The sequence below is a fragment of the Diadema antillarum genome, unplaced genomic scaffold, assembly GCF_040938485.1.
Source record: "Diadema antillarum isolate AM-2024a unplaced genomic scaffold, OU_Dant_1.0 scf00000108, whole genome shotgun sequence".
NCBI lineage: Eukaryota > Metazoa > Echinodermata > Echinoidea > Diadematoida > Diadematidae > Diadema > Diadema antillarum.
Window position 1 is genome coordinate 1 of NW_027270997.1, and position 117,738 is coordinate 117,738.

The 117,738-nt window shown below is 38.8% G+C and overlaps 1 protein-coding gene across 1 annotated transcript; it reads left to right on the forward strand.

Moving 5' to 3' along the window:
- Nucleotides 1–5,585: 5,585 nt before the first annotated feature.
- Nucleotides 5,586–107,002, forward strand: LOC139719310 (ubiquitin carboxyl-terminal hydrolase 32-like). The gene is made up of 30 exons (XM_071630730.1): nucleotides 5,586–5,915; nucleotides 9,783–9,910; nucleotides 25,425–25,530; nucleotides 43,407–43,531; nucleotides 59,913–60,078; nucleotides 66,710–66,841; nucleotides 73,094–73,201; nucleotides 74,269–74,384; nucleotides 78,872–79,030; nucleotides 79,690–79,857; nucleotides 80,559–80,978; nucleotides 81,593–81,736; nucleotides 82,580–82,712; nucleotides 83,250–83,446; nucleotides 87,635–87,788; nucleotides 89,191–89,332; nucleotides 89,989–90,094; nucleotides 90,600–90,773; nucleotides 93,468–93,642; nucleotides 93,959–94,110; nucleotides 94,675–94,858; nucleotides 95,638–95,865; nucleotides 96,680–96,861; nucleotides 97,177–97,376; nucleotides 98,344–98,427; nucleotides 101,930–102,050; nucleotides 102,701–102,892; nucleotides 103,436–104,137; nucleotides 104,976–105,068; nucleotides 105,695–107,002. The coding sequence occupies exons 1-30, from the start codon at nucleotides 5,858–5,860 to the stop codon at nucleotides 105,860–105,862; spliced, it is 5,217 nt and encodes a 1,738-aa protein (XP_071486831.1). The 5' UTR covers nucleotides 5,586–5,857; the 3' UTR covers nucleotides 105,863–107,002.
- The last annotated feature ends 10,736 nt before the right edge of the window (nucleotides 107,003–117,738 follow it).

A 117,738-nucleotide genomic window follows, 5' to 3' on the forward strand; every position in this document is an offset into this window, starting at 1 on the left:
TAAGGTTAGTTAAACCGACAATGAAATATAGTTCTTATTACGACAGTTCGTTAGTCCGAAAATGATAGGAATTCTAAACTTTCATTAATCGGAACATTAAAAAAAAGTTTCGTTAATCCAAAAGTGAAAAAGGTGTGTCCATTGACAAAACTTAGGAATTGCAAACTTTATAATCATCTTAAGATAACAGAACCTTCGAAATAACTAACCTTTCTCAATTTTTCTTTTTTGATTCACAAACCTTCTTCAGAATATCAAACCTTTTTTCATTGTCGGATTAAAAAACCTTTGGAACAGTGAACCTTTCTCATTTTTTCATTTACAAACCTTCGGAATGACGAAACTCATTCATTTTCCGATCAATGAGCCTTCAGAAAACAAACAATATATTTACATCTAAATTATGCATTTTTTGGAAGAGCGAAGCTTTAAAATAACGAACAAACCTTCGGAATCCCAGGAATGGCGAAACTTCGGAATAAAGAGTTTCGGAGTAACAAACTTTAGTAAGAAACAAATCTTTGGAATAGCGAACTGTAACGGAATCCTAAACCGTCATTTTCTATAGGACTTATTGTGTGACAATACACTAAACAACTTTATGCTCTCTTTTAAATGTAATATTCAAACGAAATTGAAAAGGTACCATCCCATTTCACATAGCTTTCCAGTGTATGATGAGTATTCAACAAACAGAATATGATATATTATGCGTGGTTTCCTTGTTTTTGTTATATATTGTATTTGTTTGGTTATAACGAAATTTCGTTATAACAAAAGAAAACGAAAGAAAATGGCCGGTCGCGAGTATTTCGTTATAACGGGAGTGCACTGTATGTCTCTAGATTTGTTCTTAATGGCAAGGAGAAAAATGTGCTAATTTCTCATCCAATATACAGTAAGGATCATTATATCACACAACGTTGAGTGGGCAGTGGCACAAGAATTCAACTTTAGGTAGAGAGTAATATGTTCAGTATGAAGAAATGACAATCTAAACACTTATGTCCCCCTTCATTCACAGAGTGTTAGTGGAACTTGCTCCATAGCGGGGGAAAGAGTTCTGCTGAGTTACAATAATGATGTATAGGTAGAGGGAAATGTGTAGATAGATTCCAGCCATTGTAAGCTATTAAACATGATTGTATTTTTCTACCATTGATGATTAATATACTTTTTTGTTACCTTTGAGACAGTCAATTTTGTGATGATGTGAATATATATCTGCATATGTTAAATATATCAAATGTTAAGTACATGAAATACTTTATTTTGTGTTTCATCTAGTGCTTGCTGTGAATGAAGTGGAATAAACCTTGAGTATTTATTAGTGTATTGTGTTTCTAGGTTACGTAGAACAATACAGCACAATTTGTTTGCTTGACCTCTCGGGGCATAGATGTCAAGTAGTTCATAGAATATACATAACAATATAAAAGGGAGCCATGGGTTTACCTATATAGATCAACGAATGTAGAATTGTTTGTGGGAGTGTGTGTGTATGTGTGTGTGTGTACATGACTTGGATGGACCAGTGTGTTTAGTGTCATTGATTAAACCTTTGAATATTCATTGTTGTTTGCATCTATTTGACCTTTTCAACCATCTTAACATACATGGCCTATAGTATAGTTTTATCATCTGTAGATACTGCTGTTTTCTTTGGATTTTTTATTGTTTGTGCTAGGCAAGTGTTTAATCAATGTTATGCATGTCCACTGAAATTCCTGTAAATAACCTACAAAGAGAAATCTATTTTAGCACTTATATGTTTATCCCTAATTGATTTTCTGTATAGATCTCTCTCTCTCTCTCTCTCTCTCTCTCTCTCTCTCTCTCTTTCTCTCTCTCTCTTTCTTCTTTTTCCATCCAACCTTTTATCTCTCTGTAAATTTCTACTTTATAGAGCAGTGACTTGGCTCAGTCCATAGTGGGTCTGCCTCCAGATCCAAAGGACTCGGGTTCGATTCCTGAGTCTCACTGAGCAGTGTTGTGTGTAATCATACCGTCCCCTGTAGTAAGAGGCAAAATACTCTGTCCCTCAGATAGGTAATAAAATGGCGGTCCCTTGTGTGAGATTGTCACAACTCATACACGTAAAAGACCCCGCTTCATTCATTCAGTGCAATGAGCAGGGTGTTTAACCCAGTGACCTGGTCCTACCTCACATCCAACTGGACCTTATTGAAGACGTACCAGCTAGTGTGGCTGAGTATGGGCTATCCAGCCATCTTCTCAGATGGAAAATGAAACAAACAAGAAAAGCATGCCATCTTAGTACTGTGTACCATTACGTGTAGAACACACACACCCACACAGAGACAGAGACAGACAGACAGACACACACACACATATGATTACATATATATATATATATATATATGTATATATATATATATATATATATATATATATATATATAAAGAGTTTGTTCGCAAAAACCGATAAGTCCATTTTTGAAGATTTTGAAGTACGGCCTCTGTCATAAAGTACAAAATAATACCTTTTAAATGATATATTGGTCACTCCATATAAAGGTACATTTTTGAAGCTATGGTCAAAAGAAGCAAAAATTTTCTTATTATTCTCTCTATTTTTCTTGACCTTTAATCGCAGATATCTCCATTTGGCAAATATGGATTTATCGGTTTTTGCGAACAAACTCTTCTTATATATGTATATATATATATATATATATATGCTTCACTTTTTTGCACTGAATAAATAATGAAGGAGCTACACTGGTTCTGTACATGGTTGGGACACCTCACACACACTCTATGTATATGAAGAGTTTGTTCGCAAAAACCGATAAGTCCATTTTTGAAGATTTTGAAGTACGGTCTCTGTCATAAAGTACAAAATAATACCTTTTAAATGATATATTGGTCCCTACATATAAAGGTAAAGTTACGGTCAAAAGAAGCAAACATTTATTATTCTCTTTATTTTTCTTGACCTTTAATTGCAAATATCTCCATTTGGCTAATATGGACTTATCGGTTTTTGCAAACAAACTCTTCATATATATGTATATATATATATATATATATATATATATATATATATATATATATATTCATTTCATTCCTTTCTTTAAACATGGCACATACTTCAGTCTAGGGGCTATTCTTCCGCAGATCCGTGCGGATAAAATACAATATAAATGTAACAGAAATGATCTAACACAAAACTCATAAATAAAAACAAAGCAAAACAAAGAAAACAGATAAACGCCATGCATGATGAAACTACTGTACACATCTAGACAGAAACAAACATGATCAATGAAGGATATCCATAAAATCATACAATTACTATAGAAGTACCTTGCCATATAGTTTAGAATGAAAGAGACGAAAACAAAGGAGAGTTCTGGAGAGAGGGAGAGAGAGAATGAGAGAGACAGAGACAGAAAGAGAGAGAGGGATGTATATGAAGAGTGGGTTTTTTTTTTTTTGAAAACTCGTAAAACCTAACTCCATTCTAGAATAATAACAAAATACAGGATGTTTTCAATCATAACATCAGGAATATGCCTTGCTATGGTAAGTGAGGTATCTGTCACTGGAAAGGTTTTATTTTGCCCCATCTGTTCAAAGGAAACCAAAGCCTAAATAAATGTGGACTGAGTGAAAGCAGCAAGAGAGAACATGTCAGTGAAAGTTTGAGGAAAATCAATTCAAAAGTTATGACTATTCAAAGTTTTGGTGCCGTCATAACTTTCCAAGGAGGATACTGCAATTTATGACATCTTTTGGAGGAATTTGGACAACAACAATAAGAAAATATTGCACAAAATTCAACATAAGATTCAAATTTCTAGCATAATGAAAGAGCACTTTACTTATGCCTCTTTCAAAAAGCAGTGGGAATGATGATACCCTTATGGGTCGGTATTCAAATGATGGAATATGTACTTTTCAAGATCAATGAGATTTTGTGGATTTCTCCCCATATTTCCTGTATATTGTTAAATTGATGTCCTACCAGTCTCCATAACCAGAAACACCTGCATGGAAACTTTGCAAATGTAGAACTTTTGAATTGATTGTCTGATTTTCTTCAAACTTTTACTGATGTGTTCTATTATATAATATTGCTGGTTTTACTCAATCCATTTATATAATAAGGCTTTGGCTCCTTTAAAAGATCACTCTTAGCCAATTCTGCGATGAAACTTTCCATGTATTCATTTCTATCTATCTATCTATCTATCTATCTATCTATCTATCTATCTATCTATTCATCTATCTATCTATCTATCTATCTATCTATCTATCTACCTATCTATCTATCTATGTCAGTCTATCTCTATCTATCTATCTATCTATCTATCTATTCATCTATCTATCTATCTATCTATATATATATATATATACAGTACAGAAACGTAATAAGAAAATTGGTCTGCTTGGCATCTTGATGATAATAAGTAAACGAATCAGTAGAAAAAGAACGCCGTAAAAAATAATAATAAATCCTAGATCTTGAAGATCTTAAAAACGGAGCATAGCTCTCAAATACTGAAAGGCAAGGTCACACTCTTCATCAGTGCCCATGGTGTGACAAAAGATCTTAATCAAACCCGTTTCTGAAACAGACATGAAAACACGACATGATCAGACATGTTTTCATGTCTGTTTCAGAAACGGGTTTGATTAAGATCTTTTGTCACACCATGGGCACTGATGAAGAGTGTGACCTTGCCTTTCAGTATTTGAGAGCTATGCTCCGTTTTTAAGATCTTCAAGATCTAGGATTTATTATTATTTTTTACGGCGTTCTTTTTCTACTGATTCGTTTACTATATATATATATATATATATGTATATATATATATATATATATATATATATATATATATCTATCTATCTATCTATCTATTTATCTATCTATCTACCTATCTATCTATCTATCTAAATATCTGTCTATCTATCTGTATTTCTATATCCATCTATCCATCTGTGTTATAATACAGAAATATGTGGTAACATTTGAGAATACTTCATGGTAGTGCTTTATAATATCTTTCAGTAGCATTGCTCTGTAATAGGAATTTCATTACCTGTTGAACTTTGCAAATGCGTGTATTCATCATCAGTTTAATGATCAATAATCTGACTGCTGTTATCATCATTCCGATATTATTTTTTTCTTATATGATATGAAGAAAAGTGTGAAAAAAAGTGTGAAATGTCACATGTTATAGGCCTATAGTATATGCCAGTTAGCTGCTGAAAAAACTAGTGGATACTGTCAGTTACCAATTGTCATTATCATTCCAGTTATCAGCGGAGACAGCATAGCAAAAGCTCATTTTGTTTATATATTTTTACAGAATATGTTTTTTTTTCCCACGTAATATGAATATATCTATGTAATACAATAAGTATTACGTTTATTGTCCGTCAAACGCTATTGATGTTGTGCTATTTTTGACACTGAAGTCAGACGAGAGATGGGTAAAAGCGCCCCCATTCATCATACGGTGGGTGTGGTCATGTGACTTGACGATGCACTACATGCATACACAACAGTAGAATGCTCGTAGCAGATGCACTCGTACCCTACGTGCACCACCACCTCGCGATAGGTATCGCGTGTGTATACTAAGTAATCTACCCAATGTGCGGTACGCATACGGTCGGTGTATGCAAGCAGCAGCGAAGGATTTCATACACACACACGAACACCCTTTACTTGAGTGACAATATGACAGCAGAAAATGGCGACAAGAGATGTCACTGAGTGTCGAACTATATGAACGCGACAAGGACTTTACTTGGACTGTTTACATCACTAATTTACCCCGCCACTCGGATATACGGAGGGATATGAGGGACTAAAAATCGTCATGGGGAGCAAAGAATCGAAGCCCTCGATAATCCCATACGAGGATGCACTGAAGAGAGGCATGTATTGATTTCGCCTGTTTCTGTTCTAACGTGTATGAGATCCCGATTCATTTTGCCCTACACGAGTGTCTATACCATAACATGTTGACTACCTGGTCCTTGCCTTGCCTCGGCCGCGCTGTGTGTGCTGTAAACTGCCGGATCTTGTCGGTCTGCAATGGACAAGAAGATCATAACTCATTACATAATTATTGATAGCATGTTTTCATTGGCATTTTGTCACTTTTATAAAGTGGCAATGGCAGTGCAGTAGCGTGTAGAAATCTACTTCAGTAGACAACCTGCCTCTTTGTATTAATGTTTAACGTTAATTGTAATTTTACGCTGCATGGACACATTTTTTGTTTTAGAGTCGACCTTTCTTCACTAGGGTCAAGTAGGGAAGTTACGTTACTTCAGTCCTTACGTTACAGATTTATATGAGGGCATAGGGCAACTGGTTTAAAAAGATCTAATTGATAGTTATTTCTACATTGTACAACTACAAGGTGCATTGATTTGGTATTATTTCATTTGACAAGTAAGTTCAAGGAACAAACCAACACTAACAGTGCGACCCAAAATTGGTGAAAACAGGAAAGTCGGCCATCTACTTTAGCATGCGAAAGCAATAACACAAGCCGCCCATGTCCATGATTCAAACACAACGCCGTCCAAAATTCGACAACCTGCTAGAATGTAGAAACCTAGACTAGAGTAACTGCGGCAGTAAGCGGCCGTGCAGCCGTTAGCGGCAGGTACAACATACACGGTAATATACTGCTAAACACAGCATTGCACTGTTACATGCACACTACACATATACTAACACACTAGCAATCATCAAAAACCAACTGATAAAAGGGCACGATCTCTGACGAAAGGGAAATTTTCTCACCTAAATGACGACATATCGCATCCAAAATAAAATTTTCGGTAGACGTACTTCTTAACATAACAATTAAGAAATAATGGTCCAAGAAACTTGATTTTTTTTGTCGTTTTCCCGATGCTCATGGATTTTGAAAACATATCCTCACATAAAATAGAACTTTCGCGAGCCGATGTTGGCCACCATTTTTGTTCGGAAAGTGGATGTTACCCTCGAAAAAATTCAGAAAAACACGAGAAAGACATCAACAACACCGCCAGAATTGCGATCTTGTTTGCGACCAATGCATGTGCGCCCGCTATTTTCACATGCTTTCGCAGTGGGAATTGGCGCTTACGCAATGTTTGTGAGACATATGAAGGCGTTCAGCTAAAGATCGCGGAGCACGCATGTATTGCATAGGGATTGTACATCGTGCCGCAAGCAGAAATACTACTACGTCGCATATCGCCCTTATCGGTGAAAATTGTGCCGGGTTTTGCCTGGTGAATCATGAAAACTGCGTTGGTCAATGGCAAATTTCTTTTATGAAAACAATTGCGTTAATGAATCATCTTGTCTATGATATATAAAATGGTTGAAAATAATTTGCCTGATTTGTTTACAAGTTTGAAAAACCCTTAACAATGCTGAAACTGCCGCAAACAGGATATTTTACTCTATATAGTGTTTTTTTGTTTTGTTTTTTGCGCATAGTCGAACCTTGGTGTGCATACCGATAACTGCATTTAATCTATTAGTATTTTAACTTTGCTCATCTACAACTGTACTGATGTAGTCTGTACCTGAGCTGTAAGTGTGGGTAATTTCATGCTGCGTTCTCTTTTTAATGGCAAAATTTGTCTTGATAATAGTACTAGTACCTTGCCCCTGCCCCTGGCACCCCTGCACTGTCATTGCTAGGGCTAGGGCAGGGTTTTCACACTCTAGGTAAAATGATGGTTTTACTTTAGTGGGAGAGGAACTTATTCTTGTACCAAAAGGGTCGAAATGCCATTTGATTATGATTTACATGCTTGTAGGAAGATGAAATGTCTGAAAATGAAGTGGAGAGACTCCCACAAGTGATGTTAAATGAGTTATAATTCTATTGAACCTTTCCAAGATAGCCAACTTGAATAAATAAAACATGCTATAATTTGTCCACAAAAAGACTTTCCCCATGGAAGAAATCCCAGTAATTGCATTGTCCATGGGAAAATGTATCATACATTATAAAGTGGGCCACTATCCTGTGATTTTGTTTATCCAAATGCGGACTGGTATTTGACTTTATGATATCAATCACTAACAGATACAATTTGTCAATCATCAAGCTAGCATGATATTGTCCGGATTATGTGGTTCATGCATACACTTATACTGGATAGTCACTTGCTTTGTTTAATTCTGAGTAGGCTTAAAAAGTTTAGGGCAACCAACCCTTCCTTTCAGTTTTATCTAGTTCTGACTGACTGGGTATACTTGGAAAAGATATAAAGTATATCCTGTATTTCCAAAATGAAGACTGCGTGTGGATAGAATTACAACTTGGCTAGATACCAACAACCCTTTACTTGAGTAGTAGGATGATTAGGATTTACTCTGTACATGGGTCGTAAAATGATATGCATTGATGTACTGTACATATCTATAGTGCATGTCTGATCACATCTACAGCTGTGTAATATATAAAATGTCATCTTCTCAGGAAGGAGTTGTGTGTCTCTATTCATACTATGCTAATGAATCTCATCCAGATGAACTGTCCTCCCTACTCTTAGATGTGGCTCAGAATGCAATGGCTATAAGAAAAAAGAATACCTGGCAGTGATACAAATTTGTCTCTCCCCTACCCCTCAAAACTTTTATAATCGAGGGAGAAAATTATGTCACAGACACTACACTACCTGTTAAGTGTGCTGTTTTGTCATACTTAAAAAATGCTGATAGTACTTCCAAATGTTTGCATTTATGTGTGATCTGATAGTGACTTGTTTAATAGTAAAAAAAAACCACACGAACAAACAAGCAGAAGGGTTTGATGAATTTACTTGTATTAGCTGTTGTAATAATGAAAGAGCGAAGATTATGTAAAAAAAAAGCGTAGTGTTTGTCATGGTCCATCAGTGAAAGATACCTGAAATATCTACAAAATACTTTGCATAAATTCTGTTTTTGATCCCATTATGATTCAGTGTCTTGAAAAAGATTGGCCAGTAATTCTACTGTTTGAACTCTGTTTGAAAAACAAAAAACAAACCAAAAACAAATCCTAAACTAAAGAAGTTATATTTCATTATTCACTCAGCCAGCCCAACATGCACTCTTCGATCATCACAATATCTTTTGTTAGTCGTTCCTATAAACACACAACCATATGGGAACCGATCATTCACATCTTCAGCTCCCACTTGTCACAATTCATTACCCCTTACAGTTTAAAGAAGCATCTTTCTTTGATTCTTTCACAAAGGCTCTGAAAACCTACCATGGTCTGTTAAAACATTAATGATTGTTTGTCTTGTCAAGCGTGTAGAGAATTATTGAGAATTATGCACTTTATAGATATTCATGAATAAATATGAGTTATTTTTATTATTATTATTGTTATTATTAGTGTCATTATTGTTATCATTACTACTACTACTACTGCTTTTATTATCATCATTATCATTATTGTTATTATTGATAGTCATTCTGTATGTGAGTGCATTTGGTATTTACTAAATGCCGTATTTCACTATGGTCGCAAGAGGATTAGACTTAAAAAAAAAAGAAAAATATTGGAACGTAATCCCAGTGCATCACATGGAATGATAAAATGCATTATATTCTTTACTGGTCATTCAATTGTCATTAGTATTGTAGTGGACTCCATTTTGTAATTGTGGATTTTGAGTATTAATGCAATGCAAATGCAACTTGCTGTCAAATTAGTCCATCACACAGCTAGTCTTCACAAGGCAGGAGCTGACGTCCTTCTTCCATTTTCTATCTCTCCCTATTTGCAGTGTCTGAAGATGAGTTGAAGAGGCTACGCGAGGCGTTCAAGCGGTACTCCACCCCTGGTGGGTACATGAGCCGCCTCATCTTCCTCAAAGATGTTATGGGGGATGCCATGCCGCAGAAGCTTGGAGAGGTTCGTCCCCTTTCAAATCATTTTTTTTTTTTTTTGGGGGGGGGGGGGATTGCGATTACGTGGATGCATGTTGCTGCTGGAGGACACACTGACTCACTCGAGAAGTCCTTTCCAGAGATGCAAACTGTTTGTTTGTTTGTTTGTTTGTTTTTCGGGGGGGGGGGGGCAGTGTTTTGTTCTGTTTTTGGCCACAAGTACTGTAGGTTTTATGAAAAATACTGTTTTTCTCAAATCATATTCTACACTGTATCTATTGCAGATATGGTGAATATAGAATTTTTTTTCCACCAAAAATATGACTTCAGACCCAAGAAATGCTGCAATGCTGTTTACAAGGTTGGCATCCCTGCCTTTCTTGTAATATGGCTAAGTGATACCAAAGCTCAAATGAGGTCATTTCCACTGAACTGTGACATCTATTTCATTTTGAAAACCCTTATGCTGCTGCCTGTGGCAGAAATGTTAGGCATGTTGAGACAATAATTTCAGTGTTTACAATATTGCAGCCATTTCCTCAATTTGAGTTGTATTGTATCAGAAACCGAGTATACATGTACTGTTCATTTGTGTTTAATGGGTAAACAGTTGTGTTGAAACCTGTCTGGAATTTGTGTTCAGATATTAGAAATGCTTTTGAAACAAGTTGCCTAGCGTTACAGAATTTATTTGAACAGCTGTTTGTTAACTAATCCACACACACAAAATTAGTAAAAGACCATGCAATAAACGTTAGTCTAACATTTCATTTGTTTCTGAAATACCATGTATCCATATTGCAGCTATTTGATTGTTTTACATACACTAATTGTTGTGGAAGTGTAAATGATGCAATGACTTTGTTTGTTTTCTAAACATTGCTTTTTTTTTCATGTGCCTCACAATGTTGGTAACAAGTTATTATTTTACTGAAGGGGATTTCTTAATTCTGTGTTGCTTTAGCTTAGATGGTGGCTGAGAAGTAGACACAGGTTTTTAGTGATCAAATGATAGATGCCCTGCCTTGGGTTTTGCAAGTTTCTGTGGCAGTGGCTAAATACGGATGATAATGAGAATTCTTTTGAATGTTTGGCAAAAGATTGCTGTGTATTAAGGTACTGGTCTAGCGCAGAAAGTCTTCAGTGAGGTGTCAAGCTGTTTGAATGATATCTACACATGGTGTGTAATGTGGATGGATTTAAAATACTGAAAAAAATAGTCTGTATGTTTCGTATTTGAGATTGTCTCCATTCACTTTGTGTGTGTGTGTGTGTGTGTGTGTGTGTGCATGCACAACTTTGAAACTGCTTTGGTTTCTCTTCTCATGTCAGGGTTTTACTTTATATTCATTCTCAAGAGAAGAGACCATGATGTTTAATTTCGCGCCATTCTCCATCATTATACCCCCGCCAAACAAAGTTTGAAGGGGGTATATAGGAATCAGCGGACGGTCGGTCGGGCGGTCGGTCGGGCGGTCGGGCGGTCGGGCGGTCGGGCGGTCGGTCGGGCGGTCGGGCGGTCGGGCGGTCGGGCGGTCGGTCGGGCGGTCGGTCCGTTGCAAATCTTGCGTCGCGAACTACTTCCTCAGTTTTCAACCGATTCCCATAAAACTTGGCACAGATGTGTGCCTTGGGTTGTAGATGTGCAAGACGTATTTTTTGACAGTACCCAAAAGTACGTTGCCATGGTAACGGCATATTATGGGCAAAAATGGGTACAAATCTTGCGTCGCGAACTCCTCCCACAGTTTTTGATCAATTTTTATGAAATTAGGTACAGATGTTCATCTGAATATGTTAATGTGCAAGACACATATTTCCGCAGTGGCAAAAAGTGCGTTGCCATGGTAACGGCATGTTATTGGTAAAATATAGGGCAAAATGCTTCATGGCAAAACTGCTTCATCAGTGTTCTTCCAATTCTCATGGAATTCATATTGAATGTTTGTCTTAGGATATAGGTCAGCATGACACATTTCTTGACAGTGACAAAAAGTATGTTGCCATGGTAACAGCTCACATATTATGAGCCAAAATGATGGAAAATTTTGTGTTGCAAACTACTTCCTCAGTTTTTGCCCAATTTCCATGAAACTTGGTACAGATGTGTGCCTTTGGTTGTAGATGTGCAAGACGCATTTTTCGACAGTACCCGAAAGTACGTTGCCATGGTAACGGCATATTAATGGCAGAAGATCTAGGAAAGATCTTGCGGATTTAACTACTTCCTCAGTTTTTTGACCAAAGCTTATGAAATGTTGTTTTGACCAAAGCTTATGAAATGTTGTTTGGCGGGGGTATAACCAGTCGCTGTAGCGACATTTCTAGTTTATTATGTACATGTACCATTTTGCAAACCATGTTCAGCTTCAAGCCTTTGCAATATTCTGAAACTGATCATCACAGCTGTGTGAAAAAAAGAAAGAAAAGAAAATATCGATATCAGTCAAATATCTGTTTTGGTCCTGACTGATTATAGAAGAGTAGACGCAATGTACAGTGTACACCCATTTTGCATTTCAGTATATTAGGCTGTCCTTGAAATCGTCGATAAGAAGTTCTCTAAACACTTCCAAATGTTATTGCAGTGACAGTTTCGATGAATTAAGGTCACCCATCTCCGTCAGATTGTAGCAGACAGGAAAGCTGTCGTTGCCAATTTGGGGATGGCTGGTTGAAACCACGATTATATCTTGTAAGCAGTTGTGGGAGGCGGCAGTCTGTGCCTTATAACCAGACTCTCTGACCCCATGTGTTTCAACAATGTCAAATTACAGTCAGCTATCACAGGAGTCCAACATTGTGAAAGTAAAACATGGCTAGATTAAAGCGCCATCTAAGTTTGAACTGTATTTTGCAACTACAGTGTACCAGCTAACCCTCTTACAATGTATGTCAGTCAGATGTGTTTTGATGTATTCGTTTCTTTCATTTGGATGCAATAGATTGTAATACCAGTAGGTAACCTAGGGCAGCTCTATTTGGCTGTAATTTCTGTAAATGGATATATTAAAGAATAGATGTGGTTTATAGAAACACGAATTGTTAACCTTTTCACATACAGTACCAGTCACCACTAAGTATTACACGTTTACACGTTTCGGGTCCGCTCACCCGTTTCGCGTGAGCGAATCGAGTGGAAGTGAACTTTACACGATTCGCTCGCACAGGCCCGCCCGCAGAGGGAAACGTGTAGCGTTCAGAACGTCACGATTCAGTGCCGATGTCCGAGCGAGGGATACGCGTATTTTTCTTCTACACGTTTCGGGCGTGTTGCATGCGTGTGCACATTGTGCGCGCTGATCGAATCCAGACAGCGCTGTGTTGAGCAGACGACGTTCGAGCATGGATGGATAGCAGCAGCATGCTCCGGCACACCGCAAAGATACTAATGTAGCTCGTTAGATACTACAATGTAGTTCGTTAGATATACCACTAATCAGGGAGGTGGAAAGAGACTATATCGTCCTGCTGCCATGTGCCGGAAAATTCTTCGTGCACAATATACAAAGTTATACACTAGTACAGCATGCACAGCTGCCTAAACAGCACTATCATCGTCGACTCGCGATGGTCGTCAAATTTGTACCGTACTCATGGGCGCAGTCAATGGAATCGGGCAAGCAAAAATTTCGAAGCCACCTTTTTCCCCACAGCCAACATTTTCCTCGAACATTGAACCCATGAAATCACGCATACGCAAACCTAAAACTAACGCTGGCTGTCTAACGTTAGCGATGTCACGATTTCAACAACTGTCAGACACTTACTCAATTCAGGAAGGTGCAAAAGTCCATTTATATTCCAATACACAACGTGTGTCTCGCCAAATAACTGGTGGTAGTGTGTGGTGAACAAAGCCGAGTACTAGTATTTCGGCAGTAAAAGTAGCAGCAGCAGAAGAAAATGTCTACCACTTGCTGCTCGCATTATTACACTGCCAGCAGGTTAGTGGTAACTAGTAACTTGGCACGCTTCACATGAAAGTTCCCACGATGCCAAGGTGCCAGACTGGGGAATGGGGAGGGGTAGAGAGAGAGAGAGACCAATCACCAGAAGAAACCGCGCGTACTGGCGCATTCTCGGAGGTCATGAACAGTCGGGGTCTTGGAGATGAACAGAGAAGGAATGTTTAATTAAAGATAGCTCAAGTCGAAGACCCAGGATTACAAACGTTGATTCTTTTTTCCCTTTCATTTAACATGCCTTCACGTTTAGAAATGGTTGAACTCCTTAAAAAAACTCTCCTGCGATTTTTGTTAATGTAGCCGTTTAAAACGTCAAACTTATCATGAAAGTGTTACTACGTGTAATACAATAGTTAATACTATACCTATTGCTTTAATCATAATTTAATTATCTGTAAAACACACATTTGACTACCAATGACAATAGAAAATACTTGGATTTGTTTTGTGCGGAGATTTTTTTGTCTTTATCCTGACTAGTTTATATGAAATTTCTAATGTTTTTACGGTAGCGTCAACAGCCTAAAATAAATTACTGAGAGATTTATAAATTATGAAATTTTTGGCAACCATCCATTTGAACTTCAGGCATGAAAAGCTCCTGATATTCAGCAAAAACAACTCAAGAGATCAGAGACAAAGTTCCTTCAAATTTTGAGGAAGTAGCACGCAGATTTGCTGGGCGTGGTAGGGTCCATGCTTTGAGATCGTCACAATCGTGTTGTCACCATGCAGGGAGGTGGAGTGTCTCTCTTCCATCTCCCTGTTGTCACGGAGTATCTGGAAATTCTCACAAACTCCAGGATCACCCCTCCCTGCCAACTCCATGTTGCTCCCAGGGAGGCGGGAAGAATCTCTTCCCACCTCCCTGTTGCTCCCCAACGTGCGTCGTGAATGCATGGCGTCTCTTGTCACCGTCAGTACCCGAGGCTGCTTTGTATTTGTCTTGGAATATTCATTTCTTGTCATGACATGAGTGTAGTAATCTTTTTGCATGGCTATGTAAAAAATTGTGATACAACGTGTACTCAACTCGTCTTTGTGATTTTTTTCTTTCAGTCCAAAAGGAAGACAAAATAGTATCATGACGTTTGCAATTGTTCGAAAGGTCTGCTTTTGATAACTCACAGACTAGTAGTAATCATCCTTGTTTTTCCCGCTCCCAGGCCCTCCAATTTTATTGAGCAATCCACACGCGCGCGCAAATTCCTTTGCCATGTGGTTTTGTCAGCCAGCTGTCGGAATGTGCTTTGAAGTTACATTTCAGCCTGGCCTGGCTGGCATGAATGGGTGTCGAGTTTCAATCAATACCTACTGTTGTTTTATTCTTGTATTTGAACATGTCGTTTCACCTGACAACACACGGAGATCGGGAAGGTGTAGGGCTAGGGAAGAGGTTTTTGTTGTGTGTTGCAACCTAATCCGGGCAATTAACCCCAGGGAGCAATCATTAACCCCCCCTCCCCCGCTAAATACTGGTTAATGGTAAGGTTAGAGTAAAGATTAGGGTTAGGTTTAGGGTAAGGAGTTTGGGTTATGGTTAGGATTAGGGCCAGGGGAAGGGTCCGGGCTAATTGCCCAGGAAGAAAAGAGGGACGCGCTTTTGTTCTTGGTCAAATTGATTTTCCTAGGTGATGCTGTGGAGCTATAAAGGAATAAAAAAAAAGCAATTATGATGTCTGGCGTACTTCCGGGACGTCTAATTTTTCTTGCACTCTGAAATTTCCGAATGTTTGGCGTTATCAATGTCGTTAATTGTTGTATAGTTACCCTCTTTCGCATTATAAACTTAAAGTCCATAGAACGTTCATACGCATTAAGATCACACTCGAAAAGCTATACTGGTGTATATAGTTTGAACACAGCAAAATGAAATAACGAATATCCCGCAGATTTTCCAGAATTATGTTTCATGTGGGTCCATTCATATTTTTCTTTTTCTTTTTTTTTTTCCATTTGTCTTCTTGTCGATGTGGGGGGGGGGGGGGGGGTAGATTCAGGATATACAACTTTTCCTTTTCCCCTTTCGGCCCGGTGCGATTACTCCTGGTGCTGACATTCTTTCTGCTCGTCTTCGGATTTACTGTTGTTGTAAATAAATGCGCATGAAGCCCAAGCTGTATCGCAAAAAAGAAAAAAAGGTCTATCTAAAGTTGACCTGCAAATACAAGTAAAATCCGAATCAATTAGCCGTGGTACGGGTTCGCGGTTCCAATCCCCTCGAAGCCCGATATTTGCCCTTCAGCAAGACACTTTATCCACAAAAGACCAGGGCTCCACACTATAACTTTTATTTTGGTGGCCCGATCGGGCCACCAAAATGATTGATTTTTATTTTTTGGTGCCCCCCCCCCCGAAAAAAAAAGAAAAAAAAAGAAAAGAAGAAAAACCATCGGTCCTACTAAACATAGAAAAATAAATATCAAGTATTACTGAATGATACAGGTACCCACGTCTAAAATAAATGAATAGAAAATTTAATCATCTTATACCGTTATTCTGAATTCTAAGATTTCGCAAATATTGATATACACATATAGGCTTATAGATTTAAAAGTTGATGCCACGGTCAAAATCTAGGTTTGAAATGAGAAAGTGGGAGCATTTGCAGACATTGTAAACATCCGACATTTGTTTTAGCATCGTATACAAGAGCCCAAAATTACCGTTATTTATTTTTGATGGAAATTTAAGCAATCATCCAGCATTTGCTTTACAAGTACTTGAACACCTTCCGGAGCCGAATGTTACCGTTAATCATTTTCAAATGTAAAACCAAGCAACCGACATTCATTCTAGCATGTTACGGACCTGAATATCATCCTTATTCATTTCCGAACGTGAAAGCAAACATCCGCTCTTTATTTTATCATCTAACTGAGCCGATTGATACCGTTAATCATTTCCAAATGTAAAAGCAACAATTTGTTACTTATTTTAGCATCGTACGGAGCAGAATATTACCGTTATTCATCTCCAAATTCAAAAGCAAACACCCGACATTTATTTTATGATCGTAAGGAGCCGAATGTTACTGCTGTCCACTTCCGAAAGTGAAATGAATCATCTGACACATTTCAGCATCGTACGGAGCCGAATGTGTTATACATGTACTGTTTTTCACATTCAAACGTTAAGGCAGACATCCGACATTTACTTTACCATCAAACGCATCTGAATGTTACTGTTATTCATTTCGAAATGTGAAATAGCAAATGTCTGATGTTTATTTCAGCATCTTAATTATTGAGCAGAATGTTACTGCTATTCACTTCCGAACGTTCAAGCAATCATCTGACCTTTATTTTGGCATCTTCCGAAGCCGAATGTTATTGAGCACTATTTACTTTCGAACGTAAAAACGAACATTCGGCATTTATTTCATCATCGTACGGAGCTGAATATCATTATTATTAGCATTTCCGAACGTCAAAGGGATCATTCGACATTATATTTTAGCATCTTCCGGAGCTGAATGTTATTGCTATTTACTTTCGAACATAAAAGCAAACATCAGACATTTACTAGTATTTTTCATCGGACGGAGTTGAATACTATTGTTATTCATTCCCGAACGTCAAAGCAAACATTAACTTCACCATCAAACGCAGTTAAATGTTACTGTTATTCATTTCGAAATTTAAAAGCAAACATCCGACAGTTATTTAGCATCGCATGGAGCAAAATATAACTGTTATTCATTTCCGAACGTAAAAACAATCTTGTGACATTCTTTCAGCATCTTCTGAAGCCGAATGTTATTGCTATTTACTTTCGAAAGTAAGGCAAACATCCGACATTTTTCTCATCGTTGTACGAAGTTGATTATTATTGTTCAATTTCCGAACGCCAAAGAGATAATTCGACATTTTACTTCAGCATCTTCCGGAGCTGAATATTATTTTTATTTACTTTCGAACGTAAAAGTAAACTTCCGGCATTTATTTTATCACCGTACGGAGTTGAATATCATTATCATTTATATCTGACCGTCAAAGCAAACATTCGACATTTATTTCAGCATCATCCGGAGCCGTATTTTATCCTTATTCATTTCCGAACGCAAAATCAAATATCTGACATTGATTTCAGCACCGTACGGAGCTGAATCTTACCATTATTCATTTCCAAAAGTATAAGCAAACATCCGACATTTATTTTTGTATTATACGGAGTCGAATATTACCGTTATTCATTTTCAAAATTAAGAGCAAACATCTAACATTTATTCTAGCAGCTTAAGGAGCCGATGGTTACCGCTGTTCATTTTCAAAACTATAAGGCAAACATCCGGCTTTTTTTGGTGGCCCGGCGGGAAATGTCCTGTGATGTGTAAACGATTAAGTGTACACAACGTGATAAGAATGGTGCATGGATCACTAAATAAACCATTTGAACTTGTGTTACGTAATGACGAAAACCGCGTCTCTCGTTAATCGTTTCGTTTCGATTGGTCGAGTCCATCCTTTCGCTGGAAGACATTTTGCAAAATCGTTGGCCCGTTTTATCCTGAAAATGTCAATGACATGTTTCTGAACATAAACATGAAAATATATGTTAAATTCTTGATTGTGAATGAAATATGAACATTATAATTTGATGTTGTTTTGTACGCATTGATGTATCGTCACATCAACAAGATTGTTTTTTTTTTTTTTTCTGGTCATGTCCTGACATTAATTCGCTATACACAAGTAGCACATCCTTTATTTTTGCATTTCATGTGTTCCAATTTAGATATCGTACCATTATAATCGCATGTGGTGGTTGTAGTATACGTACTGCTCATGCCGGTTATGTAACAACGTCACGAGCATCATTTCTGACAGTCTTCAGTGCTTTATAAAGAGACCACTAGTTTTATCAGGGTCCTCCCTGGTTTTATCATTAAAGAGGAAAACGTGAATGAGCCCAATTAACTCGGTCTTCTAGCTCGTGTTTCGCTCCTCGGCATCAACTATACGAAAATCGGCATGAGGGACAAAAAAAAAAAAAAAACCAAGAAAATATTCTCATTTACTAGTATTGGAAGGCAACACGGTCGACGATTGGAGTTGGTGATAGAAGACAGCGTACTAGCAGTCGTAAAGGTGTGACTGTGAAAGAAAGACGATCCTTTCAGAAGGACAGCTAATAACATGAGTGAGCGGCTAGTGTCTGTCCCGCACAATAGCACCCAAGCGGAACAGAGTGGACCCGCCTCTGATCTTGGAGATCAGTGCCAACCGAAGGCACTGGGATTAATTAAACACAGCTTTACACGGAGGTTTGGTATATAATGCTGATGATTTTCCCGCTGAAAAGAAATTGTGTCAGGTGCCAGTTTCTTCTCTTTGTCTCCCTCTACAAATTTTCTTTCAAGAAAATGTGTCAGGTCAGGTTGCACTGACAGAGTGTCTTACGTAAGAAATACACTTCATTTGTGAATTCGTATAGTCTTGCCTAGATCTAAAAACTGCCCGAGTACTTTCTTCACTTCGTTAACATAACCATGACATCGTATCATTATAATGATTCAAAACCTGATTCTGAATGTCATGATTCTGTATTTCTTTCTGTTGCTTTGAAATACAAACAGCAATTAGTCGATCAATGTTTCTGAGGTCGGGAATTGTAACTAAGACGGGCAGGCTTAAACTCCTTGTGCAATTTCATGAAATATTATTCTTGTATACTATCTTTGAATGGGCAGTTGAAATTAAGACATGTTGACACAATATTACACGTGCCTGCATACATCACATACAAATTGTACACCTGTCTGCATACAAACATACATGCATATATCAATGTATATACATGTACTCATATTGTTTAACGCTAGATAGTAATTATCCTCGTTTCGTCATGAGCATGAAATAGTTCAAAGATACACTGACTCATTTTGCGTCCAGTCATTTTATTTTGGTTTGCTTTTTACTTGTACAACCAATCAAATTACAGTCAACCTCGCGTAAGTCGACATAATCGGGACTGAGCAAAACACGTCGACTTACGCGAATGTCGACTTACGCGTAAGTCGACATTTTGTCGACTTATAAATGAAAACTAATTTCCCCTGTACAGAGTAAGATTTGGATCACGATGCGGATCGCTACCCAAATCTTACTCCTTTTGCCGCCAAAACATGCCTACTGACATCAGCAACAATAATGTTTTAGTTCATGCATAAATCTCGCGCGGGTTAGTAACGACAACGCACAATTCCCAAATCTCTAGAGAGATTTTGAGAGAGCGGGATCGGAAACCTAGGCCCGTTTCTAGACACTTTACGTCTTAAACTTGATTTGAAATATCAAACGCAAATTCCCCAAAATTGCATTAAACTTTGCGATTTAAATTCAAGTGCGTTGCTGCGAAGATGTGCGTGTGGTTTCGCATGATTCTGTCGAGATAATTTTTCAGTGCCGACTGAGTTGAAATATGTGTCGCCATATTTGTTCTGTTTAAATTTGTATTGCCATACTCTGAAAATGAATTGTTCTCGCGCTCCTATTCGCAACATTACAGCTCTGTACGGCGCGGGCCCGTCTGAAATAAAAAGAAGAAGAAAAGTTTGTTTGAAAACGACATCTTTCAGACTACTATAACCTTCCTAAAAACAAACCTCTTTCCATTGTCGGACTAATTTAATTAACTTTGGACTGAGATTTAAACCTAAATATTCGGCATAACGAACTTTAACAATAATTCGTTGTCATTTTTTCATTGACATTTTGTGAAGCAGCATGCGTTTCGGCAGTTTGAAACGTGTGAATGTTGCGATGTCTTTCCCCTGCAAGTGCAGACTAAGTTCGGTCACGGCGAAAGTTCCGTTACGAAATAAAAAATAATGCTAGACTTTTCTACCATAACGCACTTCCGTAAATTTTTATGCGTGTAAACGCAGTTTCTGGTTTCGGACAAAACCTGCAAGTCTTTTCTGCAACGCTCTTGCTTTTTAAATACAGCGTTGCTTGTGATTTGACGGACTTGCATTTGATTTTTAGAGTTGCGTTTAAACGCAAATGAGTTTAAATTTCATACAATTTTCTAGTTTCGTATGATTATCAAACGCAAGTCTTTTCAGCGTTCCGTGTGATTTGATGGACTTGCATTTGATTTTCAGATTTGCGTTTAATTTTTAATTTTGCTTACGAAATGAAAAATAATGCAAGTCTTTTAAACAATAACACACTTCCGCAGATGTTTAGAGATGCGTTTAAACGCAATTTCTTATAGTTTCGTACAAAAACCGCAAGTCTTTTCTGCAACGCTCTTGCGTTTGAATACAGGGTTATGTGTGATTTGATGGACTTGCATTTGATTTTTAGAGTTGCGTTTAAACGCAATTGAGTTTAAAAAAGTTCCCTACAATTTTCTAGTTTCGTATGATTATCAAACGCAAGTCTTTTCAGCGTTCCGTGTGATTTGATGGACTTGCATTTGATTTCTTATTTTGCTTACGAAATAAAAAAATAATGCAAGTCTTTTAAACAATAACACAACTCCGTAGATGTTTAGAGATGCGTTTAAACGCAGTTTCTTGTAGTTCCGTACAAAAACCGCAAGTCTCCTCTGCACCGCTCTTGCGTTTAAATACAGCGTTACGTGGATTTGATGGACTTGCATTTGTTTTTTAGAGTTGCGTTTAAACGCAATTGAGTTAAAAAAAAGTTCCCTACAATCTTCTAGTTTCGTATGATTATCAAACGCACGTCTTTCAGCTTTCCGTGTGATTTGATGGACTTGCATTGGATTTTCAGAGTTGCGTTTAATTTCTAATTTTGCTTACGAAATAAAAAAGTAATGCAAGTCTTTTCAACAATAACGCACTTCCGTAGATGTATAGAGATGTTTTTAAACGCAGTTTCTAGTTTCGTACAAAACCGCAAGTCTTCTCTGCAACGCTCTTGCGTTTAAATACATCGTTGCGTGTGATTTGATGGACTTGCATTTGATTTTTAGAGTTGCGCTTAAACGCAATTGAGTTTCAGGTTCGTACAATTATTTTCTAGTTTCATATGATTATCAGACGCAAGTCTTTTTAGCAACGCACTTGCGTTTAAATGCAAAAGTTGCGTGTGATTTGATACACCTGTATTTGATTTTTTTTTTAGTTGCATTATTAGTTGCATTGTAATAAATTTTCTAGAAAGGGCCTAGGTTTTAATACCGCTTCGGAATAATTAACGTCAGAATATTCGGATTTACAAAAACATTTCATGTTCGGATAATGAATACCTACTGGGTCATAGTTAAGTGTACAGAATTTTTGCGTTTTGAGAAAAACGAGAGGGAGAAAAGGGGTAAAGTGAACTGCCTTGGGTACTACATGTAATACTCCAGTGTAAATGAGTGTATGCCCTTTCTATTCTGGGATACAAGACAACGGACGCATGGCGCGAACGCTACCGCGCCGTACACTAGCGAATAACCGAATAGAAATGCAGCGAATCGGAGCGGGAAAACAATTCTTTTTCAGAGAATGGCGATAAGACTTTGAGCGAAAAATTATGTCGACTTAGACGAGGGAATTAACACGTATTTCAGTTCAGTTGGCACTGAAAAATCAGGTCGACTTACGCGAGTTGTCGACTTATAAATGTCGACTAAGACGAGGAAATTTTCAAGGAATAACAAAGGCAAAAATCGGGACTTTTTTATTGTGTCGACTTAAGCGAGTTGTCGACTTATGCGATGTCGACTTAGGCGAGGTCTACTGTACCTCCATCGCCGTGCGCATTTACGTCGATGCAAACTGACAATCAGATGCAGCAAACATGTAATGACCAAGTTCCCGTTCATAAATACCAATTCAGTCCAAGGAATTTTCTTATATTGAATTAAAAATGTAATAATAATATGCAGAGCTGAATTTTATGCGCCTTCTTGCAGTTAGTGAGCGTAAGGATTACCAAGGTCAAGCAGATTGCGTACCTTCTGTATGGTGGTTTTTTGATTGGTGATGAGTTTCATATACAGTGTATGTTCCAGAGCGAGTACTTTTCCGAGGAACGGAAATTTGTATTCCAAAGAAATACATAACTAGGCAAAATACTATTTTGAAAATGAATGCGTTACTTAATACTATATAGTACTAAAATATGAAGGTGCTGTTTAAACTTGCCAAGTTTGTTAAAGTAATACTACAGAAGTTAAGCTCATATTTTTCATAAAGTTTATACTCTTTTCATCTCAAAAGAAATAAAGTTAAAAGTTAAAAGGATATATGATGCAGAAGTAATCAACTGTTACGGTAATTGTATAAGGGACTGTGATTTTATCGGTGGCGTTTATGATTTCGTAACCTTCCCCATTATTGAAAAAAAAAAATCATCATACATTATGAAATGGCGTGACAGTTTTGTTTTGTTTTTTTGTCGTTGTCAGAATTCCCTACCAATACCACTTGATGCCATGACAGTTTTCAGATTTCACTTCATCATTTGAACTGTTGTTCTAATATTTGTAGTGCACATTATTTTCTTTGAAAGAGGTGCTTCATAAGAAATCACCTTTGATTTATGATTTTATACAAATGTGCAAGAACTTTCATCACTCGCCTATTTTTTTCTTTTTATTAGCTTACTGTCATAATATTTTCACGATGGTATTTCTTCTGTCTTTACATAGCAAGATTGTTTTTTTTTTTTTCATCCAGGGTCAAAGAAAAAAGTGACAGGAAGGAAATGAAAAAGAAAGTATGAAACACCTGCTTAGCAGGCGCTTTTAATAATATAGCACAATAGTGAATGCAATACATCAGAAATTTAGTAGAGTTCTAAATAATTTAATAGTGGGAAAATGAGCAAAGAAAATGGGATTTCATCGAGTTCTAAAATAGAAATTAAGTTAGCATTACAGACTGGACTTGAACAAACTTATTGTCTACAAATTAATTTGGGTGAGTTTCTACACCCAGAGACAGGACTTCAAAGACATGAATTTTGGGAGCACTACACCCGAGTGAACAGACGAAAAGAAAAGAAAAAAAAAAAAATGAAGGTCTCTAGACCACCCTGTCCTGCGCGGGCGCACGAGCGAGCGGGTGTCATGTCAGCCACTGCCCTACCCTGCGCCTGGCGCCTGCCCGCCTCTATATACACTTACAGGCCCATCTATGATCTAGGCTACTCGTACTCGCCATCGTCAACGTCATCATATCGGTCACTCGAAATAAATTGCATCACCATCAGAGCTCGTACATCAATACCACCACACTCATTATCATTACTATCATTACAGCCAATCTTATCCACCGCAACTTAAAATCATTCCCATCAGAGTCACTGTCACAAAACACATCAGCAAACGATTCAGACATCGCAGACCCTACGACTAGCTAACGTTAGATCTTACAAAAATGAAATGGAGGTGGAAAACTATGATGGATACACGATCGATAATGGCATTTTACCGCAGAAAAAATACACAGAACATCTTGCACCGGAAAACAAAATGGAATTGGAAAACCACGATGAGGAAAACCAGGGTGAAAACATGAAGCTTGAAGACGAACGACGAAGACACTTTACGGTAAGAATACTACCGGTACAGCTTATAATCAACAACGTTGCAACATCGTTCAATCAAACACTCGATCAAAAACTCACCTCCATAATTGTTGCTAACGAGGTAATCACTGAACAAAAAATGAGCAAAACACTCTCAGAAGTACGATTGTACTCTGAAAATAAAGGGATATAATGATACGAAAGCAAAAGAGAGAAAAATGAGAGAAAATGGACTGGAAACCTGAGAATTTACGCCACTCTAAGCTAACGTAATGTGGCACAGCACAGAAAACCGTTACTGTATACATATATACACGGCATACGATCGGATTGCCGGTGTACTCGCCACACACATACTGTACTGGTACACCGAGTCGAAGAGCGCGCGCGGACATATCGTGTAAGTACTACACGTTTCGACGATTACACGCTTCGCGCAGGCTTCCGAACTTGCGTGTAATTCGCACGACTACACGTTTCCCCGCGAGCGCACTGACTCGGAACACCTTTTGAAACGTGTGATCGTGCCAAATACACGATACTGGCGTCTGTGTGGGTACACGTTCGAATCGTGTAAACGTGTAATACTTAGTGGTGACTGGTACTGTACGGTAATAATAAAGTTTGTGTAGACTGAATAGATGTGATGGCATTAATGTGACCCTCCAAATTCCACTTCTTGACCTATGATAAACTTCTTGATGAATTATTGAATTTGTTATGCATGTATTATACTTTTTTATATGGCATCAAATAAGTACGATGTTGGCATTTTAGACAGGTGAAAAAAAATTGAATGAAATATTTGTTATGAAATTTTTCCCCCTGAGCTTCAGTTTAGCATTGGTATTGTGTAAGTTTTTGATTTTTTTTTTGTAGAAAGTGTATTTTTTTTTTTTTTTTAATGTCAGAATGCATATTTGACAATGCTGGTAAATCAGCACATGTTTCCTGATTTTCAGAGGTTTGACCAGCTCTACATTTGATACACATTGTATTATCAAAATGTGTGTAAAGCAGTGCCATGACTTGCTCTTTACGCTCACTCTAACTGGATCTTTGGTTTTGCTTTCAGTACCTGTACTTTGCCTTCGGTGGGACAAATAAAGGTATCACCTTCAAGGACCTCTTCTGCGGCCTGGTCCTGCTGACGAGAGGGAAGCAGACAGAGAAATTAAAGTGTGAGTACAGACTTCAGTTGGCAGTGTTTACATTCAAACGAAACCTTTGGTAAACATCAATGCCAAAGGGGGGGGGGGGGAATGGGTTTGTTCATTTGCATGGGATATTGAATCAGTATGAGGAGTGTAGTCGTGCATTTGACAGCATCTTTTGTGTGTATGTGTGTGGTTGTGTAGATGTGCGTACAACATATTTTGTAGACATTTTGAATGACACCACAGTTTTGAAAGTGAATCTGGTGATTACATGTATATCCGTTGTAGACACACACCTGAACAGAACTACAAATTACAATTTTGTACATAGTGTGGAAATGATATCGGTCATATTTAAAGTATGTTGCATAGTTGTAAGATTCAGGCTGCGTTTATCTAACTTGAGAGAGAGAATCACGTTTCAAAACGCATTTGGAACAGTGTTTGCAAACGTGGTTTGAAACGCGATTCTCGGGGACCGCGTTTATCTAACCATCATACAATCGCGATTCGAGTGGTGTCACTGGGCAGCTGCTTTGCGCTGTTTAACCCAGGAAGTAAAGGTCAACATCATACCACCAAACATGCCTCCTCAGTCACACACAAATAATGGGTAGAGAGCACAACCGGAAACAGCCGGAATTTGACCTTGAGATATAAACGCGTTTCAAAATGGCATTGTGTTTATCTACTCACAGAAGGGTGATCGTGGTCTCAAACGTGTTTCAAAACGCCCTTTGAAAGGCGTTTCAAAACGACGTTTCTAAACGCGTTTGAAAACACGGTTGCGTTTATCTAACCCCTGAAAATGCCTCAAACGCGTTTAGGATCGTGATTCTGCCTCAGCAGGTAAGCATGGTTATTTCCTGAAAAAAGCCCTCCTACAACCCCAATGTGTCTGTCCTGAGGGGGCTTTAGTCTACGGAAAGAATATCAGTAGATTTTGTAAGTTGCTGCACGTGTACATCCAGAGACTCCAACTCTCCCGCTTTCGACGGGAGATCTCCCGCCGAAAGCCCTTTTTTGCAGAATCTCCTGTTCTCCCACTTGAAATGATTTCTTACCAATTTTCATTGTATGTTGAAAAATAAGCCTTAAATAGCGTGAGAGAGCATCTAGAACCCTAGACAGCAAGGGACTTTGCGCTTGTGATGTGCGATTCACGCACATCAAGTTGGAGTCTCCCGTTTGGTTCATGGTTCATGGTATGGTTTATTAAATGAAATGTTCTCGCAGCCAAAAGGCTGAATTGCAACATTTGTTCACATAATACATAGTTGATTAAAAAAAGAAAGTATTTACAATTTTCAAATCATTCATCACTATCTAAAGAATAACAATTAACATCATTTACAACATTATTCATTATAAAATATATTACATTCACTACATTCAACAAACTGTACGTGACGAATAAACATAAACTGATTATTAGATTAAAAGGGACCCATGCGGTTACTTCCTTTTCTTACATTGTATTCACATCTTTCCCCTCCCTCTCTCTCACAAACACACACGCACGCGCAAACACAGGTACACTCATAAGCACATACATACAATCATCTCTTCATCACATCCAATAAGTGACTCTCACACACATAAACACATACAGATACTACAAATTCTCATTCTCCCACCACACGGCATTACTGATTATAAGGGTACATTCGTCACACTTAAACTGCGTTTTGATCACATAATGTTTACAAACAGTCAAATGTACAATGTAATGAATGTTTACAAATATTGATCGGAGTACAACAGAATTATAGATTCTGCATCATAAAATAATCTGATGCGGTGTGATATCATAAGATATGCCTAATATACTCTCATATACTCTCATGATATATCTCCGGGAATTAAAACAGTATCAAATGAACAAATTCAAATTGTCAACAGTTACCACTGAAAAAAAAAATGGCTGCGCAAACCTGTTGAAAGGTTGTATAGTGGGGTGGCTTAGTGACAAATATACTGATAATCGTGACACGCCGGACAAAAGTGTCATTTTTTCCTCAGACATTTGTATATATATGAGGATCAAAATTAGGGGGTGCTCCAAGAAATCCGCTAACAGAAAAAATGAGAAAATGCCCTTAATTTGTACATAACAATAATGTCTGAATTCAAAGACTATACACAGGGCATTCGCCAGGTTTCTGTACAATGCAATGCAATGTACATGGTTGCTAGTCTTAAAATTCAGACCCATAATTCGACATATTATGTGCATGTTACCAATAATACACCATTTTTACTGGTGTTCCTATGGTAGCAGGTGGTTAGTCTGTGTTGCAGACCTGAGGGAGGTGTGTTGGAATAGTCCAGTTTTCTTAAGCACCTTTTCATTAAATAATTTGATATAATTTCTGGTAAAGGATTTTTTTTAGTACTGTCTACCTCCTGTAGAGAAATGGCAAAGAGTGAAATGTGACTCTGGCTCAGATACTTTAAATCTTGGGCAATGACTTAGCCAGGTGTAGGACTATGTCACAGCTCATTTTTTTCTCCCAGAACTACTAGTTTACCAGTAGAAGAGCTGCATATTCCATTGAGAACTTAAGGTTTTGGGTATTACCCTACATATTTCCTAACAAATTTAACCTGTTTCCTCCAAGATTGTGTGAATTCCATAGGTTTAGCGCAGGGATTACCTGGTTCCCGTAAGCAATTTTTATAGTCCGCACTTCCCCTCTCTATATGTTTCTTATTTCTTATGGGGGTTATTCAAATGTTTAAAAAGGTTAAAAGTTTGTTTTCATAGATGAAGTTGAATTTAGACAATTTGAATATTCTTAAAAATATATTGATATTTGTAATTTCACTCATAAAGACTTAAAGCGGTTTGAATATTTTTGGTCTGATAGCTATGTATAGACATGTTATTAAAAAGTAAAAGCAATGTTTGATTGGTTCACATTATCCAAAGAGGGTGGGATGTAGTTGGCTGGTGAACAAAGTCTATGGGGGAGTTTAAAAAGTTGATAGAAATAAAACAAAATCGGCATAGAGCAGAATCTAAATCACAATACAATATGACAAATTTCCCGACCCCAAAGGCGGTTGATTCTATGATGCTTTATGTCAAAATACATTCCACCCAAAATACATGTGATTGACAGGAGGAAAAAGTATAGTACATTAAAAACAATATAGTTCAACTGACCCCATTAGTCCAGCAGCATAATGAAATGATTGTTAAGTTTTATCGCCTTGTCAATTGAAGATGATGTTACATAATGACAATTATCAAAGTTAGCTAGATCTACTAGTATATCAAGAAACCAAAAAGAAGGGGTGGGGTGGGGAGAGAAGAATGAAGTAAGTTATTAGTATCTGTAGTTTTGGTTTTCAGTACAGCTGTATATTCATTTTAATTTCCTTAATTTCCGTTAGGTCATCATGGATTGGAGCATTTGTGTACTAGTAATCTGCCAGGAACAAACACAAGAAAAACTTAAAGGTCCTATATATACACTTTTGGGAGAGTGACTTGAAAAAAATGTTCAGGATATCACATTTTATGCATAATATGTGTAGGTCTGGGGCATTTCATGAAGCATTTTGTCTGACAAGTTGTCGGACAAATTTGCTCTCTGCCAATCAGATGCAAGGATTTCTGTAGTTTGTAACAGTTTGTCAGAAAAATATTTGACCAAACTGCTTCATGAAATGCCCCCCCCCCCCCCTGTTGTATCACAAGACATCCTACCATATACAGTTTTTGCAATCAAAGCAAACATATAAAGAGATATCAGTATTTTTCTCATTAAAGCATAAATGCGGACGGTTTAGTCTGGAAACATGTTATCATAGAAATATTGTTCACATTTTGTGTTATTGACAATACTTAACATTGATTATACAGATTCATTTTTACAGAGGTTCTTTCTATCCGTAACTCACACTTAAGAATAATTTTCAAGCACTAATTTTGGGGTTTTGCCTTTAATTATCCACAAAAAGGAGGACTCAATGCATAAAAGGTGTATGCTTTATTTTGGGAAAATGTTGAGGAGATCAGGAAAATTATATATATTGATGTAGATTTTGGACCTGAAGGAGCAGGTGAAGCATTTTTAAGAAACAATGCCTTGTGGCATCGTTCTTATCATCAAAAATTGATAATGACAAACTCAAATGAAAATTGGAGGGGGGAAGAAAAGACGAACATATTGACATGAGACAGCTTGGTAAAGATTAAACGCTAAAATAGACAATGCAGCCTCTTTTCTCAGTTCATACTTATCCAGAGTGTGTGCTTTCTTTCCAGTACCGGTATTATTATTTAGATAGGTTAGGGGAATCCCTTTGAATTGTGTGATACATCATTTTAAAGCTTACAGTCTGCTCTTTTGAGGACAAGTCCACCTTCATGCACACATGGATTCAGTGAATACAACAATATTAGTAGGACACATCACAGAAAGCTTGGAAAAATCGTACAATCCGTTCAAAAGTTATGATTTTTAAGGTATCTGCACAGTCGCGGCGGGATGAAAAGACTACCACAGTGCATGATGTCACATGCGCACATTCTAAGGAAAATAAAATGAGAATTTCACAAAACCATACTTTTTGAATAAAGTTCACATAGTTTCTTTGACTTGCTACTGACGTATGTCAAGGGTAATATTATTCCCCCTGCCTTCTGAAAGAGAAGTTGAGTATCCTTTTGTAAGCGAAAATAATTTATGTTGAATTGTCTTTATTCATTCTTTATATCATTGTACACATGTGACATTACAAGGTATAGTAGTCTTCTCATCCAGCCTCGACTGCATGAGCAGAAACTTCAAAAATTCATAACTTTAGAACGGATTGTCCAATTTTCCTCAAACTCTCACTGATGTGTTCTACTATTGTTGCTGCATTCACTCAACCCACATGCTATAAAGGTGACAAATCTTTGTCTGGCGACTTTTTTGTTGATCAATTATACCAACCCTGATGGAAATCTCTTCAAATTCATAAGTTCTGAAGTCTCCTTTAAGTTTAACCAAAATCTATATATGTAGTTGCCATGGCAACATACCACTTAACACTAATGAAAAGTATTTCAAACCTGTATACATCCCGTCGATCAGTTGTACCTATTCAAATGGAATCTCTTCCAAACTGGAAAATAGCCTCCTGTAACTAACTTCAATTAAAAACCCTAGTTTTGGGTTGCCATGGCAACGCACAAATCAACAATTATATTTGACCCCTGGTTTATACTCTTAGTACCTTCTATACAACATTCATATCAAATTTTGTGAAAATTGAATCTTCCTACCTGGAGAAATAAACAAAAACATGATTTTTAGAAAAAGTTCATTGACCTTTGACCTTTGACCTTTGGAAAATTCACTCCAAATTCAATCAAAATATTTTACTTGTTTTCAATATTCTTCCTGCCAAGTTTTATCCAGATTTGATATTCCTGACCTGAGAAATAGCCAAAAAACCTGTTTCACAAATAAAGGTCATTGACCTTTGACCTCTGACCTCCTTCCCAGCATCAATTTTCTTGGAGCACCCTATTTTTTGAGAAGGTACATCATGAAGTACCTTTGGCGAAAAAATCATGCTTTTGTCCGCCGTGTCACGATAATTTCACTAAGCCACCCCACTAGTATGTTTTCCAAGCAAAGTAATATTCGTTGGATATTACTTAGCAAAAAGAAAGTTGTGGCTGCCGGGGTAAGTGAAAAGGAAAAGAAGAAAACATTACCAATAAAAATGTATACATATATTATAAGATTACAAAAATAGTTATGTATTGGTCATTCTCAACATAACAAAAATATTGCACTGCTGTAAATCTTTCAAGTATTGTAAATATTTTCTATCAAAGAGTTTCATAATGTTACAGGCGGTACAGAAAGAGAGGAGGGGAGAGGGGCGGGAAAGCAAGAAAGAGAGATGGGGAGAGAAATAAAGAGAAAGAGGAAGAGACAGAGTTGTGTGTTTTCCAAGTAAACTGATATTCGTAGAATATTGCTATAAAAAATGTGGCTGCCAGGGGAAGTAAAAAGAGAGGAAAAAAAAAACATTTCCAGTAAAAATGTATACATATACTGTAAAATTACGGAAATAATCATATATTAGTCATTCTCAACATATCAAAAATATTGCATTAGTATAAATCTTCCAGGTAATGTGGCATTGTATATAATTCTCTATCAAAGAGTCTCACAATGTTGCAGGCGGTATAGAAGAGGAGGGGAGAGGGGTGGGAAAGCAAGAAAGAGAGAGGGGGAAAGAGAAGGAAGGAGAAAGAGGAAGAGATAGGGGTGAGGGGAGAGAGAGAGAGAGAGAGAGATGGAGAGGAAGAGTACACCGTAATACTTTGTGTGTAGTGCTTATAAGAGAAAATACATGAACGTTAAACTGCATGTTGACCTTGCCGGACCGCACCCATATACAACATTATTCAAACTTATCCGGCGTCATATCTGGTATGAGTTTGATGATCATGATAACCTTTGTTATTGATTCACATAAATCGTGCATTGATCGTTCTCACAAAGTAAGGCATCGCGCTGTTTTTCAGTCTTTCAGTTCTACATCTGTATTCCCTCAATCTCTCACTGCGCCTAAGGCGTCTTTTAGAGCTCTGCATTTCAGGAAACCAGTCTCTGAAGTGTTTGAAGAGAGACAGAGCGAAATTCAAGCATAGATCCTTACGTCGTTGGTACAGGGTTGTGAGTCCGCTTTGCTGCAGAGCAGAATCATAGTTCAGGTATCTATCTCCCAGGATGATTCGGAGTGCTCTTTTCTGTACCCGCTCAAGTTCTGCACTCTGCTGGGCGGTGATGGAAGAATGCCAGACAGGTACACAGTACTCCAACAAGGGGCAAACATAGCATGTGTAGATGATCATGAGATCCTCGGTGGAGGCACGGAAACGTTTTAGCGTGCGGATGACGTAGAACTTTCGAGAGGCTCTCTTGGTGATGTCTTGGATGTGACTCTGCCATCGGAGGTCCCTCTGAAGTATCACACCAAGTAGCTTAAGCTCCTCGACCTCTTCCAGAGTGGCATCGTTCAGCTTATACTCCGATGGTGTTGGTGGTGGCGCGTCTCGTGTAAATGAGATACGCATTGCTTTACACTTAGATGGGTTTACACTGAGGCTATTAACAGAACACCAATCTTGGAACTCGTTCAGGACACCCTGCATGGCGCTTTCCTCGTTCACGCGAAGGCTCTCAACAAATGTCAGGTCGTCGACGTATTTCCACCTTCCGACAGACGGGGTAGACAAGAGAGCGTCGTTGATGATAGCGAGGAAGACGAGCGGCCCGAGTCTTGTCCCTTGCGGTACACCTCCAGAAGGAGTCAATGGTGCGGATAGGGCACCATTGTATCTGGTCATCTGCTGTCTTCCGTCAAGGAAACTGCTAATCCAAGGGATGAGTGATGGACGGGCACCCATGACGTACAGTTTGTTTAATGCGATGTTATGATTAATGAGGTCGAACGCTTTCGAAAAGTCTGTAACTACCAAGGTGGAGATAGTTTTCAGTTTATCCGCATGACTGTACAGCTGATGTAGGAGGTGCACTAGATAGTGAGTCGTGGACATGCCTTGTCTACTTCCAAACTGCTGTGTGTCGATACTTGCTCGAATGTCGTTAAGCAGGACACGATAGACAAACAACTCCGCAACTTTGGCGAAGTGATCCGTCAAGGCTATTGGCCGGAGTCTTTCTATCGTAGGCGGGGTTTCTTTAGGTATTGGGACAACAATGGATCTCTTCCACTGACATGGAACTTCTCCTTCCTGCAAGGACGTGTTGATGATGTCACAAAGTGGCGAGGACAACTCAACAGCAAACTCACGAATGAGCTTCGCAGGCACTCCATCAGGGCCACAGCTTTTACCAACTTTTATTTTCTTCAGTTCTGAGTACACATTCCAAGGCTGGACTTGGGGAATTGTAGAGGGATCAAAAGGCCTGAATGTCGGTAGCTCATGGTTGGCAAGTGTTGGAGTGTCTGCTGAGATGTCGATGAAGTGCTTGTTGATGGCATCGGCGATCGATTTGCTATCTCCCGCATCGATTCCAGGGACACGAATCTCACTGATCGGTGAACAATTAGTCGTTGCGATTTTCACAAACCTGTACCACGCGCTCGGATTCTGTGTCTTGAGTCTTTGAATCCGATTTTTGTAGTAGTCCTCTTTTGCGACCTTGATTTCCCTCTGGATTTTGTTTCTCAGACGAGACCAGTCTTTGCTATTAGTGCGGAAAGCAACTTGTCTGCTCTTGATAAGTTGCTTTATCCTCGGGGTAATCCAGGGTTTGTCTTTGCAGTGGGTTTTGGATTCTCTGCTTGGAAGGTACTGTTGAATTGCATCAACGAGCTCTTTGTAGAAATTATCACACTTGGCATTCACTCCGCTGGCATTTGTGACAGATGACCAATCATGGTTGACTAACCAATTCCCAAACTGCCGCAAGTCTGACTCCTTCATCGGTCGAACTGTTTTGCGATAGCTTCGATTGATGTGCTGGACGTGGTACTCCTTGGGCTGCCAAACAACACCTGTGTGGTCACTGTTGCCAATTGGAGTGGTCAGTTGCACAGAAGAGTAAAGACCTTGCAGATTGGTGACGATTTTGTCGAGTATGGCGTCTTTCCTCGTAGGCCTGTCAACTACCTGCTTCAACTTATGGCTATCGACAAGCGGCTTCAAGTTCAACCGGTTGACGTCACCCAGTATGATGATTCCCGCATCTTGGTGTCTCCCCAAAATGTCATCAAGGGAGCAAATAGTGTGCTGGATCAGCGAGTCTTCATTTGCATTATTGGGCGGCGAGTAGACGGATGCTAGGGGTTTCAGGCAGGAGAATCTCCAGATCAGAAGGTTCTTGGGGTTGGAGTCTCTGTACATCTACAGTGTAGATCTTCATGTCTTATCTATTAAAATGAGTTTTATTTCTATGTACTAAGTTGGCTTTGGAGGTTAAGAAGAACTTTTATCAGTTTTCAAATTTCCGTTTAATACTTTGCTCATCAAAACTTCCACTCTGTAAAGGTACACTGTAGGTGTAGTTTTTGATATGCGTACAGATGAAAAATCTAGAATTTAGGATTCTGTTTCTGTTGAGCATTGATTTGTATGATGCCAAAAGAGCTCGTCTTTTTCTGGAAGCCCATGCTGTAATTTGCCTCACCCATTGTGTGTGATTGTAATGGTACATTTAAAAAAAAAAAAAAAATCAGTCAAAACCTTTGATGTATCCCACAATGCAACTTGTTTCAGCATGTGCAGTTGGGAGATGTTAAGTGCTTTACTTTCAACCGTGAATTAAATATTTGTTTATTTTTTTTTAGTGTTTTCAATTTTTTCGCATTGCGATCGACAATATGTTTGTTTATTTTTTAGTGTGACTAGAAGTTTATAGGGCCTATGTCTTTGGACACATGGAATCATTAAGAACTCTACTATTATACTTCGTAATTCCGTCAGGGATTTCTTTGACAAGAGAGAGACCTGCTGACGCAATTCGTTGACGGCGCATTTGCACTGAAGCACGGCTTCGGATGCCCGTTTTTTCCCCTGAAAATATCAGCGCGATCCTTAAGAATATGTTAGCGCTTTAGTGGAAAAACTAGTTACTTTCGTTAAAACATTTTGCTCCTGGTATCAAAAAGGATTTTGTCCGCCCCACCCCAAGTTGAGCGGGGCATGCTTACTACTTTTCAAACTAAAGGATCTGAAGGTTTTGAGGGCAGGTGAACTGTCAATTTGGCAGTTTTTTTTTTCAGTTTAATGGTGGAGCAAACCCCACCCCCACCCCCCCCAAAAAAAAAACAAAAACAAAAACAAAAACAAAAACAAAAACAAATGATAGACATTTTTGATAAAGACTAGGGGGCATTGTTGTTTTGATGCAGTGGCTGTGTGGACATAGTACAGTTCTTTTTGCCATCTGGAATGTAGGCCTACATGTAACTGTTGTTGTCAAGAGCAGTTCTACGCATCGTGCACATGTGTGACTGCATGCCCTTTAAAAGAGGCAGCACAAATTACCGTAATGTCTCATTCATGTCCGGAAGTATTGCCGTGGATGACCCACTTTAGTGCCGTGTGGTGGCCTTATTCTCAAGCAGGGTCTAAGGTCTATCCCCGCCACCAGTCCTCATCATCCTCCCAAATGACGTGATACAGTGCACCCTTTATGTGTAATGGATTGGTCAGGTGGTAAACTCATCAACATGTTTTCCCCCAAGGGATTTTCATCTTCCCAGGCTGCTGTGCAAAAAACGTGTTGTGTATCAAATCCCCTTGGAGTAGCGGGGAATCTGCCGCTGCTTGCCGAGATGAGAGTGTGTCAAGTCAGTTTTGATTTTATCAATGCAAAACTGGCTCCCCCCTTCCTGGTAATGAAATGTATAGTACATGCCCCTGGTAGTGCGGTGCCATTGGGAAGGATATGATGGCGTACCGATGTATGTGTGTTTTTGGTGACAATGTATGTGTTTGTGTATCAGTGTGTACAAATGCTTAAGTGTGTTTGTGTGTATTATGTGTATAGGTATATAGCTGTAGAAATGATAGGAAATGTCGGTACACATGTATGTCCCTGGAGGGCATTCTGATAAGCATCAGGTGTCCAACCTGTTGTTTGTGTTCTTTAGATGTGCATGGATGGGGGAATGGAAAGGACAGACACATACGTGTACATTCATTTTTGTGTCCTCCTTGAACCAGGCCATCATATACTATCATGTAAAATACGTGTATCATGGGACTTTCTTGGATCTGTATGTATACACTACGTGTATCACATGTGGTGGTATAAATGTTCCGGTAAAGCCAGGCCATAGTACTATCACTTGAAATCTTTGACTTGTTTTGTCTGTGTACGTATGTTCTCATATAAAATCGAATCAGGCTTTTGTACTATCATGTGAAGTCTATAAATGACTTTTGATGGGATGAACAAGTTGTATTTGAGTGTGCATGTACACGTATGTGCCTGCTGTACATGGTGTGTATTTGTTGGTACAAATGTAGTGTGGAAATACCAAGGAGTGAGAAGGCTGGTCCAGTGCAGATAAATTTGAGAATCCCTGTTTGAATTGTTTAGGCCCACAGCTTTCTCACTGATCTCTACAAAAGAACCAATACAGCCGAAGAATCTCGACTGGAATCGACTCTTACCAATGATCACTTCAAGGACTTGCTGGGTTTGCCCAAGGGTAAAAGAATAAAAGAAGTCAATAGTTTATTGTCTCTACTGGCTCTTATTCCATTTTATCCTTTTCAGAGAACATTAGAAAATGAAGGCCTATATGTATATATGAAAGTAGAAATGCATAGCTCATGTAAACTGTAAAAAAAAAACACAATGGGAAAATTCCCTTCTCCTATGTATTCATAACTTTGTGTACAGCTGTATTTGGAAAACTCATACATTGTATGTACTTTGGGGGATATTACAAGCAAATTATTCTTTGTTTCAAAATTATTATTACAGGAGACATCTTCAAGACATGTGTTCAACTTCAAGTAAAAACCACTTGCAGGGAAAATTCCTAGGATTGGATTCTGCCTCAATATCTCTGAGCACAAGATACAATTTTTTTTGTTCACATATTATTCAGAATTTTCCAATGTACATCAGTATGCATGCATATCTCAGAAATAATTATGAGCAGCCCCACCGATAGTCCGGTACTATCTGGCCCTGCAAAATAGCAGGGTTAGCACCGCAATTGCGGTGCCAAGCAAGTGAGTGTAAACAGAACGAAAAAATAATCCGGGGCTAAGCGACGGAGACAAAGTCCGACCCCACTGACCAATCAGAAACGAGGTAATCAAGTGCTGCCGGTGCGTGCGTGTACGTGTACAGTGCACAGCGTAATCATGAATATTCATGTGGTTTGGAAAGTCCGGGGCTAAGAAATACGAGTGTAAAAACGTAAGTTTTCTCCTTAGCCCCGGACAAGAGATAGTACCCCCGGTACGGGACTAATTGGCCAGTGTAAAAAGCTGAAAAAATTGGTACGGGACTAACGATAGTCCTGGGTCAGAGAAAGTCCGGGGTTAAGAAACACAAGTGTAAAAAGGGCTTAGTATTATTTAAAAAAAAAACCAAAAAAAAACTTGACTAAAAGGACATTTAAAGACCTATTAATGGGGGAAAACATCAATGCTACATTTCACTATTTATTGTGAAAACTAGTGTTTCATATGATTAAGTATTTTTTATTCATGTGTGATAGATTCACTTGCAGAGTTTTCAAGAGCTTCTTTATTATTGCTTAATCTTTACTGATTTTCATATTTGCAACACATTGTAGGAGATATAAATTCTCTTCCATGTCTTTGGAATATTGACATACACGTACATGTAGTTTTGACTCACACGTTTGAATAAGTTTAACTGGTTTCACTTGATCTGTCCATAACTTAAAAATACAATGTACTACATGTAGTACACATCTAATCTAATGATGAGCATATCTTCTGAATATGTCGGAAGTGACACTATGTAGAGTATAAGAGCAGGTGACAAAATTTGCCCATAGCATTTTATTTCCACATCATACAGGATGAGTATCACTCCCTTGCTCAACTCTGTTGACAATTACTTTTAAAGGGAAGCATGACCAGAATTTGGCATTATAACTTTCTGTGTTCATGTATGCAATGTATTGTACAAATTTGTACATGGCGAAGAAGTTGATGGTTCCCAGTCAGGTCAGGTTTTTCTTTGGGCTCCCAAGACACACCTTCCTGGAGTCCAAACTTTTCCATGGACTTTGTTCAGTAGCAGTGGACTATGTTTGCCCAAGCTGCATTCCATTTTGGCACATGAAAAGTTCTTGTGTACTTCAACATTCTGTACATCAAAAGAGGGGGAAGACAAATAATGGCAACATGAATTGAACAATGTGCAGTATTCTCACTTGTAAAAAGTTGAGCTGAAGTATTAATTGTTTGCAAACAGTGCATAAAAAGCACAAGTTCAACTCAAATGTGGTATAAACATGTCAAGTATTCTTTAATATTATAGGTATCTTTATCTTGGGTTACAATTATTTCTTTGATTAAACATCAAAGAAATGAATTCCCTTGCATTAAACTTTATGTGAAGTACAATGTACTAAAGGACATGGGTGATTTTTGTCTTTTTGATAATGTAGCATTAAGGAATGTACCTCTAATACATTTGAAGTTATTACATAAGAATTTAACTATCTATCAAATTAAAGCACCCTTGTACCTTCATTCTGTTGAAATAATCTTGCCTTCGCACCTCCCTGCTGATACTGAAGCAAATTATGCATAGGATGATGATCATATTTACTGTTTTAAAAGGTTACCTAGTAATTTAAGGATGTTTATAGCACATTACTGTTATTTTATACACTTTAAATTGCATTAAAAAATATTTCAGAAGCCAAGTGGTTATGAAAATAATGTGTAGAGTGACGTAATAATGTTAATATGGAATAAAATATTGATTTTTTTTAATGTTTGAATGAAATGCAAATTGTGAATTTTTATTATTTCTCTTGGAGTATTTCTTCTCAACAAAACTTAATGGGCATGTGCGCATTGCCCATGTACAATTGTCTGTCCTTGTTTTATTTCTGAATCAGTTGGAATATTAAGTTTGTATTAATGTAGTAATCTTGTGTGTTAATACTTTTGTATTCAGTGGAAAACTACATATCATGCATTATACCAAAAATAACAAGAGAAATAAACATATATTGTTTATTTTTACCAGCCTCTATCAAAAGTTCAAAATTTAGAATACAGCTGTTCAATAAAAAAAAAACCAACAAAAGAAACCAACAACATTTCAAGTGTGGAGGATGCCATTGATGCAAGAAAATTATTTTGAGATTTGATGAGTTAATACAATGTAAGCTTATGTAACATTGTAATATTCAAGTTTAACAAAATATCAGGAATCTCATTATTTAAAGAATAATTTAGCCACTGAGAAAGGCATGATATTTTTCTGGAAGATGAAATCCATTTTGCACTGCAATTTGATTATTTCATCACAGTACTGTATTCCTACATAGTCACTGGTTTCAATGTTATTATCTTTTCAGCACTGGAAACACAATCATATGAATGACGTAGTAGAGATGTTGACTCAGGAGTTCAGAGGCACATAATTGATGAAGGAGATGTATTTGTTTTTTCATTAATCCCATTTTCTATGCTAGCAAGTAAGCTTTAGTTTGTCTCTAGATGTGTGACAGAATGATACATCTCTAGGTTTATTTTCGTCACTTGCTGAAAATCCTTGTGCAAATGCTAACCCCATTATGTGCAAAAAAAAGAAAGTGTGGCGTTAGTGGGGGTTACCGATCTGAAAGAAACAAAGAGAGAGAAAGAATGTTGCCTGAGAGAGAAAGAATGTTGCCTGAGACGAAAGAGAGATTGAGAGCGAGCGTTTTATTCACATTTTGGAATGTGATTAGATTAATTGATGATGGCAAGCACACCAATAACCCCCATCCTAAGCCTCGCGACGGAGACACCAAAATCAATAATTCGGGGAAAGGGATGGAACAAGAGAGAGAGAGAGACGCGCCATGCCAAGATGGAGCGCCGCCACCATCTTCATCATCGGAGATGAGCCCTTCTCCGCTGTGGCTCTAGGAATTTTCGGTCCGCTCTTTTGACACCCACTCTGCATGGTTAATGGCCTTGTGCAAAGCCAGTATCTGGATGTGTCAGTTTCTTTTAATGCACACATACAACTCCTGAATGACGGAGAATAAAAAATTGCAGATCATGAATTCCAAAAAGCAGTGTATTGTCAGTTTAGCAAACTAAAACATTGTGTGTAGGAACAAAAAATGTGATGGATTGTGTCGGGCACTACAAGAACTGTTTCTCCCACTTTTCCCCAAGTGGGCATTCCAGCAGGGGCCCCTGCAACTCTTTGTATGCTACAGAGTGTATGTATTCAACCGCCCCCCCCCCCCCCCCCCCCCGAGTGCCACGTTATTCTGAGACTGCAATGCATGAGCGCTTTAGAAGCGTTCTTGATAGAAATGCAGTACAGCAAAATTGTACAGAAAAATTACAAGCTTCGCTGTGATAATAGTTAATGACAAAGCTACAATTGTGTGGGTATTTCTCTTGCAAATGGCCAGTATTAGAAACAAATCGTTTTGTGCAAAATATGTGAAGTTGGCCAGCCATCGACTATAAAGTCAGGCATGTGGCTGTGGCACTCAAACAGAACGTAGCCCATTCACTTTACTATCCAGACAATGAGTTTTGGTTGCCCCAGATATGACGCAAGTGGGCTTGTACAGTGTACATGTAGCATCCTGCTTTGTCATCATTCATATGGTGTATGCTTCTGAAATTCAATTGGGCAGTGTTTGTTTGTGCAGTTTATCACTTTATTAGATTTAACTTTGTGCAAATATTCAATTTATAACAAAAATACAGAACATAATTGTAGTTGCTAATGATGGCATAGCCAGGGATCAGCTGCCTGCAAATCGTATGTTTGGATTCAAAGGTTAAAATCAGAGGCAAGTGTGTGCTTTTGCATTCGTATAGTTAGAATTATGATAAATAGCAAGTACCACTCTAATTTGTTGGCACCATTGTTATTGGCAAAATACTACGGTAATAAATACTGCAGTACTTCACGTGGTACCATTCTCATTCGCAAAATACCATGGTATTTCCAGCCCGAAAGTACACCTCTCTGAGGCAAGTACATGTACTGCAAGTGTGCATAAATCTCCTACTGTAACTATTGTACAGGGAGAAGACAGGAAGTGTGTCAGATCATGCGAGAAATAATATACCTCTTTATCAGAGGTGCAGTGCTGCAGGTACATCTTTGTGAAATGATTCATGCTGAGTTCTAGCATGTACGCATTCCTTGCAGAGTTTGAATTTAAATACCGCCCTATGAAATACCATGGTACAAGTTTGTACATGTTGTATGTCGTGATGTATGTATTCTGTGGTGCATTTTTGGGGTTAATTTGCATTCACAGTACGTATTTACTGTGCCAAAAACTGAGGTGTTTCATGTCTAATGTGTGAATGGGCCTTAGATGAAGGAGTGTGATGGGTGGAAAGCCAACTGGTATGCACATGTCTCTTCTGGTTGATTTACTGATTTCATGCATTGTAGTATTGCACCAGGACATGTTTGTAGTGTCCTTTAATATTTTGTGAATTTTGTCACACAGGGTAAACTGCATAGCATAGCATAGCATAGCACAACTGTGGTTAGATCAGGTTTTTTTTTTTTTATAGGTGGCATAAAGCACTTTTCAGCACCATGAAGCAGTTCAAAACTGCCTATGATAAAAGTGAAACTTTAATGCAATTGTTGTTGTTGTTTTTTAAAAAATCCAGTGCCAATGTTACAGTACATTTTGCTTGTTTTATGATTTTTTTAGGACAAGAGTATTGAATGCATGATTTTATATTTTCAACAATAATTGCATGTTAAAGGACAAGTTCATATTTAATTTGTCAAGTACATGTGGATTGAGTGAATGCAGCAATTTATAGTAGGACACTTCAGTGAAAGTTTGAGGAAAACCCATTCAAAAGTTACTAACTTTTAACGTTTCTGCCCAGTCACTGCTGAATGAAAAGACTACTACAGTTTGTTATGTCACATGTGTAGAACAATCAAAGAAAATGTAGAGAGAATTCTGCAAAATTGTATTTTTTGAAAAAAAGTATGCATACCCTTGACTTGTTACTGATTCCTCTACCTTCTGAAAGAGGCAAGTCAAGTGCTCTTTTATTATGGGAGAAAAGTGATAATATGTTGAATTTTCTGTATATTTTCGTTATATCTTTTTTTCTACTCATGTGACATTAACAAACTGTTTAAATAGTCTTCTCATCCAGTTATGGTGGCACTGAAACTTCAAAAATTCATAATTTTTAAACAGGTAGACCCATTTTTCTCAGAGTTTCCCTAATATATTTACTGTAAAATATTGCTGCATTCATTCAATCCAAGTGTGTATTACGATGAACTTGTCCTTCAAGCTTGATAGCAGTTCAGTGGAAAGCAAAATGTGTGAAAATTGTCATGCTGCCAAGAGTCTTATGTACATAAGCACATGTATGCAATTCTTAACTTCTTTAGCACTTTATGCTCTGCTGATGGTCATGAAATGAATACCATCTTCCTGGCATTGGTACACATTTACAATATATCAACAGGTGCCAGGTATTTTAGAATTATTTGACCCCAACCGTAACAAGAGTAAGTTAAAGGACAAGTTCACCTTCATAAACATAAGGATTGAGAGAATGTAGCAATATTAGTAGAACACATCATTGAAATTTTGAGGAAAATCAGACAATCCGTTCAAAAGTTATGAATTTTTGAAGTTTTTGTGCAGTACCCGCTGGATGAGAAGACTACTGCAGTGTATGAATAACTTAGATGTCACATGCGTACAACAATATAAGGAAAATATAAAGAGAATTTCACAAAATTCCATCTTTTGAAAAAAGTACACATTCCCCTGCCTCGTTACCGACAAATGTTATGGGTAATATTATTCCCCCTGCCTTTAGAAAGAGGCAAGTCAAGTGCTCTTTTATTATGCGAAAAAGTGAAAATATGTTGAATTTTCTTTTATATTTTCTTTATACTGTTGTACGCATATGACTCACAAGCTGTAGTAGTCTCCTCATCCAGCGGTTCCAACACAAAAATTTAAAAAATTCATAACTTTTGCATCGATTGTCCAATTTTTGTCAAACTTTCACTGATGTGTTCTACTATTATTGTTGCATTCTCTCAATCCTTATGTTTATGAAGGTGAACTTGCCCTTTAATGATATAGCTTTCTTAAGACACCAGAAGGTATTCTATAATGAGGCGTTGTAACACTTTTCCCCGTCTTCTCTTTTCCAGTCATCTTTGGCTTGTGCGCCAATCAGGAAAATGGCATGTACGTCACCAAGATGGACCTCAACAACTTTATCGCGGCGTGCGATGGCAACTCACCTGGAGTGGATCTGGCAGAGCTGTTCTCAGAGGTAGGAACTAGCCCTTAAACCCGTTGAAGACAAGTCCTGAGTATACTCGGACAGGTGTCTATGGGAAATGCGAGCTGTAGCGAAATCAACCCGTCCTCAGTGAGTTAAGATAGGGCTAGGAGAGGAGCAGGGGCCCTTTCAGTGGGCCTTGAAATCCATGGCCATCTATGACCAATCTTGGCTAGGATCTGGTTCGTAAACACATTTTTTAGAAACGTGTCTCCATGCTATTCAAGCAATTTTTCGTGGGTCAGTAGGCGAACTTATATCATGTTGCTCGCTGCATGCGCACCTCATACAATGCACTCCCGTTATAACAAACACGGTTATAATGAACATGGTTATAACGAAATTCTGGTTACAACAAAGTAAAAATTTAAGCTCCAACATCATCAGGTCTATGTTTTGTATTGTTTATTTGTTCAGTTATAACGAAATTTCGATACAATGAAAGAAAAATGCCAGTCCCGAGCACTTTGTTATGACAGAAGTCCACTTTATCACTCGTGGAAGATTGTGGTACAAGGCAGGACGTGATTTCCAAATGAATTTGGTTCAATTCTAGGCGTACATTTGCAGTTGGATAATGCGATCCGTAAAACACAATTGAGGAGGAGGAGGAGGAGGAGCTCAGCTTGATATTGCATTCTCTTCTGCCATGATGTGTGCATATGTGATGATACATGATGCTCTCGCATATGAGCTCATCAAGGGTTACATCATCTGTGGACAGGTTGTGGAGCTTGTGACAATGCTCATAATGTATGGAATACCATGTGGTGAAAGACGAGTGCCATTTCAGAGTCTGAACACCCCATAATTCATATTAAACAACCCCAGAAAATGCCTCAAAATCTCATTCCAAAATTGAAATCAGTTAATATTATAAATAAGTATTTCAATGACCAGTCATGGAAATTGTGACAAAGCACATGTATAGTATTTCATTTTGCGAAACAAAAATGTCTTCCCAGAGTCTGAACACTCCAAAATTTTTAAAAGACCCTGGAAAATGTCTCAAGATCTCATTCCAAAATTGAGATCAGTTTTTATTTCTAGTATTCTGTTGACAGGCTGTGGAACTTGTAACACAGCTCATGTGTAGAATATCATTTCTTGAAACACAAGTGTCTTTTCAGAGTCTGAACACTCCATAATTCCTTAGAGACACTGGAAAATGGCTCAAGATCTCATCCCAGAATTGAGATCAGAACACTTTCTGTGCTCCCAGGAACAAATGCTCTCTCTTTCATTCAATGGAATAGTAAAAGAAACAAAAAATGATTCAGTCTGTTACAAATTACATGTAGATCTTTGGCTTTATAGAGAGAAATATAGAATTTTACTTATCAGTTCTGTTTTTATTTATTTATTCATTTCATTATTCTTATTCTTATTCTCTCTCTTTTTTTTCTTTTTTTTTTTTTTTGGGGGGGGGGGGGTGAGTTATTTGTCATTCTCTGCTATCTATATACACAAAAATTTATTCTTTTTCACTGGAGAACAGACTCCATGCATGCACAACTGCTGAATAGACCCACCAGCAATTTAATTCTTTTTGGGGTAAACTGTGGAATTATCTGGCATATGAAAGTAAAGCTTTGCAGGAAGTGGAGGAATGATTTTTTAGAAGACTTTCTTATTTGTCAAGGACATGCATTTAAAAAAAAAGGTGAAATTTCACTGGACACTGGAACTGCACAAGAAGTGTACAAACCCATAGCCAACACTTGCAATCCAATCTCAATGATTTGCATGATCATGATTTTTTGATTGTTCTTTGAAAATCTCTCCACGTGACCATGAACACAAGGATTGTAAACAAACAACAAGCAAACAAACAAATGAACAAACAGAAAACCTGAGAAAAAACAAAAAGCACTGACACCTATGGGTCTCCAGGGATGTAATGCTCTCGACGGAAGCAGTCTCATTTCCTGATCTTCGAAATGACTTCCACGCACCGCTGTCAAAACCGAACGGCGGCTACCTACGTCAATGAGTGAGCACCTTTAGCTCAGGCAGATCTCGTGGATGGCAGAAACCAATTTGTGGTGGCTGAAGGCCAGAGTTGGTGGTAGAACCATTAACATGGTATTAACATTCACACATCGCTACAAAAAAATAGGAGAAGATAAGTGACAATTGTTTCCATAGTTTCCAGGCACAATGCAGTGGATGTTTGAGTAATATATTTGATAATGAGAAAGCTCAATTCATTGAGGGGGGGGGGGGGAATACTCATTAATTTCAGAACTATTTTACTGTTTATAAATGAACCCTGGGCTGGCATATTATGTGCTTCCATACATGCTCTTGTCCATTGACTGTTGCTTTGGGATATCCCTGTAGACAGGTGTTTAGAATGTTTACCCATGAAGACACCTGTTCATTTCACATATTGTGTCAAGTTTGGTGGCAGCCATTCGCATTGTAAATGCGGGGTCACTGCCAGTCATATCCATTTTTTGTCAAAGTCTTTGACTGCTTGCATGGAACATACCGTACAAATTGTTCTGTAGTTATATTCCAAACATCACTGCTACTAGCATACATGATTTTTGACACATAATGTACACTATCCTTAATTTATGTGGGGCTTTTCACATTGCTTGTGAATGGAAGTGAAAATCTTGTACAGCCAGTCCTGAGTAAATTGGTGAAGTTTGTCAAGCAAAAAATGGCAAAATCCTGCCCAATCAAAGGTACAATTGTACACAGTTGTTAATACAAAACTTTGACTAAAACAGCCATAACTCTAGCGAGGAATATTCATTGATGGTATGATCTAATTAAAAGAAGGAAGAAATTATAATTAGTCAGTTTCTTCTGTGAAAGGACAGTAGGAAAAGAAAAAAGGTGTGAGTCAAAGGTCACAGAACTTTGATTAAATTTGTTACTTTCTGGGAAGAACTTCAGCCAGAAATGTTCAAGAGTGATATTACATTATGCGCTAAGAAGGATAGAAGTTCAATGAAATATATTTTTATTGAATGGTGGGTAAAAGGTGAAAGGTCAAAGACCACTTACATTAGATTATAAATAGCTGAAAAAAAAATGTTATTTTCTTGCCGTAACTTCCACTTTGACGGTCCAGAAATGATTCAATGTGGTATGAAGATGAATAGAAATTACTTGGGAAATATTTTTTGCCTGCAAGGAGGTCTAAAATTCAATCCTCAGAGTCGTTTGATGTAAATGATCAGTACAGTAGACTTCATAAAATGAGCCAAATTTATTGCGGAGTGTAGTGAAAAGTTGACTGTGCACTGCAGTTGGATAGCTCTAGTTTGAAGTACATAATGTACTTGTAAGTTTGTTGGCTGCTAGTGGTCAGGTCTCCCCTCAATAGATCGTAGGTTCAAAGGCCGAGTACTTCCCACAACCGACACTCTTTCTTGTCCGTTGTCTGGCTTCTAACGACAGCTATTACACACACTCTCATGCAGTGAGCCAGTGTGTAGATTGAACTCTTGTGGTAGAGTTAATCGTGGCAGTAGCCAATACCTGAGAGAGAGGGAAAAAAAGATCAACATACTGTAGAAGCTGTTATTTTTGTGAGGGTTTAATTTTCACAAATTTTGCGAATCACTGTTGGGCTGCGAATTTAACAATGAAAATATCACCACCTGATGCATTAGCAGAGTGAACGGACAGGCAGTAGTGCACTTGACTGAAATACCCTTGGTGTCAAATCGCGATAACAACAACTCATGAAAATGTCTGTGACCTCATTTGCAAAATATCAATGCGAAAGTAACAGCTTCTACAGTTGTAGGTTGTATACATGTGTATGTTTGTGTGTGTATGTGTGTGTGTAAGTGATGGTACAAAAAAAATGCCTTTGAGTGTCTGACCACATACTGTAATATTTCAATAGATACTTCAGAGGAGTTGCCCTTGGCTGTGAGAATGGCACATCATTTATGTGGTATTTGCTAGCTTTCCTTCCCCCCCTTTTTTTCTCATTATGCATCAAATGTGTCACAAATGTACACACTAGTAGTTATGTACACGTACATGTATGATGTACTGTATGCCTGGCTGTTTAATGTGTATGTACACAGGTGGACCAGATTAATGGAGAACATTCTATGTGGTATAGATATAGTACATACAGGCTGACCAGATCAGTGGAGAATTTTCTAGGTGGTATACAATGTAACTACACAGTACATGCATGTAACAAGAAATACATTATAGCTCACTCAATCTAGAATGATTTCACCCATTCCAGAAAGTTCTGGGAAGTGCTTACATGTTTGGCTGAGTGAGGCACTGTCCCTGTAGCCCAATGTGATTGGTAGTTATTCTTGGCAATGATGTTTTGTACATAGTTAGGCAGTGAGTCATCCAGGTTTCCTGGAACTTGGACTGGCTAGTAGGTTGGAGAGAGTTATAGAATGTGCTAGAAGGGGGTGAATGGATAGTATATAAGCCAGAGAAATTCTGCAGTAGGCAGAGTACCCAACACCTCTGCTCTGAGAGTTAAGTCACTTCTGGCTCTGAAGCGACTTGTTATAGTCAGTCCTGTGTTACCTGCTGACCTGTTATGTTTGTGGAGATAAGGCCTGGGAGACATTTTGCCTGCAGATAATTAATTTGTCTTCATTGGGGATAGACACCATTTTTGTGTCAATGGACATTGCTACGGAAAAGCTGTGACGGGCTGGATTCCTAGCTGGACAATATTAAGTGAATCATCATTCAACGCATCAACTGGACGTGGTCGTCACAACGTTTGGACTCTGCACGTTTCGCCGTGGACGTATATCGTGGATTTTACCCCGGATCTATACCGTGGACTATCGTAACCTGTACCTCTGGAGTTACGTCAGAGGAATCATTCATCGGTGCATCGCGGATCATTCGTTTGTGCATCGAGCATCGTATTTGGACATTTCCAGGGATATTGCGTGTAATGCGTACGTAAGTGATTCCATTACTGACTATATTTGTTTCTATTGATCATTATTGTACTGATGTGAAACCGATTACCAGTCTGTACCCACAATATCACTGTTAATAAACCGCCTGAACATCAGTTGATTGTTTCTTTTGTGCGATCATTCTCAGAGTGATTTTGGTCGTAACAAATGTCATGATTTTTAAATTCCTTGTGAGAAACTGGTCTTTCTCTGATTCCGCTTGAGCAGATGTTTCAAGGACACAGTCTTCCCACATTAACCCCAGGATGTATGGGAGACTAAAAGCCCATTCTCCTCAGAATTATGTACACTATAGAAACAATTTGTCACTGTTGTGTTTAATAGTAAACACACTGACATGATGCACATGGCTTTGATCTCATCACTTTCATACCAGTATGGCACGTTGGACCTCTGCCATACTGAAGGATTTACCGGCATTAGCAGAGACGTACATTTCTGAGTTGTGGTCTAACCATCAGCCATGCTCTCGATGCTATTACAGAGTTTTACTAATTAGTCGCTTCTCAGTTTTTGTAGGTCACAGCGTTGTGAGTGCGGTTAAATCCAGCTAGCAATGCTAGCAGTGAATGCAAGCATAATGAATGTCGGCCACTTAAATGCTGTATGAGTGCATTTGTACCAAATCATGGTTTGATTTGATATTATGTACAGATGGTACACATGATAATGAAAGTTCAAGGTTTATTTCTCAAACTAAAATACCCATGACTGACATTATATGGAATTGAGAAAGAAAACAGAGTACAGAAACTGATAATTGTCAACATAGAATGAGGAGGACGAGTATAGCAAGGCTGAGTTTGAAAATGTTGCATTTTTCTTACGTACACATCCTGTAAAAGGGTTCAATAAATGTTAATTATTCACATTTTGTGCACAAGTCAAACTGACTCATATGCATTCTACTATTAAAAATCTGATCTTATATACCATTTTTAATATGGCTAACCCAGGGAATAATTTTCCTGGTATCGCATCGCAATTTGCTATGCATTTTTATACTACTGCTACACAAACTACATGTAACTTTTGTGTAGCAGTTTTCTTCCATAGAAGTGTACAGAATACCATTTAAAATATTATTCATCAGCTGAAATTGCTAATCAAATTTGAGTTGGAAAATTATTCCCTGCTAACCAGTGATCCTAAGTCCCCAGTATTGATGGAATGCCATTCCAGTTCTCTTTCCAAAGTCCGAATGTACAATTGATGTACCACAATACATACATTTTACAAATACCGTACACTGTATAATGTAAGCAATATGATTTGATTGAGTGAATAAGAGTCGTCGTATACATTGTCTCCTGTCCGCAGTGTATTTTATGTTTATCTCTCCCTAGGTAATTGGTCATGCATGTATTGACTGGGACTGACCTTTTCTTCTGCCACCCTGCCAGGTTTTGCTCAGTCCAGTCATTATTACTCATCCCCCTCCAGAATGGCCATGTCTTCTTCACTGACCCCTCTGACCTCAGTCTTTCCCTCCCTACCTCCCCCCCCCCCCCCCCCCCATTGTCATCCCAGGAGCAACAAATTTGTTTGGGATCTTGACTGCGGCTCCTATTAATTTGCCGCCCTCGTAAAATTTGCGAGAGTTCGGATGCCCTGCATGGAGCTGTCATTAGCAAACGATCAGCTGACGAATGAAATGTGGACCGCTTTAAGAATTCTTTTTAGCAGCAGCTTTAATTTATATACTAAGAATTCCAAGATGCAATTTTTTTCCCCCTCATAGTTCAAACTTTACTTACTTTTGTGCTAAAATCAGTGCTGCATTGTGGTATATGAATAAATATTAAGACTTTGCTCAAGCATCAAACATGAAATGCTTGAAGTGTAAAGTATTAAAAAGAAATGTTGGTCCGTGTTCATATTTTGCGTTTGGTTGTAAATTCCAAGGGGTTATCATGGATTGTGACTCCACTTATCTTTGCTGTATGTGGGGTAGAAAATGAGCATCAACAACTAAGTATTTGTACATCTGCGTGGAGAGCAAAAATGAATATCACACACTTTCCAAGCAATCCTCCGAGAAGGATGCTGTACAGTTCACATTGTCTGCATGTGCAGCCGTCAATGCAAGGTTGCTATGGATTCATGTGGAATGTAAATCATTAGAAACCAGTGTACTTAAAATCAAAGTGTGGCACAATTTGCATCTGATGTACTATATGGTTATGATGAATTTGGTGATTCATCTTGTAGTGGAACGGGCTTGATATATGTACATAGAGTCTAATGTGTGTAGGCTCACTATATGCACTGGACTTCACCTTCAGAGGAATGCCATTTTTATTTTGAAGTTACTATTTTACCCCTGGTTACCTCTGTCAGTAGACCTACTGCTGGTGGAGGTTATGTTTTCGGTTCTGTATCTAAATAATACATGTTTGTCTGTCTGTCTGTGTACAAGGTATTACTCAAGAACGGATGAATGAATTTTTACAAAATTTGCTGGGTGCATTCATAATGAGGAAAGAAAGAAAGAATTAAGTTTTGGGGTCATGAGGTCAAAGGTCATAGGGTCATAAAGGATATAGAATAAGCTCAATCTTCCACTAACTCAAGAATGGATTATTGGATTTTCACCAAACTTGCAGGGTGTGTTTATAATAAAGTCGAAAAGAATTTTTTTTTAAAATTTGGGTGTCATGAGATCAAAGGTGACAGGTCATAGGGGTCATAAAGGACTTGAAATAAGCTTACTGTAAAAGTGGATATTTTCATGTAATTTTTTTGCGCTAGATCAGATAAGATGAATTTTGCATGTCTTTAAATTCAGCAGAATTAAGGCATTAACTACTGGAATGAATAGCAAGCAAAAATGTTTTCATGTTTTTATTTTCGCGCTAGTTTATGGTTCCATGAAATGCGTAAAAACTTTCCACACAAGGAAAACTTTCCACACAGGGAAAATTTCCACTTTCACAGCAATCTCCCAATAACTCAAGAACAGATGATTAGATTTCTCCAAACTTGCAGGGTGTGTTTATGATGAAATAAGAAAGACACATTTATATTTGGGATCATGAGGTCAAAGGTCGTAATGCCATAGGGTCATAAAGGACATAGAATAAGCTTAATCTCACGATAACTCACAATGGATGATCATATTTTCACCAAATTTACTGCATACATCTGTAGATGTCTCTATAAATGGTGATATTTTGATCATGGCTGCTTGGCAGAGGTCTGCTGTCTTGGAGTGCTGTTCTTTCTCTTTCTCTACTTTTGGTGATCATCATCATTGTTACTTTTATGATAATCGTCTGTGTACAGTAGATAATTTTGATGATCATTATTTAGTGAATTATCATTGGTTTATTTTTGCAATCCAAACAGCAGAGGGTTAAAGCATGTGTATATACAATGTATGAAGCTGATGCCAGTTGTTGCTGTCGAAGAGACATAGCGTTTATCGGAATTTCGCTCACGTTTTCTTTGAAATTGCGGTGCAAGGCGTGAACCATGAAGTGCCTGAGGAAAGGAGAGGATGTGGGCTGGGATATCCATCTCATGCTAATAATGTTTTCATCATGACCCCGAGTGGTACGTTTGTAAAATAATGTCGCGGAATACTACCATGCTGTACCAAATGCATGTGAGTCATCAAATGAGGCTGTAATGAGTCTGCTTGTGACGACCAATCCCACCCTATATGCTCTGTGTATAAATGTATGTGTGTGTGTGTGTGTTTGTGTGTGTGTGTGTGTGGCCTCTGCCTACATCTGTATAAGACTATTAGTACTATGACTCAGTATCAGAGATGCATACAGTCATTTCTATTAGGAAATGGCCTCCATTTTTTTTCCCAATCTAATGACCATCTACATTTAAAAGCTCTGGGGAACCCAAGAGGTACAACAAACGTAGTATTCTGACATTCATTAGATTACTTTTCTACAAAAAACAAGAACAAAGTCACCATTTATTCAGAAGTGCAAGATATTGATGATGGGTAAGGGTTATATTAAATGATGTATGAACGGTGAAGGACACGTAAATGAAAGTTATCAATTTTATAGCATTTGATACTTGCCGTAACGCATAATTATTTATGCCATCTGCCGGGCCATTCTAAACTGCCTTTGGGGGGAAATTGTGATGAAAAGGAACTTCATTTTTAGAATGACTTTCATCATCTCCAATGGTGAATGTCATACTGTCCTTTGGAGGAGTTTACTTAAAGTTTGATGGTCATGGGTGAACCAGTGAGATGAATGTGTTCCATTGACTGGTCTCGAGTGCAATGAAACAAATTTGATGTGTAACAGTAATTGTCTGAACCAGACGAATAATGACAGAGTAGTAACCATTAAATGTTCAGAAGTAAAAACTAAAGTGCCTGTGAAATGTTAACTTCGAAGGTCAAGACTCTTTGGTGTGACTTGAAAGTCATATATTAAATGCTTGGTGTGTCACATATATTTCACAAATCGTTTGAAAGAAATGTAAGATAACAGAGATTTTCCAGATCCGATAGCAAATAATGTGTCAGGACAATTACCCCCCCCCCCCCAAAAAAAAAAAAAAAAAAAAAAAAAATACTGGTTGGTGATATAGTAAGAGTAAAGATTAGGGTAAAGGTTAGGGTTGGGGTTAGAATTTGGGTTAGGGTCAGGATTAGTTCCAGGATTAGGATCAGGGCTAGGGTCAGGGGAAGGGTCTGGGATAATTGTCAAGGGGGTAATTGTCCTAGAACCATCAATATGTACACATCCTCAAGGGTAGTGTAGTGAATTCTTTGAAGTGCTTGAAATCAAGATACATTGTACACCACACTATGGTCTCTTTCTGCAACATATTCTACAACACATCATTCTATGCATAATCATGACTTCATCATTTGACCAATCTGGCTACAACAGTGTATCATGTAAAGACATTTGCACAGGAAACCAAAGTGAGAACTAGAACCGGAATTTGTCAACACTGACAAATTAGGTGATCCGATTTTTTTTTTAATCAATGATTCGAGTCCTGATAGTGTAAAGTCTCAGCTACAACATGTTAAAATCTGAGAGAAATTCACCGAAGCATAAGTAAGATAGTGCTCGATAAAGAGAGTCATGTCAATTTTCACATCTAAAAAATTCCCTCCCATAGAGATAACACGTCATAACGAAGATAGAAAGAGAAGTACATATGACCTTTGACCCCACTTTGCACAGACAAGATGGCATCTGAGCAAAATGTGGTTATTTTATGAAATGATTCCTGTTTCATGGTCTTTACGTGTGCAAAATATGGGAAAGATAGGACATGTATTTATCAAGATACAGGATGAAACATCTATGACCTTTGACCCTAATTTACATACCCAAGATGGCGTCTGATCAAGTAGTTGTTATTTTGTAAAATAATGTCCGTGACATGAGCTAAACATATGCAAAATATGGTGGTGATAGGGTATGTTTTTCTTGAGTTATTGCACAGAAAGTTGCAGAAAGACAGAAATATTTCAATACATCGAAGATAAGCTTTAATTTCAACCAAGTTTTTAAACATGATCCCGACAACGTATGGAAAAACGAAGGGCACAATACGATAGCCCTAGGTCTCAGCTACAACATATCAAAATCCTAGAGAAATTCACCGAAGCATAAGTGAGCTAGTGCTCGATAAAGATAGTCATGTCAATTTTCATTTCCATAAAAATTGCACTCCCATAGAGATCACACGTAAACTGGTCAAATTTGACAAGGTTACCTTCAATCATTTTTTTCGAGGTGATGCCGTCATCTAATCAAAATTGTGTAAATACATTTCTGAAAGAGCATTCCATAAGCTACAACATATTGAAATTGAGGTGCAGTTTGGCAAAGGATAAGTGAGATATGCTCGAGTGAACTTGAATTTTGATGACGTCATTTTGAAAATTTACTTTTTTTTACTTTATTAAGAAATTTGATATCTTTCAATCATTTTGCCAGCATAGCCAACCCATGAAATAACATGTACAACTCATCAGCTTTCGGAATATGTCAAGAAAATGGGGGGTTATCGTCCATCCTGACGAGTAAAATCCGATTTAAAATTGGCGGTTTTTTGGCATAGTTGCACTGTGTATCCCCATTGACGCACGCGCGGAATTTTGAATTTGACGGGCCCGTATGACGTCATATTGAGTCGGATCGACTTGAAACTTGGTAGAAATATTTCTTGACATTTTGGACATCCGATCCGGGTAAAAAAATTGAAAATTTCTATTGCATATGAGCTGTGTGTGCGAATATGTGCGCGCGCGTACGCGTCCGTCCATTTTTTTCAATTTTTCAAAAAATGCTCCAAATGGTCTGAAACGTTTGCAAAAAAAATTTGAGGTCGATTTGAGCATACAAATATTTCAACGCGCACGTACGCGCGCGTTCTAGGATAAATATGAATTTTGACAATATGAGTAGAATCCGCTTGACTTAAAATATATGTGACGTAAATTTCATTGAAGAATTCTATTCTATTAATGAGATATGCATGAAAATATGTTTTCATATAATGACGTCATAGTGACGTCACGGTCGACTGATCACTATGATTTTATAAAATTTTTCTTCTTTGGGACATGATACATATATAGTATGAGTTTGAAACTGATACTGTGAGAACTTTCTGAGTACGTAGATACACAACTTTTGTCCAGAAATAAAGAAAGAAGAAGAAGAAGAAGAAGAAGAACAAAGAATCCGTACAGATACAGAAGGTGATCCGAGAGGATACTCGGATCACCTAATTAATACTCCAGTGACATTGACATTGCATATGTCAGGTATTTGCTGATCTGCTTGTTTGAGCTACTGTATATGCCGAATATATCGCATGGTTTTTATTTTCACGATTTTCGCGAGTCAGCTGCTATTCGCGAAATTAAAAACACGCGAAAATATTGACTTAAATGCCAATTAGCATGTGACGTACGCGTTACATATCTCCGTTCAGTACACGACTCCATGATTGAGTATTTAACCACTCGCGAAATTGTCGGGAAGTCCGGATTCGCGAAAATTTAGACTCGCGAAATATATGGCGTATACAGTATTAATCTCAGTCAAAACAACATTCGTTTCAACATGGAAATTCTGCCGATCTGTTAGCTTCGAGAGTTCTCTTGCAGTGAAGGCCAAGAATACTCAATGAAGGAAGTGCCAGCAGGGGGCCATTTCATGAAGTGTTTTGTCTGACTAATTTTTCTGACAAACTGTTATAAGCTACTGAAATCCTTGCATGTGATTGGCTGAGAGAAAATTTGTCCGACAAATTTGTTGGACAAAATGCTTCATGAAATGCACCCCCAGATTTCACTCTATTATGCATGGTTTTTGCATTTTTCAATTCAATTCAATTCAATCAGGTTTATTCATAATACTGCCATGGCAGCCAAATGGCTGAATTGCGGAGTAGTACAACTGTATACACAATGAAATATAAAAAGTCATTATTGCATGGAAACAATATATAATGATCATATACACTTGTACATATTATATTCATAGATAAATCTGTGAGGAAATAATAAGTTTACTTCACGCTGTAAGAATACATACTTAAACGGCAACAATCAACATGAATAAAAATATCAATCACTTATTTATCATTGACCATATCAAAAATATAAAAATTATTGCATCACTTATGAGTATCGGGTACATGGGTTGCTATTACATGGTGTACTAAAATATAACCTGAACCAAATGATAATATCAACACTCCTGTTATTCTGTATACCGTGTGCTTTGAATTGTTGCATAAACCAATCAAGTGACAAGTGAAACACTAGGATGCACACACATACCCTCACAACACACACACACACACACACACACACACGCATTCACGCCCACACACATATACACTCGTACATATTATATTCACAGATAAAACTGTGAGAAAATAATAAGTTTGCTTCACGCTGTAAGAATACCTCCTTAAACGGCAACAATCAACATGAATAAAAATATCAATCACTTATTTATCATTGACCATATCAAAGGTATAAAAATTATTGCCTCACTTATGAGTATCGGTTACATTTGTTGCTATTACATGGTGTACTAAAATATAACCTGAACCAAGTGATAAATATTAGCGCTCCAGTTATTCCGCGTGCTTTGAAATATGGCATAAACCAATCATGTGACAAGTGAAACACTAAGATGCACACACATACCCTCACAACACACACACGCACACGCACCCACGCCAACACACATATACACACGTACACAAACGCAAACACACACAGACACACACATTCACACATACACACACAAACGCACACAAATAAAGGGTAAATGATTTCGGATGTGAATATATAATACAGAAGTACATGAGAGCGGCAAAAAAACAACAACAGTGTGTTGAGTCTATAAACAAAGCTGTAAAAACTTCACAGTATCTTCAAAAAATATATCAGATTCATCTTCAATATGTTAACTTCAAATTGCACATGTTACATTGCATCAGAAGCTTGAAATCACTTGCAATCACTCCTAAGGAGAAAAAAAAATTACAAACACATAAATGGACATAGTAAATTCCGTGATTAAATCCATTCAGTTCGCGTTGCGGTAATAATAATACAACCAAACAGAGCCACACCTACCGTGAGTATTTCAATTTATATGAACTTGTACTCGCACCCACTCATCTATAATAATGCAAGTATAAATGTGTTCGATCTGGTACATACATACGTACAAACAGGCAAATAGTAGTTCATGCACACAGGCACACATACCCATTATACACGCTCAAACACATTCACACCCACACATACAGGACATAATGTGCTGTACACAAGGCATATACATACGCATATTATACTTTTCCGAACATACAGGTATATACGCATAATTATACCCAAGCAGTATACAACACAGACACACACGTACACCCACAAGTACGACATAATAGTTTGCTTGTGCCCTGAGCATGCGAACAGCGGTGTAACACATGCATAATAATGATCAGTGCATTTAAATACACATGCTATGGGGTGACAGAAAATAAAGCAATATACTGCAAAATCTTTGATACAATTATTTCAGAGTCGGTTAACGATTGGTTAAAGACATAATTACGGCTGGTTGATGAGAGTAACAAAATATGGTATTGCGGAATCTCGGAGTCTATTTGTTCGGAATCTAAGTTGGGGGATAGGCTGGGTGTGTCTCGTTGTCCGTATGCCGGGATTTCGAGTTGGGAGTAGATGGCGAAGACCTGAGGTAGGAGCAGAAAGTTTCAAGGCAAATTTGCGGGACAATGTAGTACGGCGGTGAGCTAGGGTAGGTAGGTTTACGAGGAGGAGAGCCTCGTCATAGGACGTATACTGCGAACCAAGTAGGATTCGGAGGGCTCGCTTCTGCACGGACTCTAGCTTGGTAGCTTGATCCTTTGTGATGCCGGCGTTCCAAACGGGAGTAGCGTACTCCATCACTGGCCTGACATAACATGAGTCGATTGTCTAATTATGTACGTATGGGCAGGTACAAACTGTACTTGCTGAGAAGGGTGATGCAGGGATGATACACTTGTACAAGTAGGCCTACCAGGTGAAGAACCACACTCATTTTGACACTCTCAGCATCCCCCACCCCCAACAAACACATCAACACACACAACGTACACATGCAAGGGTGACCCTGAATAGTTCTGGTGTTAAAGAATTAATTTCTTTATCAAAGTTGTATTTAAAGGACAAGTTCACCTTCATAAACATAAGGATTGAGAAAATGCAACAATATTAGTAGAGCACATCAGTGAAAGTTTGAGGAATATTGGACAATCGATGCAAAAGTTATGAATTTTTTAAATTTTTGTGTTGGAACCGCTGGATGAGGAGACTACTACAGCTTGTGGGTCATATGCGTACAACAGTATAAAGAAAATGTAAAAGAAAATTCAACATATTTTCACTTTTTTCGCATAATAAAAGAGCACTTGACTTGCCTCTTTCTAAAGGCAGGGGGAATAATATTACCCATAACATTTGTCGGTAACGAGGCAGGGGAATGTGTACTTTTTTCAAAAGATGGAATTTTGTGAAATTCTCTTTATATTTTCCTTATATTGTTGTACGCATGTGACATCTAAGTTATTCATACACTGCAGTAGTCTTCTCATCCAGCGGGTACTGCACAAAAACTTCAAAAATTCATAACTTTTGAACGGATTGTCTGATTTTCCTCAAATTTCAATGATGTGTTTCACTATTGCTACATTCTCTCAATCCTTATGTTTATGAAGGTGAACTTGTCCTTTAATGCCACAAATCAACCTCTGACGTAAAGCATTCATAGTAAATTCTCAGGCGATGCTAAGTAACATTCCATACTTCCATTATCACTTACATTGTAGACATACAATAGTGTGATTTGTATCAAGCAGGCGAGTGCAATGAATTTGATTGTCAAGTTGTGAAATTAAACTTATCAATCCTCCTTGTCTTCACAATGGGAATCGCAACGTGGAGGATTTTGTAACTGTCACTGTGTACCGACACAAGGCCGGCCAAGTGTAATTAATGACATTCTTTAGCCCAGCCGAGAATGAATGAGTTAATTTGGCATGGGCCATTGAACACTGAACGGTTCCTTTTTTTGGATCGCCTGCCCTTCACATCAGTGATATGCATGCATATCCATCTCTTCCTCGACTTCAAGGGGGAAAAAGTGCATTTCCAGCCGTTTGTTGTGGGCTTGATGAGTTGCTGTCTTCAAGGCCTATGTGGCTGTTCAGAACTTCTTTTTAATGATTGCTTGGGATATCACAGTCGAAAAAAATTGTCACTGGCAAAAAGGGAAGTAACCAAAAAAAAAAAAAAACCTATTACAGCTGATTTGTTTCTTGGTCCATGTCTGTGTCTGTAGTTTTATCTCCCACATTCAGATGATTGGTCGAATCTTGCGTCGGAAAACAATTGTATTTGATCTAGGGCATTCATTGATGTTTTGTTTAGAATAGCTGCTGTTATTGGTGTTGTTGTTATCATTACAGTCAAACCTGTCTCTAGTGGCCACCCAAGAGAGACAAAAAAAGTGGCCGTTGTAGACAGGCGGTCGCTATGGCAGGTTTGACACGTTGTTATTATTGCTATTGTTGTTGTTGTTATTATTATTATTATTATTATTGTTATTATTATCATTATTATTATTATCATCTTTTTTCCAAATTGTTTGATTGCGTTCAGATAGAAAATAACAAACTGATGAAATACTGTAACTATGGGCTTTCTATGAGAACGTTATGACTCTCTTTCACTGTCTATTTGCACACCAGTGACTGGTGCAATTCAATATTACTTCAATAATTTTTTGCATTCACTGACCAGCACGGCAGATTGATTTTAATAGCATGGCGTGCCGATGTGATCTCACAGATTTTGGTGTAATGCCTTTTCTCTTTTTCTTTTTTTCTTTTTTTTTTTGCAGGTTGACCGAGTGTCCTACGAGCAATTCTGTTCATGGCTGCTCCAGCGCAATCACGTCATGAAGCTGTCGGCATGGTTACTGCAGGACCACGCCAAACAGGGCCTCAGGCTGTCGGATGAGAGCGATACACCGACTTTCTACCAGACCCTGGCCGGCGTGACGCACTGTGAGTTTCAATACAAAGAGAAACTTAAAAAAAAAAAAATGACTTTGCTCTTATGGATATCGGGATAATACCCTTTGTTTGATCATATTGGAAATTAATCCTGTCTGTTTTATTGGCATCTACGCTGAGCTACTGCTGATACTGGGAACAAGAAGTTCTGGGAGGTTTTATGTTAATAGGACTGTGTGTTGGTTTGGACGGAGGTAGATTTAGTACACACACTGTAAGTGATGTGGCTATTAAAGACTTTAGTCACCATATGTAAACCATGTGAAGTAATCATAGGCTCTTGTCAGTATGGGTAAATCTTCAGTTGTTTTCTTTGTGAAGATTTGGATCCAACACTTGTTTTTGAGTATTGCTACAAATGTAGCTTATGTTGGGAGCTATTTTTTGAGAGGATGATGCGTAAAAATTTTGTATATATTTTTTATTATCTTGCAATTGATACAGTATGTACGTTTGTGTGATACTAATGTGCATACAATAGATACATTGTATGTGCAGACACATTGTAATCCATTAATGGTCAGCCCACTCTCATTATACACCAAGGTGACGTTCATTACGCAAAATGCTACTTTTCTCTGGGTGAAGTTTCTAGTGATGCAGACAGTCATTAGGAAGTACATGGCTTCATGTATGTCTTCCTTGCTCTTGGCTGTGGAAAACACTTCACTTTCAGTGTGTGCAGATCATTGTGTAATGCATGCGTGGTATCGAGATCTAGAAGGAAACCTTATGTGCTGCCAACCATTGCATAACCACGATAGAACTCATGTCGATTTCCTGTATACGCAGAAAATCAAACCAAAATGAAGAAACCTCGTTTTTGAGAAAGATGAATAACAACCATTAGGAAATAGAGAAAAGGGGCTTCCTAAGTGTTTTGATTTCAGTTTTGATTTTATTGTGAAGGATCACTATTACTTTTGATACGATTTGTCGTGTATTTGATTCCATCATTAAACACATACTGTCCTTGTATACTTTTCTGTGGTCATCTGTCAATTGCTTTATTAATAGCAATTTCCTGCATACATTCAGTGTCAAAACCACCCTCTCAAGATCAGTCTGAAGCCAGTCTATTGTTGGGCAGTATGTTGAATGTACTACACTTCTCCTCGGCTCTAGAAATTTTGTTTGTTACATAGCACCCCATTCAAATTTGTGGGAGAGAGAATGATTTTACCCTCTATATTATTAAGAAATGTCCTGAAATTTAAGTGTTTTCATGGCAAATGAAAGCAAATCTAGAGATCCAGAAGAGAGAAAGTAATAAAGAAGGAAAAATGAACATTGAGAGAAATTCTCAAAACTGATTTATTTCAAAGAAAATGTAATGTGGCTCCCCATATTCTTTTTTTTTCTTCAGGTAAAGCTCTATTTTGAATATGTACATAAAAAGTCCAAAGGAGTATTTACTTTTCAGATGTACCACCGTATGCTAATTATGCTGCATCTCTTCGGGCATGAATAGGCTCTGTTTTGAAAACACAATTCAAGATCTAATTTTTGATGCAAGTTATAGACTTTATGGTTAGCAGAGCTACCAAGTCTCACGCATTCTGCGTGAGACTCAAGCATTTAGGGGCCATCTCACGATCTCACACATGACACCCATTTTTCTCACGCATCGGGCGAAGTCTGCAACTTGGGCCTATAATAATGAGCATAGCTGAAAAGATTAAAGTGATAAAGTTCCAATTGAAGGTATATTTCCCTTTTGTCTTTCAAAATAAGTAAAAAATAGTCACTTAAGTATGCACCTGATCGCACCATTAAGAGCTAAAAATTGAAAAAGCTCCCTACCGTGGAAAGCCACGGGGGGGGGGGGGGGGGGGGGGGGGGGACCCTCCCACACCCTCGCTTGCGCGCACATTCGCATGCCGAGATGCCGAGTCATGAAAATCTCACTCATAATTTTTTTTTGAACTTGGCATCCCTGGGTTAGATGATTGTCATGGAAGGGGAAGACACGTTGTATTGGCCAGGTTAAGACAACAGAGCGTATTGAAGTTCAGTCTTATAATGACGTGACTTTACTGTAATCCCACATATTCTTATCCATGTTTGTTCTTATAAATGGCATGCAGCAAGTTGTGTAATTGCACTCTGACTTTCTCAACCACACAAGCAAGCCTCAATTAGCAGTTGCACTGTCAGCAACTAAGAATAGAATTTAGCCACACTCCCCTGAAATAAATGCATTTTTCAATATCGTATCTTGGGTGTAACAGTTTTTCAAAGTGCATTTTTATGAAATTTCTAATATGTTGGCAATTACAGTTCTTTTTTTTCCCCCTGTTGATACTGTGTGACGCTGTAAAATAGGTCTGTATTCATTTGCTCTCGGATACTCGATTAGGGAAATTGATATCAATCCAACATACATACCATGGTGCGAACTGGTATTAAAGGTGGACTTGAAACTCATCCCTATGACCCTGCAACTTTCACACAATGGCTGTGTTACCATGGAGCTCGCGTTACCAAACACTGCGGGGTCAGAAGCAAGCTGTATTTGATCACACAGATACTGTAGCACTGGTTTAGGCACCCCATGTGGACCTGTGGCATGCCACAACATTTTACCATAGCCACTTGTACGTACACACACATACACAGAGCTGCCAACTAGTACTGAAATTCTACTGAAGAAATTGGAGAAGAATACTGAAGGGTGTAAGCAAATTACTGATGTTAGAAATCATTGTCTGATATTTGTATTCTAGTACACTGTTAAGGATTACTGATTTTCACTCAAAAAAGGTGCAAATTACTGATTTTCAGCCATCAAAGTACTGAAAGGCTTTTACAAAAGTTGGCAGCTCTGCACACACACACACACACACACACACACACACACACACACAATTATTAATACCCTTTCTTCTCTCTCATTGAATTTGAGATTTGAAATTACATACAAACTGTATCACTAGAGGAAGATCTGCATTTTTATGCTCTTTCAATAGTTAATGGGCTGGTCTACATAACAGATGGTGGTATAATTTTTTTTTTTGTCTGTTTGTCTTGTTTTCAGTTCTTTTTGTGTAACGTTTTGCAACACAAAGAGATGAAAAGGGTAGTGAAAGGCAGTGGATAATGGTTGGTCAGCAGGGTACATGGAGTGATGAGATAATGATAGATTCTGTGCTGAGGGAGAGAGCCTATACATAATGTACAAGCATAATCAGCTGAGAACCAGAAGGGTGCTATCTCGTTTTAAGATTTGAGCATGAATAAAAATGAAACAATTAATTCTCATGAAATATATAAAGTTTATTTTCAAAGTCAAAAGTGGGTAGATTTATATTTTAGTGTTGTTTTGAAATAGAGGGTAAAATAGCACCCTTGTGGTTTTAATCTTTATCATTTTGCTGAAAATGAATATAATTTAAAATCGACACCATAATATAGAGCAGATGAAACTGTACAACATGATACCAATAATTCAGTATCAATATCCCCCCCCCAAAAAAAAAAAAATAAAATAAAATAAAAAATAAAATAAAATAAAAAAATGAAAAAATAAAAGAAGTGATAAAACCCTTCTGGTTCTCAGCCGACAATATGTTCTTTAAAAAAATGTCTAATGAAAGGAAAAGACTTGCAGGTGTGTGGTAATGGCTACATTGCAAGTATGCCCTGCCACTCCTACATCTGTGAAATCTTATACAATTTCTTCCAGTATGCCACTGAGAGACAGAGGTTACACAAGATGTAAATTTTTTTTTTTTCACTCGGCCAATCACAGATTGTTTTGCTCGCCCTGCAGAGGGCACTAGTTGCCGTTTAATAGGTGCTTCCAAAAGTAGACTGCGGTGATTTGCTCCACCTTTGCATAACATTTTAATGATGATAGCAAGAACTCTCAGTAGATGCAGTTTTTAAGATGCTTTTGACAAGGGTACAATTTAAAATGAATGCCTGCCTGTTGCTACCAAAGATCACAAAAATTCCTCCAAAATCAATGACATGTCAATATTACTGTGCCCTGCTCTTGAGGTCAATATATGGACCTATGGTATTGAATTTGAACACTACAGTGACAGTATAACTTTTGTTTGAATTGGCACTCTGGATTTTGATTTTTCCCCCATTATTATTATCTTTTTAAATATAAAATTTAATCATACCCCAAGCCTGTATCAATGAATTAATGCAAATCCGAACAAAGGGAAACTGACCAGAAAGTTATACAATATAAAAGCTCAATTTTCATTTGATGAATTATTAAATATGATGCAATGAAGTGCTGTCAAACATTGTCTCATTGATTTTATATTTTATAGATTCCTATTGCCTTATTGCTTGTATAATCTCTTGTCGAGAAGCCTTTAAAGGGATTGTATAATTTTGGTTGAGACCTTATATCAGGTTTCTAACATTTTTTGGTGAGATAATGAGAAACCTCTAAATGAAATAAAAAAGAGCATGTAATTTCATGAGGAATTCAACATTTATTTGATGAAAATTGGTTTTGAAATGGCCGAGATATCCAAAACAGAGCGATTCTAATAAAGTGTGGGACCCACATTTAAATTACGATCGCTTTGTTTTACTTTGTTGATGGATGTTTCAGTCATTCCAAATAACAAACCCGATTTTCATCAAATAAACTTTGAATTCCTCTTAAAATGGTATGCTCTGTACTATTTCATAAGTGTTTTCTTGGTATCTCGCAAAAAGTTAAAAACCCAGGGTGGTATTCTGAAAATCTTCCTAAGTTTCTTCCCAAGTTTCTCCTTAAGTCAGAAACTTAGGAAGTGCCTAGGAAAGACAAAATTGGTATTCTTAAATTTCTTCATAGGCACTTCTTAATGCAAATTAGGCCATCCTTATTCCCGCCCACGTCCTTTCCTAAGCCAATACGAAATGCCGTATCATAAGGAACTAACCAATGACAATCGTACATTACTATGACGTAGGGTCAAATACACGAGTGCGCGGCATGTCCCCTTACTCACGCTCATTTCGCGCATCAAAGTACATGTGCGCGCAATGACTGACAAGCGCGCCTATCACGATGCTTGCAATTTCCTATTCTTAACAACGTACTTAGGACAGGGGTGGAGCTTTCCTAAATATTTTCCTAAAATTCTTTCCTAAGTGCATTCTAGAAAACCAACTTCTTCCTAAGTCAGAAATTTGCATATTCCCGCCCCCTTCCTAAGTTTCTTCCTAAGTCTACTTAGGAAGAAACTTAGGAAGATTTTCAGAATACCACTTAGGAAAAAATCCTGACTTAGGAAGAAATTTCTTCCTAGGAAGGATTTCAGAATACCACCCCCAGTTCTCATCTCCACCAACACTGTACTATCCCTTTTTAAAACGTTCCACTTTGGTTTATTGTTCCCATTAATTGGCATACTGCAGTGGAACGATGCAATAAAAGTTCCAGTGAATTTCAGCATTTGCTCAACTGTCGCAGTGGCGTTGCACATTTATAAAGTAGTGGACAGATCGTGCGTGACAAATAGCCCTGGAGGCTTCGATGCTGGTTTCAAACACGAGCTTTGATTTCAGTTTTTGTGGAGCCCACTGGAGGTGTGGGGAGACTAAGGGATCGCCTGCGGCATCTGTCCGTCCGTAACACTACAAAAACTTAAATAACTCTTTACTGAGGACTTCAATTTCAATCAAACTTGGAGGGAAGAGTGGTTATACAAAGTTACACATTTCATCAAGCATGAAGGTCACCTCAAGGTCAAAGGTCACAGACAGGGGCATCGAACTTTTATGGACCAATGTTAAGTTTTTATGGCATGTTTTGATTATGGCTCATAACTTTTGATCCCTATGTACGTTTGTGACCAAACTTAAATGGTAAATGTCCCTTGGGGAGTTGAAGGTCATCACAACGTCAAACATCACAGACATGGGTCAACGCACTTTTAGGGCCCAATGTTAAGTTTTTATGGCGTGTTTCGATTATGGCTCATAACTTTTGATCCCTTTGTCCGTTTGTGACCAAACTTGGATGGTAAATGTCCCTTGGGGAGTTGAGGTCACTACGAGGTCAAAGGTCATAAGCAGGTCAATGAACTTCCGGGATTTAGAAAAAACATTACTTTCTTCTATGCAAATGGGCGAGACACAATTTGGCACTTGCCTTGTGCTACAGATGAACATGTGTTAATCGTTCGGGATATATTGTCCAGCTTTGTGATTATCAAGTCAGGCCATTTGAGTGTCATTCTGTGGGTTTCATGATAGTTGATGTCTCGATTGAATTATCATTCCTACAGTGCTTTATCAAGTAGCAACTTGTGTGTAATCTTTGTCTCAAGTTGTAATGACTGTTGTGTTGCTAATTATGTGATTTTTCATTCATTACATTATTGTTTTTTGTATCTATTGTAGTGAAAAAAAAATGTAAAAAGAAACATAAGTATTATATGATCAATACAAAATGTAATGAAACTGATGGAATTCTGAAAGTTTCCCAGGAGAATGATTCTTTTTTATAGAAGAGCTTATATCAATTGATTACAATAAAATCTAGTCTTTGATATAAAGTGCATCTCAGTTCTCATTTCTAATGTAGTTTTCCTTGTTTTATTTTGTTTGCTTCATCCTTACATCATCCTCCACCACCACTGCCCCACCCTCGATGCCTCATCAGTGGAAGAGGCAGACATCATTGAGCTGGAGAAGAAGTACTGGGTGCTGCAGGCCCAGTCCAAGTCCGGGAGGCTAGACCTGGATACCTTCACACCCCTCATCTCCCCTCCCATGCCAGCAGAACTGGTTGAAGGTCAGTGGAAGTACTTAGTGTACTTGTAAGAGAGGGTGTGGTATCCTTGTGTGGGTGTCTTTGAGTAATAATAATACATACATGTGTGTTGCATTTCTATGGGTGTGAAATTTGGGAGTATGTTGTGTGTGTGTGTGTGTGCTTGCATACGGTGCACCACTCTCATGGTATGATAGACTATTTCCGTTGTATCTTCAAATTTTAGTGTATGCTTTATGCATTCACAAAAGACTGCCTTAGCAGCCACAGAGCTTGATGGAGGGATGCTCTACCTAGGAACAACTTCTGAGTGCCAAATGAATTCCTGCCTCATAAGCTTAATTGGAGTGATTCTAGTAGTGGTGAATGAAAGCGAAATAAAAACATGAAGCAGTATGACATATAAAATAGCAAGCAAAAAAAAAAAAAAATGTATATGGTTTTATTTTTGCACTAGTTTCATATCGTGAGAAAATTTCCACACCACGAAAATGTGCACTTTTACAGTATATATACAGAGTCATTGAATCCACCCAGCTTTCATCTATTAGTTAAATATTGATATTAGTCCGCACCCGACATCTTCCAAAGTAGGTTGTGTCATATCTTGTGTTTTCTTTGAATGCATGTACATTCCAATAGGGTACACTTTCTGCGACCGCTCTGAATGTAAAGTATTACGTGGTCGCTTTGGGTGAATTCATTGCAGCGATAGTGTGATAGAAGGGTATCTGCTGCTGTGTAAGGTGGAAAGTGTGGAGTGCAGAAAATAATGACTCCAAGCCATTGTGCAACAGGAAAATAGGAGCTGTTTTGACTGCACATGGATGTGGTACACACCCAAGGCAAAACGTTGATTTCACATTGTAAATGATCTAAAAAGGGATATGACACAAAGGTCACTGTAGTGTTGTGACTGCTGGAATTTGTAAGATGAAAAAATAGAAGAAAAAAATCAAGACCTTCAATCGTTTTACTACACAAAAATGAAAGCTGAAAAAGAGCTTCTGATACTGTGTAAGGATTTGGGGATTCATCTGGAAATATGCTAAATTGCAAAGCTTTCATTGGATCATGTAATGCTTTCGTTGTGACCTTTATTCACAGACCTCATTCGCAAGGGTGGTGGGGGGGGGGGGGGAGGATGTGTGTATCGATTATAGGAACTCAAGCCTTTCATTCACTGTACCGGAGAAAGCAAAAACTTCAAAGACTATCAATAAAAGATCGCTTTATGTATGAATATGTGGAACTAACCATTTCAGATATAACAAGTCACGAAGCTTTCATAATATGTTGTACTGCCCTCAAGGGAATGTTATGTAAGCTAATTGTTTGCAGGAGCGGAGAATGTAGATTATAGAAAAAAAAATTCAAGGGCGTAATTCACTCAAGCACATGAAGCCAAAGATGTTGAAACCAGTAGCTTTAGCACAAACAGTCTCTCGTCAGTCTGTAACATTTTGCTTTATGCAATTCCAAATAGCCACCGTGAATACAATCTGTAAAATGATTTTTCCTTGCTTGTTTTCTTTTGGTACAACGTATGATAAATCATGCATCAAAATCTTTTGCTGAAATACAATTTGTATGTTACCAGTGCCAATGTGCAGCTTTGATAGATCATGCATTCATCCAATATAAAGTGAAATATCTGCTTTACATGGGACAAGTTATGCATTTTCCATGAAAGTGGATTTTTGTCATTTCATCTTATTAAAAAAGCAAGAGTGAAAGCAAAAGGTAACTCTTCTGTGGGGCTTGTACAGTACATGTATACCAATTTTGTATGATCATTTTCTTCATGTAGGTTTAAAAAAGCACATTGTCATTTGAACGCCTTCTCATGTGAACAAATTGTATGCTACGTGAGTATTCCTTGTGTGATTGGTAAGGGCCAGGAGAAAGGCCAATTCTCCTGTATCAGTGGGGCTCCTACTTACGTGATGGGCAGTATCAACCCTGTTGCAAATCACCCCACACAAAAACCAATACTTGGGAACAACACTAAACCATGGACAAATTTTCTTCCCATTGACATTCATGACAACATGTGAACATGTATTACATCATCCAGGGAGAAAGAGAGAGAGAGAAAAAATCAACAACCAAAACACTCAGCTGTCAAACATAATTCCCTATCATATATTTTTTTTCTGAATCATTTTCTTCATACTAGTCCTTTTGTAGTTCAGAGCTTAGTTTAAAGGGATGGTACACTCTTTGTTAAGATGAGCCTTCAGGTTTTCAACATTTTTTAATAATTTTTTGAGATAATGAGAAACCTCTCAAATATGAAATATGAAAGGACACATATAAGAGGAATTCAAAGTTTATTTGATGAAAATTGGTTTTGAAAGGACTGAGATATTCAAAACATTTTTAAAGTGATCCTAATAAGAGGTGGGACCCACCTTTTATTGGGAATCGCTTTGTTTTACTTCATTTTGGGGTATCTCAGCCATTTTCAAACCCGATTTTCATGAAATAAACTTTGAAATCCTTTTGAATTTTATGTTTTACCATTTCATAAAGTGGTTTCTAAAGTATCTCGCAAAAAGTTAAAAACTGAATCCTCATGTCAACCAATATTATACCATCCCTTGTAATCACTCTGTGATTGTTGGTAACTTTAGTTCTGTACACTGTATGTGCACAATTATGTGACTCTATTGAGTAGAATGAACAGTCCCGACTGTATTCCGAAAATAGCATACGGAGAATTTGTCATGAAAAATGAATTTGTTGCACATATTAATGTGGGGTTCCCATGGGAACGGTTCTCATTTGCTGGGTGAGCTCTCTGTACACCATGGCAGCTGGATGAACTTTGTCTAATAGTAGCCATCAGTGGCTGATTATATGAAGGGATGTTACGATATATTGGCATAAAGTGTGAACACTCCGTGACTCTTGATACATGCATGCTCACTCACATCCAGCACTGTCGAAACATATTGCACTCGGTGGAAGAATCCAACATCCCTTTCCCTCCCAATGAGACGATTTTTAAGGCATGTGAAAGGAATGAAAACAAAAGATGGCAAAAAACAACAACAAAAACCCACCAACAACAACATTGAAATGCATTTGATTTTTCATTGTCGCACTGCCGAGGCAGTTTATTCCGCCGATATTCTGTTGTTTTTGACTACATCAACAGACTAAACCCTGTGGGAAATGTGATGGCAGCTGTCTTTGCCAAGGCAAAATCTTCACCCAGCGTGAACCACAGAAACTTTACCGATGATGTACATGCATTAAAATGTGCGGCAAACTCCCAGCTCTTTCTCTCTCCCTCTCTCTTTTAAACTGCCTCGGAGACATAATTGTGGTTGTTGTGGTTTTTTTCTTGGCTACTATTGAAACATGCAGCAAACTAGGAAGAGGTTTTTTTTTTTTTTTGTGTGTGTGTGTTTTGCTTTTTTCCGGGAAATAATTATGGCTTTTGTGGTATTCTTCCATTGCTTAATTACATTTTACTCAATACTTTCAGAATGTTAATGTCATTAAAAAGGAAATTATTTGGTAATGCATGTCACATACCCAGTATCTCGTTCTACCTTTGTCATTTGATCTATTGAAGTCAACAGTCAAGGAGTATGTGTAAGATACATACATAATGATATATCTTATTAATGTAAATATTGTATACATGTATGTATATTATGTACAGAGGGGAAAGAGAGGGAGTGTGTGTGTGTGTTTGAGAGTATTTGTGTGCACATGTAAAGCTTTAATTATAACTGTATTAGCCTTCATGGTTGTTATACGTAAATTTGACTGATAGTAAGTAAACAGTCGATCAACTACCCACTATGAAAAATGGGACATCCATTAAACAAGATTATGAGATCAATTCGATGAGAGAATGTAATATTAGATATCATTTCAAATTTGGTGCGTTTAATTGCAGAGAAGACGATCAAAGTTTACCTGCATGCCTTACTGATGTTAGTCTTGGGTATGGGCTTCTTGGGGTCGGAGCTGAGTTCAAAGATCATCGCTCATGAGTACTTCAGCAGACTGAGATAAGATCTGCACTCTCTTGTCCTTTGAGCGGGACTGATTTATTTACCCCCCCCCCCCCCCCCCCCACCCATTACTAGAGGATGTCATTTCTATTTTTAGTCTGGTGATTCGCAGCTATATCTGCTTGTTTTTATATTTCGTTCGTGAACACTTATTCAATGGATGATCAAATAAAGATGCAGTTGGTTTCGTTTGAGGTACAGTATATGTGGTCAAGCATTGATCCTTCCTACATCGACAGCAATTCTGAGAACATTTCAAGGAATTCCTGTGGTCTTTAAATTATATGGATAGTTTCCTGTGATTTTTTTATATTTTTTTTATAGGACATTGGCATTGGCAACAAAAACAGCGAGCTACCATAGGACACAAACCCCCCCCCCCAAAAAAAAAAAAATAAAACAAAAAAACTTTCTTCTCACCCAAGTGGGCACACAAGCGAAAAGCGAAAACCCCCTTCTTTGAATGGGCAAGTCTTTGGTCATTTCGCTTGCCCAACAGTAAGGTTCTGTTGCCCAGGGCAAGCAAGAAAATGGGTTTGTAAATTGTAGTACTCCATACTTGTACTTTGCCTCATGTGTCATACATAGCCTTGATAAATACGTGTAGGTCCATGTGGAAATTTTCTGTGCAAGTGCATCATCATTCAATTTCCTGCGAATGCCAGCCCAATCCCCAGATCCATTTTTCTGTGTATAACGTTGACATCTCCCTCTTTTGTTGACATTTCTGCTGGGTGTTGACAGTCGGTATCCAAGCTACCGAAGGACTGTGGCGCGCCCCGCATAATGCACAATACCAGATGAAGAGCTTTGCGCATGCTGGCATTTTCCATACATATTGCGTATCATGCTCAAGCATCAGACATTAATGAGTAATCCTCAGATTTTTTTTTTCTTTCATCTTTTCTCATTGTCTGGCTCCGCCTCTGGATAGATGCACGGCGCCCTCTCTGTTGACATTTCCTCCGTGTGGTTTCGGGGAGAAATGTTACCCCAGTTATTGCATTACTCGGGCACGCGTGTGTATGTACGCAGGCAGGGCGCTTCTGCAGATTCGTGTCTTTGACAGTTTTATGGATGTGTTGGACACCTCTTGTGGAATTCAAGAAGGGGAGAAATTTGTATGATTGATGTGCTTTTTTTCTTGTTCTGCTGGTGCATCTCCTACAGGATGCTGCTGCCTTAAAATTTGACTTTGACATATCTCTCTTGTGTTGGCATGGGATGCTTGCAAGTTCCTGTATTACGTCAAACTCATTTTTATTTTCTTTGTTGCAAGTTTCCCCATCTTGCAGTATGACATGTTAGCTGGCTGGCCTACTTGTCGTAAATTTAGGTGATACACGTACACATAGAAATGTACTGTTTGCACATTATTTGCTCAGTTATTTAGTTTTTATTCCCAAGTGTAGCAGTGATGGAAGATATTCCTCTTTGACCTTCCTGCTGTCAAATCGTCATTAAAAACAATAAAAAGAATAATCATAGACATTATCATCACTGTCATATTTTCATTATCGAGCGTTATTTCAATAATTTTTCCTTCTCTTTATTTCTGCAAAAACCTGGTTAAATACAAACCGAAAATTCTCTGTTAGCAAGGTGTGATTGCATCATAACGTTCGTTGTGTTGCACATGAAAACATTAGCAATGTTTTTTGATGGTTTGCATGATAGGATATAATTGTTGACTCCTGAATGTGAAAGTAAGTGTGGTGGGTGTTTGTGCATAAGAAGATGGGAGATGTAGCACATGAAAACGTATATCATCATGACTTTATCTAATTCATATCTAGGTAAACTGTGACTGAGGAAGCCAGTGAAATGAAAAAGTCCCACATCTCTTTTTGTTTTTATGTGTTGTTTCACTGTCCTGTTAATTTGATTCTACTCTCTTCAGTTTTGTTTTTTCTCAATTTTTTTCTTTTTTTGACAAGCCAAAAAAGTATTTACGATGGTATGTATGTGTGTGTGTGTTTGGGGGGAGCCCCTGGTTCTGTACCCCCCCCCCCCCCGTTCCGTAGCCCCCGTTTCTATGGCCCTTGGTGGTGGTAGTAGTAGTAGTAGTAGTAGTAGTAGTAGTAGTAGTAGTAGTAGTAGTAGTAGTAGTAGTAGTAGTAGTTAGTAGTAGTCGGTACTCGTAGTAGAGGTACATGTACATGTAACAGTAGTAGAGTTAGTGTGCCTACTTTTCACATTACACTCTTTTTCTCACCATCCCCCACCCTTTCTGCTGTAGGTGTTTTCAACGCATTCGATGAGAACAAGGATAACCACGTGGACCTGAAGGAGATGGCTTGTGGACTGTCTGCCTGCTGCCGAGGGCCACTCGCTGAGAGGCAGAAGTGTGAGTAGCCTTGGCACAAGGCTCACAGTTTTTTGTTTTTGTTTTTTGTCCTATCTTTGTCGTATTTTGGCATATTCATATTAATTGTCATATTTCATTTTCATATTAATATGACTGATCGAGAACTGTTTTATCAAAATTAGCGAAAGTTTACATTTTCATGAATTCATTGATTTTTATCTAATGTAATCAAATCACTGTTGTGCTTATTAAATTTGTACCTTTTTTTTTCTGATTATTAAACTTTAAACTCTTTACGTGCCACGTTCGCACGCTCGACTCAGTAGACAGCGTGCCAAGTTTGCATATTCTGCTCAAACGCACAAACCTGCCCAAACTGATCGATAAATCACCAAATTCCACAGTACAATAAAATCATTTTTTGTGATTCCATTCTTGTCACATGTAGTTTGCATTTTATGTGGTAATTGCCTATCAATGGTGTTTTCTACAGATGTATTAGATTTACAAATAAATTTTAAGTTTCTGTCACTGTTTTGTGTGCAAAAGTCATTCCTCGACAGTAATGTAGCTCCAGGTCATTTGAAAGAAAAGCAGTCATAGATTTGTCATACAATTTACATCAAAGCAGAGCTTGGCATTTTCTCTACAACTTTGCTCATTACATGTCCAGGGTAACAGTAGTCTGTAAAAGTTACATAGATTTAAAAAAAAAAGAATGTTTTCCCAAAGCATAAATCTACATTGCTGTCTCAGAATAATGTGGCACACAGGGGAGTTTACACCATTGCACATAAAAAGTTAACTAGTCCAGGGGCCCGTTGCATAAAACTTACCGTTGAATTTCAATGGTAACTACCGTCAAAATTAGGCATAACAGCCAATCAGCATCAAGGATTCTAAAATTTAACCGCTAATTTGAAGACTTACCGCTAGAAAGGAGCGGTAAGTCCGGCGGTAAGGGTTTTATGCAACAGGGCCCAGAATTCTCCTGAAGTATGTTAATGTTAAAGGATGGCAAGCCTGTTTTTTTTTTTTTTTTGTTCCCTCTTGTTCTGTCTTTTGTTATGGAGATGTTCTCTTGTCTGTCTGATGTCTGTCCGCAGTCTACTTCAAGATCTTCGACAAGGATCGGGACAGCGTGCTGTCACTGGAGGAGCTGGAGACGATGTGCCGGGCGCTGCTCAACGTTCGGCGAGAATCCAGGGTGGGCATGGAGATTGTGAGTTGTTTGATTCCCGCGTGTGAATGGCCAGAAAGGACCCGCTCCCACTCTTACACAGTAGCAAAATCTGTCTTCTCTAGCCCCTTTAACACACACACACACACACACACACATACAAAAAGGACCCCCCTCAAAAAAAAAGAGAAAAAAGCAGCTCATATATCAAACCATGCTAGCAGAATATATACTGGTGTATCGCTGAAATTAACCCGTTGAGAAAAAAAAAAAGACTTAATATTCAACTTGTTGCTTGTTTTGAGGCTAATAACGGTGTATCTAGAATTTGTTTCTACTAAGATAATTTTGTGTGTCTCGTGTGTATTCTTCAACATCCCTTTCCAAACAAAATGTGTAGTCTGAAACCTGTGTCACTGCGTGTGTAGAAGAGGAACTTGTGGTGTAAAAAGTGACCATTCTAGTGTTTGTCAGGTCCATGGTTTTCAGCACTTTATCATACTAATACACACACCCTTTGATAGTCCCCCCCCCCCAAAAAAAAAGAAGATAATAATTATAAAAAAATAAACAAATAAATAGATAAATGAATAAAAAAAATTACCCAGCAACAAAATTTCCTCTTCATCTACAACCATTCAGTATCATGCCTGCTGTATCCCCATTATAGAAAGGATCACACAAAGAATCTCAAGTTACAATCATCTCAACACCTATGGTCATGGGCAGTAGTTTCAATTCCTATAAACGTTCAAGGACTATTAGCTTTTTTGAAAGGGGAATTCCAAACCAGTTACAAGTTATTCTGAGAAAAGAGAGTGAAATGTTACCGTCACAGCCACGTGGAAAATTTGTTCAAAATCTAATTAAAACTAAGGAAGTCGTGAAATTTTAAATATTTGCTCTCTTTTTTTTCAAAACAGTTCTTCGGCAGTTAATTTGATTAAATGCATATGAGTGAGCTTATGATGTTATCACCTCACAATTTTCCATTGATTGCGTACAAAAAGAAATAACGAAAATTCAATTTTTCTGCCATGACGGTGTAAAATATTATGTTACTCCTAGTTGAATAATTTTAAAGTAATGATCACTTAGATATATTTAGGATTTGAGATTATGGCATAATTGCATTTGAACAACAACAACAACAAAAAACCCTGAAAATTTCAAGATTTTATGTACAAACTATATGGTAAGTTGTGAGGCGATGACATCATCAACTCACTCTTTACATATTCATATTGACTGTTCAAAAACTTTTTTTTTGTGAAGAAATGAAAAGGAACTTTGCAATTTCTAAATTTTCCTAATTTTTATCCAGTTTTAATCAAATTTTCACTGTTGTGCTTGTAAAATCTTACTCTTTGCTTTTAGACAAACTTTTGACTGTTCTGAAGTTCCTCTTTAAAAAATGGGGTAAAGATCCAAAGACAATGTATTACACATTTTTATTTTTCCCAAAGTCCTCATCTGTGCAATCCAATCTTTATAGGTTTAACTCAGCCTATGCGCAGTATAATTTTGGTCAAAAGTTTGGATTTAGCCAACTTTATTGAGGTCACTTTTTCTTTGTTTTCCAAATCCTGTCGTGTCACAATGTCATGTCATTATTGACCTCTTCTGATATGTCACCCTGTCTAGATAGAAAGGGACTGTCTCTTCTCCTTTCATTGTTTATTCTAACATTCATTTCATCATATACAACATATTCACCCCTTTAATTGCCCCCTCCCCTTTTTGGGTGATTTATTGATTTCTCTTTGTATGAACAGTTTTGGTCACAAAGTGTTTTATGAATATTCATTTTCACTGGTTAGGCATTTGAATATGCATATGTAATAGCTAATTTTTTTTTTTCCTGAAAGTGCCAGGACGTAACAAATGACAAAACTTTGGAGAGTTTACATTTAAGTCCTTTACATGTTAAGTTCCCGAAATTTTGCATATCATTCTGGATTTCACCTCTCCATGTAAGATATGTGGTGCAGTGAATGTGGGTATTATTGGATTTTTTTTTTTTTTGGGGGGGGGGAGGGAACCAGAAATAGACATTTCAGGGTCTTTTGGCAGACATGCAGGTTTATTCAGTAACATCCATGCATTCAAAAATTAACGAATTGTATTTTCTTGTCACCTCGAACTCAAATAATATTGTAAGGAAGTTTACACTTGTGCTTGATCGTAAAGAACATGACAACACATATCACAGAACTCTTGTGTTGTTGGCCATTGTAGTAGAAGATAGAAAGTGGGAGTGGGTCTCTTTCTGGGGGCTGAAAAAGAAAGAAAGAAAAAAAAAACGAGCTCGTGTGGACTTTCATCCATGGTCGTCACCCGGAATGGCTTCGGGCTTCGGTTCACTGGTAGCACACGGTAGACCCATTTTTTACTCTCTTCTAACAACTCCATCCTCACCTCCATTACTAGTCTCACTTCCAGCCTGCGAGCATCTTTTCTGCCTTGCTGGTGTTTGGTCACTTGGCCTCTCTCCCAAACTGCACAACTGCTGCCACTAGCCTCATCTCCAGCCTGCCGAGTGCATTCTGTGCCAAGTCTTCCCAGCACCGCTCTGGCCACTTTGCTGCCTGCCTTCACAAAAGAATCCTCCTCGCCTGTTCTTAGTGTCGAGACTTGTATATGTCGGACTCTGTCACTACTTCATTTTCTGAGTCTACTTCTTGTGAGCTTATTCTGTCTAAATTAGAGTCTGCTCATGCTTAGATTTTGAAATTCTGACCATCTTAAGCACTGTCTGTTTGTGGATTTATGAAATTAACGTAAGCTAATGTCACATTCTCTTCTTAATGCACCAATGGATATTTGCTTTTGTGATGCTAACACTACATTCATAATTCTTAATCAAAATCATCTGACATTGGCAGAAAAAAAAAAGGTCTTAATGACATTAGGCTATTGCGAGTATGAACTAAAAATGCCCAGCAGTCTTCATAGTAAATTTGTCAACTGACGTTTTTGGCTTTAATAAAACATTCATTGCACAATAGGTCTGCACCAGGTAAAAATAACTTGTAATGTCTTGATAGGAGAATAAGGCAGAGCCATTGGAGGTGTAATGTAAGTGAAAATGAAAGCTATTGGATGCACAAAAGTTGTGCATTGCTAATGAGAATGGAGGGAGGGTATGTCATTTGTCAATATGTGAATCAATCATCACTTCTTTTTCTTCTAGTTCTGAGAAAATGAGAAAGAGAAAGAGAGATCGCGATCTTTTTTTTTTTTTTAAAGGCAGTGTCATTTGAGAAACACATTTAAAAAAGATTGAAATACTGAAGTTGTGCTTCACTGATACATGTGTTTATTTTTGTTTGGAAATGAAAAATCGTGTTGTAGATAATATGATTATAGATGTGGTACTTATGAGTAATTAACCATACCACCTATAAATGGAAAAGAGTGGAATTTTGGGAAGTCAAACCTTTTTGGGTATCATTGCTTTCCCCCCCTGAATACACCTTTAAAGTAGTCTAAATTACCAAAAATTGATTTCACTGAAAATTTGAACTTGTGATCTACTGCATACACTGATTTTATTCATTTCTGTGAGGAAAAAGATATTATTGCCTCTTTTTGTTAACAGTGGAAATGAATTATTGTTCTAATCAATCACTTTAAATTTTTTTTCAATATTTCAAACACTTTAAAGAAAGATTTGTAACTAACAGCAAGCATGACCTAAATCAACGGGCATATCTCTTTCACTTCATAATATTGCATTGTTATATTATTTTTTTTCACTCTCTCTGAAGAAATTCCTACATATGATGAATAAATATTTTTGTCTTAACATGAATTGGGTGCTAGATGCTGATAGTATTTGTTTTGCTTCTGCACAAGCCCTTGAAAGATTGACTGATTTTTTTGCTTGAAAACATTGAATTTTGCTTTTGAACTTCTTGACACTTTCTTGCCAAATTTCATACCACAATTTAAAGGGAGTCGGTCTTCAGTTATTGTGGTTCTTCGATTGAATCAAATTCCAAAAGCATTCCAAAAGCACGACTAGCACAAACCCACTAAAATAGAATTGCCAGTCAGTATATTTGTGCACTGAAGCGTATGCACATTGGTAACTGTTAACTCCAGACGAGCATGATTCTTTGGCTGTGTGTGTGCTGCATTATGGAGATTATGAGCCTAGCACATTTATATGTGATTGAGATGTACTGTACATACAGTGCTCAGTCAGGATCCACCTGAGCAAGGTTTGGGCAGTCACAAACTGACATTATTCGTTGTTCCCCGCAAACTTTGCACAGATACAAACTCCCGTGTCCTATTAAGTGCGACGAGTGAAAAAATAGTGCGTATAAATACATAGTATTGATGACTGACACCCTGTAATACTAGGTTATGAAATGTACCCTGAAGGAGAAATAGAATCATGTGTTGCTATGGTATCACTTCCATGGAGGAAGAGAGAATTTTGAGAATGGATACTCTTGACCTGCTGTGCATTTTGTCCGAATTTAATGGCACAATTTTTGCCATGGTTTTGCCCTTGCCAGGATTTCAAGGCAGTGGAGAACTTGAATCCCGTTGCCATAGCAGCGGACATATTGTCCAATCACGCGGGAGACAAGGACAGGGGCATTACAGCGGAAGAGTTCCAGGTGTGGGCTGTCAAGAACAGCTTGCCGGACGACTTCAATAAGCTGCTATTTCAGGTTCGTTCACCAACAGTCATCTCCTAGCGTCCAGGACTATATGACATTTCAAACAAAAAAACTCATTTCGAAAGTGATAGCAAACACTTTTTAAGTCCCCATCACCCAGAAAACATCACATTTATTTTGCTGTATGTGATTCCTCATACGGCAGTGACAATGGTGTATGAATTTTATGGGAAGTTTATATTTTGTGGACTGTTCAGACTGCCCATGTGTTGAATTCATAGAAAGACAGCACTTCCTGTGAAAGTAAAACTTTATGCTAGAACTATAAACTTCCTTGGGCACATCCCTTCCAAGACAAAGATTTCACCTTTGACAGATTGGCGCACTGCAAATGTATAAAATATTACAAATGGCCCTACTGTGTAATTCATTGTGAGATCTTTGCAAATGTGGTTGTATGCATTTCCAAGACATGAAAGGATTGCTATTAAAATCTTGTTCTCTCTTTTTTTTTTTTGCAATTAAACCGAAAACTTTGAAAATAGAATTCAATCATCAACAAGCAAAAAGATGAGAGATCAATAAGTATTAACCCGTAGAGGACAAACTGATTTTGCAGACAACAGGTGTTTCCTAGGGACACCTCCCCAAGTATACATGGGACTAGTCTTCAAGGGGTTAATTTGACTCATTTGGTACATATCTCCTAGGTGTGTCACATCATCCTTGGGTTGAGACCACAGACCACCACGGAAGAGAAGGAAGTCATCATGGGCTGGGTGGACCGGGAGAAGAGAAGAGGACTCCGCCCCGCCCAGACGTGGTACCTGATCTCCGCCCACTGGTGGAGCATCTGGAACGACTACGTCAGCTACAGGGTGAGTGAGCGTGATGGCCCTGGGCCCCTTTTCATTAAAAAGTTGCTATGATAACATTTCTTGCTGAAATGGCAATTGTCATGGCAATGACAAAAATCCAGCTTTCTGATTGGCTGTTGCTACGGGAAGTTACTATTCTAGCAAGAGTTGCTATCCTAACATCTTGTAGCAAGTAGGGCCCTGGTCTCTTGTTTGTGATTTCAACATGGTGTATTTTCAGAGGATCCTATGTAAAGTGTGATATTTCAGGTCCCGCATGATTATGTTTGTTCCTGCAAGAAATGTCTTTGAAAAATGTATGAATGTGTAGAAGAACCTGTATGCAAAAGATTACCAGCAGTGTAAGTCTTTTCTTCTTCTTCTTCTTTTTTCAATGTGGATGGGAATTATTAGTTTAGATATGTGGTAGTCAAAATTTATTTGTTTAATGATTTCCTGTTTGAGTAAGTTTGAACTTTCATTCATGCATTTATTCATTCATATTAGACCTAACTTTGTATGGGGGGGGGGGGGGGGGGGGAGAGTAATCATATCCAGGAGTTCATGTGAATGGACTTAAATGTGTAACATCTGCTCTAGGAATTGTAATGCCATGTCATAGGTTGCGTATAAAGTGAATGCTTGGATATGAGAGACCTAGAATTGATTGTGTATGCATTGTTGTTCTTTTCTGTTACCCTTCTCTCCTCTTTCTCTCTCAGCCATACAGCAGTACACAGCAGACCTCCAGACATGCAGGGGTGCAGACAAGTCTGTCGGCCCTCTCCCCCAACCACAGCACTAGCCATTCAGCCACGCCCCACCATGCTGGGGGCCAGGCGTGGGGCGACCACGCCCTGGCCCGCCACCAGACGCAGACGCGCTCCTCCCCGTCCTCGCCGTCGTCCAATCAGAACGCCATGACGACGTCGGGTCCTGGCTCCTCCCACTCGCTGCCACGGTACTCCAGCCTGGGCGGGTCGGCCAGCAGCGTCAAGCCCCTCCACCACGCCGCCTCCTTCAGCAGCGCCAGCCCCTCGCGCAAGAGGCCGGGGCATGCTGTTGCCGTGACGACCAACCAACCGCCATCCAAGCCAGGCCCAATAGACAATACTTCACTAGTAGCAGCTGATAACAAAAAGGTATGCTCTCTTTCTTAATGTTCTTACAATGAGTGTAATGGTGTGGTCCATTTTCCAGTGATCATTGACATTCAAACCATTGGTTGGGTAGACTTTCAGTTGGTTGTTCATATTGAGACATGCTTTGTATTAAAGATCATGGAAATACATTGTATCATGCCAATGAGTCAGGTGATAGTTTATAGGAAGCCTTCGCCTACATTTAAACCGCTGTACAGATAGCAGTGTTCATGTTCACGTTCATGTCTTTGACAGGCTCTCTCATGTTTTTCACAGATATTGATGAGATAATTGAGTAAATTCTTGTCATTTTACCCTCAAAACAGAATTCAAGTTGTTGTGTTATACTTTGGTCGAGTGAAGTGGAAATTTAGTGTAATTAAATGATGTTGGTTCAAAAGAATGGGAGATTATGCAATGCTAGGACTCAATTTGATACTTTAAGAATGTGTGTTGTAAGTGGCAGTGACCCAAGTTCAGGTCAAAACCTCATTTTCTCTCTTCCATATCCTTTCACCCCTCCCCCCCCCCCCCAAGAAAAAAGGAGAAGAAACTAGCATTTGTGGTTTAAAAAAATGAATTATTACATTATTCTGATCCTGTGATCCCTACAGCAGGTGACCACTCTGACCAATGAAGGAGGTAGGTTACGGAGACACCCACCCATCTCACAGAACAAAGACTATGAGGTCATCCCTGACCCCGTGTGGAAAGCCCTGGCCCTGTGGTACGCTGGCGGCCCTGCACTGCCCAGGAACGTAAGTTTGCCTGCCCATTACCTTTATGTTTTGATCTACTGTATGGAATGCTCCACTGGCACGATCGCAACCTTTTTAACAGTACTGTTTGTCGAGCTTGCCGCAGGAGTTTAGTTCTTGTAGCCTGTTTTTGGCTGTTTTACTTGTATATTCTGTTCATAGATTTTTTCCCCCTTGCCTTTCCAAGTCGTGGGCAAGCTTCTTCCAAGGTCAGAAAAGAAATTAAAAAACTTTTTCAATCTTGTATGCATAGATCTTTATAGACTGGTCTGTTGCAAGAATGATTTGTTGAATTGCAACAGTTACTCTTAATCCATTTCATCCTTTTCAAAATCATCTTTCTTTCTGTGTGCTATAAGTCATTTGATTTATCGTGACAGGACTTACGGTATGATAGAACATGACGTCCGAAAAATTGGTGAAGTGAATGCAGATGATGGGATATTATAAGGTATTATTCAGTGCAGTTAAATTAAATATGTAAAGTCTTGATTGAGTTATATTCTTTTTCCCTGTGTTTCATTTGTACTGTATTTTTTTCAGCAGTATCAATTTCACAATATAAAAAAAGGCAATGATTTTATGCTCACAGAAAACCATGTAATGTTGCATCAACTGTATCTGCTCACAGAAAACCATATAATGTTGCATCAACTGTATCTGCTCACATAATGATTGCGATAAGTAATTGCGACTAATGTATAACGTCAAGCTCTATGTATTTTGCAAAAATCCTTAGCATCTGCCAGGTTGTGCCACATGGGCACTCATAGTCCCCTGTGGACCTCGAGCTTGTCGATGCATTTTCGAGATGATGATTTTTTTCTTCACCATCTCTGGCAGGTGATCGTCCAGACGTCACCCCAGGGGAGCACGACGTGTAAGCTGGAGCTGTACCCGCTATGTGTGAAGCTGCTGCGGCACCAGACACCTCAAGCCAAGCAGAATGGGTGGAGTGGGGTCAACTTGGGCCTGGGTAAGCGGCACTTACCATATTCATCACGAGTTCATTCACTTGCATGCAATACCTCATCGATGTATTGTTAGGGCTGCACAAAATAATAAGTGAAGCAGAATCTCATCTGCCCATAGTTCATCCCATTGAGACAATGCCAGATCAATGATTTTTTATTTGTTGGTTAACTTTTTGTTTGGTTTGTTTGTTTCGTTTTATTTCTGCATTTTTAATCATATCAATACCAAATGACATCATTTATGTATATTTTTTTTAAACATTTCAATACAAAATAATGTCATTGATAATATTTTTCAACATTGTGGACCATAGGATATACAATGTAAACATAACTTGCAAATCTATTATCAACGATGGTTATCGTCATCAAATAAAAGAAATGTTCATGACAAGGAAAATGCATCAGACCACATATCGTAAGCATATGCTTGGAAGGATAGAACTTAAAAATTTCATTTTTGATATCATCATTTGTCCTGCTTGTCGTTATCGTTACCATTGTTGCACTTTTTTTGTCCCCTGGTCTTCTTTCAACAGGCAACTTGTCCCTGAGTTCGTCTGGGCTGGGCATCAACGTCTCGGGGAACAGCGGCACGCCCCAGGCCCCCAAGCGCTACCTGGCCTACATGGCCTGCTTCAGCAAGATGCACACCCTGCTGCAGGTGCACGAGTTCCTCTCGGCCCGGCTCCGGGTCCGGACCGAGGAGATGCGGCTGTGGAATCTCAAGGATGAGGTGAAGATATAAATTTTTGTCCCCGCCGAACGAGTTCGAGCAGGGGACTATGAAACGGGCTCCGTACGTGTGTGTGTCCGTGTGTCCGTGCGTCCGTCCGTCCGTGCGTCCGTGCGTCCGTGTGTGCGTCCGTGTGTGATCAAAATCTTCAATTTGCTACTTCTCTGTCATTTATGAGCCAATTTTGATTCTGTTTGCTTTATATGATAGCACTACATGGGAGCTTTGAAATTTCTACACAGAATTTCAGTCGTGACCTTTGACCTTGACCTTTGACCTATATTGTACATTTTGCTACAAAATGCTACTTCCTTCGCCATTTCTAACCCGATTTCGATTCCGTTTGCTTTATGTGATGGCACTAGGTGAGGGCTTCAAAACTTCTACACAGAATTTTGACCTTTGCCTTCTTTGACCTTTGACCTTGATTTTTAACCTATATTGTACATTTTGCTACAAAATGCTACTCCTTCGCCATTTCTAACCCGATTTCGATTCCATTTGCTTAATGTGATGGCACTAGGTGAGGGCTTCAAAACTTCTACACAGAATTTTGACCTTTGCCTTCTTTGACCTTTGACCTTGATTTTTGACCTATATTGTACATTTTGCTACAAAATGCTACTCCTTCGCCATTTCTAACCCGATTTCGATTCCATTTGCTTTATGTGATGGCACTAGGTGAGGGCTTCAAAATTTCTACACAGAATTTTGACCTTTGACTTCTTTGACCTTTGACCTTGATTTTTGACCTATATTGTACATTTTGCTACAAAATGCTACTCCTTCGCCATTTCTAACCCGATTTCGATTCCGTTTGCTTTATGTGATGGCACTAGGTGAGGGCTTCAAAACTTCTGCACAGAATTTTGACCTTTGACTTCTTTGACCTTTGACCTTGATTTTTAACCTATATTGTACATTTTGCTACAAAATGCTACTCCTTCGCCATTTCTAACCCGATTTCGATTCCATTTGCTTTATGTGATGGCACTAGGTGAGGGCTTCAAAACTTCTACACAGAATTTTGACCTTTGACTTCTTTGACCTTTGACCTTGATTTTTGACCTGTATTTTACATTGGCTATAAAATGCTACTCCTTCGCCATTTCTAACCCGATTTCGATTCCGTTTGCTTTATGTGATGGCACTAGGTGAGGGCTTCAAAACTTTTACACAGAATTTTGACCTTTGACTTCTTTGACCTTTGACCTTGATTTTTTACCTATATTGCACATTTTGCTACAAAATGCTACTTCCGGCGGGGACATATATTACGCACCGCGTAATTTCTACTTTTCCTTGTTTTCTTTTTCAAAATCATATTGCCACCATGAAATTGGCAACTTTGAATTTTTCTATATATATCTTATGTGACCCTGCATCACAAAACCGACAATAAGTCGCCAGACATGGATTTTTTATTTGACCTGTTTCCCCTATTTTCAGTCGTCACGCAAAATTAGTGTGTGTGACTTTTTGTTAGTTTTGTGATTGACGGTCACATATTTGAAAAAGACTAAACAAATTTGGTAACATTCATTAAATCTTAATAAAGCCAGAAAGAAATTTTAGAATGTTTGCCCATCTGAGATGGAAACAAGAACTTTGATCTTCTTATCAAAATGTGTTGCCAATTTAGGCATCCTCTAGAAATTTAGCTATCAAAAGGCTGTTGAAAATTCTGTAACTAGAACAAATTAGTTATACTTGAAAATCAAAGGTTCAAAGAAGGAGACTGTTGACCTTCTACAACACTGGGAATGACTGGTGAAAGAAATGATCCAAAGATACAGCAAGAAGGGTGATTTGAAGAAATTATTTTGATCCGTGTAGCATAGGAGAAATTTGATACAGCGTGGTGTCCTTTGGCCACTGAATGACCCATTTAAATCATTGATAGTAGTGCCATGAGGCTGATGAGCTGTGTGGGATTCACTGAAATATTTAAAATAAAAACAATTTTTTAGTACACAGCAAATATTGGACTGGAATGTGCAGCCTTTACTTTTTTTTTTATGCCTCCGCCACGAAGTGGTGCCGGAGGCATTATGTTTTCGGGTTGTCCGTCCGTCCGTCCGTCCGTCCGTCCTCCCGTCCGTCCGTCCGTCCGTCCGTCCGTCCGTCCGTCCTTCCGTCCGTCCGTCCGTCCTTCCGTCCGTCCGTAATAAATTTTGTGGACAGGGTAACTATCAAAACCTTTTAAGGTATCCTAATGAAACTTGGCATGTATGTGTATTAGGGGGTGAAGTTGTGCCTATCAACTTTTGGGTGCACATGGTCAAGGTCAAAGGTCAAAAGGTCAAGGTCAAATACGTGAAATTTCACTATTTCCTCCATATCTATGCAATGCCTGAAGATATTTTCTTGAAACTTAGTGTATACATGTATTACCCAATTAAGATTCTCTGGTGAAAGTTTTGGGTCATGAGGTCAAAGGTCAAAGGTCAAAAGGTCAAGTTAAACTATTGAAACTTCGCTTTTTTCTCCGAACCTTGGAAATTGTTCAAGGTATCTTCATGGAACATAGTATATATACATGTACTGACTGGCAGTTATTATCTAGAGAATCTAGGGTTCATAGGGTCAAAGGTCAGGGGTCAAAGGTCAAGTGCAACACTTCAAATTTTTACTATTTCCCTCATACATGTATTTATGTAATGCCAGCAATTTTTTTTTTTTTACACTTGGTGTATGCATGCATAACCTAGAGTATCTGGAAATGTTCTTTTTCTCTCTCTTTTTTTTTTTTTTTGGGGGGGGGGGTTGCCTCAAAGGTCAAAAGGTCAAAGATCAAGGGAAAGTGCTGAACTAACTTTTTCCTCCATATCTCAGAAGTTGCTCAAGTTATCTTGAAACTTACTACATATTTATATGCATGTTCTGCCTGATAGTGATTATCCTATGAATTTTAGGGTCAAAGGCCAAAAGAAAATAGTAACAGTATACTTTTCAATACAGAAATTACACTATTTCTCCATACCTTGAAAATTACAGTATTCATACACTTATGAATGGGTCAAAGTCAAGTTAAAGTCCTTGAATCCCCAAATACATGCTCTCCTATTCATCTAATTTAACCTAGGTAAAGGAAGGTGAACACATTTAACACATTTGTGACAAACATGTAATTTCAATATTTTGCCAATATTGTGAAAATGTAATTATACATTGTCCACATGTACTCTAGACCTATTAGGAGAATCATGCATTATGGCGGAGGCATAGCAGTCACCTTAGCGACATTTCTAGTTTCTTTTTGAATTAGTGCAGCACAGTTTTTTCTGGCTTTGTAAGGTATCTACCTGCCAGTAACTCTTTGGTGACAATGGCATTCTTCACATCAATGTCACACATTGTATGTGTGTGTGGTGATCATAAATGTTATTACACCTATAATTGACAAGTTATCCTTGATAGAAACAGTGAGAATTACCCAAGCCCCCCACCCTCTCTTGGAAAAATTTGTAAGAGCAAAGGCAGGTCAGTCCATTGAACGGTATTAATCAACATCCCATTTGCCCCCATATGCAAAACACATACATCGTTCCGCCTGTTAAACACATTTCTCCCCTGTCTTTTGCATCCTTATCCCACCCCGTTATATCCTACCCCCTCCATATATCTTCTAGCCCATATCCTCCTCTCCACCCCACCCATATAATCCTTTCCCCCCAAACACCCTTACCCGACCCCACTGGCATCTTTATCCCACCTCCATGACACCCACTGCCCTCCACTCATCTCCCATCACATGCTTTCTCTCTCTCTTCCATCCTTCTCCCCTACCCCACCTTGACGTCTCCACCGTGCATCTTCCCCTACCACCATCACGTCAACCCCTTTTTCTCCCCTGCCCCACTCCTACATCTCTACTGCACATCTTTGCCCCATCACTACACATCTAACACCTCACATGCACTCTTCTCCCCCCCTCCTGCCACCCCTTTCCCCTACCCCTCCCCCTACCCCTCCCCCTACCCCTCCCCTACATCTCCACCTCACATCCTGCCCCACCCTATCACATCAACCCCCTCACACACCTTCTATTTTTCCCCACCCCACCCCCACATCTCTAATGCACATCTTTTCCCCACCACCACACATCTACCCCCTCACATGTGCTCTTCTTCTCTCCCCCCCCCCCACACACACATGCACCACCATCACCACCACCACCACCTGCAGAACAACCCAGTGGTGTTGGAGGAAGACGCCTGCACACTGGAACAGCTGTGCATTGTGGACGAGCAGAGCCTTCTGATCGAGATCAGGAACAAGGATCTCAGCTGGCCTGAGGAGATGTCGCTGCTGGCCAAGAAGAAAGCAGACCGACAACAGAGTAAGTGTAACCACCCCCACCCCATTCCACTCCAACTTCTTTCCCACTCTATTTGATCATTCCTGTCTGTGTGCCCTCGGATATGACATTTTATACACAACACTCCTGTCTGCTTTGTTGTACATGTATGTGTAGGTATCCCCAGTAGAAGGCTAAATTTTAATATCATTGGACGCTAATATGCATGTGAAACCAAAAATGGCGGAGCCCAGCTTGAATTGTTCACCAGGTAGGGGAGTGTGAGCTGTGTAGATGCAGGTTTGATGAAACAGATTTCTACTTTTTGTGTTTACAACATTGCATTGTACTTTTTTTAGTGCCAAGGTGTGGAGAAAAAAGCTTATTATTGTTGTCAGCTTGTTGAACTGTTGTGGTAAGATTTAGAATTCTCTTTCAGGAATATTCTTTGATATGTAATTGTGTTCTTGTTTTCTATAAAGAGATCCCCCCCCCTTCCCTTTGTAAGAGAACAACTTTCACACATACACACTCACTTGTACAGACTCAACGCATCAGGCAATGGAAAGTCAGTTTACATGATTTGATAAAGAATTGAAGATATCCTTAAGTGGTCGCTTACCTTTGTAATTCTGTGAAAGTGCATCAACGAGTGAGAGGTATGTAGCAGTAAGTAGCAGGTGAAGTTGTTGTCCCTGTAGTTTTTGCAATATTGGAATATTGGGGGGGGGGTTGATTCAACCCCCCCCCCCCACCAAACTATGCAAATAGAAATGGAAATTTTCGTCGTCATAATTAATTATGCTAATATATGCATAAAATCATACATTTTGCTCTAAATCAGACAGGAAAGCTCCTAGAATCCTAATTTGTGGTGATAACAGTCTTTGTAGCATTCTTAACGATGTATTCGAAAAAAAAATCTGGTATCAAAATCAATTTCTTATGTATTTTATTGTTTTATGAATTTCTTATGTATTTCTTCGTTTTTCGACCTTTTGTTTTATCTTTCTTTTTTTTTTCAAAATTCATGACAGCCTATTTCAAGCATAATTACGCTAAGATTAATTAGTTTTAGCCTATGAAAGTGGAAGTAATCATGTCTTTATGAATAAGAAGGAGAAAACTCCATTTGCATAAACTTTATACACAAAATCACGTTTTTGAGCCATTTTCAGTCTGACAGGCATGTATAGAAGGTTGTGCAGCGTCGTAACGGTATGCGTGCTTTTCACGAAAATGGTGTTAAAAGATGCGCCAGACTTGAAAGTAAAAAGTCAGCAATCGGCGTGGTCAAAAAATTTCGCGCGGCAGAGTAGTCGCGAAAAAAAGTCGAGGGGGGTTGATTTAACCCCCCGGCCTTTTTAGGGTTAAACATCTTCCCTTCTAATGTTTCAGCAAGCCTTTAATGCCATTCATTTCCTACTCCGATGCATGACTACAGGCGTTCGGACAGAGAAAGGAGTGACAGGCCTCAGCAACCTAGGTAACACCTGTTTCATGAACTCGGCCGTCCAGTGCATCAGCAACACACAGCCGCTCCGGCTCTACTTCCAGACCAAGTCCTACCTTTACGAGCTCAATCCGTAAGTGTTTTGTTCGATTGCTCGTTCTCCAGCTTTGCTATTCATTGCTCTTTGTGTCATAAAACATAGTATGATTTTGAAGCTAGATTCGAGGTTACAGAATCACATGGTTGATTTATGATATGAGCCTCTGTCAAATGTAATTTGGCATTTTTGTGGTTTTTGAGCATATCGTCTGTTTAGAATGAGAAGGGCGTTAAGTTGTCTCGAACACTATGGGTTTTGTGACAACTTCACGCCCTTATCATTCTCAACCGACGATATGGTAATAGATTGGTCTGTTTAGCTTGTAACTTAGGGAAACTATGGACGATGATAAACATGAGTTAGAAAAAGAAATTTACAGTTTGTTCTGTCCATTTCCCTCCCAGACTTGATTTCTTTGTTAGGATATTCTCCCCACCATCTCCTTGGTTTGCCAGTCGATTAGAATGAGTACATTTATGCGGGACATCTGGAAAACATTAAAAAAATGCATTCCAAAGTCTTCCAGTTTGCATCACATTAGTCTTCAAAGTAATGTTGTTATCATACGAACTGGTAAACTAAAAGAAGAAAAAGGATGTGGTGTGTTTCTTGAACAGATGAAATACACCTCCTCCTATCTCTGCTTCAGTAGATTAGTGTAAATGTGTTCTTATTTTTTTCCCTGACAGAACAAATCCTCTTGGAATGAAAGGGCACCTAGCAAAGAGGTATGGTGACTTAGTCAACGACCTTTGGGCAGGAACGACCAGGAGTATAGCCCCCCTGAAGCTTAGGGTGAGTGACAAGCTTACAAGCACTGGTGTGGAAATGCAGCAGAATTGTCTGTTTGTACTTGGTTCAATGGAGTTGGTATAGGATATCCTTTGTATAACCTTTTAAAGCAAATTTTGTATTGAGCTGCTGTATTCCTTCATTACTGTCACACTTTTAAACTTTAGACCATGCATAATGACAAGTGAAGTTTGTTACATTGAAGAATATGCTCAATGAATAGACTCTGGGGAATAAGAACAAGTTTTATCCAGTGAATTCACAGTAATTGCATGTCACGATAAGCAATGACAAAGGAAAATTTCCACATCAATTCTGTGACGTTCATTTGCCTGTCCAAAAGGAGAAATGTGTAATTACTTACTACATATACACGACTCTTATTCTACCCCGAAACTGCATGAGAAGTCCCTTATAAATATATCTGTTAAATTCGTTCGAAATTGAGTTCTGAATTTTGCCAGAGGTAGAGTAAAGTCTTAACCTTGACCTGTCTTCTCACCCTCAGTGGACGATAGCAAAGTACGCGCCGCGCTTCAGTGGCTTCCAGCAGCACGACTCACAGGAGCTCCTCGCCTTCCTCCTGGACGGACTCCACGAAGACCTGAACAGGGTGCACGAGAAGCCCTACGTGGAGCTGAAGGACAGCGACGGCCGGCCAGACGAGGAGGTCTCCACGGAGGTCAGTCGGTCAAGCCGCATTGACTTGGGAAATTTGTTTGAGTGTCTTCAAAATTATGAGTTAACTCGGACCACGGTATCTAGTTGTCATGTTAACCCCGTTCTGTGCCAGGGACTTTTGGCAGTGTGTATGACACTGAGGTTTTCTGTTCCATTTGGCACTCAAAGCACTCAAAGGGTTAATTGCCAACAAATCAGTGCGTAATCTCTGTTCTAGTCATGATTGTGAACATCTGGTAGTTCCTAGAGTCAATCTGTCCTCTTCAGGTAAATGTTTCTGTGTTTATTCTCCTGAAGTAAGGAATGCACTACCTCAGTCAGTTAGAGAATTCTTCACAATTACAAGTGTAACTAATTTCTATTTGTAGTTGCTAGTGTTGCTTTATCAGGCATTGAATTTGTTAATTTTCAGTACTAGGTATAATTTCTAAGTTGTCATTAATTCATTTTTCATTCATTCATTTATTTTTCATTTCCAACAGAAACATATAAATATATTACAAAAATTGAATACAGTGCATAAATTTCATCATACAAAGTAAAGGATAAATTTACAGAAAACTTGTAGGTATAGGAAAATGTTGGAAATGGGGAGGAATGCTAAAAAGCTGAGCTTGTAGGCTGCATTCCCCCCACACGTAATACAAGAAATCATATGATCGATAGACTGATAAGCATTGAAAATGGATGAAACAAAGAAACTAAGACAAAAAGACCTATAACCTAACTTATCCGAAACAAAAACCCTGAACGAATCCCTACACTAAGTCGCTGTCATGCCGGAAAAGAGAGGAGAGAAACAAAGTAGTATGTGTGTGTGTGTGTGAGTGTGTGTGTGTGTGTGTGTGTGTGTGTGTGTGTGTGTATGAGAGAGAGGGGGGGGGGGGGGGAGAAAGCAGCTTAATGCGTGGAGTGAAGATAAAAGACAAAAAAAAAATAGAAGGACAGGAGAGGTAGTGGATGGATGGAGCCGCTTAGCTGTAATTTCAATAGAATATAAAGTTGGATTTTACACTTCTTTGCAACCAATAAAGAATCAACAATTCTTATAACTATTCAAAATATTTTTCTTCAGATTACTCTTAAAAGAACTTAAACTTGGAGATGTTCTCAAACTGTTAGAAAGGTTGTTCCAATATTTAGGTCCAGCAAATGTAAATATAGATTGTGTAAACATTGTTCTAGTTAAAGGCAGATGGAATTCATCTGAGTGACGAGTTGGATATTTATGGAACGATGATGATTTTATGTCAATAACCACTTTTTTGTAAGGCACTGTGACATTTATTGTGACAGGGTCTGTTAATTATTCCACAATAATCATTATCATTCTCACCTTTACTTTTTATGCCTCCGCAACGAAGTGGCCAGAGGCATTATGTTTTCGGGTAGTCCGTCCGTCCGTCCGTCCGTCCGTCCGTACGTCCGTCTGTACGTCCGTCCGTACGTCCGTCTGTACGTCCGTCTGTACGTCCGTCCGTCCCATTTTGTTTTTGTCGATATCTCAAGAACCGTGTGATGGTTTTACATCAAACTTGGTATGAGGGTATATCCTTGGGGGATAATACTTTGTGTGGATTTTTGGGTCACTGGGTCAAAGGTCAAAGGTCACAAGTTATTTTGTGAAAAAAAATTGAAATTTCATGTTTTTCTCCATATCTCGCAAATGGTTCAAGGTATCTTCATGGAACTTAGTATATATGCTTGTACCGATGGGCAGTGATTATCTAGGGAAGTTGGGGGTCATGGGTCAAAGGTCAGGGGTCAAAGGTCAAGGTCAACTCCTCAAAATATCACTACTTTCCTTGAAATGCAATATGCCTGAAGGTTTTTTTTTTTTTTTTACTTGATGTATGGCATGTGTTACCCAATATATATTTTGGGGGAAGTTTCTTGCCAAAAGGTCAAAGGTCAAAAGGTAAAAGGTCAAGTGAAAGTGCTAAATTGCACTTTTCCTCCATATCTCGAAAGTAACTCAAGGTATCATCGTGAAACTTACATATTTATGCATGTTCAACCTAACAGTGATTCTCTTTGGAACTGTGAGGACAAAGGTCAAAGGCCAGGTTTAGATAATGCTATTTTCCCATTTGATACTTAAATTATACTTTTTCTCAATACCTTGAAAATTACTCAATGCATAAACTTATAAAAGGGTCAAAAGTCAAGTAAAAATCTTCAGTTCCCCAAATACCTGCACTCTGACATTTTAATCATTCATCCAATTGAATCTAGTTCTTGGAAAATGAACATTCAGCACATTTGTGTCAAACCTGTCATTTTAATATTTTGCCACTTGTGTGAAACTGTCATCACACATTGTCAAGACATTGTACTATTGACCTATTAGGAGAACCATGCATTATGGCGGAGGCATATCAGTAGCCGTAGCAATATATCTAGTTGTCACATACTTTCCGACTTTGTTGGCGCACAATCTGGAGGTGCAAGTTTGTTTTGTTTGTTTCTTTTTTTTTTTTTTTTTTGTAGGGTTAAAGCAGAATCTTGAAGTGGCATTTTTTTTTTTTTTGTGAATCACAAAATTCTATGGAGTAGCCTGGAGGATGACCATCATCTTACATCATGTGACCATGTGTCAGAGGTCTCTTTGTGCCAGAACTTTTCTGTGTAAAAGATGTCCGTAGTTTATCTTTGCTTACGTTTTTGTTTATGTTTCTTTGTTTCACTGTGTCAGGCGTGGGAGAACCACCTGATCAGGAACAAGTCCATCATCGTGGACCTGTTCCAGGGCCAGCTCAAGTCTCAGGTGCGGTGCAAGACCTGCGGCCACATCAGCGTCAGGTTTGACCCCTTCACCTTCCTGTCTCTCCCCCTGCCCATGGAGAGCTCGATGCACACTGAGATTGTCGGTAAGGAAAATGAGAAGTGCGTGTGAAACTGAAAATGTCTTCATGCACTTGTTTTGTACATATTGTGAGCTATATGCCAGTGACAGTTTGGTATGTTTGAATTTTTATCATTGTTCAAAGCAGTTGGAGAGATGTAAGAGGATGACATCATGGCCTTAGTACAATTGAGAGGCATGTGGGATATTGACTGTTTAAAGAATACATGCTAAACTTCAAAATGTCATAAATTTATCTATTTTTTCGGCTAACCACACAGTTGAGTTTCCATTTAATGCGTATGTATTGTTGTGTCTGCCTTTCTTTCAATGCTCGCCAGTCGTCAGACTCGATGGCAGTGTTCCTGTGAAGTACGGTCTACGGTTAAACACAGACGACAAGTACAAATCCCTCAAGAAGCAGCTGGCCGAGCTGTGTGACCTAACCGCTGACCAGCTCGTTTTGGCCGAAATCGGGGGAGCCATGGTTAGGGTGAGTGTGGCTTGGTGATCCCAACTTGAGTAACGGGTCAAGTACCAGTTCTTTGACGTAGTTATGCCTGTATATGATATTAAATAAGGATGTATGTGATGTAGACAGGCGTGTTTTTTTCTGGGCTGTGATGTCGTGATGAGCCATCACAACTTTTCTTGAATTTGTTGTAATTGATGAATTAGATAAGCAGTGTGTGTACAATGTATGTATTTATGTGTTTTCATGAGGATGGGGGGGGGGGGTGTTGGTGGGGTGTTTATCTGCCCTTATCCTGATGCGTAAATGTGGGCGACCCTGCATCCCATCCATTGTGGAAAAAAAAAAGAAAAGCATAACTGTATATCCATCATGGATTGTCCTGTGATGGTGAATTTTGTTTTCTCAATTTCGATCTTGAATGATCACAGACATTGCTAATCATGAATGATGGGTGTGTGCTACTGCTTGTAAGGGATTTCTCTATTGAAAGAAAGAAATGGAAAGTATCAGATGCCAGGGAATGAAGCGAGGCAGTGCATGCATTCAAGTTCGCCCTCATTGTTTTAACTCGACCCTGTGCAGAGCTTTCCGTCCGAAGCACAAAAGATCCGCACCCTCCTAGGGGGGATTCTCTACGCCTACGAGATCCCGCCCCCAAAGCCTGGCACCTCCTCCTCTGCTGCCTCCTCCTCCTCCTCCTCCAAGGTCACCAAGTCGTCCAGCCAAGTTTCACTCAACTCTCACAGCACCAACGGCCGGAGCACAGGTATGTAATACTGGGGGCAGAGGTGGGACCATCCAAAGCACAAACTTACTCTAAATGAATCTCTTTCTATTCCTAATCCAAGATGTTACGATAATAATGCAGCAATATGATACAACAACAGCAAATTGTCCAGTCATATCATATTGGAATAAAAGGGACTGTACAGTACTGGTTGAGGGGAGGATTCAGGTTGTAATGTTTTGCGAGATATTTAGAAACCACTCTCTGAAATGTTAAAGAGCATACAATTCTAAGGGGAATCAAAAGTTTATTTGATGAAAATCGGTTTTGAAATGACTGAGATATCTAAAAACAATGTAAAACAAAGAGATCCTAATAAAAGTCGTGGCCTGTCAATTTTATTAGGATTGCTTTTTTGGATGTTTCAGCCATTTCAAGGCCAATTTTCGTCAAATGAATGTTGAATCCTTCTTGAAATTACATGCTCTTTCATACTTCATAAGATATTTCTCCTTATTTTACCATAAAATGTTTAAAACCTGAATCCTCACCTCAACCAGTACTGTACTGTCCCTTTAGAGTATTAACTTTCAAATCTTCTTCTCATGTCTAATTAGGAGTGATCATCATGGCAGTGGTCTTGAGACAGTATCTACATTGTGTTTGTTTTCTACAATGTCAGCCCTCTAATTAGAGGATCCGCTTTACAGTTAAGAACTTAGATAATTACCTGTTTTTGCAAGCTTCTCCTTGTGGAAGATAAAGGAACTGAATTGAGTTCACTTTGGGTTTGTTCGCGTGCCCCTCCCTCCCCCCAGGTGTGACATCACATTCCGAGCCCACGGAGCAACCCCTGCCCCCAATCAACGCTGTCACCAAAGACGAGACAGCGCCGACGAGGCCGCTCAACGGCAACGTGCCCCGGATCAGCCAGGGATCGCCCACGCACTCCAGCAGTACCAGAGCGGATGGGGCGGAGAGGCGGAGATTGGAGAATGGCATGGCAACCAAGGAAGAGAGGGGTGAGGATGAGAGAGAGAGAGAGAGTCATTCTTTCTTTTTCTTTCCTTCCATGGGAAAGGGTACTGCCCACTGTCTTAAGTAAGGATGAAAAATGCAACTGGTTGACAAATTGCCCTTGATCGACGTGAAAAAGCACTGAATATTCAATGTTTCAGCATAGTAGCCATGATAATAAAATCATGGCCATACAGTACATACTCAGGTTGGACTCAAACCAATGATCTCCTGGGGAGCATTTGTCAGGGCAAATCTGCATTCAGCCAATCAGATGCAAGGGTTTCAGTAGCTTATAACAGTTTGACAAAATGCTTCATGACATTCCCCCCTGATACTAGACAAGCGTTGTATCCACTAGACCACAGAGCTTTCGCCCGACCGTCAGTGCAGGTTGTAATCCTTACTGCAGCGGTTACAGTGTACTGCATATTTATTCCAATTAATGAATTCTTGCATAAAATTGTAAGAATGCTTTAATTTGAAGGGATGAGAAATTCTTTCAACCTATCGATGTTTTCTTTAGTTCTTATGCTTTTTACTTCTTTGGCCTCACCTCAAGTTTCTTCAAGTTCTCTCAGGTGTTGTCATGAGATGAACTTGGGTCATTTCTACTGTCAAAAAAAGTCACAGAGTAACACTTCCTGGATTGTTACCGATGTTGCTTGTAGTATTGTCCACATCACGTTGTTTGCATGACTATTCTTTCCTGAAGAGTTTATGCGTGCATTTCCATAGTGTTACTTTGCTTGGTACATGATTTTTCCCATAAATTCTGAACGTTGACAAAAACAAGCGAATGTTCCCTCCTTCCACGTCACACAGAAGAGGCAATGAGTCCAGGCAGGGAGTCCGTTGCCACTGGCAACCCCTCACCGTGCTCACCCAGCCAGTCCAGCAGCAGTCCGCAGGCCCAGCACAGCCGCACGCCGAGCACGGCCAGCGTGGGCAGCTCGGTGGCCGCCCTGCAGACCCGGCCTGGGGCTGAATTTGACGGCTTCGTGGTGGGCATGCACCGCAAGATGGTAAGAGAGAAAGAGAGAGTGAGAGTTGTGGTCACAAAGCCCGGAAAAATGTTTGACAGAAGTTAAGTGTGTGTTCTGTTTTTGTGGTTGCACACAATTTACGGTGGTGGCTGAAGCATTTCATTTGTAAATGTGCTACAAAAGAGAAAGTATAGTAGTTTTTTTTTTTCTCTTCACAGTATTATTGCAATATTAATTCAATATTAATGTAGACATGCGTCATGTTATAGTTACTTCTTGCTATACCAGATCATGTGAAATAACCAAGTGCCATCTCATTTTGGTGTTGTCGTTGTGTGTCTCTCTTGTGTTCAGATTCGTATGGACATGTACTTCCTGGCGTGGCAGAAGAGTCGGCCGTGCCTCTTTGGCCTGCCCCTGATCCTGCCCTGCCAGCCCAGCACGGCCCGCGAGGACCTCTACAAGCTGGTCTGGACCCAGGTGGCCCGGCTGGTCAGCCCATCCAAGCCCAGTGACCACACCACGGGCCACAACAAGAACCACGCCGAGGACTGGTGAGTTGAGGTCTTGGCTGGCATCTCGTTTCCCCTCACCCCTTTTCTCTCAGTCTCTCTCTGTCTGTCTCTGTTTGTCTCTCTCTCTCTCTGTCCCGTTCTGTATCGCTCTGTCCCACTCTGTATCTCTATCTCTCCCTCTCTTCAGACAGTTTGCGTCTTGTTGCTCTGACTTTCTGGCATGGATGTGACACTTTTGCATCTGGATGCAAAGAGTAGGAATTAGTCCACTCATGAGATGGTCAGTGGTCACTCCAGGCATGGTCACACAGTCCAGTGGGCCATCCTTTGGTCCGTCTTTGTAGAAATGATACGGGTGCCCAAGGATGGCAGATGTACAAAGTCTTCCTGATTCCTCCTGAAAAATCATCCTGTAAAATTTAACACAGCTGTTTCATGTCCTGGAAGAAGGAGAATCAAAACCTCCTTTCTTTTGGAATCATTTTTCACCATTCTGAAATGCTTTGAACACCCTAATACATCCCATATAGCTCTTTGGTACCTTCCTTATTTCGCTAGGTGCACATTGGCAGCCCTGACTGATGATAGTTGTAATGATTACTTAATGAATGATAAAGGAATGAATAACTGGAAGGTCAAATAAGTGAAGGAATGACAAAATCAAAATCGAGAAAAATCAAGAAGTGAATGAATAAGTGAATAAATGAGTAACTGGATAAATGCTAAAGATAATATTATAGGTGAAATGAAAAATGAATGAAGAGACATATAAATGAAAAAGAAATGAATAAATTGCCAAATAAATGAATAAATAAATCACTAATACTGTAGTAGATGTATAATACACTATGTAGCTCAGATTGAAGAAGCTTACTCCTTTTCAAGCAAGAGATTTTATTTGGTGGCCGTTTGCCACTGCAAATGAAAGTGCACTGTAGCCTGCTAAGAGAGGTGACAGTGCAAACTGCCCAAGTGCAATGTAAAATACGTCTTTTGTGTTTGCTAGCGACAGTCCTCGCCAGAAGTACCCGTTCACGCTGAAGGCCGTGCTGAAGGACGGATTGACCTGCGCGTGGTGCCCGTGGTATCGGTAAGTCGCTCATTCCGACGGGTCCGTTCGGTAGACACGCCTGTTTAATGAAGTTTGTCTGTTGATTCTCACTCTCTCACTTAATGTGCAGATTTATCTTGTCTTGATTTGTATCTCTCATTAATAAACATCATTTTATATATTTGTTTTCAATCTCTTGAATCACGGATGCAGTTTGATGGTGCATGATGGAGGGCTGGTTAGTGCAGAGCAGTCAAACGTACAGTGTATTCATCTATGTGATTTTTTGACACTCGGATTTTTAAGTTATAGACATTTTTTATATGTAATAAGCTCTCTTTAGAGATGTTGCCAAGTGGGTGAATGATTAAGCTGTAGCAGTTTCCTTTCCAGATGAAATTTGGTTGTCAACTATTTTCAGAGTGTTTGCAGCCGCTTTATACAGAGAATGTCTGAAAAATGGAAAAGGGGTGAAAATTTGATGAAAAGTATACAATTAGATGTGCGAGTTTTGCGCTTTCAAACTGCATCCGTGAGCTGTACTTGCCTGTAGACTGGTGTTATTCTATACTCTCATTTTCATGACTTTTTTGTTTTACTTTGCTGTGACATGCAGTAACATCTGACTGAATTTCATTCTCGATGTGAATTTCACTGTAGACTAACCACTTGTATGACTTTCTTGGTCTTTTGTTCCTCTTTTTATGTTTACTTGATAACATAACAGTTTACTCTTTTTTTTTTTCTCTGTGACATAAGAGGTTACAAACTTCTTCATTTTTGTTGTCTAGATAGAAACTAATTATATTGCAGCATGGCTTTAATTATTTCTCGTCTTTAGTAAATGCATGATGAAGATCGTATGCATGTAGTGTGAATCAGACCAAATGACGATCTAGACATAGGCTGGTATTCTCAGTGACAGATCAATTTTGGAGCGAGCCGAGAGAAGTGAATTCCTAGATACGTAACTAAATCTTTCAAGATGTAACCTCACAGAGGTGTTAGGAATTTGTTGGCTATCAAGAAAGGAAGCAATGAGCAAAATTGGTCTCAAAAGAGCAGAAAAAAAAGGAAGCAAACAAACTACATGCTACATGTAGACCCATGAATCATGGTGATTTAAGTACGTATAGGTCGATTTTGATGGGATGGACATGAAGAAGATGACTACTTGTACATGATCTCTCTACTTCTGCTCAAGAGAATACACGCCCATGTCTACGTCTGTTGGGTGGCACGTTTTCCTGAATATAAGAAGACCCATGTCCAAGTTTGAAGATGTCATTTGAATTTTTTTTTTATTGAAAATTCTCTGGACTTTGGTTCTTTCATATTTTCAGGTATTTCTATGTTTTCAGTTGCAACTGCATGCGATGCAAATGTGTGCATGATATGTTCTCTTCCTTATGTTCCACGCATTTTTCCTCCCACCTACTGACGAGATGTGTATAGCAACCTCTCTAACCTGTCGTGCAATGCAGATAAGCTCTGGTCATGGTAGAACATGCATGTGTCGAATGAGCCTCCTTCTTTTCTTTGTGTTTTGCCCTGTCATTCCTTTTACAGATGTACTCCTCGACATTTGCTTTTTTCTTTAACCAAACTGGTGAAGAAAGATCCTGGGACGTCGGTGCATTAAATGGCAACCGAGCGTCAAACAGGTTCACAATCAATAAAAAACTAAAAAAGAAGAAGAAAAAGATACTGGTTATTTGCAAGTTTGACCAGTTGGGAAACATTTAAGTGTATTACCCTCTGCCTGTATATCTGCCAGAATCTAGATATTATCATACAGTCTTGATATGATCAATATATTTGTTTAGGCAGAATAATTTTTCTTTGTTTTTTTATTTCTTCTATTATTATTATTTTTTTTTGATAGTGAGTGGATAATGTCCAGTTGGTGTGAATTTGTAGCATTTTTTTTAATAATATGAATATAATGTGTGTGCTCCGATTTGCTTACAGATGTGTCAGAAGTTGTAAATCGATATCAATCAGTGTGCTTTAATGGAAGAGTATGAACTGCTTTGATGTAGACTTGTAATCCCATGTAAACTGTGATCAGCTGAGGTTTAGAACAGTGTTAAAAACTTCAGTCAGCCCTGAAAGCCTCTCTGCTGTTCTGGTTGCAACATTAGCATGAATGACAAGCCACCTCGTTTTGATACGAAGTGACTATTAGCAAGTAGATTTAACTCTTTATGTGCCACGTTCACACGCCTGACACAGTCGACGGCATGCCAACTTCACATATTCTGCTCAAACGCACAAACCCGCCCAGACTGATCGATGAATCGCCAAATGCCGCAGTACAGTGAATGCGTTTCTCCTGATTCCATTTGTGCTACATGTAGCTTGTATTTAATGTGGTGATTGACTATCAGTGGGTGTTCCTTACTGGATTTGCAAGTAAATTCTAAGTTTCTGTCACTGTTTTGTGTGCAAAAATCATGCCTTTACAATAATGTAGCTACCGGTCAAAGCAATGACAGATTTGTCGTAGAATTTACATAAAAAAGAAAGCGTGGCATTTCCTCTCCAACATTGCGCCTTACATGTCCAGGGTAACAAAAATCTATAAAAGCTTCATAGATTTGAAAAACAGAACCTTTTCCCCAAAGCATAACTATGCTACAGTCTCACAATATTGTGGCACACAGGGGGTTTATACCATGGCACATAAAGAGTTAAATTGGGGTTTATGACAAGATAGGCTGTGTTGCAGATTGCGTTTAAAAAGGCTTGATGGGTTAGTTGGTGTAAGGAAGGCAAGAGAGATATAGATGCAATGTTTCCTCAGCTTGATGTACATGCTTGATTGATTTGCCAAGGGAAGTCGCATTGATTGCATGGTTTGTTTGGCACCCTGCCCATGCTTCAGACAGCACCTGTAACACAGCAATGGCACTGCCCAGCACAGCATTAGGTTATCCTAGACAGTGAATTCCCACCATTTCAATCTGCTTTGATACCGGATGCCGCCAACTTGTCAAAATTTAAAAGATAACCATGTATGTGATGTTGGTTTCTTTTTTTTTTTTAGTGTGTATTGGTTATAATCTGATGGGTCAGAGCTAAGTTTAAGTACGGAGATTTTTTTCCCCCTGAATATTGCATTTTTTTTCAAAGGCTGCAGAAAAAAAAAAGAAAAAAATCAGTGTGTATTCCCATATCAAAACTGCTTAACTTCTCATTCAGTACATTTTCAAGTGAATGACTGAAAAGATGTCTTGATGTTCCTTCGTTTTACTTTTGTAGGAAATGTATGAAGCAGGGTACAATTTGAATTATTTTTGGTAAGTCGTAGGAGTTTCCTACATTTTTCTTGGCTTGAGGATAGATCAAATGCTTGTGTTAAAAAGTGGTCAGTTGTATCAAAGGTATTAAGTTTGTAGATTTTTTTTATAATGTGTGCTTAAATTTGGATAATTGCAAAGCAATCTCATCTCGTCTTACCTAGAATACATAGAATGTTGTATGCAATATTGCTGGTAAACCTCTCCTTTTCTCACCATGCCAACTCCTGCCCATGTAGGTTCTGCAGGGGGTGCGAGGTCCAATGCGACGGGGAGGCACTTGGTACGGGCGTGGCCTACCTAGCCATCGAGTGGGACCCCACGGCGCTGCACCTCCGGTATCAGACGTCTCAGGAGAGGGTGAGTGGTAGAAACATGGTTCCATCTCATTCACTGAAGATGTGTGGTGTAATTAGAAGATGCAAGAAGAGCATGAAATCTTATGCACAGCTCTTGGCTCAATTAGGAAATGAATTGGAAGGGAAGTAAGTAAAGTTTTTATGGTCTTACCATCCCTTGGATAAAAGGCTGTGATGAATGTCATTTCAAATCAATTCAAATTTTATTTTCATTTTCAACATTACATAGTAGTAAACATTGTACACTTCACTCTTTCACCCAACAAAGGAATAAATAATGTAGATGATACTTTTCAAAATGAATATGCAACAATAGTGAAACATTGTCATAAATCATCAAAGCATACAGAATATTTCTTGCAAAAAATGGAGGGACTCACTGAAAAGGCAATACGTGTAATGCTTGTCAAGTAGTTGTGAAGTATTAAATAGAATCACAGTGAACTTTGGGATGTACGCACCTGTGCCTAGGCCACTGGGCAGTGTATGCAACTTAACCCCTTGAGGACGAGTCCCGAGTATACTCGGGCAGATGTCTACGGGAAATGTGTGTTGTAGCAAAGTCAAACCGTCCTCAACGGGTTAATATTGAGCAGATGCGAATCTCTATGATAGGGTGGCTTTGAAACGCTGTGTTTGATGTTGGTATAGATTGTGAGCGAGCACGGGAGCTGCGAGAACAGCCGGCGGTTGCAGACGGAACCAATCAACCTGGACGACTGCCTCCGGGCGTTCACCAAGGAGGAGGAGCTGGGGGAGGATGAATTGTACTATTGCTCCAAGTGTAAGCAACATAGGCTAGCCGCCAAGAAATTGGACATATGGAAACTCCCACCAATACTGGTAAGTCAGTTGTCATGCCAACATTGTCATCAGCATCATTATCATCCTTCTCATTACTATTATATTATAACCATTATACATGTCACTGTTTCCACCGTCTCCATCAGCATCTCCACTGCTTCTATTGCTTTCATCATCATCGTCATTATCATCGTTATCATCATCATCATCAATATTTTCATCATCATTATTCTTCATCATTTATCACCTTTGTCATTCTCACTGTTAATCTAAAGAGCTACTTCTATCATAATCACTTGAATTTTTATGACAATTACAAAGAACAAACTAAGAACATCTTCAGTTTGTTTACTTAACTACTACAATGTTAGAACCTGTAGAATCAAGTCAGAAAGGATCTAGCAAAGGAATTGGACAAATCTGTTTTTCCTGTGTTGGTTTGCTTTGCAAATCGGTGAAAAATAAATCAGCAGTTGCGATTTAATTTTGCTGTTTTTAAAAGCCAAATGTTGGTTTGCTCTGCACGTTGATGAAAAATAAACCAGCAGCTAATATTCAATTTTGTCATTCTTTTGAATGCAGATTGTGCACCTGAAGAGATTCCAATTTGTCAACGGTCGATGGGTCAAGTCCCAGAAGATAGTCAAGTTCCCGAAGAGGAACTTCAACATCAGTAACTTTGTGGTGCCGAGGGACAGGGACCCGTCGTCGTCGTCAGAGGACGTCAGCGGAGAACCGGAGAAGAACGGGGATGGAGACAGCGTCCTGGGCCCCAGCACCGGAGTCAGCGTGAACACGATAGAAATGAAGAGCAGCCATCAAGGCTCTGAAAAGACAACCAATGAAGATGCGGAGGTTGGAGGAAGAGAAACGAGCAAAGCAGAGCACCAAAGTGGCTCGGATGCAGGAACCAACAAGAGCAGATACGACAGACCATCAGCCCTTCAGCTCAATAATAAGTCGGACGACGATGCCGGACAGGTAGTGAACGGACTCGGTCAGGCGAGGTCCGCCTCCGATCTACCCAATGGCCATCCGGCGGAGAGAGGGGTGGAGCAGAAGGACCAGGACAGTGGCTGTAGCACCCTGGAGGGCGGGCAGGGGGAGGGATCGGGAGATGCCGCGGGCTCGGAGGGGGGCAGCTCACCGAGGAAACCCAAGTTAAAGAAGCAGGCCTCGCTGCTCACGCCGCCCGTGGACGCGACGGATGCCCACCCACTCCTCCACGAGACGTACACCGAAGACGTGGACGACAATCAGATGTACGACCTGTACGGCGTCGTGGTAAGTCTCTTGTTGTGGCTCTCTGTGCACCACATACTGATGATTCTTCATAAATGTCTTCACTTGACAGATTCTGACCTGCGGCAACTCCCTGAGAACTAGAGTACAGTGCACTCCCAATATAACGAACCAACATGGGTGCAACAAATTTTATGACAAGGAAGTAAAAACTCAGACCCAGAAATTATTTCTTTCACAATATCTTTATACACTTTATTTGTTCAGTTATAACGAAATATGGAAATGAGAAATTAAAGAAAACTGCCATTCCCGAGGACTTCCATTATAGCCTGGGTTGCCTGTACTTCGTTGTGTTGTGACAGGAGACTGTAAAAACCTCCCTCATTCAGGGATTACGGCCTATTGTGATGCATGAAAGTCACAAGTACATCGTACCTCTCAGATGGCTCTTTGAAATCTTGTGGCTTCAGACAGATAAATGTTGGCAGCCCTTTTTGTGAAGTTAAAATGCTAACAAAGAAAGTGGGTAGAGGGGAGTAGGAAAGAGTGTCCAAAAAAGGAGAGAGATGGAGAGGGAGGGAGAGAAATCCAGTTTTCGTGTCAACCTTCAGAGTTGGAGAAATTGTTTCTGTTGTTATTCCTTTGCATGAAGTGTCGCCAGATGCATTATATTTTTGGGCTGTGTGTCTCTTTTGTAAATTTTGTGAACAACATAACTTGAGAACTGTTAGAGGAACCCAATTGATACTTGGCATGTGCATGTACATGTATGAGTTGACAAAGCTGCGCCTAGTAACTATCGGGCACACATGCACAAAGTCAGAGGCTAAAGGTCAAGGTTAAATGCTAAAATTTCACTGTTTTTGTTTGACCACAGAGCCACACAGGCATCCTCGGGGGTGGACACTACGTGTCCTATGCAGTCAATCCCAACAAGAAGTGGTATTGCTACAATGACAGCAGTGTCAAGGTGAGTGCATGTGCATTTTACTCATCCTCTTCTAGCCTTTTGTCAAGGCCGTACTCACTGTATGGTGGTGAGTGAGTGGGGGTGAACGAGGCGAGTTCAGCTGAGTTGGACTGTGGGAGGGCCTTTTGAGATCTGGTTCGCATTCTCATGTTAGCCCTTTGAATTACCAACTTTTGTTCCCCGAACTGCCCGAACCCAATTTGCATATTGTATGGCGCATACACGCCACAGACCTCCACTGGTGGTCATAAGATGCATTCAAACAGGCTGGACAACGCCAAGACAGAGGATGTGCGGAGCACGCCATTCCATTGGTCGACCGGAGCCTGTTGATATGACTATTCAGTAGGGTTCATGTCCCATGAATAATAATGTTTGAAGCAGATCTCAAAAGGCCTTCCTTCAGTGTACTGTGACATATTGTGAATTATTGATCGGTTTGTGCGTGATTGTGTTATGTGTTGGAGCAAAACGTGGAAAGTTGGCAAGCTGTCTGCAGAGTCTGGTATACGAATGTTACACACAAAGCGTTCAATGAAGACTGGAATGGGATCGTGAAGAAATGCTAATTACCAATTTTACTCAGAGTGATGTATTCTCTCTCCCTTCTGTCACTCCCCATTCAGGAGGTGAAGGAGGAGATCGACATGGACAACGCCTACATGCTGTTCTATGAGTGCCGCTCCATGTCCTACGTCCAGTACATCCCGGACACGTCCGGCAAGCACCCGGACATGACGCCGATCGAGGACGAGATCGAGGCGGACTACCGCAAGTTCTGCGTCATCCAATGACTGGCGGGGCGAGGCAAGCTAGGGGGGGTCCTGGGGACGGGTCTGTTCTGGCTCTGGACCGCGGCCCGCGAGGGCATGCGGGCCATGGGCCACAAGAAGGTCAAGTGATGTTGCGGTGGTCAGTAGTTATTCGAGAGATGGGAGTTAGAAGTATTAGGAGTGGTTATGGGGGTGGGGGTGGGGAGTAGAGAGAGGTTGTTAGCACAGAATTGGGAAAAGGTTTGGGATCGTAGGGCGTGGTTCTTGGCATTCTTTGCGGAGGGAAGTGAGAGGTGCAGAACTGCTGTTGTTAGCAGTAGCTTTGCAGAAAGCTAAAGATATCAAGGGAACTGGTAGACAATGGGACAAACTGTTCCTGATTAAACATCGATTACAGGGTTTTCTCCCCTCCTGTGAAGAGGGTTCAACACCTTGAATAAATGATAGCTTAGCTTGGGGGAAAACAGTGAGGGAATATTGGACAGACCTTTTATGAGAAAACTGAATTGGAAAGAAAAAAATAGAGGCAGTTCAGATATAGCATGGCAGTTTCAAACCAAAGCAGTCCCATTCTAGTCAAAGTTACACTTGATGTTCTCGTCAAACTTTAGATTTCAGAGACTCATTTCATTTCTCCCAGGCTTTTGAAACAGCTCTCTGATCTCCACGTATACACTGAGGACTGGTATGTGAAAGAAAGAAAAAAAAATGAAAAGAATCAGCAGATAAGTACTCTAAACGTATTCAGTCATCCAATTCTCTCACTGTGCAGGATTATCACAGATGTGAAAAATCTTTTGTTGTGGTTGTTGATGTTTCGTTCCATCACTCTCTGAGGGAGTGTGCCATATAGCGCCAGTTGGTCTATTTGTGATTCTTCTGTACCGAGTGTCTAAAAGCAAAAAACATAACAGACACGCATACAAGAAAACAATCACTGCCCTAATGTACAGAATCTCATCTCAGCGTGGGAGAAGCTGTACAGAGAACCGTCCGTGAACATTTTGTGAAGAAGTGTGTCTCGCTTGTTCCGTGTGACTGTTGAAGGTTTTGAGAAATGCGAACGAAACGTGACATCCAGGAACGATCAGTGGGATGCCAGAGTTTTGAGAGAAATCAAAGAGATGGCCACAACTGATTAAGGATGAGGTGATGGGGGGGGGGGGGAGGGGATTAATAGGGTGGTTGGGTTGGTGAGGGATTAAAATCGACAGTAGTATCGAGGAGTTAGGAGGAGTAAATCTGTCCCGTCCGACGCAGAGATGAGATGAAATACTTAATATATTTGATGAGTCTTGTGAGATAAGTAGACCCCGCCCCCTTGGCCCTTCCCAGTTTGCCTTGCGAGTCGACAGCAAGAATAAAAAAAACAAAAAACGCCAGTCTTCCCAGAAGATGTACTTAACAACTGTAGTGGTAATGTTTCCTTGTACTCTTGTTCACTTTATATGATATAGGATCACTTTATTGAGTATGCTTTAATAGCGAGCAGAAAAGAGAAAAAAGTTGCTCGTTTTTATACTTAAGAACGTACGTAATCATTACGAGAGTGTCACACGTGTGCATTTAAATGTAGCAGCATTACCTTACGGTGTCCCTACTGAATGAGATATTTGTGGTCCCTGTCTCTTTTCATATTGCTGTGGACAATCGTGATTTTTTTTTTTTTTGTGGTTTTGTTTACAAGTTTTGGGCTGTCAACCTCGCACAGATATGTAGATGGAGGCACAACCGACAAGTACTTTTTTGATGATATCGGCACGAATTGTGATTTATACTTAAACTCTTCAGCAATATTCATATTTGTTTTGTGTCACAAAGATCCATCTGAATTGACCAGGAGATTTGAAAAAAAAAATGGAAGAAAAAAAAATGAAGAAAAAAAAAAGAGAGAGAGAGCAGCAAGCCTTATGTTGGCTGATTCTGTTTCAGTGATGGCCGGGGGCGTGTCTGATGATCACCATGGCAACATGAATAACATGCTTTTGATGCTCATGATTCTTCATACTTTTTTTTTCTCCAAGTTTTTGAACTGTTGTTCAAACTTACTTTGGGTTTGAATGGATTTGATACTTATTACATACCCTCCCCGTTGCAACATTCCTTTCATTCAAATTTTTTGTTATAGAAAGCAAGAAGAAGCTAGTAAGTGTGATTGAAGCCTTTTCTGTTTCAATATGTTTATATACACACACACACACACACACACACACACACACAAAACACGCACACACACACACATTTCTTTATTTCACTCTCCTGACACTGATTGTGATTGCATGCATGGCAACCACCTCGTACATTCTCTGGTCATGTCATAAGAGCATGCTTGAGCTCTCTAGAAACCACAACTTTGATGATGGTATATCAGTATTTTCTTTGAGGATAACACCATCGGCATATGATCGAGTGAGTTCGTATTGTGATTGTAATTCCGTTTTCATCACGCCTTTAAAGCTATAATACTTTTCAAATCGTGCATCTGTGTCAACTGTAGAATGAAGCCTGAGGTCTGTAATTAGAGTATGCTCACGTAGGATTCTATCGGGTGTTTTCTGCCTGCCAGAGTGCACATGACCCGTGCTAGGAGATCACCCGTCAGACTTGACACTCGATGTTTGATGAATGGGTGTTTCATAGTCCTGTGCAGGAAACGGTTGTTGGAGCTGTCATTTCCATTTGAAACCACCAAAAGTCTGCCAAGTGTTAGAGCAAAAAGTTATTCCGAGAATCTTGCATCACCTGAAAGATGTCTGCGATGCCTTTGAAACCAGGCATCAACAGTAAAACAACCTAATGTGTGCAGACCCTTGTGAAATATTCCATTTGACTTTTTGTGGAAACTTACATCTGTACGTACAAACTGAGATTACGTAAAGGGCTAATGGCAAGGGGTGAAAAGCAAGCCATTTTTCTGATGAGTATATATATATATGTACAAAAAATGATTGAAACAGCAATACTAAGATAAAATTCACTCGTCAACTTTGAAGTGGTGCAGTCCACCAGACATTTTGTAGATGTAGAAGCACCATTTATACATCTACAGTCTCCTGGAGAAAGTCTGAGTGCTGCATGAGTTATGGTCAACTCTCCCAAAATATCATCAGGAAGCTCGGTAGTCTGTGTGACACTAGTTTTGCCCTTGTTGGTCTTACCTTAGGGAATGTATTCCATTGGACTGAATTGGCACCACTCAAAATTTCTCATAAATTGCTGTCAGAATGATCAATTCTGTCTAGGTGTAGACTTAGTTGCAGTCCTTTAAGTTGGACAGTCCCATACGTGTATTTTTCTGTTGTCTAATAAATGTTATACAAACTGAGACCCATTCAATGGAAGTCTTTCATAATAGATTCCTGTGAAAGTAAAAAAGACAAAGCGTATGGTATTGCCTTTTCTTTTTCTTTTCTTCTTCTTCTTGTAGCCCATGACGTTGAAGCAGGTGTTGTGCTTTAAATACTTGATTACTTTTCAGCTTATAATAATGTTAATTGTAGCTGATTATGGAGTATATGTTCTACAAGTTTTAGGATCCCTGTGCAGTTGCATAGGTACAGATCATGAGATAGGGTGTCTGTGATATAAAAGTGTTCATGTTTAGGTCTTTTAATTTCAAAATTTTTGTTCTGGCCTTCCAGGTATTCCATTACATTTACGTCATACTTTCATTTCTTTCCTTTCCTGTTAAAGTGATCGTCCAAAAACAGAATGCTCCAAACCAAAGACATTTCATGAACAATGGATTTATTTTTTCGAAGCGTGGACTCTAGTTGCTTAATAATCATGGCCAAAAAGAATAGCTTTAGAGTGTGGCAGTAGAGAGAAAGTTGATGCGGCTCTCTAGTTAATGTAATGCAGTTCATTATTGACATGAATTCTCTTTCTTCTTTGTAAGGGTAGGGTGGGATGGAGTGGGTTGGGATGGTAAGGGGTATAGGAATATGTATTTGAGGATATATATCAAAATCGCGTTTTCCTTTATGGGTATGTTTCGCAGGCAGAATGTTCAGTTTGAATGCATATTTGATGCCAGGCATTTGTGCAGTTGTTGCCCGCATTCTGTGCTGTATTTTGATTTTTTTTTTCATGATGCTGAAAACCCCAAAGCCCTGTATGTCATTTTAAGACCCAGCATATGTCATTAACTTGTGTGCCAATTTATGCTCAGCGGGACTTGGCATTTAATATGGGAAATACAAAGCAGTCATAAAAGCTACCCTTTGGTATTTGTTTGATGCTGGCTTGCCTTTGAAACCCTTCTCTTTAAGTTTGAACATTGTATTCATACCGTCCAATCCAGTAGAATATTAGCTTTCTCAGTCGACATAAATGGGAAAGTCTGTCTCAAAGGCTAGCTGGTTATTTGCACCCGTGTCATGTGAAATACATAGTACTAGGAGGGGTTTTGACTGGAGACACCTAGGACAATCATGCAAATTCCATGTGGAGGTAAAAATGGTGCATGTGTTCGATATCCACTTGTGATGTGTCTTTCTGTTTTATTTGCTCTCGCCAACAAAGCCACACTAACCTAGTTAGTCACAGAGATTTTGAGCTTTTGCGTGATTTGCTAGTTTTCCGAGCACTGAACGGTAGCGTAACAGAATATCAGGCGAGGTAGCTTGCTGTACTAAAAGGTGAATTGCATACAGTGTCATATGTTGGGTCATAAAACTTGCATCCTGTTTTGAATCACTGCCCATATCGCAGTTTGTGTAGTTTGCATAAGCATAAGTGTGCACTTGCTCAGACACAGACACACAGACCCGCAATTTGTCATATAATAGACCTGCTTATAAGTTTCATTGTTAGGTGTTCTAGTTTGAGGAACATGTTTGCCTCAAAAATGCTTGCATGTGGTATGCAGTTGCACCTTGGACCTCATTTTTGCACTTATTGAAAAGGAAATGTATAGGTGCCAATTTATCTAGTGTACCATGTAATTAGATAGGAGGAAATAGTCTGCAGTATTCAATTGTAAAGCATTTTCTTTTTTTCATTTGTGGACAATTGTGAGGGGATACCGAGTAGCCAAAGAAAAGAATGGACATTCTGTATAAACAAAAGATATACAGTGCATGTTTCTTTTTTTTTTGTTTGTTTGCACATGGTTTATTGAGAGGTCGAGTCATCTGATACATGTCTGCATAGATAGTGAAGTGACTGTATATTCTGTGTGAAATTGTAGCATTTGAACATCAGGAAATGTGTTGGTTTTTTTTTATAGTTACAGCAAGACACCTTTAACAGCTTATTATTGGCGTGGGAATCTGTTAGCTTGTGTTAATAAGGCCATGATCACTCTACCATTGTATGAGTCATATGAGTTCATAATTACATTAGAATTGATTGGATAGATTTGAACTCCTGGAAAGTGCCGTTTGCGCTGCGTTGGCGTATCGTTAACATCATCGTTTTCGATTTCGTCCACAATTTGTGATAATTGTGCGTACACACTCATTGTGATTATGAGCTAGGGTTATAGCATTGACTTTGTAGGAAGGAGCTAGGGTACTTCGGTAGATGTTCATCACACCCTGTTGATGTGTGTATGTGGAGGAAAAACCTTTGCCTGTTGGGCAGACTTCTTACTACTTTGTTAGTTAACACACCAACCATGTGTGTCCCTTTTTTTTTATATCTACTCTCTTTTTTTTTTCTAAATTGTTTCTTTTCTTTCTCTCAACCTGTGAGGGAAATCCCCCGGCACTGATGTGAAAGTTAACATGATGTTAACATTTCTGCCAATGACTTGTCACAATGCTTATGCCTAAAAAAAAATATGACAACAACCCTTTAATATGCAGATTCAGAAAGCAATGGAAACAGCAACTTATAATGTTCTTGTAGTTCAGTATATACATATCTAAGTCTGCAATGTAGTACACAGCAGATTAATAGACGTACATGTACATGTAGCTCTGCAATAGATATAACATATATCGTGTGCGTGCCTGTGATTCTGAATAGATGTTTTACCACCTGTGTGCTGGTGAGCTATTTCAAAGGTCATTTGCACCCATATTGTCACTGATTACCCCACCCCTCTCCCCCGTCTGAAACCCATCAAGCAGAAAATAAGCTTTTATTGTTGTGTTATGGCTTTTTTACCACAATGAATGCAAATGTAGTATGCATCAATATAATATCATTGTTGAGCATGTTGTCTGCTTTGGTATTGTGGATACAAATGCTGTTTATTTGTTTGTTTAGTTGCTTGCTTTTTTTTTGTGGGGGGGGGGGGAGGTAGAAGATTTTTTATTTTTTGAAATCCCTTTCTGAAGCTTCAAACTTAAGGAATGGAAATCATGAATTTGGATTTTGAGTGCTGAAGTCCAACCATGGATCAACGTTTTTTGTTATCAATCATTGCTCAGTGTAATGTGTGCAAGCTGTTGGAAGGAGTTTTGTTTACTGATAAGTCTCTCAACAATGTCCACAACACTGTCCTGTCATGTTTTAGCCATGCCTTTTTTCTCCCCATGCCTTAATTTAATGAGCAGTAGAGAAGAAAGATGAAAGGAAAAGCCAAATTTGGTTCAAAATATTACTTCTGAATTTTGACAATACTTGGTCATTGATTTAGTGAGATAAGAGTTTGATACAGACCCATAGGACAGTCAAAATAGAAATTGTGGAGTTATTTTCTAAGAGTGGGTTTCTCTGACAACAATCCCCCCCCCCCCCTCCTTAGCTCTTGCATCTCTTCAGTCAAGGAAAGCTGTAGTCCCAGACTGCCTGCAGTGATACTCAAGATCCCATTTTTAAGGCAGCCAACAACAAGTGTGGACTGTTCTGGTGCATACCCTGAGATAGGGTGTGAAAAGAAATCTTGCTTCGTATGCTTTGTTTGCTTTTTGTATGGGCTCAAGCTGTTAATGAAAGTCTATGCCAAACAATGAGTTTAAAAGTGGTTCGCAGCTTAGTATCTTGAAGATGTTATTTTATTACCTCCGTAATTAAGAGTCACAGAAGTTTTTTGTTTCCTTTTTATCTCGTAGTAGTATGCCAAACTTCAGTAGCTTTTACCTACTTGTACTACATTTTTGCGAAAAACTTTGTTTACTTGTGGAGAGTTTATTACAGAATAGTGAAGACGTTGTTTGATAAGAGATTTCTAATGAACAGAGTTGATTTTATTTTGATTTTTTGTACATTCTGTGAATAAGATGTATTAATTATTGACGAACCAATGGATGTATATGAGATGATAAATAGCTGTGTATTTTATTGAATGAGTTCTCTTGTTCACAGTGTACAGAGAGCTCCGTGTATGTTGCAGTTTGTGAATTCTTTCAATTTTACGACTGCGTGATCTGTATGTACTACTTCGTTCGACAATATATCCTCTCGAGAGATGTGGTGTTTTTTTTCCCACGGAAAGAAATAAGAACACTTTCTTAAGTATTTGTACTGAATGATAATGAAAAAAAAGTCTGTAGTAGAGTGTCTAATTAAGAGTGCAAACTGAATCATGTTTTCCACCATATTGACCGCATCTTTGTGTAATGACGTCATGAATCGTTGACTCCAGCAATGAAAAGACGTGATGAAGTATATGCATGCATGCAACATTTCCTAGAATTGTGTACACGGTCGTGGATCAAGTTTGTGTGTTTCGTACTATTCTGATAATAATGTATTGGTCTTCACTTGAGTGTATATCCTCCGGTTAAGTCTGTGCAATCCGAGTGTGGAGGTGGTAGGGGACCTCATTATGTGTTGGCCAGTTTGATGTTCCCCCCCCCCCCCCTTCGTGAGTTGTTTGTTATAAGATGATATCAAAACCATGAATGTCGTGTTTTTGTTTGACATACTTTTTTTGAGATCAAGGATGGATGAAATTCATGTGAGAAAAAGAGAGAAAAAAAAAGGAAGAGAAAAGACTAAAAGAGTCAAGATTATATGCACAATTAAAGAATGATTGTGGATGATGAATTCTTTAAATAGCAAACATATGGTCTGAAGAGGATTTACTTCTTTTGTGTCTCCTCGTGTTTTTCATTGTGTGGTGTGAGCAAAGTGCAAGTCGTTCAGTTTAAAGGGATGGATACTAGTAGTTTTGGTTGAGATGGCGATTCAGATTTTAACTTTTTCGTGAGATGATTAGAAACCACTTTGAAATATGAATGAGAGTAAGTGAAATACAAGTTTATTTGATGAAAATCGGTTTTGAAATGGCTGAGATATCCAAAAACAAGGTAAAACAAAATGATCCTAATAAGAGATAGGTCTGACCTTTTAATAGGACTAATTTGTTTGGGAATATCTCGGCCATTTCAAAGCCATTTTTCATCTGATTTACTTTGAATTCCCCTTCAGAATTGTATGCTCTTGCTCTTACATAATTATTTCATAATGAGGTTTCTCATTGTCTCCCCCAAAGTTGGAAACCCAAAGCCCCGTCTGAACAAAAACTATACCATCCCTTCAAATTAGTAGAGAGAGAGCAACTACAACGGCCTTTGCCGTAATGTCTTTTTTTTTCCAAAGTCACAAAATCTGCAGTAATTTGAGCTGAAGTAGTCGATATTCTGTATTTTCACCGATTTTGGCAAACTCCTTTCACTGTTTCATGAAAACATATGACTGGGAATTCCGTGACGTTTGCATTTCTTTTCGATTTGAATGAACCTCATCCTCTTGTTTCTTCTTCCTCTTCTTCTTCTGATGATGATGATAATGATGATGATAATGATGATGATAATGATGATGATTTTCGTGTGAGTGAATGTGATATGACTTCATAACTTCGATCTATCGTATGATTTGCTGATCTGTATAATGGTGCTTGGTTATTTCGAGAATAATGTTTGGTACCAAAATGATGGTGATGGTCACGACAATAGGATGCTTTTGATTGCCTTAATGAAGATGATCACAACCACTGATGATGAGCCAAACGTTACAATAATATGATTAACGCACATGTAATCGCCTGTAAATGTGATTATGACGACTACAGAGCAATCTCGGTTTCACACCGGCTGCAATGCTAAGACAGACCTCCTTACCATTCTGAATTTGGAGGAAAGTATCTGAATTTTGACCATTCTCATCAGCTCTTGTTTCAGGAACAATTTCCTACTTTTTTGATAATTTTACTTTCTTACGGGATCAGCTCTTTCTTTTGCTACTTTTGAGCCAACATTTATCCCTACAGCCTACTTTTATGTCAGATAGGTTGGGAGGTCTGCTTATAGCAGTAACGTAGGTCAGACAAGTTTAACAGTAATTATTTTCGTTCTTTACGAACAGAGCATATCGGGGAACAACATTCAGGAAAACGTAATCACATAAAATCATTGAGACGGAGCTTTATATTCATAATTGAGGCAGGAATGCCAATGGCTTAATAGGAATGACACCAACAACAGTAACGCTGATGCCAAAAAAAAAAAAAAGAACAAAGAAAAAGAACAAAGTGAATTAAGGTAGCGATACAACTGAACCAATGAGTGGTCTGTAGTACATACACTCATACATATGTGCATGAATGACTTATCGAAAAATGAATATACAGCGTGTCCCAGAAAAAACGAAACCGAGTTTCCTTGCAACTTTTTTTACCATTGAAATCATAAATTTTCTTTTTGAAATATGCATCAATGGAAAGATAAACTTTTCTTCTTTCATTTGACGTACATCTTAATGTTCATCGTTCATGCATGACTGAGTTAGAACAACAAACAGTGGTGCTACCAAATTTTCATTTGCAAGCGCAAATGGTGATTTTAAGTGAATTTTTCAGACTTTTAACGTTACGTTTTCGAAAAACAAAGTTCATAACCTAAATATCCATATTTTCTTCTGTCGTATGATACCCTATGCATCAAATATGAATAACGCATGCTTCAGAAAAATATGCATGAAAACATGCTTCATTTCTACCGATTTATACGGATTGTCGAAAAACAAACATTCAGCTCTCCCGACTTAGCATTAGACAATGGGCTCACCATTGCCATTGAATTCACACAAAACAATGACAGTGCTACAGTGAATACTGCTCGGGGTGGGGGGTATTTACAGAGAATGCTGTGTGAGACGGAAAGACCTTTGTTGTCATTTATTTAGAGTAAGCTAGGCGACTTAACTAATAATTGAAGATACCTAAAACTCATCTCACTGTTTTCATTCCTCTCCACATTTCCCTCACGAGTGGTTCATCCTTCATCATTGACAGGGTTTTGAAGTTTTTGAAGGGGAAAGTGAAGCAAAAAGAGGGGGTACATCACTTTTTCTTTTATCACTGAACGTGTGCTTCTAACATTTCAAATGTACAAATGCAGGGTTGAAAGTCGTCTTCTTTTCTTTCTTTCTTTTCTTTTTTTTTTTTTTTTTTTGGGGGGGGGGGGGGGGGGGGGGGGGCTCAGAGGGCTTTTTCGGTCGGTTCAACATTCCGCTGATGAACACCCTTTGCTCTGTGGTTTGCTGCATGGCCAGCCAAGCTCATGATCATGTGCTAATTTTAGTCCCTATTTACGAATCGTTGGTAACATTCCCTTCCCGCACCTACCTTCATGTTTGTGTAAATTCATTGAAGCATGAAGGCCATTGTTATCTGCCAAGTCAGGCAGGCGTCGCGAAGTTAAAGTGGCTCCTTATTTTACTATCCATCTTTCTGGGTAAAATGGAAGCATATTTTCAAATTAAGTTTTCTCGAGCAGGCGTAGATCATTTTTTACGCATGAGATGTCATATGAAAGGAAAAAGAATGGGTATTAAGGCTATGATTATATTTTTTCCAAATGATTGCCGAAAAAAGCCTGAAAATCTAATTCAAAGTTGCTATTTGCTCGTGAAAATGAAAATTTAGTGGCATTACTAGGTATTGTTCTAACTCAGTCATGCATGAATTAAGAACTATGAGTTGTGCATCAAATGAAAGAAGAGATGTATATCTTCCCATTCGTGCTTATCTCATAATGCAAATATATGATTATGATCGCAAAGAATTGCAATGAAACTCGGTTTCGTTTTTTCTGGGGCACGCTGTGCAACGTTTATCCAATACATGCATTATTTCGCACGCGTGTATGTTTATAAAAATGCAGTATTTACAACTCATCCTGCTATTGAGTATGAGTATTAAAAAAAATGCATTACGAGCATCAATATGTATCCTAGCAACGAGATCGAAGGATAGATGAATGACTTATAGAATGTAGTATGGGCGCAGCAATATATACATGCATCAAGAACATCAGTACCATACAATACCAAACCTCACTAGAAAAGATAACCAATTGGTACATGCAATGTAATGAAAAAAAAAATCATCCGTATTTCGTTCAAATACACAAGTTCCTGGTAGCGCATTGCATTCCTTAGTCACGTGAAATATTGACTTCTAGGGGGAAGAAAATTCTGTTCAAATATGACGGCAGGCTATATCAAGAACTACATGAAACCGCAATTCGTGATGACAATGTAGATTGTAAATACTCTTTTGTTGTAATGTCCTGTCTTTATTATCACTTCGAAAGAAAGTATAGGCCCTACTTCTACTGTCTCGAGTAGTGAGTAGTCCTACAACTGCTACACCACTTCTTCCACTTCTACCGTTGATGCTGATGCTTCCGCTACCATGATGATTATTATGATTCATGTCATATTCTCGTCATCTTTACAATTATTGTCGTAGTCATCATAAGAAATGGCAAATAGCATTAGCATCATCGGTAGCAGGAGAAAAGATAAAATCATCTCTCGGTGGCTTGAGTTCGTCTTAGATAAGAAATGCTCGTTAGATACTTCAAATCCAACCGCCCATGCAGTTGCTGATGGGGAGAATCATTTCCAGTAATTGCTCTACAGCCCCTGTCGTAATCCGGTGATCTGTGAAGTATTTATCGAAGCGATTCATCCATTCGAGTGTGATTCGTTATCCC

Coding starts and splice junctions, on each gene's coding strand:
- LOC139719310 (XM_071630730.1), top strand. CDS start 5,858: ATGGGGAGCAAAGAATCGAAGCCCTCGATAATCCCATACGAGGATGCA. Junction 25,531..43,406: donor GCAGACAGAGAAATTAAAGT/GTGAGTACAGAC, acceptor TCTCTTTTCCAG/TCATCTTTGGCTTGTGCGCC. Junction 79,031..79,689: donor TCAATAAGCTGCTATTTCAG/GTTCGTTCACCA, acceptor CATATCTCCTAG/GTGTGTCACATCATCCTTGG.